Raw genomic sequence first — 118,894 nt, forward strand, 5'->3', positions numbered from 1 at the left:
CTCAGAGGAGCAGGGACTCCCAGATCCTAGAACACATGAGACGGTACAGAGGAGACTCAGACTCTGCCCCCTCACAAGGGGTAGGGCTTCATAGAATATCAGGGTTGGAAGGGACCTCAGGAGGTCAGCTAGTCTGACCCCCTGCACAAAGCAGGACCAATCCCCAACTAAATCATCCCAGCCAGGGCTTTGTCAAGCCAGACCTTAAAAATATCTAAGGAAGGAGATTCCACCACCTCCCGAGGTAATGCATTCCTGTGTTTCACCACCCTCCTAGTGAAAAAGTTTTTCCTAATATCCAACCTAAACATCCCCCACTGCAGCTTGAGACCATTATTCCTCGTTCTGTCATCCGCTACCACTGAGAACAGTCTAGACCCATCCTCTTTGGAACCCCCTTTCAGGTAGCTGAAAGCAGCTATCAAATCCCCCCTCATTCTTCTCTTCCACAGACTAAACAATCGCAGTTCCCTCAGCCTCTCCTCATAAATCATATGCTCCAATCCCCTAATCATTTTTGTTGCCCTCCACTGGAGGTTTTCCAATTTTTCCACATCCTTCTTGTAGTGTGGGGCCTAAAACTGGTCACAGTACTCCAGATGAGGCCTCACCAATGTCAAATAGAGGGGAACGATCACGTCCCTTGATCTGCTGGCAATGCTCCTATGTATACATCCCAAAATGCCATTGGCCTTCAGGCAACAAGGGCACACTTGGGTCATTCAGTCCTTCATTCAAAGCTTCAGTGTAGCAAAGCTCCTCCAGAGGTAAGAAGCAGGACTGAAGACAAGATGGAGGAGCTGCAGCAGCTTTTTATATTCTCTTGACATGTGGTCTTTCTTTCTTTGTTCCAATGACAAGCTTTCCATCACATGGCCTGGAAACACCTCAGAGTTCTGTCCATAGGCATATCCCATATCTCATCTGGAGTACTGTGTCCAGTTTTGGGCCCCACACTTCAAGAAGGATGTGGATAAATTGGAGAGAGTCCAGCGAAGGGCAACAAAAATGATTAGGGGACTGGAACACATGAGTTATGAGGAGAGGCTGAGGGAGCTGGGATTGTTTAGCCTGCAGAAGAGAAGAATGAGGGGGGATTTGATAGCTGCTTTCAACTACCTGAAAGGGGGTTCCAAAGAGGATGGCTCTAGACTGTTCTCAATGGTAGCAGATGACAGAACGAGGAGTAATGGTCTCAAGTTGCAGTGGGGGAGGTTTAGATTGGATATTAGGAAAAACTTTTTCACTAAGAGGGTGGTGAAACACTGGAATGCGTTACCTAGGGAGGTGGTAGAATCTCCTTCCTTAGAGGTTTTTAAGGTCAGGCTTGACAAAGCCCTGGCTGGGATGATTTAACTGGGAATTGGTCCTGCTTTGAGCAGGGGGTTGGACTAGATGACCTTCTGGGGTCCCTTCCAACCCTGATATTCTATCATTCTATGATCCCTGCATACCTTGCTGAGTCACAAGGAGTGTCTGTCTTCTCTCAGTGGGTCAGTTGTATAGTTGATGGTCCTTAATGGGCCATCAAGCAGGCTAGGCAGAGCTGACACCAACTTGTCTAGGGTGTCACCCAGAAGCATAGCATAAGTTTGAAATACAGACAGTATTGAACCAATATTCATAACTTCAACTACAAAAATGATATATACATATACACAGCATAATCATAACCAGCAAACCATAACCTTATCTTAGACACGTTATTTGACCCCCTTTATACAAGATTTGGTACCACTACAGGACCTTGGTTGTAACAATGTTCTATATGGTCCCAGTTCAAGTCAATAACTTCACACCATACTATGCACATTTATGCTGCAAATTTCAAAGCAATTCAAGTAACTGTGAAGATTTTAGATTACTTAGAAACTGGTTTTATCTTATCTATAAAAGACCCAGCAGTCTGCCATAATATATATATATTTTTTAATTAAGAGGAAGGCTAGGTAGGGCAGCTAACAAAATTTCAGAAAAAGACATTTTAATGCTTAGGCCATAAAGCAGTTTCCTGGTAGATAGCATAGATATAAGGTCCTAAACCGGACATATACATCAGTCACTAGCTGTGTCTCCCTTACTTTGCCCCATCTCAGGCCAGCACAATACAATCAGGGTAGTACCCCTTACTTACTTTCACAGGAAATTCAGTTCATTTTTCACTACCCTACAAATGTGTAATGTGCTTCAGATTTTACTACTGAAAATGCACGGCTGCATTGTAGAAATTGTTGGGGAAAATGGGAGGTCTTTCTGCTAGGGAGGAGACTGCTCTGGCTTTTAGTACCCAGGGAAAAAAAAACAGGAGTTTTGTTTTGGGCAACAACACTTAAGCAACAGAGATTTTCCTCCCACTTTTTGGGCAAGGATCAGAGATTAGTTTAAATTTGAAGGACAGGGATTTGAACATCTCATTTCCCACTGAACCAAAACTCAAAGGCAACTACCTGTCCCACTGAACTTCTTAATTATTATATCCATCCAAAAAGGAGAAGCTCTTAGCAGGAACATCCATCTAAAAAGATAACAGGACCCCAGTATTTCCCCTGTATTGTAACAAATGCCCTTGTTTGACTCTTACCATCCTCCTGCATTACAATGAGATAATGTCATCTTTGTAAATAGGTACATAAAAATATAACATTTTAATGTTATCCACCACACTGCATTTAATATCCATGTTGGACCCTTATATCTCCATGTCTTTCAGTCACTTATATAAGCACTTAGCAATGTTGAGATTTAAAATATTATCATTAGGCTTCAATGTTAACACCCCTTGAGATTAATGGTTTATATAGACAGATGTCATTGCACACAAGTCAGGTTTTGAGGGTTTAATTTGCAATCATGAGAATTATACTGGGGGTGTAAGAATGGGAGGAAGAGTTAAGATTCTCAGATATCTAGAGCATTATTATTCAGCATATTCCAACACAAAGACAATTGTGGTAATTTATGCACCTCTGTAGGTGCACTATGCACTGGGCCCTTCCCATTCATCATCATGGACACAGAGCTTGCCCTGTGATGTCATAATATTCTGTCACCTTGGATACACATGACTTTCAAGAGAGTCCAATCACACCACTGTGTTCAACTGCTTACTGCGTGGCAAAGGCCGCACAGCTGCTAACAGCCCCTAGGGGCCAGCTGTTGGAGGTTACTATCCTACTCGTTCCTGGGAGTTCAGTGACAAACTACCCAAAGGTTTATTAAGAGCTCAGGAGTGGGAGAGAAGGTAGAACAATTGAGGTCAGAGATTTTCAGACATATGCTTCAGACCTTTGGGGGCTCCCTTGGTGCTCTGAAGCCTGGGGCCTTACTTCCTTCACATGCCTGGAAGCATTCTAGTTCTCAGTGACTCCCTTCCTTTCCACACACAGGGAATTTGACCCTTAGAGTATTTCATGTATCCTCCCATACTCACACAGTTCTGCCAAAGTCCCTCAGTCCTGGCCCACAGGCCCTCTGCTATTCCAGCCCTGGGCTCCCTATCATGCTGCTCAGCCTATGCCCCTCTGTTATTCCAATCATACTCTCCCCAAGTCATCTCTTTTCTGATATCTCTCAGTACTGCTATTCTAGTCCTGGCTACACACTCTGTCCTCCCTCCCCCTCCCCCCAGCTCCTTCATCCTGAATAAGAGACCAAGCATGAAAAATTTCAGGCCAACCAGTTAAAGTCTGCCAACATTTCAATCAGTTAAAAACAGGAGATTTATGACTAGAAGGGTTAGCCAACCTTAAAATATGTGTTCGTAGTTCTTCACCTACAATATATAACCTCCCATGCTATTGTATTTTGCTAGTACCCCTGGCACCCCAGCACTGAACATGGCATCCAAGAAAGAGAAGCCAGAACAAAAAGCTGAAGATTTTGGAAAAAGCAAGCAAGGAGAAAACAGAAAGGAAGATGATATATCCAAGGCAAGGAGCAGCACAGAACCGTTTGTCAAAGAGAGGGAGCAATATCTGGAGAAGGAATATAAGATCCTGACTGAGCATGTGCACATGTACATGAAGCGAGTAGAGCACTTCCTGTGGGAGAATGAGTTCCTGGATAAGGAGGCCCAGAAGATTCGGGAGGACAGCAAAGCCTACATGACCTATATAAGCAAACATACTCAGAAACACCAAAATGCTATCATTACACTAAACAACCAGAACCACTTCGATCTGGCAGAGGTCCGAAAGCAGAAGGAAGAATTGATCTCACAGTACACAGCTAAAGAGAAGGAAGTGAGGAACCAATTGATGGAGATGGAGACAAAGTATTCTCTTATGAAGAAGGAGGTTGAAGACTTGCAGCCCTTCAAGGACCTTCAGTTGGAACAGCTGAGCAGAATCAAGGAGCTGGAGAAAGAACTGCTGGTCACAAAAATCCAGCACTCAGAGCAAATGCACAAGGTCAAGAGCAGATTCCTGCAAGTAAAAGCTAAATATGAGCTGGACTCTCATCAGAAGGTTCAGTCTCTGGCCAAGAGAGCTGAAGAGGAAGCTGTACGCAGTCTAATCCAGCACACCAAGCAGGTGAAAGCAGAGAATTGGCGACTGCGCCATGAACTGCTCAGCCTCATCCGACGCTCACACATCCTCAAAACCTTCAAGCTTCAACTAAGAGATCAGCAACAGCAACTCCTCCGGGAGTACCATTATAGCCAAGACCTCACACGCATGCGCCATTGGTTAAATAAAGCAGCATAGGGCACAGGACTCAAACAATGAGGTCAACAGCTTTGGCAGCTCCCTCAAAAGCATCACATCAGCCAAGATCAGACACATCCCTACTTCCCTCACTAGTGCCAAATCATAAAGTGAAGGTTAAATTCAACTTTCATACTTAAGTGACATTTGAAAGTGCAATTCCTTTTCTCCACAATATAAGTAACTAAAATTTCCCTCTCTGGAGGCAGACTATGATGATCAATAAATTGATGCTTTCCTACCAGCAGATAATATTCTTGATTAAAAAAAGACAGGGGAGGGAATGGAGAGAAGAACAATAAAAAAGTAAAAAAAGTAAGAAGTTCTTGAGTGCAGATACTAGTTTCTGAGGGTATGATTGATCTCATGATCAGCAAATATTATGGTCAGGTCTTCAGCCCCACTCTAATTCCTCTGCATTACTTTGGCGGTATAAAGAAGTTGTAAAGATGGACTCTCTGGCCAGATGAGGAATCCTTACATAGCACAGAACAGACATATCTGAAAGAATATTTTGTGGCTACTGCTGGAACATGTAGTCATTCCATGCTGTGTTTGTACACACTGCAGACTTGAACTGTTGAAAGTCTGCTATCCCCATCTACACCAGTTTTCCAAACCCAAGTCACTGAGGTAGAAATCCAGACAGAAACCTTAAATTATGTAATCCCAAAACCAGTGTTCAAAAGAGGGAACACAAAGAAATAAACACATGAGCAGCATGTAGGTGCACTTACGGCAGACAAATCCCTTTCACGTCACACAATGTAAGCAAAAATCAGGCTATTCAGCCTTTGGCCATAAGCTACAAATAACAATAAAAGACAATATTCATTGATTTCCCCATTTGACTGTTCCTGTTAATTGTTATCATCCCTGATCATCTCATCTCCAAAATTGCTGGCAATCAGTCTATTTCTGATAGCTTAAAGTCACCTCCTCGTCCAGGTACATCAATACTTACTGATCCTGAGCTTCCTCAGCAGCCCCATTAGCAGGGCTATGACTGCCATTACTTCTGCATTCTCACAACAAGGGTAGCCTATATCTTACGGCCATTTTGTGGTGCATACAACACATCAGGAGTATCCTGCTAATGTTTTCCATGACGGATAGTAACGTGTCACTAGAGCGAATCATAGAATATCAGGGTTGGAAGGGACCTTAGGAGGTCATCTAGTCCAACCCCCTGCTCAAAGCAGGACCAATCCCCAACTAAATCATCCATGCTGTGGATATAAAAAGAAAAAGCAAGAATTGGCTGGGCTCGGCTGATCCACAACGTCTGATCTATTCGCTAGCCCAGGGGTCTCCAAACTTTGAGACGAGGGCCATATTAGATTTCTGAAGGAGCTTCACGGGCCGAAGCAACTGTGAAAGAAATTAAGTATATGCAAATATATGCAAAATCATTAAAAAACAACACTATTCTACTCTGTGTCAGCATTGCATTAAATTCTAAATCAGGTATAAAAGTTAATCAATGCAGGTTCTGTGAAATCACACAAAATATTTGTCAATACGTTAAAAATTATTTCACTTTTTTTTTAAATTTTATTTCTAAAGACCTCACACATCTGTATCATACAAATACAAATACTGCCTGTTTCCTTCTCCCTGTGCCTGCTCAGCTGTAGCAACGACTCTCCCACAAGTTGGCTCCCCTTTTGGGGGGACCCCAGCTCCCAAGGGCACTCACCCCATCGCACAGCTCAGCTGTACTGCCGCCCCTCATAAGCTGCTGCTGGCGGCCCCTCCCCAGCCTGCTTGGCATGCCTACTCAGCTGTTTGCCACTTCTCCCCTGTTGGTTGGGGGGCCGGGAAAATGGAAGCCCCGGGCTGGATCTGGCCCATGGGCCGTAGTTTGGAGACCCCTGCTCTAGCCTGTAAGCAGTCCCTTGGGAGTGACCCCTTTATTGTGCTTGGCCCCAAAGACCCATATAGGTCTGTAGCAAAGTGACGACTCACCAGCGCAGTGCTGGTCATCCAGGAATTAGCTCTTTTCCAGCATATGGAGTATCATAGAATATCAGGGTTGGAAGGGACCCCTGAAGGTCATCTAGTCCAACCCCCTGCTCGAAGCAGGACCAATTCCCAGTTAAATCATCCCAGCCAGGGCTTTGTCAAGCCTGACCTTAAAAACCTCAAAGGAAGGAGATTCTACCACCTCCCTAGGTAATGCATTCCAGTGTTTCACCACCCTCTTAGTGAAAAAGTTTTTCCTAATATCCAATCTAAACCTCCCCCACTGCAACTTGAGACCATTACTCCTCGTTCTGTCATCTGCTACCATTGAGAACAGTCTAGAGCCATCCTCTTTGGAACCCCCTTTCAGGTAGTTGAAAGCAGCTATCAAATCCCCCCTCATTCTTCTCTTCTGCAGGCTAAACAATCCCAGCTCCCTCAGCCTCTCCTCATAACTCATGTGTTCTAGACCCCTAATCATTTTTGTTGCCCTTCGCTGGACTCTCTCCAATTTATCCACATCCTTCTTGTAGTGTGGGGCCCAAAACTGGACACAGTACTCCAGATGAGGCCTCACCAATGTCGAATAGAGGGGAACGATCACATCCCTCGATCTGCTCGCTATGCCCCTACTTATACATCCCAAAATGCCATTGGCCTTCTTGGCAACAAGGGCACACTGCTGACTCATATCCAGCTTCTCGTCCACTGTCACCCCTAGGTCCTTTTCCGCAGAACTGCTGCCTAGCCATTCGGTCCCTAGTCTGTAGCGGTGCCACTGGCCCCGTGTCCCTCCCAGACCCCAGTGCCTTTTACCTCAGGGTTCTGCCCTAGCCATGGGTCCATGCTCTGGGTCTCCCCTCCCAGGGGAACCCCCAACCCTCTAAACCCACCTTGCCTCAGTGGCTACTGCCAGTCATCATCTAGCCCCCACTCACTGGGGTGAACTGCAGTCTGTCATGTCCACTCATCACTGGCAAGGAGGTTAGGACTGCTGCCTTTGCCTATTCCCAGGCTGTATCTCTGCAGCCCCAGTATCTCTGTAAGCCTTCATCAAGGCCTGCAGTTTTACCAGACTGGAGCTCCCCAGCCCTATTCCCCAGCACCGCTCCAGTTTGGGTACCTTCCTCTCAGGCAGCTAGCCCTTCTCCCTCCAGGGCTGGAGAGAGACTCCTTTGTTGCCTAGCCCCACAGCCCTTTTATCAGGGCCAGCTGGGCCCTGATTGGCATGGCCCCAGCTGTGGTTGCATCCCCAATCAGCCTAGCTTGACTGCTTTTAATCCCTGCCTACTGAAGTGATGTTGAAATGCCAATAGTGATCCTGGGAGACCCAGCCTATCCCTTACTCCCATGGTTCATGAAGCTGTTGTGACACTCTATACTTTGGGGGAGTGCCCTGTAAATCCCATATTCATAATTTATATATAATTGTGATTGTCATAAATATAAAGGGAAGGGTAAGCCCCTTTGAAATCCCTCCTGGCCAGAGGAAAACTCCTCTCACCTGTAAAGGGTTAAGAAGCTAAAGGTAACCTCGCTGGCACCTGACCAAAATGACCAATGAGGAGACAAGATACTTTCAAAAGCTGGGAGGAGGGAGAGAAACAAAGGGTCTCTGTCTGTCTGTATGCTGCCTTTGCTGGGGATAAACCAGGAATGGAATCTTAGAACTTTTAGTAAGTAATCTAGCTAGGTACGTGTTAGATTATGATTTCTTTAAATGGCTGAGAAAAGAATTGTGCTGAATAGAATAACTATTTCTGTCTGTGTATCTTTTTTGTAACTTAAGCTTTTGCCTAGAGGGATTCTCTATGTTTTGAATCTAATTACCCTGTAAGGTATCTACTATCCTGATTTTACAGAGGGGATTTCTTTACTTCTGTTTACTCCTATTTCTATTAAAAGTCTTCTTGTAAGAAAACTGAATGCTTTTTCATTGTTCTCAGATCCAAGGGTTTGGGTTTGTGGTTACCTATGCAAATTGGTGAGGCTTTTTATCCAACATTTCCCAGGAAAGGGGAGGGGTGCAAGTGTTGGGAGGATTGTTCATTGTCCTTAAGATCCAAGGGTCTGGGTCTGTAGTCACCTAGGCAAATTGGTGAGGCTTTTTACCAAACCTTGTCCAGGAAGTGGGGTGCAAGGTTTTGGGAAGTATTTGGGGGGAAAGACGTTTCCAAACATCTCTTCCCCAGTAACCAGTATTTGTTTGGTGGTGGTAGCGGCCAATCCAAGGACAAAGGGTGGAATATTTTGTACCTTGGGGAACTTTTTGACCTAAACTGGTAAAGATAAACTTAGGAGGTTTTCATGCAGGTCCCTACATCTGTACCCTAGCGTTCAGAGTGGGGGAGGAACCTTGACAGTGATATTTAATATAAAGCATGCCATGTGAGGTATCATGGGAAAGGATCTGCTGAAAGTCATTGTTCTAGCTATGTGTATATATATGTAAATATGTGTATCATTGGTGCATATGAAGTTATGAGACTGTGTTGTATGGTTGTCACTAAAATATGCTGTGAGTTGGGGAATTGCCCAGATATTAGATCCCCAGAGACAAGTAGAAGAGAGCTAACCAACACCTGGGTGGGTGTTGAACAACCATCAACAGCCATTATCCAGCAAGAGAATTACAATTCAATGACTCACTTGCACAAGGTCACACCAGGGGAATTGCTCAACCTTGCATGGTGACTCAGCAATGCCCACCAGACATGCCTGGACTTATGTTTTCCAAGCACATGGAATTAAGGTATAACACAGAACACAGTGGTTCCACTCTTCGTCCTTCCTCTTCTCCTCCACCTCTGCTGAAGGCAATGAGAATGCTGGAGCTGAAGATACTGGTCCTGAGGCTAAAAGGGAAAGCCCTGGAAAGACTGTGACCAACCTTCAATATCTAATGGGGTGAGAAAAATTGCTTAATCTAGATGTTGCCCAGTCTATAGGTTGAGAGTTTAGACTGCATGCTTATATTTTATTTTATTTTGGTAACCACTCTGATTTTTGGCCTATTCTTTAAATCTATCTTTTTGTAATCAATAAACTTATTTTAATGTGTATCCATACCAATGAGTTTGAAGTGCTTGGTAAATCTGCTCAGGTTACAAAGGGTGGTGTATGTCCACTTTCCATTGATGAAGTGGCAAACCAATTAATGAACTTGCATTGCTCAAGAAAGCATCTTGATCATTGCAAAATGGTATATTCCTACCATACAAGGCTGGGAGCTGGGGACAGATTATTCTGGTGCCTTTCTCTGTGTGATTCATGAGTGGCTGTGGGAGCATTCATGCAATCTAGCTGGGTGTGGGGCTCCACATGCAGTTGTACTGAGTGGTAACAGAACCTGGAGGGGTTTGCTGCTTGCCACCAGTAAGCCATTGTGAGAGACAACCCAGAATAGTGAGTAAAGGGGTCACAGCGGTCCCACAGTTCCAAGTTGCACTCCAGGGATCCTGTCACAGCTGGACACCTGGACAGCAACAAGGACCGGTTCAACAATAGGCTCAGCAAGTGCAGAATGGTGGTTGAATGTGCCTTTGGCCATTTGGATGATCGCTGGTGCAGTTTTCTCACTAGGTAAGACCTCTGTGAAAAAAAATCCCTATCATTATAGCTGCCTATTGTGTGCTTCATAATATCTGTGAAGCAAAGGGAAAGAAGTTTCCACAGGGGTGGGACATGAAGGTGGATATGCTTTCTGCTAATTTTGAGCAGCCTGATACCAGGGCTATAAGAAGAGCTCAATGTGGAGCAGCGTGTCACAGGGAAGCTTTGAAAATCCATTTTATTAATGACACACAGTAAAGTGTGCTGCTTTTCTGCATTGTGCCTACACGTAGTCTGAACCTTGCTGCGCTTGCTGTCTGTGTAGTAATGTTATTTTGGAAACACACCTCTTGCTTTGCTCTGAATATAACTCTCAGCCCCCACCATCGACCTCCACTAGAGCCGCCTCCCAGCCTAGTGCCGGAGAGACGACCCAATATGCCATTCAACCCTTTGCCTCTCCTAAGGCACAGCCATTGAGGGGACGTGTATTTGGTGCCTGGGGAATGGGCAGCAACCCAGCAACTCATCCCTCTTGGGGGCCAAAACAGTGGCTGCCATGAGTGAAGGGAGTGTGGGCTACTGGTTAGAGCAGTGGTTCCCAACCAGAGCTATGTGTACCCCAGGAGGTCTTCCAGGGATACATCAACTCAGCTAGATATCTAGCCTGTTGTAAAACTAGGCAAATAAAAAGCACTAGCGAAGTCAATACAAACTAAAATTTCACAGACAATGATTTGTTTATACTGCTCTGTATACTATATACTGAAATTTAAGGACAAGATTTATATTCCAAATGATTTATTTTATAATTATAAAAATGAGAAAGTAAGCAATTTTTCGGTAATAGTGTGCTGTGACACTTTTGTATTTTTATGTCTGATTTTTTTAGTTTTTAAGTGAGGTGAAACTTGCAGGTACACAAGACAAATGACACTATTGAAAGGGGTACAGTAGTCTGGAAAGGTTGAGAGCCACTGGGTTAGAGTATGGAGGGGATGGGAACCAGGACTTCTGAGGTCTATCCACAGCCCCGGCTCTGTGTGAAGTTGTGCACATCCCTCAACCCCAGAGCCTCAGTTTCCCGGTCCCACCCCTCCCACCCATGCTATGAATTAATAAAGACAATTTCATTTTCAAGACATGGACTTTTATTACACACAGAAATAGACACTGAAAGATTTGACAAAGAATTAAACCATGGAAATACAGGGGAATAAAACTGGGAGGGGGGAAACATCTCTTTAAAAACAAAGCGATCTCGCCTGTCATACATCAGTGTACGTGCGGCTGTTATTCTTGGCACCTTACCTTGGGGTTGAGTGGAAGGGACATTGCTTTGGCCCCCATCGACTAGTGGAATGTGTACGAGGGGGGCAGGGAGAATACGGTGATGTAGAATGCCATACTGTGGGGGCTGCAGAGGGAGTCAAGCCTCAAGGTGTTTCTCCTGAAGGTCAACAAAATGTCTCAACGTGTCTGTTTGTCCCTTCTGAATCCCACACATGACCTGCTGCATGCCACGCTCATTCTACTGGGCTGCTTTCCTGCTCATAATGTCCATGTCCAGTTTTTCAGAGAGAGCAATCCTGCACACCCTCTGCTCAGTGTCCACTGTCCCAGAGGTGTTCATTATCTCATTAAACAGGTCTTCACATGTTCTCTTTAGCCTTTGTCTTACCTGGGAGAGCGTCTCCGCTGGTGTGGAGGAAGAGCTGAAGGACACACTTTCATGTGTAAAACCTGCAAAACGCAAAGGAACCATTGTCAGTGCAGACCCAAGGTCTAGTGCAGAATTGCTATATAAAAATCACCCCCCTGAATCCACACAAGTGTAAAACAGAACATTTTCATTTCTACAAGGTATTCATTAAACCAATTTGATGTCCCAGCTCTGGTGAGTATGGCTTGGGAACAGGGGTGCCGGACCATCTGCAGTGGCGGGGAGCAACCCATGGCCGAACTGGAGGTGGCCAGGGGGCAATGCCACCTCCCTTTTGTAACATAGATATTGTCTGGAGGTTGGGGACCAGTGTTCTCCTTCCCAAACTGCAAGCCTTGGCAGAGGCAGCACTGGGGGGAGAGGGGGGTGCTTGCGGTGGCTTATGGCTACCACAACATTTTCCTTACCCTCCTGTCCTGTTGCCACTGCTGCTCTCCAGCATCCAAGGCACGCCCCTCCCTCCCCCACCGCCCCCAGCCCAGTTCAGAAGCCGGGCCCAGGCAGTGTTAAGAGCCTCCGAGAGAGACCTGGATAGTGTGCGGAGGCCCAGACGCTCCACCTGCCCTAGGTGGGGGCAGGGGATGGGGTGCTAGAGAGCAGCCCCGGGCCCATGTCCCCACATCCCACCTGCCCAAGGCTTGCACTTTCTGTGGTCAGCACTGACACCTGCCACCCAAACTATGGCCATGTATTGTAAAGCATGGGGAAAGGAGCGGAAAATCACAAGTGGGGGGCACAGACACTGTTTGTGGTTTGAGCAATTTAAATGGAAACTACCTCCGTCTCCCATAAGTGACTCTAGTTGATATCATGCTCCTGAGAGTAACAGAGGCGGCAAGAGAACAGCTGCTGTAAGAGTCTGGTTCAGACCAGGTCCTTATGCTGCTATGCTGTGTACTGTGATGATACTAGCTGAATTAATACTGGAGTGGCATGGCAAAGTGTCCTACCATGGTGGAAGAAATAAGGCAATCCTTCCCAGAAACCTTCTACAATAGATTGCAGACTACCTCCAGGAAAGCTATGGAAGATTCCTGGGACATCCCTGTGTATATACACAATCTTTTTCATAGGGCACCCTCTGCCTAGCTGGTGCAGCCACTGGGAAGCAGATAGCCACTCTATCTCAACTGGTTTTTTTAAATAAAAAATAGCATATAAGAACATATGACCCCAAAATGTTAATTGGAGTTGCATACTCACCAGAGGTTCCTTCTCCAACATCATGCTTGGCCATGCTGCTGTACTGTCACTGGCTGGACTCCTCATAAGAACATAAAAATGGCCATAGAGGGTCAGACCAAAGGTCCATCTAGCCCAGTATCTTGTCTTCCAACAGTGGCCAATGCCATGTGCCTCAGAGGGAATGAACAGAACAGGTAATCATCAGGTGATTCATTCCCTGTCACCCATTCCCAGCTTTGGGGTTACAAACAGCTCCTGGCTCTCCGGCACAATGGATCTCTCACTTGCCTGTCTCCCATTCTCCTTCGCCTCTGCCTCATCCCAGACCTCCTGCTCAGGATTGCCTGCAGTGGCCCAGGACCTGACTCCTCGGAGGTATCCACGCTGCTCTTGGGGGTTGAGATGGGGTCGTCGCTGAGAATCGCATGCAGCTCCTTGTTGTTGGGATGGTGCCAAATTGGTGTGGCCATACTGAATTAATGGTGAAAGCATAACTTGACATGACGTAGGGTATGTGTACACTACGAAATTAGGTCAAATTTGTAGAAGTCAGTTTTTTAGAAATCGGTTTTATATATTCGAGTGTGTGTGTCCCCACAGAAAATGCTCTAAGTGCATTAAGTGCATTAACTCGGTGGAGCGCTTCCACAGTACCGAGGCAAGCATCGACTTCCGGAGTGTTGCACTGTGGGTAGCTATCCCACAGTTCCCGCAGTCTCCACTGCCCATTGGAATTCTGGGTTGAAATCCCAATGCCTGATGGGGCTAAAACATTGTCGTGGGTGGTTCTGGGTACATATCGTCAGGCCCCCGTTCCCTCCCTCCCTCCGTGAAAGCAGCAGCAGACAATTGTTTCGCGCCTTTTTTCTTGAGTTACCTGTGCAGACACCATACCACAGCAAGCACGGAGCCCACTCAGGTAACCGTCACCGTATGTCTCCTGGGTGCTGGCAGAGGTGGTACTGCATTGCTACACAGCAGCAGCAACCCATTGCCTTGTGGCAGCAGACGGTGCAATAGGACTGGTAGCCGTCATCATCATGTCCAAGGTGCTCCTGGCCATATTGACCAGGAGCACCTGGGCAGACATGGGTGCAGGGACTACATTAGAAGTGACTTGACCAGGTCATTCTCTTTAGCCCTGCAGTCAGTCCTATTGAACCATCTTATGGTGAGCAGGCAGGCGATACAGATTGCTAGCAGTCCTACTGTACCATCTTCTGTCAGGCAGGCAAGAGATGAGAATGGCTAGCACCATCTTCTGCCGAGCAGCCATGAGATGTGGGTGGCTTGCAGTCCTTCTGCACCGGCTGCTGCCAGCCAAAGATGTAAAAGATAGATGGAGTGGATCAAAACAAGAAATAGACCAGATTTGTTTTGTACTCATTTGCTTCCTCCCCTCCCCCATCTAGGGGACTCATTCCTCTAGGTCACACTGCAGTCACTCACAGAGAAGGTGCAGCGAGGTAAATCTAGCCATGTATCAATCAGAGGCCAGACCAACCTGCTTGTTCCAATAAGAACAATTACTTAGGTGCACCATTTCTTATTAGAACCCTCCGTGAAGTCCTGCCTGAAATACTTATTGATGTAAAGCCACCCCCTTTGTTGATTTTAATTCCCTGTAAGCCAACCCTGTAAGCCATGTCATCAGTCGCCCCTCCCTCCGTCAGAGCAATGGCAGACAATCGTTCCGCGCCTTTTTTCTGTGCGGATGCCATACCAAGGCAAGCATGGAGGCCGCTCAGTTCACTTTGGCAATTAGGAGCACATTAAACACCACACGCATTATCCAGTAGTATATGCAACACCAGAACCTGGCAGAGCGATACCGGGCGAGGAGGCGACGTCAGCACGGTCATGTGAATGATCAGGACACGGACACAGATTTCTCTCAAAGCATGGGCCCTGCCAATGCATGCATCATGGTGCTAATGGGGCAGGTTCATGCTGTGGAACGCCGATTCTGGGCTCGGAAAACAAGCACAGACTGGTGGGACCGCATAGTGTTGCAGGTCTGGGACGATTCCCAGTGGCTGCAAAATTTTCGCATGCGTAAGGGCACTTTCGTGGAACTTTGTGACTTGCTTTCCCCTGCCCTGAAGTGCATGAATACCAAGATGAGAGTAGCCCTCACAGCTGAGAAGCGAGTGGCGATAGCCTTGTGGAAGCTTGCAACACTAGACAGCTACCAGTCAGTTGGGAATCAATTTGGAGTGGGCAAATCTACTGTGGGGGCTGCTGTGATGCAAGTAGCCCACGCAATCAAAGATCTGCTGATATCAAGGGTAGTGACCCTGGGAAATGTGCAAGTCATAGTGGATGGCTTTGCTGCAATGGGATTCCCTAACTGTGGTGGGGCCATAGACGGAACCCATATCCCTATCTTGGCACCGGAGCACCAAGCCGGCGAGTACATAAACCGCAAGGGGTACTTTTCAATAGTGCTGCAAGCTCTGGTGGATCACAACATCAACGTAGGATGGCCGGGAAAGGTCCATGACGCTCGCATCTTCAGGAACTCTGGTCTGTTTCAAAAGCTGCAGGAAGGGACTTTATTCCCAGACCAGAAAATAACTGTTGGGGATGTTGAAATGCCTATAGTTATCCTTGGGGACCCAGCCTACCCCTTAATGCCATGGCTCATGAAGCCGTACACAGGCAGCCTGGACAGTAGTCAGGAGCTGTTCAACTACAGGCTGAGCAAGTGCAGAATGGTGGTAGAATGTGCATTTGGACGTTTAAAGGCGCGCTGGCGCAGTTTACTGACTCGCTTAGACCTCAGCAAAACCAATATTCCCACTGTTATTACTGCTTGCTGTGCGCTCCACAATATCTGTGAGAGTAAGGGGGAGACGTTTATGGCAGGGTTGGAGGTTGAGGCAAATCGCCTGGCCGCTGGTTACACGCAGCCTGACACCAGGGCAGTTAGAAGAGCACAGGAGGGCGCGGTACGCATCAGAGAAGCTTTGAAAACCAGTTTCATGACTGGACAGGCTACGGTGTGAAAGTTCTGTTTGTTTCTCCTTGATGAAACCCCCCCGCCCCTTGGTTCACTCTACTTCCCTGTAAGCTAACCACCCTCCCCTCCTCCCTTCGATCACTGCTTGCAGAGGCAATAAAGTCATTGTTGCTTCACATTCATGCATTCTTTATTCATTCATCACACAAATAGGGGGATGACTACCAAGGTAGCCCAGGAGGGGTGGTGGAGGAGGGAAGGAAAATGCCACACAGCACTTTAAAAGTTTACAACTTTAAAATTTATTGAATGCGAGCCTTCTGTTTTTTTGGGCAATCCTCTGTGGTGGAGTGGCTGGTTGGCCGGAGGCCCCCCCACCGCATTCTTGGGCGTCTGGGTGTGGAGGCTATGGAACTTGGGGAGGAGGGCGGTTGGTTACACAGGGGCTGTAGTGGCAGTCTGTGCTCCAGCTGCCTTTGCTGCAGCTCAACCATACACTGGAGCATACTGGTTTGATCCTCCAGCAGCCTCAGCATTGAATCCTGCCTCCTCTCATCACGCTGCCGCCACATTTGAGCTTCAGCCCTGTCTTCAGCCTGCCACTTACTCTCTTCAGCCCGCCACCTCTCCTCCCGGTCATTTTGTGCTTTCCTGCACTCTGACATTATTTGCCTCCACACATTCATCTGTGCTCTGTCAGTGTGGGAGGACAGCATGAGCTCAGGGAACATTTCATCACAAGTGCGGTTTTTTTTTCTCTTTCTAATCTTCACTAGCCTCTGGGAAGGAGAAGATCCTGTGATCATTGAAACACATGCAGCTGGTGGAGAGAGAAAAAAAAGGGACAGCGGTATTTAAAAAGACACATTTTATAAAACCGTGGCTACACTCTTTCAGGTTTCAGACTAACAGCCATGTTAGTCTGTATTTGCAAAAAGAAAAGGAGTACTTGTGGCACCTTAGAGACTAACCAATTTATTTGAGCGTAAGCTTTCATCAGCTACAGCTCACTTCATCGGATGCATACTGTGGAAAATACAGAAGACGTTTTTATACACACAAACCATGAAAAAATGAGTGATTATCACTACAAAAGGTTTTCTCTCCACCCACCCCACTCTCCTGCTGGTAATAGCTTATGTAAAGTGATCACTCTCCTTACAATGTGTATGATAATCAAGGTGGGCCATTTCCAGCACAAATCCAGGTTTTCTCACCCCCCCCCAAAAAAAAAACCCCACTCTCCTGTTGGTAAGCAGGGTAAACCTTGCTGTTAACATTACATACATAGCACATGTGCTTTTGTTACAAGGTCGCATTTTGCCTCCCCCCACCGCGTGGCTACCCCCTCAACCCTCCCCCCTCCCCGTGGCTAACAGCAGGGAACATTTCTGTTCAGCCACAGGCAAACAGCCCAGCAGGAATGGGCACCTCTGAGTGTCCCCTGAAGAAAAGGACCCTATTTCAACCAGGTGACCATGAACGATATCTCACTCTCCTGAGGATAACACAGAGAGATAAAGAACGGATGTTGTTTGAACGCCAGCAAACATACACTGCAATGCTTTGTTGTACAATGATTCCCGAGTACATGTTACTGGCTTGGAGAGGTAAAGTGTCCTACCATGGAGGACGCAATAAGGCTGCCCTCCCCAGAAACCTTTTGCAAAGGCTTTGGGAGTACATCTAGGAGAGCCGCGAATGCCAGGGCAAATTAATCCTGTCACATGCTTGCTTTTAAACCATGTATAGTATTTTAAAAGGTACACTCACTGGAGGTCCCTTCTCCGCCTGCTGGGTCCAGGAGGCAGCCTTGGGTGGATTCGGGGGGTACTGGCTCCAGGTCCAGGGTGAGAAACAGTTCCTGGCTGTCGGGAAAACCCGTTTCTCTGCTTGCTTGCTGTGAGCTATCTACAACTTCTCCTCCTCCTCCCCAAAACCTGCTTCCGTGTTGCCTCCATCTCCATTGAAGGAGTCAAACAACACGGCTGGGGTAGTGGTGGCTGAACCCCCTAAAATGGCATGCAGCTCATCATAGAAGCGGCATGTTTGGGGCTCTGACCCGGAGCGGCCATTCGCCTCTCTGGTTTTCTGGTAGGCTTGCCTCAGCTCCTTCAGTTTCACGTGGCACTGCTTCAGGTCCCTGTTATGGCCTCTGTCCTTCATGCCCTGGGAGATTTTGACAAAGGTTTTGGCATTTTGAAAACTAGAACGGAGTTCTGATAGCACAGATTCCTCTCCCCATCAGATCCCGCACCTCCCGTTCAGTCCATGCTGGAGCTCTTTTGCGATTCTGGGACTCCATCATGGTCACCTCTGCTGATGAGCTCTGCATGGTCACCTGCAGCTTGCCACACTGGCCAAACAGGAAATGAGATTCAAAAGTTCGCGATTCTTTTCCTGTCTACCTGGCCAGTGCATCTGAGTTGAGAGTGCTGTCCAGAGCGGTCACAATGGAGCACTCTGGGATAGCTCCCGGAGGCCAATACCGTCGAATTGTGTCCACAGTACCCCAAATTCAACCCAGCAAGGCTGATTTAAGCACTAATCCACTTGTCAGGGGTGGAGTAAGGAAATCGATTTTAAGAGCCCTTTAAGTCGAAAAAAGGGCTTCATCGTGTGGACGGGTGCAGGTTTACATTGATTTAATGCTGCTAAATTCGACCTAAAGTCCTAGTGTAGACCAGAGCTTAAATATGGCTGAATGGCTGCAGAGGATCCTGGGAGAATCTTTAAGCAGAAGCAAATTTGATAAAGAACTGGAAAAGTCTGTGTGTACGATTGATATTGAACCTATTTGTTGGCAAATATGGGCCCATGCAAAAGTAAATATCCACGTATAAAGTTCCAGCATGGAACACAGGTCGACCTGGTTATAGTGACCTTACAGCAGGAACATCATGCGGAGAGCCAGAGTGAATGATTGATAAGTATGTAAACATAGGGTGATCTTCATTCAGTACCACCCCTCCAGCCCCTTCTAAAAATACCAATTAGGTAAAAATTAGTAACCACATGCCCACTGGGCATGCTTTTAAGACATGTGACTTCTTTGAGGAAAAAGAGTATAAAAATCAAGCAAATTAAATTACTGTTGGGCTTACTTAATTGACACTTAAAGAAGCTTGCAACGCTGCTCGACAGAGTAACCAATCACTCTGCTATGTGGGACTGTGAACCAGAGGGGTCTCAAGGCAACCGAGGTCTTGCTTCGCGGAATCCAAAGCAGACCAGAAGGCTGAGAAGAACAGACAAGGAAAGAAGAAGCCGTCTATAAAATTGGTAACCACTTTCTCTGTTTGCCAAGCAGGAACTGTATGAGGCCACCGCAGGGCCTGTTTGTGTATGTTAGTAAAAAAGAGACTCATTAAGGGGAATGTATAGCTCTTAATGTCTAACATAGGAGTTATGTGCTTGATATAACCCCTTACCACTTGTGTAATTCCTTCTCAATAAACTGCTGTGTATTGAAATTAATTACTGTGGACCTTTTTCACTAGTATGACAGTAAGTGCTCCACCAGGAGCCAGTAAAGATCCATTTCAGGGGTAGTAGCACCCCCTGGTGTCAACATTTGGTAGCAGAGGAGGGTTTACTCTTGTATCTAAAGATTTAACTCTTCTCTAGATAGGGGATTGAACCCAGTTACACTCCCCTCCCATAAAATAACCTTCCTCCAATCATCCTAGTCATAGGCGCCGACTCCATCGGTGCTCTGGGGCTGAAGCACCCACGGGGAAAAAATGGTGGGTGCTGAGCACCCACTAGAAGCCCCCCCCCATCAGAACCTCCCCCTCCCCCCTCCTGCCTGCTGCAATCAGCGGTTTCAGGGCGCAGGAGGCTCGGGGAGGAGGTGGAATGGGGTGGGAAGAGATGGGGTGGGGGTAAGAAGAGGTGGAGGGGGATGGGTGGAGTTGGGGGGAGGGCATGGAGCAGAGCTGGGGGCCGAGCACCCCCTGGCACATTGTAAAGTTGGCACCAATGATCCTAATAGCCCTTCTCTACACCTGTTCCCATTTGAATTAATCTTTCTTGAACATGGGTGAAGAGATCTGTACACAGTATGCCAGATGAGGTCTTACCAGTGCCTTGTGTAATTTCCATTTCTACACACACATCATAGAATCATAGAATATCAGGGTTGGAAGGGACCCCTGAAGGTCATCTAGTCCAACCCCCTGCTCGAAGCAGGACCAATTCCCAGTTAAATCATCCCAGCCAGGGCTTTGTCAAGCCTGACCTTAAAAACCTCAAAGGAAGGAGATTCTACCACCTCCCTAGGTAATGCATTCCAGTGTTTCACCACCCTCTTAGTGAAAAAGTTTTTCCTAATATCCAATCTAAACCTCCCCCACTGCAACTTGAGACCATTACTCCTCGTTCTGTCATCTGCTACCATTGAGAACAGTCTAGAGCCATCCTCTTTGGAACCCCCTTTCAGGTAGTTGAAAGCAGCTATCAAATCCCCCCTCATTCTTCTCTTCTGCAGGCTAAACAATCCCATCCTCGTTAGTCATCCTGCCTTTGTCCTCAGGTTCTACCCTAAATTTATCATCCTTATTGAAAACTGAGGCAAGTATGCATTTAGTTTTTGGGCCATATCTAGATTATACTCAATCTCTACCCTACCCTCACTGCAGAGCATTCCCACTTCTTTTCTTATTCTCTTTTTATTTATATGGCTAAAGAACCCTTTATTATTTGTTTTAATTAGATTTGCATGGTCTAATCCCTCTTATTTTTGGCAGTTCTCACTTTATCTCTGCACTTTTTAACCTCCAAGATGTAGGGTTTTTTTGCCATCAAACGTTTTTTTCCATTCATTGTAGACTCCTTGTTTACTCCTAATATCCTTTTTGGGGTGATTATTCATCCGAATAGATCTGGAGTCCTTCCCTAAAGTTTTTTCTCCTTGCTTGGGATGCATAGTCCAGACAGTTTTCTTCCCAGAAATTCTTCCAGTCACGCACACAAGGTAAGGCAGAAAATAATGGAGGTGAACGATAGCTAATGCAGCTGGTGTGAAGCTGAAGGCTTTGGTTTTGTGGAACATTAGGCCATATACCAATGGAAAAGGGGTCTGTAAGAAAGAGCTAATTTTCCAAAGTCGAGGAAAGTTATGAACAAAATTGACTGGGAGGCAAAACTTGGACAGACAAATGTGAGTGAAAATTAGGAGTTGTTTAAGAATTATTTACTAGATGGCCAAAAGACAAAAATTCCACAAGGAAGAAAGAGGACAACTTCAGTTAAAATCATAGAATATCAGGGTTGGAAGGGACCCCAGAAGGTCATCTAGTCCAACCCCCTGCTCAAAGCAGGACCAATTCCCAGTTAAATCATCCCAGCCAGGGCTTTGTCAAGCCTGACCTTAAAAACCTCAAAGGAAGGAGATTCTACCACCTCCCTAGGTAACGCATTCCAGTGTTTCACCACCCTCATAGTGAAAAAGTTTTTCCTAATATCCAATCTAAACCTCCCCCACTGCAACGTGAGACCATTACTCCTCGTTCTGTCATCTGATACCATTGAGAACAGTCTAGAGCCATCCTCTTTGGAACCCCCTTTCAGGTAGTTGAAAGCAGCTATCAAATCCCCCCTCATTCTTCTCTTCTGCAGGCTAAACAATCCCAGCTCCCTCAGCCTCTCCTCATAAGTCATGTGTTCTAGACCCCTAATCATTTTTGTCGCCCTTCGCTGGACTCTCTCCAATTTATCCACATCCTTCTTGTAGTGTGGGGCCCAAAACTGGACACAGTACTCCAGATGAGGCCTCACCAATGTCGAATAGAGGGGGACGATCACGTCCCTCGATCTGCTCGCTATGCCCCTACTTATACATCCCAAAATGCCATTGGCCTTCTTGGCAACAAGGGCACACTGCTGACTCATATCCAGCTTCTCATCCACTGTCACCCCTAGGTCCTTTTCCGCAGAACTGCCGCCTAGCCATTCGGCCCCTAGTCTGTAGCGGTGCATTGGATTCTTCCATCCTAAGTGCAGGACCCTGCACTTATCCTTATTGAACCTCATCAGATTTCTTTTGGCCCAATCCTCCAATTTGTCTAGGTCCTTCTGTATCCTATCCCTCCCCTCCAGCGTATCTACCACTCCTCCCAGTTTAGTATCATCCGCAAATTTGCTGAGAGTGCAATCTACACCATCCTCCAGATCATTTATGAAGATATTGAACAAAACCAGCCCCAGGACCGACCCCTGGGGCACTCCACTTGACACCGGCTGCCAACTAGACATGGAGCCATTGATCACTACCCGTTGAGCCCGACAATCTAGCCAGCTTTCTACCCACCTTATAGTGCATTCATCCAGCCCATACTTCCTTAACTTGCTGACAAGAATACTGTGGGAGACCGTGTCAAAAGCTTTGCTAAAGTCAAGAAACAATACATCCACTGCTTTCCCTTCATCCACAGAACCAGTAATCTCATCATAAAAGGCGATTAGATTAGTCAGGCATGACCTTCCCTTGGTGAATCCATGCTGGCTGTTCCTGATCACTTTCCTCTCATGCAAGTGCTTCAGGATTGATTCTTTGAGGACCTGCTCCATGATTTTTCCAGGGACTGAGGTGAGGCTGACTGGCCTGTAGTTCCCTGGATCCTCCTTCTTCCCTTTTTTAAAGATTGGCACTACATTAGCCTTTTTCCAGTCATCCGGGACTTCCCCCGTTTGCCACGAGTTTTCAAAGATAATGGCCAATGGCTCTGCAATCACAGCCGCCAATTCCTTCAGCACTCTCGGATGCAACTCGTCCGGCCCCATGGACTTGTGCACGTCCAGCTTTTCTAAATAGTCCCTAACCACCTCTGTCTCCACAGAGGGCTGGCCATCTCTTCCCCATTTTGTGATGCCCAGCGCAGCAGTCTGGGAGCTGACCTTGTTAGTGAAGACAGAGGCAAAAAAAGCATTGAGTGCATCCTCTGTCACTAGGTTGCCTCCCTCATTCAGTAAGGGGCCCACACTTTCCTTGGCTTTCTTCTTGTTGCCAACATACCTGAAGAAACCCTTCTTGTTACTCTTGACATCTCTTGCTAGCTGCAGTTCCAGGTGCGATTTGGCCCTCCTGATATCATTCCTACATGCCCGAGCAATATTTTTATACTCTTCCCTGGTCATATGTCCAACCTTCCACTTCTTGTAAGCTTCTTTTTTATGTTTAAGATCCGCTAGGATTTCACCATTAAGCCACGCTGGTCGCCTGCCATATTTACTATTCTTTCGACTCATTGGGATGGTTTGTCCCTGTAACCTCAACAGGGATTCCTTGAAATACAGCCAGCTCTCCTGGACTCCTTTCCCCTTCATGTTAGTCCCCCAGGGGATCCTGGCCATCCGTTCCCTGAGGGAGTCGAAATCTGCTTTCCTGAAGTCCAGGGTCCGTATCCTGCTGCTTACCTTTCTTCCCTGCGTCAGGATCCTGAACTCAACCAACTCATGGTCACTGCCTCCCAGATTCCCATCCACTTTTGCTTCCCCCACTAATTCTACCCGGTTTGTGAGCAGCAGGTCAAGAAAAGCGCCCCATATTGGTTAAGAGGAGAAGTGACAGCAGCAATTAGAAATATAAAAAAATACATCAAATGGAAAAATGGAGAAGTAGTTAGCAATTGATATAAACTGGAACTTATTAAGTGTAGAAAATTGATAAGGGAAGCTAAAGACATCACATGAACATCCATGGCTGGCAGGGCTAAGGACAATAAGGAGGAGTTTTTAAAGTATATTGGGAGCAAAAGAAATCCTAGCAATGGGATAATCCCATTATTAGATGAAGACTGTAAAATTGTTAATAATGTTTCAGGAAAGGCAGAAGTGTTCAATAAATAGTTCTGTTCTGTATTCGGAAAGAAGCAGAATGATGTAATCATATTATATGAGAATGATGAAGTACTTTCCAGTCCATTAGTAATTAAGGAGGATGTTAAACAGCATCTACTGGGGATAAACATTTTCAAATATGGACATTGGGATAATTCGCACACAAGAGTCCTAAAAGAGTTACCTAAACATAAACATTGGTCAGACCAATGTTCCATCTAGCCAAGTGTCCTGTCTTCCTACATGGGCCAATGCCAGGTGCTTCAGAGGGAATGAACAGAACTTGCAATCATTGAGTGTCATTGAGCAATCCACTGTCATCCAAGCCCAGCTTCTAGCAATCAGAGGCTAGGGACAATCAGAGCATGCGGTGGCATCCCTGCTATCTTGGCTAATAGCCATTGATGGACCTCTCTTCCATGAACTTATCTAATTCTTTTTTGAACCCAGTTATACTTTTGGCCTTCACAGCATCTCCTGTCAATGAGTTCTACAGGTTGACTGTGGATTGTGTGAAGTACTTCTTTTTGTGTGTTTTAAACCTGCTGCCTATTAATTTCATTTGGTGACCCCTGGGTTCTTGTACTTGTGCCACAAGTACTCCTTTTCTTTTTGCGAATACAGACTAACACGGTTGCTACTCTGAAACCTGGGTTCTTGTGTTATGGGAAGGAGCAAATAACACTTCATTATTCACTTTCTCCAAACCATTCACGATTTTATAGACCTCTACCATGTCCCCTCTTAGTTGTCTCTTTTCCAAGCTGAAAAGCCCCAGTCTTTTTCATCTTTCCTAATATGGAAACTGTTCCACACCCTTAATCATTTTTGTTGCCCTTCTCTGTACCTTTTCCAATTCTAATATATCTTCTTTCAGATAGTGTGACCAAAACCGCATGCAACATTCAAGGTGTGGGCATAACATAGATTTATATAGTGGCATTATGATATTTTCTGTCTTATTATCTATTCCTTTCCTAATGGTTCCTAACATTCTTTTCACTCTTTTGACTGCTGCTGTACATTGAGTGGATGCTTTCAGAAAACTATCCACAATGACTCCAAGAGCTCTTTCTTGAGTGGTAGCAGCTAATTTAGATCCCATCAATTTGTATACATAGTTGGGATTGTAAAAAGAAAAGGAGTACTTGTGGCACCTTATAGACTAACCAATTTATTTGAGCATAAGCTTTCGTGAGCTACAGCTCACTTCATCGGATGCATACTGTGGAAAGTGTAGAAGATCTTTTTATACACACAAAGCATGAAAAAATACCTCCCCCCACCCCACTCTCCTGCTGGTAATAGCTTATCTAAAGTGACCGCTCTCCTTACAATGTGTATGATAATCAAGTTGGGCCATTTCCAGCACAAATCCAGGGTTTAACAAGAACGTTTTGGGGTGGGGTGGGGGGGTAGGAAAAAACAAGGGGAAATAGGCTTGAATAGAGACTGGGAGGGGCTAAGTCATTATGCAAGGTAACCTAAGTTAATTGTATCCAATTTGCAAATGAATTCCAATTCAACAGTTTCTCGCTGGAGTCTGGATTTGAAGTTTTTTTGTTGTAATATCACAACTTTCATGTCTGTAATCGCGTGACCAGAGAGATTAAAGTGTTCTCCGACTGGTTTATGAATGTTATTATTCTTGACATCTGATTTGTGTCCATTTATTCTTTTACGTAGAGACTGTCCAGTTTGACCAATGTACATGGCAGAGGGGCATTGCTGGCACATGATGGCATATAACACATTGGTGGATGTGCAGGTGAACAAGCCTCTGATAGTGTGGCTGATGTTATTAGGCCCTGTGATGGTGTCCCCTGAATAGATATGTGGGCACAGTTGGCAACGGGCTTTGTTGCAAGGATAGGTTCCTGGGTTAGTGGTTCTGTTGTGTGCTATGTGGTTGCTGGTGAGTATTTGCTTCAGGTTGGGGGGCTGTCTGTAGGCAAGGACTGGCCTGTCTCCCAAGATTTGTGAGAGTGTTGGGTCATCCTTCAGGATAGGTTGTAGATCCTTAATAATGCGTTGGAGGGGTTTTAGTTGGGGGCTGAAGGTGACGGCTTGTGGCGTTCTGTTATTTTCTTTGTTATGCCTGTCCTGTAGTAGGTGACTTCTGGGAACTCTTCTGGCTCTATCAATCTGTTTCTTCACTTCCGCAGGTGGGTATTGTAGTTCAACAAAGCCCGTTGCCAACTGTGCCACTGTTGGAGAGTGAGTTTGTGTGTGTGTGTGTCCCTGGGAAAAAAAAGGGGGGGGGTGAGAAAGCCTGGATTTGTGCTGGACATGGCCCACCTTGATTACCATGCACATTGTAGGGAGAGTGGTCACTTTGGATGAGCTATTACCAGCAGGAGAGTGAGTTTGTGTGTGGGGGGGTGGAGGGTGAGAAAACCTGGATTTGTGCTGGAAATGGCCCAACTTGATGATCACTTTAGATAAGCTATTACCAGCAGGACAGTGGGGTGGGAGGAGGTATTGTTTCATATTCTCTGTGTGTATATAAAGTCTGCTGCAGTTTCCACGGTATGCATCCGATGAGGTGAGCTGTAGCTCACGAAAGCTCATGCTCAAATAAATTGGTTAGTCTCTAAGGTGCCACAAGTACTCCTTTTCTTTTTGCGAATACAGACTAACACGGCTGTTACTCTGAAACCTGGTTTCCAACAGGAAGCAGTGGAGCTCATCCCACAGCGCAACAGGGGATGGGGTCACGGACCCGCTGCTGTCCTCCGGCTGGGCCCCTGCAACAGTCCCGCAGCTCATGGAGATGGGCAAACAGAAGGCGGACCCCTGTGGCGCCGCACAACCCATCTCCATCTCTGGTGGGGGATGGGGCAGTGGAGGGAAGAGAGCAGCCCCTAGAGCAGTGGTCTCCAAACCTTTTTCAATCACGCACCCCTATCAGTAAAAGATTTTTGAGCACGCACCCCCAATATGTATATTTATTTATGATAAATTACATACATATACTACTGTACTAATATATCATGTACATTATAAAACATACACAAAAATAGAAATTAAAAAAGGATGAGATAAAGATGAAACAAACAATATTTTTAAAATATTTTTTATTTATTCATTTATTTATTAACGGTACAAAAAACCTTTTTGCTCTCACTAAAATATTATTATTTTTTAGTGCTTTTTTTAGTGGCTCCAACTTCTTTGCTGCAATAGCTTGCCTATGAACGATGCAGTGAATGAATTTCACATGTGGTGCTACCTCTGTAACCTTACCCCAGAATCCTTTCTTTATTCCAGTCAAAGCAGCCACTCCATCAGTGGTTACACTTACACAGTTTTTCCATAAAACATTGTTTTTATTAAATAAGTCATTTACTGTTGAGAATATATATTCTCTGGTACATCTTTCCTTTAGTGGCTCACAAAAAACGTAGTTCTTTGTGTATTTCATTATTGAAACAGAATCTAGCAAACACCATAAGCTGAGACATGTTAAAAACATCTGTATTTTCATCCAACTGTATTGCAAACCTCCCACACTGCGTAATTTGTTCTAATACTTGTTTCTTTAAATCTTCAGCAATGTTTTCTATGCGTCTTCCAACAGTATTTGCTGACAAAGGAATGCATTTTAGTTTGTCGCCATACTGTTTTCCGTGTATTATTTCATTCATTTTTACTGCGGCAGGAAGAACAAGTGTTTCCTCAATGGTATGTGGCTTTTTGTCTTTCGCTATAAAGTAAGAAACCTCAAAAGAGGCTTCTAAACATTTATCATTGAGTTTAGTGAAATTTTGTAAAGCACTGGATTGAGTATTGCATGACTTTAAACATCGCTGAAAAAATAGTAGAGGTTTGTCTTCATGTTCTGGATGCTTAGTTTTTAAATGTCTTGCTAATCGTGATGGCTTCATACTATCATATGAATATCATATGAATTGAGCTAATATCTCAAGGCACAATATACACTTAGGGCGAGGTTCATTGTTAACGATAGTGAATGTAAATCCATATTTCAAATAGCCTTCTTCTTGATAATTCAGAATTTTTTTGGCCAACTTCTTGTCAGATCTGATAATATGGCTGACGAAGAGCTCGTACTAGCAGTAGGAGAACTGTCAGCTCTGACATTTTCTTGTTCGCTTGTGCTTGCATCATTAGTATTATCTTCAATCCGCGGTTTCTTTGCAAGAATCTTTTTAAGCCACTTGTCCATTTTGTGAGGGTTAGTTTAGTTAAAACTAGATAATATAATCTGTAAATCCACTTAACCGGGCACACGTAAACTGCAGTACGTCGCAATACACTGAAAGTGAATGAATGAGTGAGGATGCCATTGTCAACCCCTCCGTGTTGTGGAACTCCCACTCTTCCTTCAGGATACCTCGCAGGGCCGGCTCCAGGCACCAGCATAGGAAGCATGTGCCTGGGGCGTCACACTGTAAGGGGTGGCATTCTGGCCAATCTTAGGGCAGTGCTCCTCTGGCTGCCCCCCTTTTTTTTTTTCATCCGGTGGCGCTCCTCCTGCCACGCCGCCCTTTTGTTCCGGCGGTGCTCCTCCTGCCGTGCCCCCCAATGGATCGTCTTGGGCACCCCACTTTGGAGACCACTGCCCTAGAGGGTTAGGAATGGGAGACATGAAAACCACCCCCTGAGGGTTGTTCAAGGACTAGGGAAACTAAAAAACCTCGGAGGTGGCAGTGATATGGGGGACGGAGGGGAAGGAGGCGGGCAATGCGTTGCCAGGGGCAGGAGCGGGGCTGGTGTCAGGACCAGGAACAGAGGCAGGGGTAGGGGAAAAGGTGGGAGCGGAATCCCCGGCGGCTATGTCACTGGGGTGCAGCACCTCTTGACCAGATTCAGGGGCCGAGGGGGCGGGGATGGGAAGGGGGCCCTCACCAACGCCGGGCCTGGGCGCTTCAATGAGCTCAGTGCCCTCAACCACAGCGTCGGGCATGGTGGCATCAGCGACAGGGCCCCCAACCGGGTGGGGAAGCAGCTGCCTCGCCTCAAAAAGGGGCGCACCCAAGAGCTCGGGACCTGGCTGCTTGGCACCGGCCATCGCCACCAGGGTCTCAGCAGCCAAGAGCAAGGTCCAGTCTGTGGCCAGACAGATGGACAAACCCAGGGGTACCCCAAGGTCGAGAGCAGGGGCAGCTGCCTGGGGCAAGGGGGAAAGAGGAGGAGGGGGTGGCGTGACTAAGCCGCCACCTGGATTGAGGCCCATTGGCAAAGGGTCATCCACCGCCTCAGTGATTGGGATCAGACCCAGGGCCGCGATCTCCTCAAAGATGGAGGTGAAGTCTCCCCACACCACCCCAGAGTCCTCCCTGCCATCAACCAAGACAGCAATTGCCTCATCGCAGACGGGGGGCTCGGGTGACAAAAGGGTTGGGGGGCTCCATCTGAGGTTCCCTTGGGGAGAGATTCTGAGAGGGGGGTAATTCTGCCCCCCCTCCGCTACCATGGCATTCCCGACTGACTCCACCTGCTGGACTCTATCAGGGGGTGCGGCGGAAGACTCAGCAGCGGCAACCCCCCTCATGGTCTTGTGGGGGGCCTCCCCCCCTCCACATTGAGGGGGTGGTTCTGAGCCCAAGACTTCCTTTTGCTGCGCTTTCCCTGCACGAATACCCAGCCCTTCGAGGTGGAGGGCCAGCCAGCAGGCGTTGGGCCAGGGGGCAAGGGCGATAAACTTGGGGGTTCAGGAAGCAAGGAGGGGACAACGAGGGGAAGGGAAACCTCCCCCTGGGGAGCGCCCTCTCCTGTGCCCAGCAATGGCCCTGCTGCCCTCTCCTCCATGGGCCCCGCTGGACCATACACGCTGGAGGCGGGGCCCACCCCCTCATCTGGGCACACTGGGAGGGGCTACCCCTGGGGCCCGAGCCAGAGCGATGGAAGAAGGAGGAGGGGCGACTATGGGAGCTGGGCCATCAAGGTCACTGGCAATGGCAGGGCGGGTGCCCTCCTGGATCTCGGGGATCCGGGAGCCCCTCCATCCTGGGCCAGGGGGCAGTCCCTCCTAAAGCCTGGCCTCCCCTGTGGAGTAGTGCACCTGGTAGTGGGCCCCCTCATAGGGCACCAGAAAGGATCCCTCGAGCGCCACCCCGCCACGCACCGCTGGCGGCAGTTGGTTGGACCTGCTGGCGGAAGGACAGGACATGATGGAGGGCGGGGTCCTTGCAACCAAGTGGGAGAGGGCTGATAATGGAAATGGGCTTCCCCAGCTTGGAGAGGAAAGGTAAAAGGGCAGCGTTGGACAGGGCAGCGCATGGAGCCCCTGTGGCCACCTCTGCACCTAGGAGCCAGAGGGAGATGCCGGCTGCTTTCCAGGAGCCGTGCAGAGTCAGGCAGGCAGCCTTCCTGCCCCACTGCGGGTGGCCAAAAGGACTTTTAATGGCCTAATCAGTGGTGCTGGCGGGAGCCCCCAGGGTCCCTTTTCGACTGGATGTTCTGATTGAAAACCGGATGCCTGGCAACCCTAGTGAAGACTTTCTAAACAATTACTCTAGCTCAAACATGTGTTTGGTGCTTAATACTAGGCAATATTCTATAGCCTGTGTTATGCACCAGATCAGACTAGCTTATCCTAATACTCCTTTCTGGCCCTCCAATATTAGGGTTGCCAACCCTCCTGGATTGGCCAGGAGTCTCGCGGAATTGGCCTTGATCTCCTAGTGGCTATTGAAAGCCATTTGGGAGATTTTAATAGGCCAAAAGTCCAGCGGGTGGCACAGCAGGGCTAAGGCAGACTCCCTACCTGCCTTAGCTCCGCGTTGCTCCCAGAAGTTACCGGCATGTCCCTCTGGCTCCTAGGCACTGGGGCGGCCAGGGGGCTCTCTGTGTGTGGGAACTGCAGCCAATGGATTGCACCGCAGAGCCGCCTGGCCACCCGAGTCTAGGAGCCAGACATGCCGGTTGCTTCTGGGAGCCACCTGAGGTAAGCGCCACTGTTACGAATTATACCTGATAGGACACGCACACAAGGGGACCCCGAATACAGATTATACAAAGGTTATATACTTTTTAGCAAAGCATGTTGCCCTCGTGCATCAGAAACCTTAGCCAATAAACAAACCCTTTTCTTATCTACCACCTATCCCTGCTTGGTGCATTCCTCGTGCTAAACCAGTATGTTAATGTCACAGCATGGTCCTAAAGCCATGCATCAGTAACTTTTATTATCAGGATGGGAGGCCTCACATCAAAGGCCAGGAGATAGGGAGTTAGAGACTGACAAAAAACAGATACTGGGAGTCAAGGCAGGCTGGAGACAAGGAGGAGGATTTTCACAGGGATGCAGTGTCTAAGGAACACTCCTCCTGGTGCATGATGTGCTTGCTTTTAGACAATGGTGGGCCCCAAACCAAAATGGAGTCACATGTGCTAACTTTTCCTTAACACCACCCAGCTGGAGCCTGCATCCCAAACCCCCTCCCACACTCCAACCCACTACCCCAGTTCTGAGCCCCCTCCTGCACCCAAATTCCCTCCCAAAGCCTGCACCCCACACCCCCTCCTGCACCTCAACCCCCTGTCCCAGCCCTGAGCCCCCTCCCATATTCCAGAACCCTCGGCCCCAGTCTGGAGCCCCTTCCTACACCCAAACTCCCTCCCAGAGCCCACACCTAGGGCTGCCAACTTTCCATTGGCACAAACCTAACACCCTAGCCCTGACCCTTCCCCGAGGCCCCGCCCCTTCCCTGAGGGCCCACCCACTACACTCCCCGTCCCTCACTGGCTTGCTCTCCCCCACCCTCGCTCACTTTCACTGTGCTGGGGCAGGGGGTTGGGATGTGGGAGAAGGTGAGGGCTCTAAATGGGGGTGTGGCCAGAAATGAGGGGTTCAGGGTGCAGGAGAGGGCTGTGGGTTGAGGCAGGGGGTTGGGGTGGGGGAAGGGTGAGGGCTCTGGGCTGGGGGTGCTGGTTCTGGGGTGGGGCCATGGATGAGGGGTTTGGGGTGCACGAGGGGGTTCCAGGCTGGGGGGCGGGGCTGAGGGATTTGGAATGTGGGAGGGGGCTGCAGGTTGAGGCAGGGGGTTGGGATGTGGGAGGGGTGAGGGCTCTGGGCAGGGGGCGCAGGCTCTGGGGTGGGGCCAGGGATGAGAGGTTTGAGGTGAAGGAGGGGGCTCTGAGTTGGGGTTGAGGGTTGGGGCATGGGCTTACCTTGGGCAGCTCCTCGTCAGTGTTGCAGCAGGAGTGCTAAGGCAGGCTTCCTGCCTGTCCTGGGGCACTGCGCTTGCACCCCAGAAGTGGCCAGCAGGTCTGGCTCCTAGGCGGGGGGTGGGGTAGGAGGCTCCATGGCGTGTACTGCTCACTCCCGGAGGTACTGCCCCCCCCAGCTTGGCCAATGGGAGGGAGAAGCTGGTGCTCGGGGCAGGGGCAGCATGCACCATGAGCCTCCTGCTTTCCCCCCACCCCCCGACTAGGGGCCGGACCTGCTGGCTGCTTCCGATGCCCCAGGACAGGTAGGGACTAGCTTGACTTGGCATCGCAGCACCGGCGACCGGACTTTTAACAGCCTGGTCGGTGGTGCTGACCGGGGCCACCAGGGTCCCTTTTTGAGTGGGTGTTCCCGTCGAAACCCAGACAGCTGGTCACCCTACCACACCCCCTCCCGCACCCCAACCCTCAGCCCCACCCCGATGAGAGGGAGGGGGACAGCTGGAAATGGCGCGATGGAGTCCCAGGCGAGAGACGCCTGCAGGCAAGGGGGCGCCCGCACGGTGATGTGTGTGGACGCTGTGGAGGTGTGTGGACGCTGCCCCGCGGCAGGGGCGGGGGAGCCGAAGAGCGGCTCGCGGAGCCGCGCGAGGGCGCCCCTGGAGTCGGTCCGCTGACCCAAGAGCCCGCAGTACTGCCCACACTGGGGGCGAGTGAGACGCTCTGCGCCTGCGCGCACGGCACCCCGCCCACTGTTTCTATGGCAACAGAAATCAACAGGCCCGCTTGCGGTTTGGGCCCCGGCCTGCACCTCGGCGGCGGGTCTCGCGCCCATTCCCCACGTTCAGCGTGTCCTCCGCGGGCACCGTGAGGGCAGCTGGGCGGCGCGCGCCGCCGGGAGACTGAGGGCGCCTCGGGCGTCAGCGCTCCGGACCCTCGGCTGTGGGCGACCCCGGGGCCTGGGAGGGCCCCCGCTGGCCAGGGCCGAGGCACCATGAGCGTGGCGGAGGTGGAGGAGCTCGTCTCCCAGAAATACGAGATCAAGAAGCGCCTGGGCAAGGGGGTGAGCGCGGCCGCTGCCCCGCGGGGTAGGACCCCCGGCGCCTTCCGAGCGCCAGCGGCTGGCCCCCGCCCGGAGCCGGAGGGAGGGATGGCACCCAGGCCGCCCGCTGCGGTGCGGCGCTGGCCGGCCGCCCCTCGCCGCGGTAACCGGGGGCCGTGTGGGCAGAAGCGCCCCTTCCCCCGCCGGTGCCTGGGCTCCCGCTGCCCGGGAGACGGGCTGCGGCGTTGCTCACGGGCTGCGCGCCGCGGCCAAAGCCCCACCGCGCTGGAAATGCCGGACAAGCTAACCCTGAGGCGGGCAGAAAGGGAAACACAAGCCAGTGGAGTGGGAAGCTTGGAATGGCTCTGCCTTCAAATTTGTCAGTGATGTTTCATGTTAGAGCAGCCCAGTCACTCGGAAACAATGACCATGTCAGTCCCTTCGCTGTTAGCCCTGCTCAGACCATTCATTAACTCACTTATGTTCGCTGTGCTTTCTAAATGCTAACTCTTAACATTAGGCAAGCAAACTGCAGGAAAAAGCAGGTTTCAGAGTAACAGCCGTGTTAGTCTGTATTCGCAAAAAGAAAAGGAGGACTTGTGGCACCTTAGAGACTAACCAATTTATTTGAGCATAAGCTTTCCTGAGCTACAGCTCACTTCATCGGATGCATACCCTGGAAACTGCAGCAGACATTATATACACACAGAGATCATGAAACAATCCAACCCCACTGTTCTGCTGGTAATAGCTTATCTAAAGTGATCATCAAGTTGGGCCATTTCCAGCACAAATCCAGGTTTTCTCACCCTCCACCCCCCCACACACAAACTCACTCTCCTGCTGGTAATAGCCCATCCAAAGTGACAACTCTCTTCACAATGTGCATGATAATCAAGGTGGGCCATTTCTTGCACAAATCCAGGTTCTCTCACCCCCCCCTCCAAAAACCACACACACAAACTCACTCTCCTGCTGGTAATAACTCATCCAAAGTGACCGCTCTCCCTACAATGTGCATGGTAATCAAGGTGGGCCATGTCCAGCACAATCCAGGCTTTCTCACCCACCCCCCCTTTTTCCCGGGGACACACACACATACACAAACTCACTCTCCTGCTGGCAATAGCTCATCCAAACTGACCACTCTCCAAGTTTAAATCCAAGTTTAACCAGAACGTCTGGGGGGGGGGGGGGGTAGGAAAAAACAAGGGGAAATAGGCTTCCTTGCATAATGACTTAGCCACTCCCAGTCTCTATTTAAGCCTAAATTAATAGTATCCAATTTGCAAATGAATTCCAATTCAGCAGTTTCTCGCTGGAGTCTGGATTTGAAGTTTTTTTGTTTTAAGATAGCGACCTTCATGTCTGTGATTGCGTGACCAGAGAGATTGAAGTGTTCTCCGACTGGTTTATGAATGTTATAATTCTTGACATCTGATTTGTGTCCATTTATTCTTTTACGTAGAGACTGTCCAGTTTGACCAATGTACATGGCAGAGGGGCATTGCTGGCACATGATGGCATATATCACATTGGTGGATGTGCAGGTGAACGAGCCTCTGATAGTGTGGCTGATGTTATTAGGCCCTGTGATGGTGTCCCCTGAATAGATATGTGGGCACAGTTGGCAACGGGCTTTGTTGCAAGGATAAGTTCCTGGGTTAGTGGTTCTGTTGTGTGGTATGTGGTTGTTGGTGAGTATTTGCTTCAGGTTGGGGGGCTGTCTGTAGGCAAGGACTGGCCTGTCTCCCAAGATTTGTGACAGTGTAGGGTCATCCTTTAGGATAGGTTGTAGATCCTTAATAATGCGTTGGAGGGTTTTAGTTGGGGGCTGAAGGTGACGGCACAAATCCAGGTTTTCTCACCCTCTGCCCGGATTTGTGCTGGAAGTGGCCCAACTTGATTATCATACACATTGTAAAGAGAGTGGTCACTTTGGATAGGCTATTACCAGCAGGAGAGTGAGTTCCTGTGTTCCTGTGTGGGGGGGAAATGTGCTGGAAATGGCCCAACTTGATTATCATACACATTGTAAGAAGAGTGATCACTTTAGATAAGCTATTACCAGCAGGAGAGTGGGGTGGGAGGAGGTATTGTTTCATGGTCTCTGTGTATATAATGTCTTCTGCAGTTTCCACAGTATGCATCCGATGAAGTGAGCTGTAGCTCACGAAAGCTTATGCTCAAATAAATTGGTTAGTCTCTAAGGTGCCACAAGTACTCATTTTCTTTTTAGGAAAAAGCAGGTTTTTCCTGCTGATCTAGCCTGAGGGATGCAGGACTTGCTGGGGTGCTTTACACTTTAATGCTTTTTAAAGGGTAAACCCAACCAGTTCAGGCCTCCCAATTAATTTTCTTAATTAAAACAAAGCTTTAAATGACCCAAGTTGCTGCTAAAGTGGAGGAATAGAGGGTTTAAGGAAAAGAGGTCATTTTAATCCCTCCTCCTTCTACAATGCACAATTTACTTTTAAGTAGCACTTTATGACTCTTCAGTCATATTTTCTATTACAATTAGACTGGGAGCTATTTTTTTCAGGGTTTTGTTTTTCTTTTTCAGTAAAAAGACAGTTGAAAACATTCCTGAAAGGGCAACTAGACTTATTTGGAGGAATGTGGTCTGACAAGGCCAAGAACCTATAGAAGAGAAAAGTGAAATACTTCTTAAAACTAATGCAAAACCCTGTAGGAACCTAAACTCACTTGGTTCCTAAGTTTTTTTTTTTTCTTTTCTTCAGGGTAAAAATTCCCTACATTTCTGCCTCTGGGCATGATCACTGCTATCTCACTCTAGGCATCTGGATGTCTGTCTCCCACTTAAGCCCCAGAGCATTTCGCAAACCAGGGGAAGCCTAACTTCATGCAGGGCTCAAATTGGTAGGCATGCTTATAGGCAGTGGTGAGCTGGAGCCGGTTCGCTAGAACTGGTTGTTAAATTTAGAAGGGCAAAAGTGGTGCTTTAGGCGCCGACTCTGTGGGTGATCTGGGGCTGGAACACCCACAGGGAAAATTTGGGGGGTGCAGAGCACCCACCGGCAGCTCCGCACCTGGCCCCAGCTCACCTCCGCTCCGCCTCCTCCCCTGAACACGCCGCCCCGCTCTGCTTCTACACCCCCCCACCCTCATAGAATCATAGAATATAAGGGTTGGAAGGGACCCCAGAAGGTCATCTAGTCCAACCCCCTGCTCAAAGCAGGACCAATTCCCAGTTAAATCATCCCAGCCAGGGCTTTGTCAAGCCTGACCTTAAAAACCTCTAAGGAAGGAGATTCTACCACCTCCCTAGGTAACGCATTCCAGTGTTTCACCACCCTCATAGTGAAAAAGTTTTTCCTAATATCCAATCTAAACCTCCCCCACTGCAGCTTGAGACCATTACTCCTCGTTCTGTCATCTGATACCATTGAGAACAGTCTAGAGCCATCCTCTTTGGAACCCCCTTTCAGGTAGTTGAAAGCAGCTATCAAATCCCCCCTCATTCTTCTCTTCTGCAGGCTAAACAATCCCAGCTCCCTCAGCCTCTCCTCATAACTCATGTGTTCCAGCCCCCTAATCATTTTTGTTGCCCTTCGCTGGACTCTCTCCAATTTATCCACATCCTTCTTGAAGTGTGGGGCCCAAAACTGGACACAGTACTCCAGATGAGGCCTCACCAATGTCGAATAGAGGGGAACGATCACGTCCCTCGATCTGCTCGCTATGCCCCTACTTATACATCCCAAAATGCCATTGGCCTTCTTGGCAACAAGGGCACACTGCTGACTCATATCCAGCTTCTCGTCCACTGTCACCCCTAGGTCCTTTTCCGCAGAACTGCTGCCTAGCCATTCGGTCCCTAGTCTGTAGCTGTGCATTGGGTTCTTCCGTCCTAAGTGCAGGACCCTGCACTTATCCTTATTGAACCTCATCAGATTTCTTTTGGCCCAATCCTCCAATTTGTCTAGGTCCTTCTGTATCCTATCCCTCCCCTCCAGCGTATCTACCACTCCTCCCAGTTTAGTATCATCCGCAAATTTGCTGAGAGTGCAATCCACACCATCCTCCAGATCATTTATGAAGATATTGAACAAAACTGGCCCCAGGACCGACCCTTGGGGCACTCCACTTGATACCGGCTGCCAACTAGACATGGAGCCATTGATAACTACCCGTTGAGCCCGACAATCTAGCCAACTTTCTATCCACCTTATAGTCCATTCATCCAGCCCATACTTCCTTAACTTGCTGACAAGAATACTGTGGGAGACCGTGTCAAAAGCTTTGCTAAAGTCAAGAAACAATACATCCACTGCTTTCCCTTCATCCACAGAACCAGTAATCTCATCATAGAAGGCGATTAGATTAGTCAGGCATGACCTTCCCTTGGTGAATCCATGCTGGCTGTTCCTGATCACTTTCCTCTCATGCAAGTGCTTCAGGATTGATTCTTTGAGGACCTGCTCCATGATTTTTCCAGGGACTGAAGTGAGGCTGACTGGCCTGTAGTTCCCAGGATCCTCCTTCTTCCCTTTTTTAAAGATTGGCACTACATTAGCCTTTTTCCAGTCATCCGGGACTTCCCCGGTTCGCCACGAGTTTTCAAAGATAATGGCCAATGGCTCTGCAATCACAGCCGCCAGTTCCTTCAGCACTCTCGGATGCAACTCGTCCGGCCCCATGGACTTGTGCACGTCCAGCTTTTCTAAATAGTCCCTAACCACCTCTATCTCCACAGAGGGCTGTCCATCTCTTCCCCATTTTGTGATGCCCAGCGTAGCAGTCTGGGAGCTGACCTTGTTAGTGAAAACAGAGGCAAAAAAAGCATTGAGTACATTAGCTTTTTCCACATCCTCTGTCACTAGTTTGCCTCCCTCATTCAGTAAGGGGCCCACACATTCCTTGGCTTTCTTCTTGTTGCCAGCATACCTTCCCACAAATCAGCTTCCCACAAATCAGCTGTTCGCGCGGGAAGCATTGGAGGGCTGAGAAGCAAGCGGCAGCTTCGTGCTCAGGCCCAGGGAGGCGGAGGCAGAGCAGAGGTGAGCTGGGGCAGGGGGCAGGCCTCCGCCTCCCTGGGCCTGAGGGCGAAGCCGCCGCTTGCTTTTCAGCCCTCCCAGGCTTTCTGCGGGAACAGTTGATTCGCGGGGAGCCAGAGGGTTGCGGAGAAGCAGAGCGGGGAGGAGGCGGAGGTGGAGTGGAGGTGAGCTGGGGCCAGAGGAGGGGCAGGTGGGCCCCCTGGTAGGGCACCAGAAAGGATCTTGGAGCTGCTGGTGGGGGCTCTGCACCCACCAAATTTTCCCCGTGGGTGCTCCAGCCCCAGAGCACCCACGGAGTCGGTGCCTAAGGCTCCACTTTTGATGTGATCAGTGGGGGGAGCGGCCTCTCCCCCTGCTTCCCCCCCCCCGCTATGCTACCCCTCCCCTGGGAGCCAGAGGGACCTGCTAGGTGCTTCCTGGGAGCCGCCCCAGGTAAGCAACGCCAGGACTCCCTACCTTGCTCCCTGGCAGGTCCCTCTGGCTCTTAGGGGCAGGGTGGGCACGCACTACGGTGGCCCATGAGATCCTGCTGCCCGGTTCTGGGGGCAGTCAGGGGACGGGGGAGGGGGATGGATGGGGCAGGAGTCCCGGGGGGTGGGGGTGGGCCACGACCCCCTCGTGGGGTGAGGAGGGAACTGGTTGTTAAGATTTTGGCAGCTCATCACTGCTTATAGATGCCTGTTGGATTTGGTCCCATTCAGAATCAAAGAGGAGAAGCTGCTTCCAACCTTGTAACTTGTAGCCCAGTGCTTAGGTCACTCACTTTGTATATGGGAGATCCAGATACAATTCCCTCGTTTGCCAGCGATGGGATTAAGATTTGGCCAGGGGTCTTCCACCTCTCAGATGGGTGCTCTAACTACTGTGCTATGGGATATTCTTATTTGGAGCTCCCTCAATCTGTCCTGTTGAAGCTATTCCACTGTGGATAGATACTAAAATAGCCATTGGGTGAGAGAGAATGAGTGTGTGGGAATGACTCTGTAATGCAATTATTAGGATTTTGGTGAGGTGGGAAAGCCCAGGTCCAGTCCTCCTGCTTAAACCATTCTTTCATTATTGATCCCCAATGAGACAGCTTCAACAGGAGAGACTTAGGGAGATCCGCATCAGAATATCTTGTAGCTCAGTGGTTTGTGAATGCTCTTGAGATGTGGGAGACCCCTGTTCAACTGCCCCCGGACAGCCATGGGGAGTTGAACCTGAGTCTTCCACATCCCAGGTAAGTGCTCTAACTAGTGGGCTACAAGTTATAACATGGGTACCACTGCCACCTCCTCTGGTCATTTTGTTTGGCATGAATTCATTCAAAGAATTTCTTAGGCACCTAAGCCAGGTGGAAGATGCTTGTTCATGGATTTTTTGAAGCAGAGCTAGGCACCTCTCTACAGCCCAGACTTTTAAGTTGCCTGTCTTCAAAAGGGGGACCGGGCTTAGCACACCCACCTCTTGTTGGCATTTCCCATTAGCTAGCTTAGACAGCTCCCTGCCTAGTGGCTTGGCTTTTGAGGATCTCAATCTAAGAGTATGTCTACATTGCAATAAAACACCCACCACTGGCCCATGTCAGCTGACTTGGGTTCCTGGGGCTCAGGCAGTGGGGCTGTAAATTTTCAGTGTAGATGTTTGGGCTTGGGCTGGAGCCTGGGCTCTGGGACCTCGTGAGGGTGGAGGATCCCAGAGCCCAGGCTCCAAGCCTGGATGTCCGCACTGCAATTTTATAGCCCCCAGATCCCAAGTCAGCTAACGCAGGCCAGCCATGGGTGTCTTATTGCAGTGTAGACATACCCATTCATTGTATACAGAAAATGTGGAAATCGCAGAGGTGCTTAATAGCTTCTTTGTTTTGGTTTTCACCAAGAACCTTGATAGTGATTGGATGTCTAACATAGTGAATGCCAGTGAAAATGAGGTAGGATCAGAAGAGGCTAAAATAGGGAAAAAGAACAAGTTAAATATTACTTGGACAAGTTAGATCTCTTCAAGTCACCAGGGCTTGATGAAATACATCCTAGAATACTCAAGGAGCTGACTGAGGAGACATCTGAGCCATTAGCAATTATCTTTGAAAAAGCGGCAGAGTGTCCTGTGGCACCTTATAGACTAACAGACATATTGGAGCATAAGCTTTGGTGGGTGAATACCCACTTCATCACATGCATGTAGTGGAAATTTCCAGAGGCAGGTATAAATATGCTTCAATTCATTTGCAAATTTGACACCATCAGCTCAGGATTAAACAAAGACTGTGAATGGCTAGTCAACTACAAAAGCAGTTTCTCCTCCCTTGGTGTTCACATCTCAGCTGCTGGAAGAGGGCCTCATCCTCCCTGATTGAACTAACCTCATTATCCCTAGCCTGATTCTTGCTTGCATATTTATACCTGCCTCTGGAAATTTCCACTACATGCATCCGATGAAGTGGGTATTCACCCACGAAAGCTTATGCTCCAATATGTCTGTTAGTCTATAAGGTGCCACAGGGCTCTTTGCCGCTTTTACAGATCCTGACTAACACAGCTACCCCTCTGATACTATCTTTGAAAAGTCATGGAAGACGGGAGAGATTCCAGAAGACTGGAAAAGGGCAAATATAGTGCCCATCTATAACAAGGGAAATAAGAACAGACCAGTCATCTTAACTTCTGTGCCTGGAAAGATAATGGAGCAAATAATTAAGCAATCAATTTGCAAACATCTAGAGGATATTTTGCTAAGTAACTGTCATCATGGATTTGTCAAGAACAAATCATGTCAAACCAACCTGACAGCTTTCTTTGAGGGGGTAACAAACTTCATGGATGGGTGAGGGGAGTGGTAGATGTGGTATATCTTGACTTTAGTAAGGCTTTTGATACTGTCTCGCATGACCGTCTCTTAAACAAACTAGGGAAATCCACTACTATAGTAGGGAGCTATTATAAGGTGGGTGCATAGCTAGTCGGAAAACCATTCCCAGAGAATAGTTATCAGTGGTTCACAGTCACGCTGGAAGGGCATAAAGAGTGGAATCCAGCAGGGATCAGTTCTGGGTCCAATTCTGTTCCATATCTTCATCAGTGATTTAGATAATGGCATAGACTGTATGCTTATAAAGTTTGTGGATGATAGCAAGCTGGGAGGAGTTGCCAGTGCTTTGGAGGTTAGCATTATAATTCAAAATGATCTGGACAAACTGGAGAAATGGTCTGAAGTAAATAGGATGAAATTCAGTAAGGACAAATGCAAAGTACTCCACATAGGAAGGAACAATCTGTTGCACACATACAAAATGGGAAATGACTGCCTAGGAAGGAGTACTGTGGAAGGGATATTGGGGTCATAGTGGACCACACCTAAATATGAGTCAACAATGTAACACTGTTGCAAAAAAAGCAAATATCATTCTGGGATGTATTAGCAGGAGTGTTGTAAGCAAGATGCAAGAAGTAATTCTTCTGCTCTACGCCGTACTGATTAGGCCTCAACTGAAGTATCGTATCCGGTTCTGGGCGCCACATTTCAGGAAAGTTGTGGACAAATTTGGAAAAAAATCCAGAGAAGAGCAACAAAAACGATTAAAGGGCTAGAAAACATGACCTATGGGGGAAGATTGAAAAAACTGAGTTTGTTTAGTCTCGAAAAAAGAAGACTGAGAGGGGACATAATAACAGTTTTCAAGTATATAAAAGGTTACAAGGAGGTGGGAGAAAAATTGTTGTTCTTAACCTCTGATGATAGGACAAGAAGCAATGGGCTTAAATTGCAGCAAGGGAGATTTAGGTTGGATGTTAGAAAAAACTTCCTAACCGTCAGGGTGTTTAGCCAATTTATTCCAGTGCTTAGGGAGGTTGATGGAAATTCCACATTGGAGATTTTTAAGAGCAGATTAGACAAATACCTGTCAAGGATGGCCTAGATAACGGGTGAGCAAACTTTTTGGCCTGAGGGCCACATCAGGGAACAGAAATTGTATGGCAGGCCATGAATGCTCAAAAAATTGGTGAAGGGGTGCTGGGGTGGGGCTGGGGATGAGTTAGGGGTGCAGGGCGGTGCTCCAGGCTGGGATCGAGGGGTTTGGAGAGCAGGAGGGGGATCAGAGCTGGGGCAGGGGGTTGGGGATTGGGGAGAGGCTCAGGGGGTGCAGTCTCTGAGCAGCGCTTACCTCAAGTGGCTCACAGAAGCAGTGGCTTGTTTCTTCTCTGGCTGTTACACAGAGGCACAGCTAGGTGGCTTTGCATGCTGCCCCTTCCACAGGCACTGCCTCTGAAGCTTCCATTGGAGTGTGTAGGAGTTGGAGCGGGGCCATGCCGCGGCTTCCAGGAGCCGTGTGGTGCGTCCCCCAACCCTGCGCCCCAGCCAAAGTGGGGACGAGACGTGGTATGGCTCGTGGGCTGGCTTAAAACGGCTTGTGGGCCAGATCCAGCCTGCAGGCCGGCCATAGTTTGCCCACCCCGGTCTAGATAATACTTAATCCTGCCAAGAGTGCAGGGGACTGGACTAGATGACCTCTTGAAGTCCCTTCCACTCCTATGATTCTATGACTGTATAGAGAGCCTAGGCACCTAACTCAGCATTATGGATCTCAGTTTTGTTTTTGGATTTTCTAGGCACCTAAAAGTTAAGCACCTTCACGCTCAGCATTGCAATGCTTGAGTCCCTTTGTGCATTCCACTTCTCATGCCTACTGCAGTTCAGTATTTTGCCCGTATCAGTACCCTTTATTTAATCTCTTAGCCAGTTTTCAATCCACAGGACAGTGACCTATTTAAGATCATTTGAATTCCTTTTTTTGTTAAGATTTTGTGAGAAACTGTATCACATGCTTTACTAAAATCCAAGATATATAACATCTTCTGTAGGCCCATCATCAGCTGCTAATGTAATTCTATCAAACATATTGATAGGACAAATTCACAATGCATAACTTTATTCACTCCAATATCTCTAGATACTCATAGTCCTAAGAGTCCCTCAAAAACATTAATATATAATAGTCATAAAATATAATTGAGATCAAGTGCTTAATGGGAGTTTAAAAATGACTGAATATTTAGGGGAAGGATTGTCTTTTGGTTAAGGTACTGAAATGAGGTTTAGGCGATATGAGAGCAATTCCCAGCTGTGTCACAACTTTCTCTGTTACCTTGCTGGGCAAATCATTTAATATTTCTGTGCTTCAGTTCATAATATGTAAAATGGGGATAATACTTCCTTTCTCCTACTGTTTGTCTTGTGTATGTATATATTGTAAGCTCTTTGAGACAGAGACTGTCTGATAGTATGTAAACACGTAGGCCCAGTTCCACAGATATTTAGGCTTCTTAGGAGCATATATAGCATATAGTACACATAGCATATAGTATAATTGCATCCCATTCTCAGTTGGGGTCACTAGGTGCTAATGTAATAAAATAATAACTATATGGGTAATGAGACTGTCCAGAATTACATTGGATAGGATAACTTTTTTTTATAAGAGGTATAAAGTATAACGCTTCAGTGTCTAAGCTGATCTCTGACAGGGGTTAGGAAAAAACTTCTCTTATGGACACGATTTTCGGTAACTGTCTACTGTGGGGTTTCTTGCACCTTCTTCTTAAGCATCTGATGCTGGCAACTGTCAAAGACAGGATACTGTACTAGAAGGACCCCACTATTTGATCCAGTGTGAGTGTTCTCATGTGACAAAAGTATTGCTATTTTATTTATTTATTTATGTTTTAAATCTAGCAAGATTTATTTTTTACAGCCCTCAATCCTAACAGTGCTTCTTATTGATCCTGGTTTCTTTACCCTTTAGATGTTTAGTGATTGATTTTTTTTTTCTGTTAATACCTTCTACTAAGAACATTTCCCCCCTAATCTGGTCCTAACTGAATCTAGGGACTGAAAGGAAATTTGGTGTGGGTGATATAACTGGTGAATCCATCTATCCTTTTTCCCTAGGCCTATGGAATTGTGTGGAAAGCAATTGATCGCAGGACAGGAGAAATAGTTGCTGTCAAGAAGATCTTTGATGCTTTTAGGAACAGAACAGATGCTCAGGTAAGGAACTGTTTTACCAATGTGTGATCAATGGCTCCATGTCTAGTTGGCAGCTGGTGTCAAGTAGAGTGCCCCAGGGGTCGGTCCTGGGGCCGGTTTTGTTCAATATCTTCATAAATGATCTGGAGGATGGTGTGGATTGCACTCTCAGCAAATTTGCGGATGATACTAAACTGGGAGGAGTGGTTGATACGCTGGAGGGCAGGGATAGGATACAGAGGGACCTAGACAAATTGGAGGATTGGGCCAAAAGAAATCTGATGAGGTTCAATAAGGATAAGTGCAGGGTCCTGCACTTAGGACGGAAGAACCCAATGCACAGCTACAGACTAGGGACCGAATGGCTAGGCAGCAGTTCTGCGGAAAAGGACCTAGGGGTGACAGTGGACGAGAAGCTGGATATGAGTCAGCAGTGTGCCCTTGTTGCCAAGGAGGCCAATGGCATTTTGGGATGTATAAGTAGGGGCATAGCGAGCAGATCGAGGGACGTGATCGTCCCCCTCTATTCGACATTGGTGAGGCCTCATCTGGAGTACTGTGTCCAGTTTTGGGCCCCACACTACAAGAAGGATGTGGATAAATTGGAAAGAGTCCAGCGAAGGGCAACAAAAATGATTAGGGGTCTGGAACACATGACTTATGAGGAAAGGCTGAGGGAACTGGGATTGTTTAGTCTGCAGAAGAGAAGAATGAGGGGGGATTTGATAGCTGCTTTCAACTACCTGAGAGGTGGTTCCAGAGAGGATGGTTCTAGACTATTCTCAGTGGTAGAAGAGGACAGGACAAGGAGTAATGGTCTCAAGTTGCCGTGGGGGAGGTTTAGGTTGGATATTAGGAAAAACTTTTTCACTAGGAGGGTGGTGAAACACTGGAATGCGTTGCCTAGGGAGGTGGTGGAATCTCCTTCCTTAGAAGTTTTTAAGGTCAGGTGTGACAAAGCCCTGGCTGGGATGATTTAACTGGGAATTGGTCCTGCTTTTGAGCAGGGGGTTGGACTAGATGATCTCCTGAGGTCCCTTCCAACCCTGATATTCTATGATTCTGAAAGACCTGCATGGTGAGTTCAGGGGTACTTCAAAGAGTCACACATTGACCTAGATGGGTAGATCTCTGGAACTTGTTGCCACAAGATATTAAGGACAAGAGTGTAGTAAGTGATTTGACATTTATATGGGCAATAAGAATATCACCCTCTACAGCTTACACTAGTTTGGCTACCTCTTACACATTTTTATCCTAACTTCATGTGTCATGATGTAACTAACCACTGACTGGCTGATGTTGAGAAGAAACTTCCTCCATAGACATGTAAATATTTTCATGTTACCAAGCAATTAGATTTTCCCTAGTCTGACCCCCACACATGGTACTCTGCTCCTTAATAAATGGGGTTTAACCATCGTACTGGGCAGTCACTTCCTCTTCCATCTATTATCTTATTGCTATGACAGTAAATATTTTTGTTTCTTTCTAGAGAACATTCCGGGAAATTATGCTCCTGCAGGTAAGTAACACCTGTCTTCTGCCCTCTGATGTATCCTTTAGCTCTCCTTTGTATCTCTTCCAGCCAGCATTCGCTTCTTTCCTTCTCATCCTTTAGTTACAGTGCAGTGACTACTGCCACTACCTCTTGTCATATCTCAATCATTCTTTTCCGTGTTGTCAGTCTCAGCAGTAGCAAGCAGTCTTTCCATGCCTTTTATTTATTTATTTTTAAACTAATCTGGTGGTGTTCCTCCCAGAGTGTGTCCGTCTGACTTGTTTGTGGCTTCACTACTCTTTTATCTTCTTAACTATGCACCTGTCATTGTTTCTGATCTATAATCGGTCTCACTCCCCCTGCCTTCTTTCTTCCCTTTTCTAAATGATATATCCTGCACACAGCCAATCCTTGGTTTTAGCTCTTGTGTATTTTATTAGATGCTCTGGTAGGGAGGTCATGCTGTCAGGTTTGGAAGTCCTTGTGTGGGGAAGGAGGGCATGTGGTGCTCAAAACCAGAGGCCCTGGTTGGGTAGGGAAGAAGGTGAAAGATGTTCCTTACTTCACCTGTGAGGGAGAGAGCCTGATCATCTGAAATAACCAAAACTTGACAGACTCCTGTAAAATGTATTGTAAGGAGCAATTCTATACATAGATTCGAAGGTCAGAAGGGATCATTGTGATCATCTAGTCTCACCTCCTGTATTATACGGGCCACAGAACCTCTCCAAAATAATTCCTAGAACATATTTTTTACTAAAACATTTCAACTTGATTTAAAAATTGTCAGTGATGGACCATCCACCACAACCTGTGGTAAATAGTTCCAATGGTTAATTACTGTGACTGTCAAAAATGTATGCCTTATTTCCAGTCTGAATTTGTCTACTTTCAACTTCCAGCCACTGGATCATGTTATATCTTTCTCTGCCAGATTGAAGAGCCCACTATTAAATATTTTGTTCCCCCGGGAGGTGCTTACACACTGTAATCAAGTCACCCCTTAGCCTTCTCTGTATTAGACTCAAAGAGCTCAGTTGATTTAGCTTACCCCACTATAGGGCAAGTTTTCTAATCCTTTCATCATTCTCGTGGCACCCTAGCATAATAAATCGTACAATAAATTTAAGTCTCAGCAGCATTAAAATCAATTCCACAGGAACTCAGCCAGCCAGCCACCTTGCTACTGCCTTCATCATTTATGAAGCATACCTTCTCCAGAGACACTATCGAACAGAACTGATATTATTAGGCAGATGATTTTATCTTTGTATGTAGCATTGCTGCGACTGATACTGCAATACTATATCCAGTTCTGGTGTCCACATTTGAAAAAGGTTATGTAATAATTTGAGAGGGAGCAGAGAAGAGCCAAAAAATGACTTAGTGAGAGAGTTAGGAGGCTCAATCTGTTTAGTTTATAAAAAGGCAACTTGATTACAGTGTACAAGTACCTTCACTGGGAGAAAATACTAGGAGGGATAGCTCAGTGTTTGGGGGGAAGGTTAGCTCAGTGGTTTGAGCATTGGCCTGCTAAACCCAGGGTTGTGAGTTCAATCCTTGAAGGGGCCATTTAGGGATCTGGGGCAAAAATTGGGGATTGGTCCTGCTTTGAGCAGGGGGTTGGACTAGATGACCTCCTGAGGTCCCTTCCAACCCTGAGAGTCTATGATTCTATGAATTAAGAGGTTCCTTAATCTAGCAGAGAAAGACATAACTTCCAGCCATTTGCTCTTGTTAAGACAGACAAATCCAAATTAGAAATAAGGCACACACATTTAATAGTGAGGATGATTAACCATTGGAAGAAATTCCCAAGGGAAGTGGTGTATTCTCCGTCTTGTGAAGTCCAAATCAATTCTAGATGCCTTTCCTGAAGATATACTTTAGTCAAACAGAAGGTTTGGGACTCAATACAGGAGTAACTTGGTGAGATTCTATGGCCTATGTTATACAGGCGGTCAGACTAGATAGTGTGATGATTCCTTCTGGCCTTAAAAATCTATGAATCTGAAAAACTAATTATAGATGATGCAAGTAGTGACCACTATATTAAGCTTGCTTAATTCTTCCTTTGATAACCCCTTATTTGCAGTTGTTTATATCTTTGCTAAATTTAAACTATTTGGGTTGCAGTTTTCCATGCTTGGGCTCTGCCTCAGGTTGGATTTTTAAAAAAGCTTTCAGTACAAATGATGTAGCCATTTTTAAGACTAAGCTGGTAGTCGGGGGTGGGGAGGATAGGAAGATTTTCCAGTATAAGCCACTTTCTCTGACCAGTTTTTGGAGAGCTCAGGCATTTCAAAACTTTAAAACAGGAACTTGAAATTTGGTCAGGGGGTAGTTGTTGGGTCAGAGGTGTGCTTTTTGCTATTCCTGAAAAAATGTGTTTAGATCTTGCCATATAATAAGAGCAATTGCTTTTCACACATGTACAGTAGAACTTCTTGAATGTTTTGTGCTTAATTTTCTGAACATTTTATCTGAACTGTGCATGCTCCACTGCATCATTGAGCTTCTGACATCATTCTGAAGTGAGCATACAGAGCTGACTCTCTGGATGAGAAAAAGACACAAAGGTGGTGCTAATATTACAGAATTTGGAATATGTATAATGAATGAGTCAGAGGACTGTTGGAAGAGAAAGGATGGTCTTGTAGTTAAGGCAGTTAGTTGATTGTGCACCATGAAAACTGAATTCTGCCCTGATTCTGCCTCAGACGTCCTATGTAATGGTGGGCAAGTCACTTAAACCAAAACTTTCACTACCACTGCTATTCTGGGTGGTCAGTTTGAAACACCTACAGCCTAATTTTCACAAGTGCAGCACACTCACAAATGCAGTTAAAAGCAATGGGTACTGCAATGACTTAGCACCTCTGAAAAATCAGGTCCTGGGGTCTCTTCAGTAAGGCATCCAGTCATCGAGGAACCCAAAATTAGTGGTCACTTCTGAAAATTTTGGCCTTAACCTTGGTATGCCTCAGTTCAACATCAGTAAAACAGGAATAATCATATCACTCACTTCATAGGGATGTTGTGCAGATAAATTCACTGTTTCTGAGGCACTCAAACTGTAATGATGAGCACTATAGAAAAGGTTTCAGAGTAGCAGCCGTGTTAGTCTGTATTCGCAAAAAGAAAAGGAGTACTTGTGGCACCTTAGAGACTAACAAATTTATAGACTATACTATGCTATAGAAAAGGAAATTACTAATTCTGTCTTTATTTCAGAGTTTGGGTTGTGAACAGTAAATAAGGAATGGGGCCATTTATTGAATAATCAGAATAAAGGAGACTAATGCAAACCTTTAACAGTGACATCCATAGTGTTATAGCAAATTAACTTCACAAATTCATGGAAAGTATGACAATGAGCCATGCTGATGTGTTTATGTAGTTGATACAAAAGCATAAGAAGTTACTGTTAAGGCTTTCCATTAGAGTGTGAGTTTAATGAAGTTGGAGTGTGAATTACTTTTGGGTGTCTGTTGACATGGAAGTGAAAGCCTTGTGGAGCATTGTACTGTATTATCAACAGTGTTGTAGACAGTATGAAGGTGGAAAGGAATGCACAAGTTCCACTTAACCTTAAATGCATGGAAATAAGTTTTTGGTGGATGTGGTGTATCCTGCTTCAACTTTAACTGTCACTAAACATAGGGTTTTTGTGATAACAATAATGATGGTAATGCTTAACATTTATATATGTTTCACCATTATTATCACACTTCTATAATCAAATAGTTCTTCGCTTTAAATACTAAGTGTGTGGATTGATGTGGATATTCGGGTTTTGCAGTTATTTTGTGTATAATGCTTTTTGGTACTAAAGTGTGAAGAGGAGTAACCTGAGAGCCAAGTGGGAGGGTTGTGTAGCTTAAGTGGCAGCTCATACTACAGAGCAAGGTAGGCTTTTTATTTATTCCCTAAAAAAAGTCTGTATTTTAGTAGAGACACAATGAAGGGAATAACCTCCTGGTCTTTATTTTGGAGTGTAATCTTTCGTATAATAGGTTCAGTCACTTGACTCTGACAAGTGGGTCTTATTTCCCTGCAGGAATTTGGAGAACATCCAAATATCATCAAGCTGCTTAATGTCATCCGAGCTCAGAATGACAGGGATATTTACCTGGTTTTCGAATCTATGGGTAAGACCCACCACTGCTTCAGCTGTTTACATTCTTTCTCTCTAAAGAATTAATTTCATTCACTGCCTTGAAAGTAGCAAAATAGAAAGATTCATGTAATGAGATAAATGTGAATGTTGGTGGAGCTAGATGGAAAAGTGAACCAATGAATGTGGTGAAGTTAGTGGGGAAGCAATTGCATAGGAATTGATTTGGAAGTGGGACAATGGCAGGCAGATTGGGAGGGATAAAGTGAATGGGTGTCTAGGTGCAATTTTGGGGTAATGAGGAGAGTGGGACAGTAAAACAATTTAAGAGGATAAATGAATGAGTGACTATAGATGGGTGGATGTAATGTAGGATGTGAGTGGAACAATAAGTCCCATTGTAATTTTTCAGTTACTGTCTAGTCTTTGCTTTCAGTGAAGTATTTTTCCCTGCCCTAAGTGAAGTTCAGGAAATAGAGCTGCAGTAGTTCAAGAAATAGGGCTATAGCAGATACAACTTTTTCAATGGCTGTCTTGCTGAGCTTCTGTTTAAAAATGAGCTAGAGAGCTTAGAGTTTGGAGAACAGACTTGATGCCCTAGCTTTGGGTTCCTTTCACTCCCAAACAATAATTCTCTAATGTTCTATGTTAGAGACAGATTTACATGCTGTGATCAAGAAGGGGAATTTGCTGAAAGACATCCACAAGTGTTACATCCTCTACCAACTCCTGAAGGCAACCAAATTCATCCACTCAGGGAATGTCATTCACAGAGACCAGAAGGTACATTTGCACTCACTAGGCCTTACCTAAATGGAAAGATTTGTCCTCCATTCAAGACTGGAGTTAAATGATATATGTAGGGGGGTGAAGGGAGTGAAGAGAAAAGAAAATGACCATAGTATCACATGACCTTTAGTAGGTCATGTATACCTTTTGTTTCGGTTTCCTCCTAACGCCCCTAAAAGCACTCTGTCCCTGGCAGGGGGAAGTGCAGCCTGACATGGGTTTTTATTTCCTCCCTTTCTGCCCTATACAGAGAATAAAGAAATTCTTATGAATGTTTGTGTTCAACTACAGCCCTCAAATATCCTGCTGGATGCGGACTGCTTTGTTAAGCTTTGTGATTTTGGACTGGCTCGCTCCCTTTGTCAGATCCATGAGGACCAAGGCAGCCCTGCACTGACAGAGTATGTGGCAACACGCTGGTACCGAGCCCCTGAGATCCTGCTTTCCTCTCATAGGTAATTGAAAGACTGGGAAACAATCTGCCTGATGTCTCTGAGATGGGCTATTTTGAGATGGTTTGGGAACCCAATTTTGGTTTTATTATACACCCTTGAAACACTGTCAAGAAAACTTAACAGTTGAGGTAAAAATCTTATAGTCCACCCTTACCACAAACACCAACACATGCAATCCCTTGTCCCCAATTCTCTTTACACATACAACCATGCACACCTGAACTCCTCTCTCTACATTGGTCTCTTGCACACCAGACAGCCCTGCATTCATCTGCTACTCAGCCCCCACCATTCGCTTGACTTTCACCCAGTTCTTCGTCACATATACCAAATTAATCTTTTCAAAATCTGGAAAATGCCTCAGCCTTTCTTTTCAAGTCTGGCCTTAAGTGTTCCCCAATGACAATCTTTTCTCCTTATCTCCTGGCTGCTCCACTTGAAAAACTGCTTCCCTAGTCCCTGTGGAGGGGCTCTGGGGGGGCTTTGCTCTGTCAATTCTCTTGGTCAAGGAGAAGCCACTGGAGCTGATAAGACTTTTTTTTTTTTTTTTTTAAATCCCACCTAGGATGTCATCTGTTCCCTTCACTAGGCCTAGGAATAGGATTGCTAGAGCTGGATGAAAGCTTCTTTTCACCCCTAGACACTGGCTGTTGGCAGGAGACTTTTGAGCCTAGCCTCAGCCAATTTTAAGTGAGGAGGAAACAAACCTAGCCCAAGGAGGAGGAGCCTAGAGGAGCTGCTGATCTTTACTCCCATTCATGGGCCATAACAATTTAACTAGGGCTGTTACAGTTACTCTTCCACTTGCTATGCTGCTGACGGAAGGCAGAGTAATTAGAGTTCCTGTTCCATGATGTGATGCTTTTGCACAGTCGAACATTTATAGCAGCCTTTCTTTGCAAACTCATATCTAATACGCTGCTCAATTTAAGTATCACACCGCATGGTGATGGACTCAGTACAAAAACCTAGATAGATAAGTTTCAGAGTAACAGCCGTGTTAGTCTGTATTCGCAAAAAGAAAAGGAGTACTTGTAGCACCTTAGAGACTAACCAATTTATTTGAGCATGAGCTTTCGTGAGCTACAGCTCACTTCATCAGATGTATACTGTGGAAACTGCAGCAGACTTTATATACACACAGAGATCATGAAACAATACCTCCTCCCACCCCACTGTCCTGCTGGTAATAGCTTATCTAAAGTGATCATCAGGTGGGCCATTTCCAGCACAAATCCAGGTTTTCTCACCCTCCACCCCCCCACACAAATTCACTCTCCTGCTGGTGCTAGCCCATCCAAAGTGACAACTCTTTACATAATCAAGTCGGGCTATTTCCTGCATAAATCCAGGTTTTCTCACATCCCCCCCACCCCCATACACACACAAACTCACTCTCCTGCTGGTAATAGCTCATCTAAACTGACCACTCTCCAAGTTTAAATCCAAGTTAAACCAGAACATCTGGGGGGGGGGTAGGAAAAAACAAGAGGAAACAGGCTACCTTGCATAATGACTTAGCCACTCCCAGTCTCTATTTAAGCCTAAATTAATAGTATCCAATTTGCAAATGAATTCCAATTCAGCAGTTTCTCGCTGGAGTCTGGATTTGAAGTTTTTTTGTTTTAAGATAGTGACCTTCATGTCTGTGATTGCGTGACCAGAGAGATTGAAGTGTTCTCCGACTGGTTTATGAATGTTATAATTCTTGACATCTGATTTGTGTCCATTTATTCTTTTACGTAGAGACTGTCCAGTTTGACCAATGTACATGGCAGAGGGGCATTGCTGGCACATGATGGCATATATCACATTGGTGGATGTGCAGGTGAACGAGCCTCTGATAGTGTGGCTGATGTTATTAGGCCCTGTGATGGTGTCCCCTGAATAGATATGTGGGCACAATTGGCAACGGGCTTTGTTGCAAGGATAAGTTCCTGGGTTAGATAGATAAGATAAGATAGATAGATATCTATCTAGGATATCTTATCTTATCTTATCTAAGATAAGATAAGATAGATAGATAAGATTTCACCCTTCAGTATCTCAATTAGCTATTTTTGCTTCCAGGGTTTCTCATTTCCACTAAGGTTCAGTGTGTTTTAGCTGCCTTTGGTCCATATTAAATCTCATTTTGCTATTTTCTGCACATAGTTCTTTCCGCTGGTGTTTGGTGCTTCTCCTAGTTTAGTATGCTGTGTACATTTTTTAATAACCTGTTGTAAACACCCTCTTCCATGGGATTAATTCATAGTCATAGATTCCAATGCCAGAAAGGATGATGTGGATCATCTAGTCTGACTTCCTGTATAACACAGACAGTTAGTTAGTTGGTTAGTCTCTAAGGTGCCACAAGTACTCCTTTTCTTTTTACAGACAAAAGAACTTCCTAAAATAACTCCTGTTTGAGCTACAGCATATCTTTAAAAAAAAAATCCAATCTTGATGTAAAAAGCACTAGTGATGGAGAATTCACCGCAACCTTTGGTAAATTTTCCAATTGTTGATTACCCTCACTGTTAAAAATTGACACCTCATTTCCAGTCTGAATTCGTTTAGCTTCAACTTCCTACCATTGGATCTCAAAGAATCAATCCTGAAGCACTTACATGAGAGGAAAGTGATCAGGAACAGCCAGCATGGATTCACCAAGGGAAGGTCATGCCTGACTAATCTAATCGCCTTCTATGATGAGATTACTGGTTCTGTGGATGAAGGGAAAGCAGTGGATGTATTGTTTCTTGACTTTAGCAAAGCTTTTGACACGGTCTCCCACAGTATTCTTGTCAGCAAGTTAAGGAAGTATGGGCTGGATGAATGCACTACAAGGTGGGTAGAAAGCTGGCTAGATTGTCGGGCTCAACGGGTAGTGATCAATGGCTCCATGTCTAGTTGGCAGCCGGTATCAAGTGGTGTGCCCCAAGGGTCGGTCCTGGGGCCGGTTTTGTTCAATATCTTCATAAATGATCTGGAGGATGGTGTGGATTGCACTCTCAGCAAATTTGCGGATGATACTAAACTGGGAGGAGTGGTAGATACGCTGGAGGGGAGGGATAGGATACAGAAGGACCTAGACAAATTGGAGGATTGGGCCAAAAGAAATCTGATGAGGTTCAATAAGGATAAGTGCAGGGTCCTGCACTTAGGACGGAAGAACCCAATGCACAGCTACAGACTAGGGACCGAATGTCTAGGCAGCAGTTCTGCGGAAAAGGACCTAGGGGTGACAGTGGACGAGAAGCTGGATATGAGTCAGCAGTGTGCCCTTGTTGCCAAGAAGGCCAATGGCATTTTGGGATGTATAAGTAGGGGCATAGCGAGCAGATCGAGGGACGTGATCGTTCCCCTCTATTCGACATTGGTGAGGCCTCATCTGGAGTACTGTGTCCAGTTTTGGGCCCCACACTTCAAGAAGTATGTGGATAAATTGGAGAGAGTCCAGCGAAGGGCAACAAAAATGATTAGGGGTCTGGAACATATGAGTTATGAGGAGAGGCTGAGGGAGCTGGGATTGTTTAGCCTGCAGAAGAGAAGAATGAGGGGGGATTTGATAGCTGTTTTCAACTACCTGAAAGGGGGTTCCAAAGAGGATGGCTCTAGACTGTTCTCAATGGTATCAGATGACAGAACGAGGAGTAATGGTCTCAAGTTACAGTGGGGGAGGTTTAGATTGGATATTAGGAAAAACTTTTTCACTAAGAGGGTAGTGAAACACTGGAATGCGTTACCTAGGGAGGTGGTAGAATCTCCTTCCTTAGAGGTTTTTAAGGTCAGGCTTGACAAAGCCCTGGCTGGGATGATTTAACTGGGAATTGGTCCTGCTTTGAGCAGGGGGTTGGACTAGATGACCTTCTGGGGTCCCTTCCAACCCTTATATTCTATGATTCTATGATCTTGTTACATCTTTGTTTGCTAGATTCAGTAGTCCATCATCAAATATTTGTTCCCCATGTAGGTATTTACAGACTGTGATCAACTCACACCTTAACCTTCTCTTAGTTAAACTAAATAGATTGAACTCCTTGATTCTATTGCTATAAGCCATGTTTTCCAACCCTTTAATCATTATTGTGGCTCTCCTCTGAACCTCTCCAAATCATCATCATCCTTCTTGAATTTTGGACACCAGAACTGGACCCAGTATTCCAGCAGTGGTTGTACCAGTGCCAAATACATAGGAGAAATAACCTTTCTATTCCTACTCAAGAGTCCCCTGTGTCCAAGGATTGTATAAGCCCTTTAAATCATACAGTCACATAGAATCATAAAATATCAGGGTTGGAAGGGACCTCAGGAGGTCATCTAGTCCAACCCCCTGCTCAAAGCAGGACTGATCCCCAATTAAATCATCCCAGCCAGGGCTTTGTCGAGTCTGACCTTAAAAACTTCTAAGGAAGGAGATTCCACCCCTTCCCTAGGTAACGCATTCCAGTGTTTCACCATGCTCCTAATGAAAATGTTTTTCCTAATATCCAACCTAAATCTCCCCCACTGCAACTTGAGACCATTACTCCTTGTTTTGTCACATTGGGGGCTTATGTTCAGTTGATTATCCACCATGACCCCCAAGTCCTTTTCAGAGTCTGCTTCCCATGATAGAGTCCCTCGTCTTGTTCTCAGATGTATACATTTACACTTGGCCATATTAAAATGCAAATGGTTTGCTTGCGTTCCGCTTACAAAGCGATCTGGATCACTTGATGTCAGTGATCTATGTATGTAATTTAAATTTGCACTAGACTTACCACCAACCCATGTGAGTCCCCAAAACTTGATATGTTGTCATACATAATAACACTTCTGCAAGCCAACTTTTAATCTGTGTGGAGGCATGATATCCCTGCCAATTTGAATTAATTATTGCAGTTAGATTTCATGAGACATAGTTTTAGATTTTAATACAGCATTTGATACTATCACATCCACTGCATTCCCTTTATCCACTATTTTTTTAATTATAGCAACAACCTAAAAAGGCTATTATATTTGACTGGAAAGATTTGTTTAGCCACTCTTCAAGTGGTTCGTTCTTTTAATATTTGGTTTACTTTTTATTAGTAGTTTAATTATTTAAACATATATATTGGGTTAAAGAGTTTGAATGTTGACAAACTTTTATATCATTCTCTGCATTATTTCCCATTGACTCTGCTTAAGTAATTTTAACTGATTTCTGGATATCTAAGATCCCAAGGGGTTTCGTCATTGACCACACCATGTCAGTTCCCAGAAATCAGCTTGTGTCTTGATTTTTAGTCATATGAGTACCCCAGATTTTTATTATCTAATTACCATCTTCATCTTTAATTGTGTAATGAACTTCCTCTGACTGCTTATTTCAAATAGGCCTTGACAAGAAATCCCTCAGGTGATTGCCACCTCCATATTTTCTTTGGCTTCCCTGATAGCAACAACCCATCAACACATCTCCTGTGGGGCTATTAGACATGTTTGTTTTTTCCTTGCAGGATGGTCAGAAATAGAAGGGGGTCTCACGGTTACAGAAGCATATTGTTAGCGTTACAAAAGCATATTGGCGTGTCCTGATAAGTCTGTTCTTTCTTGTAGCTACACAAAGGGCGTGGACATGTGGAGTATTGGCTGTATTCTGGGGGAGATGCTGCTTGGAAAACCTCTTTTTCCTGGAACATCCACAGTGAATCAGATAGAGCAGATCTTGAGTGTCATTCCTGCCCCATCCCAGGAAGGTGAGACTTTTCCATGAAGGGAAGTATTAGCAGCCCAATTGCTAAGAGAATGACTCATAATTGGCATTCTTGCTCTCTCCCAGGAACTCAGAAGACTGAGTGGTGGAATGTTGGGAACAGCATGGAAAATAAAACCTTAAGTGATGTGATACAGCAGGGCCAGGGAGCAGTGGGAGAGGGGACATATATAAGCCTTGGGGTAATTAAAGCATGGTTCCCTGTAGACTAGGGAAGGCTACTACAGGTTAATTGGAGCACCTGTAGTCAATTAAGGCCCTGTCAGGAACCTAATAAAAAAACCCCTGCTTCAGGCAGAGAGGGTGGTGTGAAGAAGGAGAGAGGACTGGAGTTTGGAGTTGTGTTGCTGAGAATTGAAAGACCAGAGGAAGGGAGACCCTGCCCCAGCACGGCAGGGAGACTCCCTCCCCCAGTGTCTCGGATAGAGGGTAAACCTACCCAAGGGGGAAGAAGGTAAGAAGCCTGCAGGGGTTGAGAGGGGCTGGGGCTCAGAGTGAGGAACAAACCCAGACACTTCCCTCCTCTACCACCTTCCTGGGCCACTAACGGGGCCCTCAGCGCTTCAAGAGCAGGGGCAAAGAGTGGTGTCCTAGGTACCCGCCAAGAAAAGCACAGGACCCACAATACCAACATTGGCCATTTTGTCACCGTGATCAGATGACATAGATAACATACTGCTTCTAGCATGCATGGAGGTGGTTGATGACAGTAACATATATTAAGGTGATTGATGTAATAAGTGGGATGAGGTAGATGAGGCTTTCTTCCAGCAGCTCACGGAAGCTACTGGATCGCATGCCCTGATTCTCATGGGTGACTTTAATTTTCCTGATATCTGCTGGGAGAGCAATACAGCGGTGCATAGACAATCCAGGAAGTTTTTGGAAAGCGTAGGGGACAATTTCCTGGCGCAAGTGCTAGAGGAGCCAACTAGGGGGGGGCGCTTTTCTTGACCTGCTGCTCACAAACCGGGTAGAATTAGTGGGGGAAGCAAAAGTGGATGGGAATCTGGGAGGCAGTGACCATGAGTTGGTTGAGTTCAGGATCCTGACACAGGGAAGAAAGGTAAGCAGCACGATACGGACCCTGGACTTCAGGAAAGCAGACTTCGACTCCCTCAGGGAACGGATGGCCAGGATCCCCTGGGGGACTAACTTGAAGGGGAAAGGAGTCCAGGAGAGCTGGCTGTATTTCAAGGAATCCCTGTTGAGGTTACAGGGACAAACCATCCCAATGAGTCGAAAGAATAGTAAATATGGCAGGCGACCAGCTTGGCTTAATGGTGAAATCTTAGCGGATCTTAAACATAAAAAAGAAGCTTACAAGAAGTGGAAGGTTGGACATATGACCAGGGAAGAGTATAAAAATATTGCTCGGGCATGTAGAAATGTTATCAGGAGGGCCAAATCGCACCTGGAGCTGCAGCTAGCCAGAGATGTCAAGAGTAACAAGAAGGGTTTCTTCAGGTATGTTGGCAACAAGAAGAAAGCCAAGGAATGTGTGGGCCCCTTACTGAATGAGGGAGGCAAACTAGTGACAGAGGATGTGGAAAAAGCTAATGTACTCAATGCTTTTTTTGCCTCTGTTTTCACTAACAAGGTCAGCTCCCAGACTGCTACGCTGGGCATCACAAAATGGGGAAGAGATGGACAGCCCTCTGTGGAGATAGAGGTGGTTAGGGACTATTTAGAAAAGCTGGACGTGCACAAGTCCATGGGGCCGGACGAGTTGCATCCGAGAGTGCTGAAGGAACTGGCGGCTGTGATTGCAGAGCCATTGGCCATTATCTTTGAAAACTCGTGGCGAACCGGGGAAGTCCCGGATGACTGGAAAAAGGCTAATGTAGTGCCAATCTTTAAAAAAGGGAAGAAGGAGGATCCTGGGAACTACAGGCCAGTCAGCCTCACTTCAGTCCCTGGAAAAATCATGGAGCAGGTCCTCAAAGAATCAATCCTGAAGCACTTGCATGAGAGGAAAGTGATCAGGAACAGCCAGCATGGATTCACCAAGGGAAGGTCATGCCTGACTAATCTAATCGCCTTCTATGATGAGATTACTGGTTCTGTGGATGAAGGGAAAGCAGTGGATGTATTGTTTCTTGACTTTAGCAAAGCTTTTGACACGGTCTCCCACAGTATTCTTGTCAGCAAGTTAAGGAAGTATGGGCTGGATGAATGGACTATAAGGTGGATAGAAAGTTGGCTAGATTGTCGGGCTCAACGGGTAGTTATCAATGGCTCCATGTCTAGTTGGCAGCCGGTATCAAGTGGAGTGCCCCAAGGGTCGGTCCTGGGGCCAGTTTTGTTCAATATCTTCATAAATGATCTGGAGGATGGTGTGGATTGCACTCTCAGCAAATTTGCGGATGATACTAAACTGGGAGGAGTGGTAGATACGCTGGAGGGGAGGGATAGGATACAGAAGGACCTAGACAAATTGGAGGATTGGGCCAAAAGAAATCTGATGAGGTTCAATAAGGATAAGTGCAGGGTCCTGCACTTAGGACGGAAGAACCCAATGCACAGCTACAGACTAGGGACCGAATGGCTCGGCAGCAGTTCTGCGGAAAAGGACCTAGGGGTGACAGTGGACGAGAAGCTGGATATGAGTCAGCAGTGTGCCCTTGTTGCCAAGAAGGCCAATGGCATTTTGGGATGTATAAGTAGGGGCATAGCGAGCAGATCGAGGGACGTGATCGTTCCCCTCTATTCGACATTGGTGAGGCCTCATCTGGAGTACTGTGTCCAGTTTTGGGCCCCACACTTCAAGAAGGATGTGGATAAATTGGAGAGAGTCCAGCGAAGGGCAACAAAAATGATTAGGGGTCTGGAACACATGAGTTATGAGGAGAGGCTGAGGGAGCTGGGATTGTTTAGCCTGCAGAAGAGAAGAATGAGGGGGGATTTGATAGCTGCTTTCAACTACCTGAAAGGGGGTTCCAAAGAGGATGGCTCTAGACTGTTCTCAATGGTAGCAGATGACAGAACGAGGAGTAATGGTCTCAAGCTGCAGTGGGGGAGATTTAGATTGGATATTAGGAAAAACTTTTTCACTAAGAGGGTGGTGAAACACTGGAATGCGTTACCTAGGGAGGTGGTAGAATCTCCTTCCTTAGAGGTTTTTAAGGTCAGGCTTGACAAAGCCCTGGCTGGGATGATTTAACTGGGAATTGGTCCTGCTTCGAGCAGGGGGTTGGACTAGATGACCTTCTGGGGTCCCTTCCAACCCTTATATTCTATGATTCTATAAGTCAGTCAGGCTTCCTGACCTGGTCACCTGAACACAAACTTGGAGCCTGAAATTCATAGATGGCTTTTTTTTTTTTTTTTAAGGCCAGAATGAATTATTATGATCATCTAAGCCAGTGGTTCTCAACTTATTACCATTGTGGGCTGCATCCATGCGCGCGCGCACTCGCGCGCTCTCTCTCTCCACACACACAGACACACGCACACAACCTGTATGGCCCTGAGGATGTCACATGAGCCACAGCTGTGTGCTGATTGGGCCGCTGGTTGAGAACCACTCATCTAAGCTGACTGTTTGCATAACACAGGCTATAGAATTTCACCCAAGAATTCTTGCATCAAGCCCATATGTTATGGTTGAGCTAGAGCATGGTTTTCTAGAGAGAGATCCAGTCTTGATTTAAAGATTTCCAAGTGATGGTGACTTGACCTCATCTTTTGGCAAATTGTTCCAGTGGTTAATTACACTCACTGGGGATTGTCTATGTGAACATTAGTAAATTTATAGCACAATAGTGTGCCATGTATTAACTGGCTGTGTGGATCCTGCTACAACACATTAAAAGTTCCATGGTGCATTTTGAACTACTCCCGTTTCAAAGTGAAATAAATCAAAGTGGACTATGGCACTTCTAGTGCAAAGCAGTTGGTTCCATACAGCGAGTTAGCACAGTAGCCTGCCGGGCACTATAGACTTACACCCCAGCTAGCCATGCACTAACTGTTCATATAGACAAGCCGCTGTTAAAAATCAGTCTGAATTAGTCTTATTTCTAATCTGAATTAATCTAGCTTCAATTTGCAATCTTATTATGTCTTTAATCTATCAGACAAACAGTCCTCTACTATCAGAAATATTCTCCCGCATGCAGAAATTCCAGGATTATAAACCCTGCTCTTCCACTTACTATCTCTAGAGTACCTGCTATGGTGTACAGGAATCTCTGTCTCTCAATTGCCATCTGTTAAATGGGACTCTTGCTTATAATACCTCATAAGGTGCTGTGTTCATTTAATGTATGTAAAGCAATTGAGATTCTCTCTTGGAAAACCTTAGAGATGGGTAAAATATTATTGAATCTTCTCTACCAAAATTAACTCCTTAGGTTCAAATTCAAAGTTTCGAGTCACAAACTGCATGGCTCTTGAAATCCTGCCCATGGCGTTCATGAAATCTGTTTTCTGTTGCAGATATTTTAGCTATCCATTCGGACTACAGAGCCTCTGTTATTAACCGCATAAGTTCCAGGTAAGCCTTTTACGTTGTGTCACTAGCAGAAACCAACAGATATTGATATAATGTGGGAATAAGCTCAGCAACCAGCTGGCAGGGATCTCTGTCTACAGACTCACTTATTCATCCTCAAGGCAGTGACATTAGATAGAAACAACTGAAACAAAAACCAGTGACCGCTCATCATTCAGGACCAATATTAAAGTTGACCTGACAGCTTTTTACTTTCCATGCCCCAAATTCCAGGCTTTTATGTTGTGATGTTGTCAAAAGTAGAACGTTCCCTTTTATTCTTTGTGCTGGTTATACTCTTGAGATTATGAAGTCGAGGATAGCTGGTTCTCTCTACTATGTTGTTGTTTTTTTATTTCAAATTTATGAAAAGTTTCTTTATGTATTTTTATTAGAAACCTGATTTTTCTTAGAGCCCACGTTAAAAATTCTGTATAGCTTAAGACAGAGGATTCAGGACTCCACCCCTGTAGTAAGCAAAATTCCACTTTTATTACTACTTATTAAAAACAATCAATAAAAATGCAGGTCACATTACAACACCACAGTGCACTTCTGTTAGCTCATACATTGCACTGTAAAACCAACCAAAGTGCACATTATGGGGAGTTTTACCTTGCATTCATTTTAGTTACAGGAACAGGTTTACCTTAGGCAAACATTTATTATTATTGTATTTGTTTTAAGAAAGGTGCTAAAACTTTAAAGTTACTTATTAGAAATTGTTTTTTCTTCAAACTGCAGGGGTTTTCAGATAACTTAGTCTACCTTAAATCTGGCTAAAAATCATGTAACATATACAATCTTAGATGTTGTTCCATTTAGGCTTTTAATACTAGTGTGGAGTAATGCTTAATTTCTGTCTGGGTGTAGTTACATCTCCAGATGGGTAAGATGGGATCTTACAATTCTTTAGTTTGCCTTGACACAGTTCTTCTCCCATGGACTAGTTTTGGGTACTAGGTGCCTGGCTAGTCTACTTTGGATTCAATTCTCTGCAGGAGCTGGTGAACAGCTTTTTATATCCTAAACAATTCTCTTTTAGGTAGAGATGTTCTTTGACCTGGGGGTAATTCTGCCTCGCACTAAAATATTGAATTGTCAGTCCTCAGCTTCTGCTGACCAATGTCTCAGAAGAACTTTTTAACTTCCATCTTGGTGCTTTCCCTGAATATTTTTTGTAACTACACACTGGCTAGTCCCGTATCTGGATTTAAACCTGTTAATCTTAACCTCACACTTACATTCCATTTTCCTTCTCTTTCTCCTTTTTTGAGAGAGGTGCAAATGGCTTCCTCTTATTTAAGAATATTTTGGTGGCTACACTTTTTATAGGATGAGTTGATACACTTTTGTTTTTGTTATAATGTGACACTGTTTAGTTTTATCTGACAAAAGTGTAATTTTAGCTTTAACTTTTTGTTTCAACACTTTTTCCTCAACACTATGTATTTGTACCAACAGCCCATCATATGTTACTTAGTCTAAAACAAGTGACTACAAGTATCCCTTCCTTGGTCTTTAGGCTTTTCCCCTTCTGTTCACAGCCCTTTGCGATACCTTAATGGGAGAAAAAAAAACTAGGAGTACTTGTGGCACCTTAGAGACTAACAAATTTATTCGGGCATAAGCTTTCATGGGCTAAAACCCACTTCATCGGTTGCATGCAGTGGAAAATACAGTAGGAAGATATATATGGAAAAAATGGGTGTTGCCATACCAACTGTAACAAGACTAATCAATTAAGGTGGGCTATTATCAGCAGGAGGAAAAAAAATGTTAGTAGTGATAATCAGGATGGCCCATTTCAAACAGTTGACAAGAAGGTGTGAGTAACAGTAGGGGAAAAATTAGCATGGGGAAATAGTTTTTACTTTGTGTAATGACCCATCCACTCCCAGTCTTTATTCAAGCCTAATTTAGTGGTGTCCAGTTTGCAAATTAATTCCAATTCTGCAGTTTCTCGTTGGAGTCAGTTTTCTGAATTTTTGTTGTTGGAGAATTGCAACTTTTTAGGTCTGTCCTTGCCCTTCCTGACTGATTCTTTGGGTGGGGGTTGAAGCTTCAGAACCTCCTTAACACAACAAGTGCTGATGGATAATAATGGGGTGTGATTGGTTGTCACCCCGGGGTGCAGTCTCGGAGTTGTGGGCACTGTGGGGCCCCTCTAATCACTCAGTTGGGTTGGCCCTACTCACCCTGGTTGGGGACACAGCCAGCCTAACCCAGGCCGTGTTATCACCCAACACGACAGCAGGTGGCACCACACACCCAAACTGAGCTACCTGAGAGAGCAGCTTCACGGAAGCTACTCAAATACATGCAGCAGACAGCAGCCAATTTCCCAGCTTTCCAGACTCATCTCCTTCTTCTCTACCCCCCTTCTCCCCCCCACACTGGAGTATAAACCCAAAATTATACCATCTTGTGCTGCACAGGGAACTGTACAGCATAAGCTCATAAAATTCACCCCTTCCCCCAACGTGGAGAAGAATATGCAACAGCCTTTGCCCCTTGAACTAAGATTCCCATACACGTCACTCCAACTCACTGGTTTAGATCGGGGTGGGAAAACTTTTTGGGCTGAGGGCCGCATCTGGGTCGGGAAATTATATGTGGGGCAGGGGGTTGGGGTGTGGGAGGGAGTGCGGTGTGCAGGAATGGATTCAGGGCCAGAGATTGGGGGAGAGGAGAGGTGCAAGGTGTATAAGGGGGCTCAGGGAAGGGGGTTGGGGTGCAGGAAGGGTGTGGGGTATGGCAGGGAGTTGGGGTGCAGCTGGGGGCTCAGGGCAGAGGGTTGGGGTGCGGCAGGGGGGTTGGGGTGCAGGAGGGGTGCTGGGGGCTTAGGGCAGGGAGTTTGGGGGGTGGGGTGTAGGAGGGGTTCGGGGTCCGGCCCAGCACCACTTACCTAAAGCAGCTCCGGGGTGGCAGTGTTGCACACCGGGGACAGGGCAGGCTCCATGCCTGCCCTGGCCCCGCACCGCTCCGGGAACCGGACGGAACCACGTCCCTGTGCAGCCCCTGAGGGAGCGGAGACACAGGGCTCCATGCGCTGCCCTTGCCACGCCTCCAGATACCTCCCCCAAAGCTCCCATTGGCCGCAGTTCCCCCTTCACAGCCAATGGGAGCTGCAGGGGGCGGTGCCTGGAGGCAAGGGCAATGCACGGAGGCCTCTGGCACACCCCCCGCCCCTCCATCCCCCAGGGATGTGGTGCCAGCCACTTCTGAAAGCGGTGCAGGGCCTGCAGCTTCACGAGGTGCAATCCCATGGGCTGGATCTGGCCTGCAGGCCGTAGTTTTGCCCACCCCTGGTTTAGATAAACAAAAACAAGTGTATTAGATAAACACAAGGTAGATTATAAGTGATAGTAAACAGATCAAAGCAGATTTCAGAGGAACAGCCGTGTTAGTTTGTATTTGCAAAAAGAAAAGGAGTACTTGTGGCACCTTAGAGACTAACCAATTTATTTGAGCATGAGCTTTGAAGTGAGCTGTAGCTCACGAAAGCTCATGCTCAAATAAATTGGTTAGTCTCTAAGGTGCCACAAGTACTCCTTTTCTTAGATCAAAGCAGATTACTCAGGAATCACAGAATATCAGGGTTGGAAGGGACCTCAGGAGGTCATCTAGTCCAACCCCCTGCTCAAAGCAGGACCAATCCCCAATTTTTGCGCCAGATCCCTAAATGGCCCCCTCAAGGATTGAACTCACAACCCTGGGTTTAGCAGGCCAATGCTCAAACCACTGTGCTATCCCTCCCCCCCACAAACTAAGCTTAATATACTAAATAGACTGGCTATGAATAGCAGATTCTCACCCTAAGAGATGATACAAGCAGGCTGTAGATTTTTAAGGGGCAAGCTGCACTTACTTTACAGCTTGGAATCCCCAGGTGTCTCATTCACAGGCTAGAAATCCCTTTAGCCTGGATCCAGCACTTCCCCCAGTTCAGTCTTTGTTCCTCAGGTGTTTAAGAACATAAGAAACATAAGAACAGCCATACTGGGTCAGACCAAAGGTCCATCCAGCCAAGTATCCTGTCTACCGACAGTGGCCAATGCCAGGTGCCCCAGAGGGAATGAACCTAACAGGTAATGATCAAGTGATCTCTCTCCTGCCATCCATCTCCACCCTCTGACAAACAGAGGCTAGGGACACCATTCCTTACCCATCCTGGCTAATAGCCATTAATGGACTTAACTGGATAAATTCATGGAGGCTCTCTTTTAAACCCTATTATAGTCCTCGCCATCACAACCTCCTCAGGCAAGGAGTTCCATAGGTTGACTGTGCGCTGAATGAAGAAGAACTTCCTTTTATTTGTTTTAAACCTGCTACCCATTAATTTCACTTGGTGGCCCCTAGTTCTTATATTATGGGAACAAGTAAATAATTTTCCCTTATTCACTTTCTCCACACCACTCATGATTTTATAGACCTCTATTATATCCCCCCCCTTAGTCTTCTCTTTTCCAAGCTGAAAAGTTCTAGCCTCTTTAATCTCTCCTCATATGGGACCTGTTCCAAACCCCTAATCATTTTAGTTGCCCTTTTCTGAAACTTTTCTAATGCCAGTATATCTCTTTTGAGATGAGGGGACCACATCTGTACGCAGTATTCAAGATGTAGGCGTACCATGGATTTATATAAGGGCAATAATATATTCTCCGTCTTATTCTCTATCCCTTTTTTAATGATTCCTAACATCCCATTTGCTTTTTTGACTGCCACTGCACACTGCGTGGATGTCTTCAGAGAACTATCCACGATGACTCCCAAGATCTTTCTCCTGATTAGTTGTAGCTAAATTAGCCCCCATCATATTGTATGTATAATTGGGGTGGTTTTTTCCAATGTACATTACTCTACATTTATCCACATTAAATTTCATTTGCCATTTTGTTTGCCCAATCACTTAGTTTTGTGAGATCTTTTTGAAGTTCTTCACAGTCTGCTTTGGTCGTAACTATCTTGAGCAGTTTAGTATCATCTGCAAACTTTTCCACCTCACTGTTTACCCCTTCTCCAGATCATTTATGAATAAGTTGAATAGGATTGGTCCTAGGACTGACCCTTGGGGAACCACCACTAGTTACCCCTCTCCATTCTGAAAATTTACCATTTATTCCTACCCTTTGTTCCCTGTCTTTTAACCAGTTCTCAATCCATGAAAGGATCTTCCCTCTTATCCCAAGAGCCTTTGGTGAGGGACCTTGTCAAAGGCTTTCTGGAAATCTAAGTACACTATGTCCACAGGATCCCCTTGTCCACATGTTTGTTGACTCCCTCAAAGAACTGTAATAGATTAGTAAGACATGATCTCCCTTTACAGAAACCATGTTGACTTTTGCGCAACAATTTATGTTCTTCTATGTGTCTGACCATTTTATTCTTTACTATTGTTTCAACTGATTTGCTCGGTACTGACATTAGACTTACTGGTCTGTAATTGCCAGGATCACCTCTAGAGCCATTCTTAAAATATTGGCATTACATTAGCTATCTTCCAGTCATTGGGTACAGTAGCTGATTTAAAGGACAGGATACAAACCATAGTTAATAGTTCTGAAATTTCACATTTGAGTTCTTTCAGAACTCTTGGGTGAATGCCATCTGGTCCTGGTGACTTGTTACTGTTAAGTTTCTCAATTAATTCCAAAACCTCCTCTAATGGCACTTCGATCTGTGAGAATTCCTCAGATCTGTCACCGACAAAGGATGACTCAGGTTTGGGAATCTCCCTAACATCCTCAGCCGTGAAGACTGAAGCTGTCAAGGTTCCTCCCCCACTCTGAACTCTAGGGTACAGATGTGGGGACCTGCATGAAAAACCTCCTAAGCTTATCTTTACCAGCTTAGGTCAAAACTTCCCCAAGGTACAAAATATTCCACCCGTTGTCCTTGGACTGGCTGCTACCACCACCAAACTAATACTGGTTACTGGGGAAGAGCTGTTTGGATGCGTCCTTCCCCCCAAAATACTTCCCAAAACCTTGCACCCCACTTCCTGGACAAGGTTTGGTAAAAAGCCTCACCAATTTGCCTAGGTGACTACAGACCCAGACCCTTGGATCTTAAGAACAATGAACAATCCTCCCAACACTTGCACCCCCCCTTTCCTGGGAAATGTTGGATAAAAAGCCTCACCAATTTGCATAGGTGACCACAGACCCGAACCCTTGGATCTGAGAACAATGAAAAAGCATTCAGTTTTTTACAAGAAGACTTTTAATAAAAAATAGAAGTAAATAGAAATAAAGAAATCCCCCCTGTAAAATCAGGATGGTAGATATCTTACAGGGTAATTAGATTCAAAAACATAGAGAACCCCTCTAGGCAAAACCTTAAGTTACAAAAAAGATACACAGACAGAAATAGTTATTCTATTCAGCACAATTCTTTTCTCAGCCATTTAAAGAAATCATAATCTAACATAATCTAATGATTTAACTGGGAATTGGTCCTGCTTTGAGCAGGGGGTTGGACTAGATGACCTTCTGGGGTCCCTTCCAACCCTTATATTCTATGATTCTATGAACACATACCTAGCTAGATTACTTACTAAAAGTTCTAAGATTCCATTCCTGGTCTATCCCCGGCAAAGACCCAGCATACAGACAGACACAGACCCTTTGTTTCTCTCCCTCCTCCCAGCTTTTGAAAGTATCTTGTCTCCTCATTGGTCATTTTGGTCAGGTGCCAGCGAGGTTACCTTTAGCTTCTTAACCCTTTACAGGTGAGAGGAGCTTTCCCCTGGCCAGGAGGGATTTCAAAGGGGTTTACCCTTCCCTTTATATTTATGACAGAAGCAAAGAATTAATTTAGTTTCTCCTCAATGACTTTATTGTCTTTAAGTGCTCCTTTTGTATCTCGATCGTCTAGGGGCCCCACTGGTTGGTTAGCAGGCTTCCTGCTTCTGGTGTACTTAAAAAACATTTTGTTATTACCTTCTGAATTTTTGGCTAGCTGTTCTTCAAACTCCTTTTTGGCTTTTCTTATTACATTTTTACATTTAATTTGGCAGTGTTTATGCTCCTTTCTATTTACTTCACTAGGACTTGACTTCCACTTTTAAAAGATGCCTTTTAATCTCTCACTGCTTCTTTTACATGGTTGTTAAGCCACGGTGGCTCTTTTTTAATTCATTTACTGTGTTTTTTAATTTGGGGTATACATTTAAGTTAGGCCTCTATTATGGTGTCTTTGAAAAGTGTCCATGCAGCTTGCAGGGATTTCACTCTAGTCACTGTACCTTTTAATTTCTGTTTAACTAACCTCCTCACTTCTGCATAGTTCCTCTTTCTGAAATTAAATGCCACAGTGTTGGGCTGTTGAAGTGTTCTTCCCACCACAGGAATGTTAAATGTTGTTATATTATGGTCACTATTTCCAAGCGGTCCTGTTATAGTTACCTCTTTGACCAGATTCTGCGCCCCACTCAGGACTAGATCGAGAGTTGCCTCTCCCCTTGTGGGTTCCTGTACCAGCTGCTCCAAGAAGCAGTCATTTAAAGTATCGAGAAATTTTGTCTCTGCATTTTGTCCTGAGGTGACGTGTACCCAGTCGGTATGGGGATAATTGAAATCCCCCACTATTATTGAGTTCTTTATTTTGATAACCTCTCTAATCTCCCTTAGCATTTCATCGTCACTTTCACTGTCCTGGTCAGGTGGTCCTTAAGAATAGAACAGTAGGGATCTATTAGAGCATGGAATTACTATCCATAGAGATTCTATAGAACATGTGGATTCATTTAAGATTTTTATTTCACTTGAGTCTACATTTTCTTTCACATATAGTGCCACTTTTCTGCCCCAAGCATGACCTGTTCTGTCCTTCTGATATATCTTGTACCCTGGAATGATTGTGTCCCATTGATTGATTGTCCTCACTCCACCAGGTTTCTGTGATGCCTATTATATCAATATCCTCCTTGAACTAGAGTGCCTCGTGTTAACCCATCTTATTATTTAGACTTCTAGCATTTGTGTACAAGCACTTTAAAAAACTTATCACTGTTTGTCTGCCCTTTTCTGATGTGTCAGATTCTTTATGTGAATGTTTGTCTGATCTGGCCCATACTTTGTCCTCTTTCATCCCCCTCCTTCTTCCTAAAACCTAGAGAATCTCTATCAATATACTCTCCTCTAAGAGAAGTCTCTGTCCGATCCACATGCTCCTCTGCAGCAATCAGCTTTCCCCCATCTCTTAGTTTAAAAACTGCTCTGCAACTTTTTTAATGTGAAGTGCCAGCAGTCTGGATCCACTTTGGTTTAGGTGGAGCCCATCCTTCCTGTATAAGCTCCCCCATTCCAAAAGTTTCCCCAGTTCCTAATAAATCTAAACTTTTCCTGTCTACACCATCGTCTCATCCACGCATAGAGACTCCGAAGCTCTGCCTGCCTACCTGGCCCTGTACGTGGAACTGGTAGCATTTCTAAGAATGCCACTATAGAGCTCCTGGATTTCAGTCTCTTTCCTAGCAGCCTAAATTTGGCCTCCAGGATGTCTCTCCTACCCTTCCCTATGCTGGAGGGTAGGGATAGAATACAGAGGGCCCTAGACAAATTAGAGGACTGGGCCAAAAGAAATCTGATGAGGTTCAACAAGGACAAGTAAAGAGTCCTGCACTTAGGACAGAAGAATCGCAAGCACCGCTACAGACTAGGGACCAAATGGCTCGGCAGCAGTTCTGCAGAAAAGGACCTAGGGGTTACAGTGGACGAGAAGCTGGATATCAGTCAACCGTGTGCCCTTGTTCCCAAAATGCCATTGGCCTTCTTGGCATGTATAGGTAGGGGCATTGCCAGCAGATCGAGGGACGTGATCATTCCCCTCTATTCGACATTGGTGAGGCCTCATCTGGAGTACTGTGTCCAGTTTTGGGCCCCACACTACATGAAGGATGTGGAAGAATTGGAAAACATCCAGTGGAGTGCAACAAAAATGATTAGGGGACTGGAACACATGAGTTATGAGGAGAGGCTGAGGGAACTGGGATTGTTTAGTCTGCGGAAGAGAAGAATGAGGGGGGATTTGATAGCTGCTTTCAACTATCTGAAAGGGGGTTCCAAAGAGGATGGCTCTAGACTGTTCTCAGTGGTAGCTGATGACAGAATGAGGCGTAATGGTCTCAAGTTGCCGTGGGGGAGGTTTAGGTTGGATATTAGGAAAAACTTTTTCACTAGGAGGGTGGTGAAACACTGAAATGCGTTACCTTGGGAGGTGGTGGAATCTCCTTCCTTAGATATTTTTAAGGTCAGGCTTGACAAAGCCTTGGCTGGGATGATTTAGATGGGGATTGGTCCTGCTTTGAGCAGGGGGTTGGACTAGATGACCTCCTACGGTCCCTTCCAACCCTGATATTCTATGATTCTATGTCATGTACCACGACCACCAGCTCCTCCCCAGCACTAGACATAAGTCTATCTATATGCCTTGAGAGATCCGTAACCTTCACACCAGGCTGGCAAGTCACCATAAGGTTCTCCTGGTCATCACAAACCCAGCTATCTGTTTCTAATGATCGAATCTCCCATTATTAACACCTGCCTTTTCCTAATGAATGGAGTTCCTTCCCCCCGAGAGGTAACCTCAGTGCGAGAGGTACCCCAACATCATCTGGAAGGAGGGTCCCAACTATGGCAAGGTTTCCTTCTGTTCCTGTTGCCTGCTCTCCTCTGGGCCTTTCATCCTCCTTAACAGCATAGGGGCTGTCTGATCGGAGGTGGGACAAATCTACAGTGTCCTGGAAAGCCTCATCAACATACCTCTCTGCCTCCCTTAGCTCCTCCAGCTCCGCCATCCTAGCCTCCAAAGCCTGTAAACGGTCTCTGAGGGGCAGGAGCTCCTTGCACCGAATGCAAACGTATGCTACTCACCCACAGGGCAGGTAATCATACATGCTATACTGAGTGCAATAAACAGGATAGCCCTTACTCTGCTGCTGGGCTTCTGCCTGCATTTTCTCCTACACTTACCAAGCTTAATGATAGGGTTTGTTTAAATCAAGAAGTTTTGATTATAGCTTAGTGTAAAGGTTTTAAGAATGGCAAATGTACCTTGCCCCCTTCCTACTCCCCTCTCGAAACTCCCTGTTAGCGGCCCTTGTTCACAAAGCTCCCTGGTTTCAGGAGTAGTCTTTTGTGTGGGGAGTGAAGAACATGAGATGATGTCACTGATGGGTTCAGCCACAGAGACACCCCCTCCCACCTCCCCGGGACTGTCACCTGATGTGATGAAATTACCTCTGAGCCCGTTTTCCACTGCCAGCTTGGGCCTCCAGACCCCTGCCTTGTTGAGCCAGACATACTAGTTTGCTACAACACAGACCTAGGTCTGATCCATGTCCCTAAAGCTGCACATTTTAACCAAAAACTGTTCAGCAAGTCACCTATCTCCAGCACCCAGCTCCCAATGGGATCCAAACCCAAATAAATCCTTTTTACTCTGTATAAAGCTTATACAGGGTAAACTCATTAATTGTCCACCCTCTATAACACTGATAGAAAGAGAGATGTACAGCTGTTTGCTCCCCCAGGTATTTATCACTTTGGGTTAATTAATAAACAAGTGATTTTATTAAGTATAAAAAGTAGGATTTAAGTTGTTTCAAGTAATAACAGACCAAACAAAGTAAGTTACCAAGCAAAATAAAACAAAACACGCAAGTCTAAGCCTAATACATTTAAGAAACTGCTTACAGGTAAATCTCACCTTCAGAGATGTTCCAATAAGCTTTTTTCACAGACTTGACTTCTTCCTAGTCTGGGTCCAATCCTTTCCCCAGTACAGTTCTTGTTAATTCCAACTCAGGTGGTAACTTGGGGATTTCTCATGACCAGCAAACCCCTTTGTTTTGTTCTCCCCCCCCCCTCAATTATATGTTTGGCACAAGGCGGGAATCCTCTCTCTCTGGGTTCCCAGCCTTCCTTCTAAATGGAAAAGCACCAGGTTTAAGATGGATTCCAGGATCATGTGTCATGCTCACATGTACTGTGAGACTTCATTACTCACTGGCTGGCACCCACGTATACAGGAAGGCTTACAAGTAAAGAGAGCCATTTACAACCAATTGTCCTAGTTAATGGGAGCCATCAAGATTCCAAGGCATCATTAATGGCCCACTCTTTGCATAATTAAAATAGAACTTCAGAGTAATACTTTATATTTCTAGCTTCAGATACAAGAATGATACATTCATACAAATAGGATGAACACACTCAGTAGATTTCAGAGTAACAGCCGTGTTAGTCTGTATTCGCAAAAAGAAAAGGAGTACTTGTGGCACCTTAGAGACTAACCAATTTATTTGAGCATGAGCTTTCGTGAGCTACAGCTCACTTCATCGGATGCATACCGCGGAAACTGCAGCAGACTTTATATACACACAGAGAATATGAAACAATACCTCCTCCCACCCCACTATCCTGCTGGTAATAGCTTATCTAAAGTGATCATCAAGTTGGGCCATTTCCAGCACAAATCCAGGTTATCTCACCCTCCACCCCCCCCCCACACACAATTTCACTCTCCTGCTGGTAATAGCCCATCCAAAGTGACAACTCTCTACACAATGTGCATGATAATCAAGTTGGGCCATTTCCTGCACAAATCCAGGTTCTCTCACCCCCTCACCCCCCTCCAAAAAACACACACACAAACTCACTATCCTGCTGGTAATAGCTCATCCAAAGTGACCACTCTCCCTACAATGTGCATGATAATCAAGGTGGGCCATTTCCAGCACAAATTCAGGTTCTCACCCCCCCCCCACCCCCATACACACACAAACTCACTCTCCTGCTGGTAATAGCTCATCCAAAGTGACCACTCTCCCTACAATGTGCATGGTAATCAAGGTGGGCCATGTCCAGCACAAATCCAGGCTTTCTCACCCCCCCCCCTTTTTTTTCCCAGGGACACACACACACACACACAGCAGGAGAGTGAGTTTGTGTGTGTGTGTGTGTGTGTGTGTCCCTGGGAAAAAAAAGGGGGGGGGTGAGAAAGCCTGGATTTGTGCTGGACATGGCCCACTTTGATTACCATGCACATTGTAGGGAGAGTGGTCACTTTGGATGAGCTATTACCAGCAGGAGAGTGAGTTTGTGTGTGTGTTTTTTGGAGGGGGGTGAGAGAACCTGGATTTGTGCAGGAAATGGCCCAACTTGATTATCATGCACATTGTGTAGAGAGTTGTCACTTTGAATGGGCTATTACCAGCAGGAGAGTGAATTTGTGTGTGTGTGTGGGGGGGGGGGGGGTGGAGGGTGAGAAAACCTGGATTTGTGCTGGAAATGGCCCAACTTGATGATCACTTTAGATAAGCTATTACCAGCAGGACAGTGGGGTGGGAGAAGGTATTGTTTCATATTCTCTGTGTGTATATAAAGTCTGCTGCAGTTTCCACGGTATGCATCCGATGAAGTGAGCTGTAGCTCACGAAAGCTCATGCTCAAATAAATTGGTTAGTCTCTAAGGTGCCACAAGTACTCCTTTTCTTTTTACTCAGTAGATTATAAGCTTTGTAATGATACCTTTTGCATAAAGTATATTCAAGTTACATTATATTTACACTCATAAGTATATTTCCATAAACATATGGAGTGCAACGTCACAGTCACTCCCTGCTTTATAGGGCTTTTGCATATGGTGAGAACCCTTTGTTTCAAAGCTTGGTTCCCAGACCAGTCTGTGGAAAAATACTGACATCTCAAGATAGAGTCCAGCATCATGTGGTCTGACCATGTGTCCTTGTAGAGTCATGGTAGCTATTACTCACAGGCTGTTTGGAGTGTTCCCAGGAAGGCTCCTCACCAGGTGGGCGATAAACTTCTCCTAAGACCTATTGCTTTTTCTTAATGGCCAATTGCCCTGAATAGGCCCTTCCCCACCCACGATCTTGACTAAAAGCATCTTGTCTAGTGGGCATTACCCAGGTGTAACTACATTTGAAATACAGATACATAGTAAATATTCATAACTTCAGATAAAAAATGATATATGCATACAAATAGGATAACCATGTTCTGCAAATCATTACTTTTCCAATGACACCTCACATGACTTATCTTGCATAAAATACATCATAATTATGTCATCTTTATAGTGATATTATGATAAAAATGGGGTGCACTGCCACAGGGGGTACTTGGGGCCCAACAAGGGATAAGCTGTTAATAAAATCCTTGCTTAGTGATGAAACATTAAGCATGTTTTGTGGTTTGTGTCAAGTTATTGCTGGTTTACTCCAGTTGTAACAGCCACCATTGAAAACATTTTAACATCTTGTTGAACACATGGGAAAAGAGGTGGGGGTGGGGGGGGAGTTAAAGACTTAAGTAAGACTTTTATTTAAAGAATTTTCCTTATTTCCTTTCCCTTTTGCTGTATATGTGATGGGTTCGATCACAGAAACCCCCTTGGGACTGTTACCTGATGTGTTGAGACTACCTCTGAGCCCGTTTTCTCTGCCAGTTTGGGCCTCAAGAACCCTGCCTTGTCGAGCCAGACACGCCAGTCTGCTCAAACACAGACACAGGGTCTGAACCATGCGCCCCAAAGCTGCAGACTTAACTGAAAACACCGAAGACTTAACTCCTGTCTCTAGCAACCAGACACCCAGCTCCCAATGGAATCCAAACCCCAAATAAATCTGTTTTACTCTGTATAAAGCTTATACAGGGTAAACTCATAAATTGTCCACCCCTCTCTAACACTGTTAGAGATATGCACAGCTGTTTGCTCCCCCAGGTATTAATTACTTACTCTGGGTCAATTAATAAGCAAAAGTGATTTTATTAAATATAGAAGGTAGGATTTAAGTGGTTCCAAGTAATAACAGACAGAACAAAATAAGTTACCAAGAAAAATAAAACAAAACACGCAAGTCTAAATCTAGTGCATTAAGAAACTGATTACAGACGAAATCTCACCCCCAGAGATGTTCCATAAGCTTCTTTCACAGACCGGACTCCTTCCTAGTCCGGGTCCAGCAATCACTCACACCCCTGTAGTTACTGTCCTTTGTTCCAGTTTCTTTCAGGCATCTCTTGGGGGTGGAGAGGCCATCTCTTTAGCCAGCTGAAGACAAAATGGAGAGGCTTCCAGGGCCTTTTATAGTCTCTCTCTTGTGGGCGGAAACCCCTTTGTTCTTCTGTGCGAAGTCACAGCAACGGGATGGAGTTTGTAGCCACCTGGGCAAGTCACATGTCCATGAATGATTCAGCTTTTTGCAGTCCAATGCCATTGTTTACATGTTAGTTTGAACGTTCCCAGGAAAGCCCAGATGTGGATTGGTGTCTCCCAAAGTCCAGTGTCAGTTAAGTGTTTGGTTACTGTAACGATGCTGCCTTTGGTGGGACTCTTCTGAGAGTATCAATTCAGGACAAATTGCTTGGAGCAGGGCAGTTACAGCCTAAGGCTGGGGTTTTTCCACTTCTAAGGCACGCCAAATCAGCCAGACAGGGAGGACTTTGGTTTTACCCCACTGGGTAACCATAAGTCATACAAGCAATGCCCTTAGACAGTCCAGTTTCCTAGTATCACACCAGTGCCACTTGTTATGGGGATGAATGGTTATGAAAAGTAATACCCCAGTGAAAGGAAAAAAAGGTTCTCCTGATCCCAAAGGACCAAGCCCCAGACCCAGGTCAATATACAAGTCGGAGCTTACCCACAAATCATGCTGTTGCCAATCTTTTAGAATCTAAAGGTTTATTCATAAAAGAAAGAAATATAGATGAGAGCTAAAAATTGGTTAAATGGAATCAGTTCCATACTGTAATGGCAAAGTTCTTGGTTCAGGTTTGTAGCAGTGATGGAATAAACTGCAGGCTCAAATCAAATCTCTGGAGTACATCCACAGCTGGGATGGGTCATTCAGTCCTTTGTTTAAAGCTTCCATTTGTAGTAAGGTTCCTACAGAGGTAAGAAGCAGCATTGAAGACAAGATGAAGGAGATAGAGCAGCCTTTTATAATCTCTTGGCATGTGGCCTCTGCTTTCTTTGTTTCAAAGACAAGCTCTCCAGCACATGGCATGGAAAAAACTTAGCATGTCCCTGCCTGCCTTGCTGAGTCACAAGGTGTATATACCTTCTCTCAGTGGGTCAGTTGAATAGCTGATGGTGCTTAATGGGCTATCAAGCAGGCTACGCAGTGCTGATACCAAATTGTCTGGGGTGTCACCCAGAAGCATAGCACAAGTTTGAAATACAGACAGTATAGAGCCAATACTTGTAACTTTAAATGCATAAATGAAACATGCATACAGATAGCATAATCATAACCAGAAAACTACAACCTTTCCATAGACACCCCACTTGACCTCCTCTAAAGCTAAAAGACCTGGTGCAACCATATGACCCAGGTTGAAACAATGATCTATACGGTCACAGTTCATGTCAATAATGTCACAGTATAGTCTTTTATAGCAGAAGATCTCTGCTTGAAAGTCTTAGATCATATTAAAGATGGTATTAACTATCCCTTTTGGGGGAAAGAGAGAGAGAGAGTTAAGATGGTCTTTGGTAGTTGTTGTTGAAGTCCAATCATCTTTTCTTTAAGACAAAGCCAGACAACTTGCTGAAAAAGGGAGAGAAAAGATCAGCAAAGATGGAAAATGCAGCTTCTGTCTCTAACACTTTATTTCCCTTGCAGTCCAGGTGCTGGGAAATGATAGGCCCAGCACATGGTCTTATCAGCCACTCTTAAGAATTGGCAAACTTTTACCAGCATTGGGCTATTTAGGACATTACTTTTAGCTACTTCCCTGGTCACATCAATATTACAAAAGGTGGAGTTTTCTTGGAGGCTAAATCAGACTCTTATCAGACAAAAAAAAGATAGGAAAGAGGAGGAAAAAGGGTGGGGAAGGAAAATGACACTCCAGGGACGGGGTGACAGCTGGAACCCGGGGGGCCAATTCTAGGTGGTGTTCAAGATTTAGTTGAAGCTGGTGGATGGGGTAATGTCCTGACCAGATCAAGCCGGAGACACCTTTCAAGATCAGGATGATAAAGTCTCAGTGGTGTCTTAGAGGATCCCAGGACACTGGGAGACTGGTAGCAGCCATGATGGTGAAACTTCCTCCTAATTCACTGTCCTGTTGTCTGTCACAGTGGCCCCTATATAAATGATGTCCAAGGAGAGATGACAACCATATTCTGCTGAAATTAACCAATTTAAACAAAAGTTATTTGAACTATAAATATTTCCTCCCATTTTTAAAATCTTTTATCTAATTGTCATGGCAACCCATGACACTTCCAGGAACTTGAGAACCTCTTGTTCCACTTCTTTAACTTAAGCAATCCAGTGTGTCTCCAAATTTTGCTTGCTTTCATAAACAATTTTGTATAATTCACTGAATTGGCTTCAGTTCCTCCTACTACTAATTGGATATTGCTAACTAGTCACCTTGAGTGGGATCCAGGCATACAAGGACTCAAAGAGGAAGGAACAGTTACTTACCTTATAGTAATTTGGTTCGTAGAGATATTTTGTTCATGAGATCCCATGATCCACAACCCATCCCTATTTCTGAGTCTTATCCTAATAGGGTTTCTGAATTAGGGAATTGAAGGGTAGTGGAGACGCAGAAAGATATGCAGGGTGCAGGCACGCCCCGATAGACACTGCTGGTCAAAAATTCTGATCTCTCATTCGTGAGGTGCATGTGTACCTTGGAAGGGATCCACACAGATAAATCATCTCAAACCACAGTTATTGTAAGGTAAGTAGCTGTTCTTTTCCTTTGCAACTTTAACTCTGACTACTATATGTGTGTGTCAACATCAAAGTATCACATTCATTATATAATATGAATCATTATGTTCAAAGAACACCATAACCACTAACTATCCCTTTCACACAACAAAAACAGATAAATACAAATAAGCAGAAGGACTTGTGACAAATGGAGAGATGATACTGTTCAGTATCCAGTCTAGAGGTGATGGATTCTTCCTAGAAGAGGGGGGCACGAGGCCCCACCCCTGCCATGGCTCTGCCCTTGCCCCTCCTCTTTCCCACAAGGCCCTGCTCCACCTGCCTGGGGTGGGGGCAGCTGAGAGCATCCCCCTGCCCATGTCCCCACCCCCTGTACCCCCCACCCAGGGCAGGTGGAGGGTCTGCAGCTCCCCACAAGTGCCTGCACAGCTCTTACCCCGGCCTAGCTCCGGCTTCCAGGCTGGCTTAGAGGAGGGGGCCCGGGGACTAAAGAGCAGCAGCTAGGCCATGGTAAGAGTTGCTCGGAGAGCTGTGGACACTCCATCTGCCTGGGCAGGGGTCCCAGGCCACAGGGACATGGATCGGGGGCCGCTCGTGGGAACCCCTTACCCTGGCTCGTGGAGGGTCCATGGCTCCCCACAGCTGCCCGGGCTCCAGCTTCTGGCCTGGCCAGGGGGTGGGCCCATGGGAGGAAGAAGAAGGGCAGGGGGCTGAGCCAGGCCTGTGGCAAAAAGCAGACTGGCCAGACCTGTCCACTTTCAAAAGCAAGAGGGCCAACATGGCCTCTTCACCTCCCCTACTCTGGCACCCCCAATCCAGTCATAGAATCATAGAATCATAGAATATAAGGGTTGGAAGGGACCCCAGAAGGTCATCTAGTCCAACCCCCTGCTCGAAGCAGGACCAATTCCCAGTTAAATCATCCCAGCCAGGGCTTTGTCAAGCCTGACCTTAAAAACCTCTAAGGAAGGAGATTCTACCACCTCCCTAGGTAACGCATTCCAGTGTTTCACCACCCTCTTAGTGAAAAAGTTTTTCCTAATATCCAATCTAAACCTCCCCCACTGCAGCTTGAGACCATTACTCCTCGTTCTGTCATCTGATACCATTGAGAACAGTCTAGAGCCATCCTCTTTGGAACCCCCTTTCAGGTAGTTGAAAGCAGCTATCAAATCCCCCCTCATTCTTCTCTTCTGCAGGCTAAACAATCCCAGCTCCCTCAGCCTCTCCTCATAACTCATGTGTTCCAGCCCCCTAATCATTTTTGTTGCCCTTCGCTGGACTCTCTCCAATTTATCCACATCCTTCTTGAAGTGTGGGGCCCAAAACTGGACACAGTACTCCAGATGAGGCCTCACCAATGTCGAATAGAGGGGGACGATCACGTCCCTCGATCTGCTCGCTATGCCCCTACTTATACATCCCAAAATACCATTGGCCTTCTTGGCAACAAGGGCACACTGCTGACTCATATCCAGCTTCTCGTCCACTGTCACCCCTAGGTCCTTTTCCGCAGAACTGCTGCCTAGCCATTCGGTCCCTAGTCTGTAGCTGTGCATTGGGTTCTTCCGTCCTAAGTGCAGGACCCTGCACTTATCCTTATTGAACCTCATCAGATTTCTTTTCTTTGGGCCCAATCCTCCAATTTGTCTAGGTCCTTCTGTATCCTATCCCTCCCCTCCAGCGTATCTACCACTCCTCCCAGTTTAGTATCATCCGCAAATTTGCTGAGAGTGCAATCCACACCATCCTCCAGATCATTTATGAAGATATTGAACAAAACTGGCCCCAGGACCGACCCTTGGGGCACTCCACTTGATACCGGCTGCCAACTAGACATGGAGCCATTGATAACTACCCGTTGAGCCCGACAATCTAGCCAGCTTTCTACCCACCTTGTAGTGCATTCATCCAGCCCATACTTCCTTAACTTGCTGACAAGAATACTGTGGGAGACCGTGTCAAAAGCTTTGCTAAAGTCAAGAAACAATACATCCACTGCTTTCCCTTCATCCACAGAACCAGTAATCTCATCATAGAAGGCGATTAGATTAGTCAGGCATGACCTTCCCTTGGTGAATCCATGCTGGCTGTTCCTGATCACTTTCCTCTCATGCAAGTGCTTCAGGATTGATTCTTTGAGGACCTGCTCCATGATTTTTCCAGGGACTGAAGTGAGGCTGACTGGCCTGTAGTTCCCAGGATCCTCCTTCTTCCCTTTTTTAAAGATTGGCACTACATTAGCCTTTTTCCAGTCATCCGGGACTTCCCCGGTTCGCCACGAGTTTTCAAAGATAATGGCCAATGGCTCTGCAATCACAGCCGCCAGTTCCTTCAGCACTCTCGGATGCAACTCGTCCGGCCCCATGGACTTGTGCACGTCCAGCTTTTCTAAATAGTCCCTAACCACCTCTATCTCCACAGAGGGCTGTCCATCTCTTCCCCATTTTGTGATGCCCAGCGTAGCAGTCTGGGAGCTAACCTTGTTAGTGAAAACAGAGGCAAAAAAAGCATTGAGTACATTAGCTTTTTCCACATCCTCTGTCACTAGTTTGCCTCCCTCATTCAGTAAGGGGCCCACACAGAAGGTCACTAGCATGATATTGCAACATAGTTAAAAATAGTGATTTTGTTTTTGTAATGAAGGGTTTTTAATTTGAACTGACTTTTAAAAAAATTTATATCAGTTTTTATGTATGTGTTCCTAGCAGTTTACTTCTATCATAAATTCCTAACAAAGATATTTTGCTCGTGTTTCATTGCTTAGTTTTCTAACTCTTAGTAACACAGAAAAATGTTTCCATGTCATTACCTAGCTAGGTTTGAGACCTCACAATAATCTAGTTATTTGAGCACGACAGTGTATGGCTGGGTCATGACAAAAGCTAAGATTAGGTTGCAGAAGTCACAGACTCTGACTTCCAGCAACCTCTGTGGCATTGAGGACCCCGCAGCCACCCGGCCTCCATGGGCAGCGGGACCCCCCTTAGCTCCCAGCCAGCAGTGGCCCCCTGGAGATCCTCAGACTCCACTGCTGGCAGGGGCCTCCCTGCAGGTACCCTGCCTCCGCAGGCAGTGCGGGACCCCCCTCCTGCAGCTCCCAGTCCCACAAGGCAGCGGCGGGGACTCCTCCCAGCCACTGGGCAATTGGGTCTCTGCAGCTCCCAGCCACTGTGGTGGGGAGGGGCAGGGTGCTGGACCCTCCTCCTTCCCTTTGTCAGGGATGTTTTTAGTAAACGTCAGGGACAGGTCACGGCTTCTGTGATTTTTTTGTTTATTGCCCGTGACCTGTCCCTGACTTTTACTAAAAATATCCATGACAAAACCGTAGTATTAGTCATGAACCACTCCTTGGGAGTGAAATCTGGGGTTAGGAGTTACCTCCATGAGATTCCCAGGATTGAGATACAGGGTTTTGCAGTGAAATTGGGCACTGGGAGCTACAACTTTGATTCTTGCCTTTCAGACGGCGAGTGACAATTGAGGAAATTTTACCCTCCTCTATCCCCCCTCATGCCTTGGACCTTCTAAAGAGGCTCTTAGTATTTAACCCTGACAAACGGCTGACTGCAGAAGAGGCCCTGCAACATCCCTATGTGAAAAGGTGAGGGCATTGCCAGTGTGACATTTCCCAGCCCCCCTCCAAGCCTGTTGTGTGACTGCTACCAGCACAAGTTTCCCTTCTGCCATGTGAAATGGTGAAGGTAAAGGTAGTTTTCAATCCGCTTTCTCCTCCTCTTCATGTGAAAAGGTGAGGGTGCCTTTAGTATGTGATATTTCAGATCTCTCACGCTCTGTCTTTGTTTTAGCTTTCATTGTAGCCTTAAAATCTATTAATATCTAGTGCCTCTCCTGTTGTGTTTTTGTGTGTGTGTTCACTCTCAGATTTAGTCACATATTTGATATCTTCTTGGTAGGTTCCACTGCCCCACCAAGGAGCCCTCTCTGGACTACGATGTGATTCTTCCTTTAGATGACGATATCCAGTTGTCTGTCGCAGAATATCGCAATAAACTGTATGAGGTAGCTCCTCTTATTCTGCTTCCCATAACACTACTTCTCCAGATTACCTGCCACCCTTTCCACAGACATTCAATCCTACCTATCTCCTCCTTCAATTCACCTTCCACTCACCCCTAGTCCTGCACTTACACCTGACCTTGCTCATCATACTGTCCCATGCTGCTCTATCTTGGGGGGTGGGAGGGAGAATAACTTGAAAGCCACATTCTCAGTTAGAGGGAGATATATGTGGAGAAGGAATGTCTGAGAGAGACTGAGGTTTGATGGTGGAAAGTAAATTAGACTTGAATTTGCAGTTCAAGAGGATAGTAAAAATGCCAATGAAATTCTTGGCTGCATACAAAGAAGTATGTCACAAAGCAATGAGATAAGCGGAAGGACAGTCAGTGGAGGGATTCAAAGAGTGGCTGATAAGATCAGAACAGTGTCCAAAGATGATCTTAGCAGAATTATTTTGTATGGCCTAGAATGGGTTGATGTGGATGTTGGGAAGAGCAGAGAGAAGGATGACATCATAATCAAGACAAGAACATAAGAACGGCCATACTGGGTCAGACCAATGGTCCATCTAGCCCAGTATACCGTTTTGTGACAATGGCCAATACCAGGTGCTTCAGAGGGAATGAAAGAACAGGGCAATCATCAAGTGATTCATCCCATCACCCAATCCCAACTTCTGGCAAACAGAGGCTAGGGACACTTCAGAGCATGGTTTTGCATCCCTGCCCATCCTGGCTAATAGCCATTGATGGACCTATCCTCCATGAACTTATCTAGTTCTTTTCTGAACCCTGCTATAGTCTTGGCCTTCACAACTTCCTCTGACAAGGAGTTCTGCTGGTTGACTGTGCATTGTGTGAAGAAGTACTTCCTTTTATTTGTTTTAAACCTCCTGCGTATTAATTTCATTGGTGACCCCTAGTTCTTGTGTTATGAGAAGGGCTAAATCAGTGGTTCTCAACCTGGGGAACATGTATCCCTGGGGGTATGCAGAGGTCTTCCAGGGGGTACATCAACTTATCTAGATATTTGCCTAGTTTTACAACAGGTTATATTAAAAGCACTAGTGAAGTCAGTCCAAACTAAAATTGCATACAGATAATGACTTGTTTATACTGCTCTATATACTATACACTGAAATGTAAGTACAGTAATTATATTCCAATTGATTTATTTTATAGTGATATGGTAAAAATGAGAAAGTAAGCAATTTTTCAGTAATAGTGTGCTGTGACACTTTTGTAAGCAAGTAGTTTAAGTGAGGTGAAATTGCCGGTACGCAAGACAAATCAGACTCTGGAAGGGAGTACAGTAGCCTGGAAAGGGAAAGGTTGAGAACCACTAGGCTAAATAACACTTCCTTGTTTACTTTCTCCACACTGGTCATGATTTTATAGATATCTATCATATCCCTCCTTAGTAGTCTCTTTTCCAAGCAGAAAAGGCCCAGTCTTATTAATCTGTCCTCATATGGAAGCTGTTCCATACCCCTAATTATTTTTGTTGCCCTTTCTGTACTAAATTCCAATATATCTTTTTTTGAGATGTGGCAACCAGCTCTACACACAGTATTCAAGATTAAATAGCTATCTGAGTAGTTTTGTATCCTCGGCAAAGTTTGCCATCTCACTGTTTGCCCCTTTTTCCAGATCATTTATGGATGAAGAAATTATGAGAGGCTGAATGAGACCTTTAGTTGCACAGATAAAAGAAAAAAGATCGACTTTAGACACAGTTTGGATGATCAGGGTAAGGGAAGCATCTAAGAAAAACCTGCGTTACAACCTGGAGTGATAGGGAAGATAGTGGTTTTATCAATGGTGATGGAGAATGGGGAAAATAAGGAATTTGACTTTGGCCGTGTTAAGTTTAAGTTCATAGTGAAACAGCCATGAAGAGACATTCAAAACAGGCTGAGGCCCAGGCTAGGGTGGAAGAAGACTAGTCAGGAGTGGAGAAAAAGATTTGAGTAATCAATGCAGAGATGATACTTGAAATAGTGTGAGTGAATTAAATTATCCAAAGGCAGGGTCTATTGTATTAAAGAGGAGAGGGTCCTGAGAAACTCTCATGCGTAGTAGGAGAAGCAGCAAACAAGAGAGACATTGAAGTAGTGGTTAGAGAAGTAGGAGGAGAACCAGGGTAGGAAGGTCAGTACGGGTACAGGGTAAAAAAGGAGAGTGTGTGACGGGTTGGATCACAGAAACCCACTGGGGGTTGCCAACTGATGTGCCAAGACTACTTCTGCCCCTTCTTTCCCTGCAAGCTTGAGACTCCAGCACCCTGTCGTGCTGAGCCAGACACGCCAGTCTGCTCCAACACAGACTTAAGGTCTGAACCATGGGCCCTAAAGCTGCAGACTTAACTGAAAGCAATTTAAGAAGTGTTCCTGTCCTTGACACTCAGGTGCCCAACTCCCAATGGGGTCCAAACCCTAAATATATCCATTTTATCCTGTATAAACCTTATACAGGGTAAACTCAAATTGCTCACCCTCTATAACACTGATAGGGGGGAAGCTGTGCATCTCTCTGAGGTATTAATACATTTTATTAAATATAGAAAGTAGGATTTAAATAAAAAGGAAAGGAGTACTTGTGGCACCTTAGAGACTAACAAATTTATTTGAGCATAAGCTTTCGTGAGCTACAGCTCACTTCATCGGATGCTGATCATTCATACCGATGAAGTGAGCTGTAGCTCATGAAAACTTATGCTCAAATAAATTGGTTAGTCTCTAAGGTGCCACAAGTACTCCTTTCCTTTTTGCGGATACAGACTAACACGGCTGCTACTCTGAAACCTAGGATTTAAGTGGTTCCAAGTAGTAACAGACAGAACAAAATGAATTGCCAAGCAAAATAAAACACGCAACTCTAAGCCTAATACAGTAATAAAACTGAATACAGATTAAAATCTCACCCTCAGAGATGGTTTCAACAAGTTTCTTTCACAGACTGGATGCCTTCCTAGTCTGGGCACAGTCCTTTCCCCTGGTACAGCCCTTGTTCCAGCTCAGGTGGTAGGTAGGGGATTTCTCATGATGGCTGCCTCTTTGTTCTGTTCCACCCACTTATATATCTTTTGCATAAGGCGGGAATCCTTTGTCCCTCTCTGGGTTCCCATTCCCTCCTTCACAATGGAAAAGGACCAGGTTAAAGATGGATTCCAGTTCAGGTGACATGATCACATGTCACTGTAAGACTTCATTACCCACTTGCCAGCACACATGTATACAGGAAGACTTACAAGTGAAACAGAGCCATCTACAGACCATTGTCCTGGTTAATAGGAGCCATCAAGATTCCAAGCCACCATTAATGGCCCACTTTGCATAATTACAATAGGCCCTCAGAGTTATATTCTAGTTTCAGATACTAGAGTGATACATTTATACAACTAGGATGACCACACTCAGTATATTATAAGCTTTGTAATGATACCTTACAAGAGACCTTTTGCATGAAGCATAGTCCAGTTACATTATATTCACACTCATAATCATACTGTGACACACTCTATACGATTTTATAAAAGTATGCTAATCAGCATCGAATATAGCAGAGAGGTCTAGGAGGATGAGTATGTGCCTTGAGTCTCAGCTGGGAAGAGGTCATTAGAGATGTTAATGAGAGGAGTTTCAGTGGAGCAGAGAAGTCAGTAGCTGGATTGGAGGGGATCTGGGATGAGCAGGAGAAGACAAATGTGTGAGGTCGCACTTGTAGGTGGGACATTCATTGAGTTTAGAAGTGAGAGGGAGATGAGGGCAGTAACTAGAGAGGCAAGGAGGGGGTGGTTTTTTTTTTGTTTTTTTTTTAAGAATGAAGACGATAAATCTTAAATAAAGCAAAGGATTAGGCAGATGGTGAGAAGTAGTGGAGGAAAGTAGGCAGGGAATGTAAGCGTGATGGAGGTTTAGGGGATGGGTTCACAGGAATGGCTGGAGGGGTTAAAGGTGAACAAGCAAGTGACCTAAAAAGGTAGTTACATGGGAGAATGGGATCATGACAAAGTTTGTTGATTTCCCTCTTCATCTCTCCCCTGCCCATCGGAAAGATTCTGCATGATCAAGAGGAGGAATGGAAGGAGGGTTGGGAATTAATGAGAGAGTCAGACGTTGGAAGGAGTGGATTGTTACCCACACAGTTTAGGGCTCTCACCCCCCCTCACCCCACTCTCTCTTGGGCACTCAGAAAGTAAGGGACCCAAACTTTACATCCCTTCCTGGTGGACTCAGGGCTCTGTGTGTCTGCGGGACCTTTACCTAAGGAAAGGTCCCGACACAGTAATATCCTTTGTTTGTTAATTTACTACTTTTCTCAAAATTGCTTTTTAGGCAGTTGCAAAGTATCAGTAGCAAAGTACAAAATCAGTCAAGCTGTTCCCCAACATAATTTTTAACTGTTCTTACTTTCCTTTGGACATAATTCCCCACTCAAAACAGGCTGACAGGTTGAGCTCTAAGTCCCAGTAACAGAATTTATCCATAAATTAACTCGAACTACGACACAGGCACTTGTGGAGAGGTACCCCACCACACCATCTTTTACCTCCTATTGCAATAGATAAACTGTTTGTACCATTCGTCTCCTTCCTCTCCACCAATCCTCGCTGGGGCCTCCAATTCTGTTACTGTGGTTCTAAAAACCCCAAAGCTTTTGGTAACTATTACTCTTGGTGAGGCAGTGGCAGGAAATAAATCAAGGGAAACATGGCCCTCTGACCAATAGATGTCTGGCACACACAGTACAATACTAGACTGCTTTCACTTAAAGCTGCACTTTATTTTAGTCTTAAGCACTTAAACATGCCTGCAACAGGTTAATAAAACACCCCAAAAATCAGTAATTACCAAAGTCTGGAGTGGTCTTTGAGTGGTACAAGGACAGCCGTCCAATTGGCCCATCTTTCAGCTGCCATTGGGGATCCTAAGCTGTGTCCATGAAGTTTCCTTATTTATTCAGGTTAGTGTAACAATATCAAAAAACTTGTTAAGCAAACAATTTCAAAGGTTAAGCAACGAGTTTTCCTTAAACCATCTATTAGACAGATGTGGTTTTTTTCCAGAGTCCGCATGTTTTGGGGACCCTGACAAACACATCCCAAAGGGCAGATCTAGGTAAGCATCCTGTTTTTTCTAAAACACATACCTCTGCAGTTTCAACAGAGATCTTATCAGGAAGGACACAGGGTCAGATTCCCCCTCAACCCCTGCCCCCCCGGCCGCTTGCTTAATTATAGTAAGGTCATTACAGAGGCCTGTTAAGGCCTACTGATTTAGCTGCTTTTGGCAATGAGCATGATAATCAATATTCTAATTATCAGTAGTAGTCCAGGCATTTTGCTGGTGTGCCAAGATCTCTCCATACAGAATGATTTGGTAAAGTGGGGTGAAGATTGAGACAAGAGTGGTGTGGCTGAGAAATCGTGGATGGTGATCAATTAGCGGTCACAGATGGCCCGATCAGGGGACAAATGGGTGACGTTGAATAAAATGACAGTTGATAGAGAGGAAACTCTGGTATTGAAGGAGCAATGGTTGGTGAAGATATGGTCAAATGAGGGATCAATTTTGTGAGTGGGAGAGCTGGTCTCTTGTTGGAAATAAAATGAGAGGAGTTAGGCCTCTAAGGGATTGGATGGAACATCAGCATGGAAATTAGTCACCGTGTATGAGGGTAGGGAAGATTTTGATGAAATAAAAGTGAAAGCCAGGTATCAAAACCAGATAAGGGAGGTGATTAGCAAGGAGTTGAGGTTGCAGATGACAATTACATGGACTGGGAGAGGAGAGGAGTTTCTGGAGTGCTGCTTAAAAGAATGCAGAGGGACTGGAAGATACATCACTTTGGCCAATTAAAATTAGACTGGAAAAAATCCCAGGAGAATGACTAAGAAATAACTTTGTGGTAGCCCTTCAGAGAATGGAGAAGATAACTAACAGTTGAGCCCTGTGGATTTGCAAATGCAAAACAGAGGAAAACAATAGTTAAAACAAACATACTCGGGAGTGACAGCTCCTGTGGATCCTGTCCTGCAGGATTGGGGCTGGCTCCCAAATCATGTCCAGATGAATGGGTTCACAGTTCCCCTCAGGTCTGGCCCAGCTTCCACTCAGTACTCCAGATGAGACCTCACCAATGTCGAATAGAGGGGAATGATTACGTCCCTCGATCTGCTGGCAATGCCCCTACCTATACATCCCAAAATGCCATTGGCCTTCTTGGGAAGAAGGGCACACTGACTCATATCCAGCTTCTCGTCCACTGTAATCCCTAGGTCCTTTTCTGCAGAACTGCTGCCGAGCCATTCGGTCCCTAGTCTGTAGCGGTGCATGAGATTCTTCCGTCCTAAGTGCAGGACTCTACACTTGTCCTTGTTGAACCTCAGATTTCTTTTGGCCCAATCCTCCAATTTGTCTAGGTCCCCCTGTATCCTATCCCTACCCTCCAGCGTATCTACCTCTCCTCCCAGTTTAGGGTCATCTGCAAACTTGCTGAGGGTGCAATCCACACCATCCTCCAGATCATTTATGAAGATATTGAACAAAACCGGCCCCAAGACCGACCCTTGGGACACTCCACTTGATACCGGCTGCCAACTAGACATGGAGCCATTGATCACTACCCGTTGAGCCCGACAATCTAGCCAACTTTCTACCCACCTTATAGTCCATTCATCCAGCCCATACTTCTTTAACTTGCTGGCAAGAATACTGTGGGAGACGGTGTCAAAAGCTTTGCTAAAGTCAAGGAACAACACGTCCACCGCTTTCCCCTCATCCACAGAGGGAGTTCTCATCATAGAAGGCAATTAGATTAGTCAGGCATGACTTGCCCTTAGTGAATCCATGCTGACTGTTCCTGATCACTTTCCTCTCCTTTAAGTGCTTCAGAATTGATTCCTTGAGGACCTGCTCCATGATTTTTCCAGGGACTGAGGTGAGGCTGACTGGCCTGTAGTTCCCAGGATCCTCCTCCTTCCCTTTTTTAAAAGATGAGCACTACATTAGGCTTTTTCCAGTCGTCCGGGACTTCCCCTGATCGCCATGAGTTTTCAAAGATAATAGCCAATGGCTCTGCAATCACATCCGCCAACTCCTTTAGCACTCTCGGATGCAGCGCATCCGGCCCCATGGACTTGTGCTTGTCCAGCTTTTCTAAATATTCCCGAACCACTTCTTTCTCCACAGAGGGCTGGTCACCTCCTCCCCATGCTATGCTGCCCAGTGCAGCAGTCTGGGAGCTGACCTTGTTCGTGAAGACAGAGGCAAAAAAAAGCATTGAGTACATTAGCTTTTTCCACATCCTCTGTCACTAGGTTGCCTCCCTCATTCAAGGGAGCCCACACTTTCCTTGACTTTCTTGTTGCTAACATACCTGAAGAAACCCTTATTACTCTTAACAGCTCTTACTAGCTGCAACTCCAGGTGTGATTTGGCCTTCCCGATTTCACTCCTCCATCCCCAAGCAATTTTTATACTCATCCCTGGTCATTTGTCCAATCTTCCACTTCTTGTGAGCTTCTTTTTTGCGTTCAAGATCAGCAAGGATTTCACTGTTAAGCCAAGCTGGTCGCCTGCCATAGTTACTATTCTTTCTACACATCAGGATGGTTTGTCCCTGTAACCTCAATAAGGATTCTTTAAAATACAGCCAGCTCTCCTGGACTCCTTTCCCCCTCATGTTATTCTCCCAGGGGATCCTGCCCATCAGTTCCCTGAGGTAGTCAAAGTCTGCTTTTCTGAAGTCCAGGGTCTGTATTCTGCTGCTCTCCTTTCTTCCCTGTGTCAGGATCGTGAACTCGACCATCTCATGGTCACTGCCTCCCAGGTTCTCATCCACTTTAGCTTCCCCTACTAATTCTTCCCGGTTTGTGAGCAGCAGGTCAACAAGAGCTCTGCCCCTTGTTGGTTCCTCCAACATTTGCACCAGGAAATTGTCCCCTATGCTTTCCAAAAACTTCCTGGATTGTCTGTGCACCGCTGTATTGCTCTTCCAGCAGATATCGGGGTGTTTGAAGTCTCCCATGAGAACCAGGGCCTGCGATCTAGTAACTTCCGTGAGTTGCCGGAAGAAAGCCTCGCCCACCTCATCCCCCTGGTCCGGTGGTCTATAGCAGACTTCCACCACGACATCACCCTTGTTGCTCACATTTCTAAACTTAATCCAGAGACACTCAGGTTTTTCTGCAGTTTCATACTTGAGCTCTGAGCAGTCATACTGCTCCCTTACATACAGTGCAATTCCCCCCACCTTTTGTGCCCTGCCTGTCCTTCCTGAACAGCTTATATCTATCCATGACCGTACTCCAGTCATGTGAGTTATCCCACCAAGTCTGTTATTCCATCACATCAAAATTCCTTGACTGTGCCAGGACTTCCAGTTCTCCCCGCTTGTTTCCCAGGCTTCTTGCATTTGTGTATAGGCACTTGAGATAACCCGCTGATCTGCCCTCTTTCTCAGTATGAGGCAGGAGCCCTGCCCTCTTGTGCGCTCCTGCTTATGCTTTCTCCTGGTATCCCACTTACCTCAGGGCTTTGGTCTCCTTCCCCCGGTGAACCTAGTTTAAAGCCCTCCTCACTAGGTTAGCCAGCCTGCTTGCGAACATGCTCTTCCCTCTCCTCGTTAGGTGGAGCCCATCTCTACCTAGCACTCCTTCTTGGAACACCATCCCATGGTCAAATAATCCAAAGCCTTCTCTCCAACACCACCTGCATAGCCATTCGACTTCCAGAACCAGGAACTGAATGATGGGATGGATCAATCGATAAAGTGCCCTGTTCTGTTCAGTCCCTCTGAAGTATGTGGCACCAGCCACTTGGGAAGATGGGGTAGTTGGACCATTGGGTCAGACCAATGTGGCCATCTTTATGTTCTTAATCACGTTTATATGTTTTAAAAACATAACCAGCTTCTTGTTCCTGCAGATGATTCTGGAAAGGAAGGCAAATAACCGTCAACAGAAACAAATCCAAAGAGAGAACCTTCAACCAAGTCCATCTCAGTTCAAACCATCTCTTCCAAACACCAGCTTTGTGCCTTTATCTACCATCGGGGATCAGAGAGAGCCAAGACCCACTCTTATGAAAAGTTCACATGTGCCTGCAGGGCCTCCAGTGCTTTGTGAAGTTTCCAGCCAGAGAGAGGGTTTAGCAGGAACTCTCTGCCAGAGACCTAAAATCAACATGCTTTACAACCCCATAACGCACACCACTGTTCAGAGTATGTACCAACCTCCTGAATTAGAATGTGTTGCACATAATAGCTAAGGACAGGGAGAGCGAAGCAGGAAGGAGATAGAAACCAATGAAATTTACAAGGGCAATATGAGATGGTGAGTGTAAAAGGGGAAGGGAAGTTGCACCAGGAAGACAGTGCAGAGAGAATATCAAGACAAATGAATTTCCAGTTGGGGGGCGGGGAATTTTCCTTTCTCAGAATGATTTGTACTGACACTTTTGTGGAGAGGTGCTGGGTGTTGAAATTCCCTACTCAAATATTTGGAACACCAAATACTCATTCAAGAATCACAAACTTACCAGTAAAGACTCAGATGATAAGTCTTTTGCCTGTTAAACAATATCTTTCCTTCCCAAAGTCCTTTCTTTCTACTATTTCCATTCTCAAATCACATACCAGTAGAATGTGCCACCAAACTGGCCTGGGACCTATGTGAGAGACTTCCTCTCTCCCTGTGACATACTGCCACAATTACAGTCAAAGCCCCAATCAGTATAAGAGAAGGAACAGCTGGGAGGGCATTCTTTTTAGGGTTCCTGGGTCTTTGGAACTCCTTCCTTTGGGCTGTAAGAGCTCATATTTGTTCGCTTTCAGGGGATGATGCAAGGCCTGCCTTTTTGCCATTGCTCATGAGGAGTTGGGTAGACCTGGTAGTGGTAATAGAGGACTCTAGTGAGGATTGTGAACAGACCAAATAATTTTTATTACTTATGTTGTCTCTGGGTTATTTGATCTGGGATAACTAATAGGTCTGTTAATATTTTTTTTAAAGATTATCAAATGCACCTGGAATATTGAATGATCCTGCTTTGAGCAGGGGGGTTGGACTAGATGACCTCCTGAGGTCCCTTCCAACCCTGATATTCTATGATTTAGTGGGCACTATGATTTAATGGGCACTCTTTTATTATAGTTTAGTAAAAGGCTAGTTACTGTTTTTTTTATTAAGGATATACAGAATTTTTCAGTACAAATTATCTTTTTACAGAAGAATTAAAAGAGAGGGTGACAAATACAAAATAAAAGGGAATACAGCAGAGTTAATTGAAGGCATTTCAAGCTAATGTTACATACATATATAATAGATCTAAGCCAGGGGTAGGCAAACTACATCCTGAGGGCCAGATCCAGCCCTTCAGACGTTTTAATCTGGCCCTCAAGCTCCTGCCAGGGAGAGGGATCCAGGGCTTGCCCCACTCTGCCTATGCTGTGGCTCTGCGCAGCTCCCGGAATCAGCGGCATGTTCCCCCTCTGGCTCCTATGCCTAGGGTCAGCCAAGGGGCTCCACAACTCCCATTGGCTGGGAGCCATGGCCAATGGGAGCTGCAGGGGTGGCACCTGTGGATGGGGCAGCATGCTGAGCTGCCTGGCTGCACCTCTGCGTAGGAGCCGGAGGGGGACATGCTGCTGCTTCCAGGAGCTGCTTGAGGTAAGCGCCGCCGGGAGCAGCACCCTTGGCCCCCTCCCACACCCCAACCCTCTGCCTCAGCCCTGATCCCCTTCCCGCCCTCCAAACCCCTTGGTCCCATCCTGGAGCACCCTCCTGCACCCCCAAACCCCTCATCCCAGAGCCTGCACCCCCAGCTGGAGCCCTCACCCCCCTCTGCACCCCTGCCCCAGCCTGGAGCCCTCTCCCACACCCTGAACTCCTCATTTCTGGTCCCATCCTAGACCCTGCACCCCCAGCCAGAGACTTCAGTCCCTCCCACAGCCCAACCCCCAATTTCATGAGCATTCATGGCCTGCCATACAATTTTCATACCCAGATGTGGCCCTCAGGTCAAAGAGCGTGCCCACCCCAATCTAAGCTATCACTAAGCCGAAGCACAATAATGATAGCCAGTGATTCTTGTGCGGCCAATTTGTCTATTAAGGCTGGTCTACACTAACTCTGTAAGTGTATACCAGCCCTATCTAAGTTATGCTAGTTCAGTTATTTAAGTTACGTAACTGAAGTCGACGCAACTTAGGTTGCCTTACAGCAGTGTCTATATCGCACTGTGTTGACGGGAGACGCTCTGTCAACATAGCTTTTGCTTGTTGGGGAGGTGGAGTACAGACAGACATCGCCGGGAGAGTGCTCTGCCATTGACTTAGTGTATCTTCACCAGATCTGCTAAATCTGCACTGATGCATTGATCGCAGCAGTGCTGGTTTAGCCAGTAGTGTAGACATGGCCTCAGACCCAACCTGCCAAAGCCTGTTACAGAAGAACAAACTATCTTCAGCCCAGCATGGAGACCATATCTTATTAAAAACTTTAAAACAAAGAGACTCCCACCCTCTCTCTTTGAGGAGTGTCCCTGTGGGTGCTCCACTTTAGGTGAGTCTGCGCCCCAGCGCTTGTAGTTGGACATTTTTAGTAGCAGTGCCTGGTTGGGTTGCACATGCGCTCTCCCCATCTTGCGCTGCATCTGGCGGTGAATAGCCCTGTGCAGCCAACACCCCCTCAGTTCTTTCTCTACCGCCCTCTGCTTGAGATGAAGCCCTTAGCAATGCCTCTGTTTTTATCTCTCTAGTTTTAACTAGAGAATACTAGTTAGTTTTGTTTACTTCCTCTTGAACAGATGCTCTTGGTACCACAGCAATTTCTCCACCACAAGGATCTTCTGATCTCCTCAGCACTGGAATCTCCACTCCTTAGTACTGACCTCACTCCAGCACGCTTGGTACGGAATTAACTTACCACACCAGCCAGATCAGCTGCTTCTTTATCCAGTGGCAAGGATGAAGATGATGAAATCCACTCCTCCCATCACTCCTTGCCTGTCCACACAGCTACCAGACCAGGTCCACCAGAGCACTATAGGTACCACACAAGACTCAAGGCTGGTATAGACATCTATGCTTTTTCCACTACAGTGGCCTTACTGGGGCCTATGGACAGCATAGCGCCAACACTATGCTAAGGTTCCCAGTCTGCCTAGGGCAAGGCATTCTGCTTCCCCCTCTGAACCTGGGCCCTCTGAACCTCCAGAAGAGGCAGTGAAGGAATTAGAGGTCACTTTGGATCAGGAAGTTGCACCAACTGCCAATTTTTCATCCTCTTCCTCAGATGAAGCTATCATGCCCCCACCACCCTCATAGATGACTTTAAACAGTTCCACAAAATGTTTAAGAGGATTGCAGATTCCCAGGAGATACCAATAGAAGAAGTGGTGGAACATAAGTTGCTGGACATCCTCCAGCCTCCTCCAAGATTGTCGTCCCTGTAAATTAGGCTGTCATGGACCCAGTCAAGACTGTCTGGCAAACCCCAGCAACAATTCAGCACACCTGCAAAAGAGCAGATAAAAATTATGTCCTTTCCAACAGGATGGAATTCCTATTTTCACACCCCACACCAAACTCTGTAGTGGTGGAGGCCGGGAACAAGCAGGGTAGACAACACCATTTCAGATCCACCCCATATAAACAGACTGGAGGAGGTTGGATCTTTTTGGGTGCAAAGCGTACTCTTCATCGATTCTACAGTTTAGGATCGCAAACTATGAAGCAGTAATGGCCAAATGCAACCACTCAAATTACTCAAAGCTGTCTTGTGGCACCTTAGAGACTAACATTTATTTGAGCATAAGCTTTCGTGAGCTACAGCTCACTTCATCAGACGCATTCAGTGGAAAATACAGTGGGGAGGTTTTATATACACAGAGAACATGAAACAATGGGTGTTACCATAGACACTGTAACAAGAGTGATCAGGAAAGGTGAGCTATTACCAGCAGGAGAGTGGGGGGGGGCGGCGCGCGGGGAGAAAACCTTCTGTAGTGATAATCAAGGTGGGCCATTTCCAGCAGTTGACAAGAATGTCTGAGGAACAGTGGGGGGGGGGGTGTGGAACATGGGAAAATAGTTTCACTTTGTGTAATGACCTATCCACTCTCAGTCTTTATTCAAGCCAAAGTTAATTGTATCCAGCTTGCAAATTAATTCCAATTCAGCAGTCTCTCATTGGAGTCTGTTTTTGAAGTTTTTTTGTTGAAAAATTACCACTTTTAGGTCTGTAATCGAGTGACCAAAGAGAGATTGATGTGTTTGCTGACTGGTTTTTGAATGTTAGAATTCTTGACATCTGATTTGTGTCCATTTATTCTTTTACGTAGAGACTGTCCAGTTTGGCCAATGTACATGGCAGAGGGGCATTGCTGGCACATGATAGCATATATCACATTGCTAGATGTGCACGTGAACAAGCCTCTGATAGGGCCTAATCACATCAGCCACACTATCAGAGGCTTGTTCACGTGCACATCTAGCAATGTGATATATGCCATCATGAACATCATACCAAACAGACTCCAATGAGAGACTGCTGAATTGGAATTAATTTGCAAGCTGGATACAATTAACTTTGGCTTGAATAAAGACTGAGAGTGGATAGGTCATTACACAAAATGAAACTATTTTCCCATGTTCCACACCCGCCCCCCCCCACTGTTCCTCAGACATTCTTGTCAACTGCTGGAAATGGCCCACCTTGATTATCACTACAGAAGGTTTTCTCCCCGCGCGCCCCCCCCCCCCCCACTCTCCTGCTGGTAATAGCTCACCTTTCCTGATCACTCCTGTTACGGTGTCTATGGTAACACCCATTGTTTCATGTTCTCTGTGTATATAAAACCTCCCCACTGTATTTTCCACTGAATGCGTCTGATGAAGTGAGCTGTAGCTCACGAAAGCTTATGCTCAAATAAATTTGTTAGTCTAAGGTGCCACAAGTACTCCTTTTCTTTTTGCGGATACAGACTAACACCGCTGCTACTCTGAAACCTGACCACTAAACACTTTCTCAAGGGTTTTTGTAACCTCTGCCCCAAAATACAAGGCCCTACTCCACCATGGGACCTCAATCTGGTGCTGCAAGTCCTTACTGTGCCCCCTTTTGAACCATTAATGATGTGTTCACTTCTCTCTCTCACAGGTGGCCTCTCTCATCACTATCACATCCACCTGACGAGTCGGAGAACTGGGGGCCCTCATGGCACACACCCCCATACACAACATTTTTCAAAAATAAAGTTACCCTAAAACCACATCCCAAATTCTTACCTAAAGTAGCTTCCTCATTCCACTTGAATCAGCCCATGCATTTCCCATCGTTCTTCCCAAAACTTCACAAAGCAATGCTCCACACTCTGGATGTTTGGAGAGCACTAGCATTTTACATTGAGAGGACAAAGACTTTCAGAAGATCAGTTATTTCTTTCCATTATGGATTGATCTAAGGGAGATGCCATATCTAAACAGATGCTATCAAAATGGATCTCCAGCTGCATTGACTTGTTATCGTCATCAACAGCTACAATCCGCACACACTTCAGAGCGGTCTCTACATCGATAGCCTTCCTCAGCAAATGTGCCCATTATGGACATCTGCAATTCAGTAACCTGGCTGTCCACCCATAGGGTCACACAGCATTATACCATAGAGCAGCAATCAGACATTCTATTCGGACTTGCAGTTTTATCATCCGCCATGACTGCAACTCTGAAGCCCCTCCCTTCCACCGAGGGGCACTGCTCTACAGTTACCTCAAGTAGAGCACCCACAGAGACATGCCTTGAAGAAGAAAAGGTTTACTAACCCTGTGCAGTAACTGAGTTTCTTTGAGATGGTTGTCATTGTGGGTGCTCCACTACCCTCCCTCTACTTCAGAATTGTCACGTTAGAGACTCTGCAGTAGAGAAGGAACTGAGGGAAAGTTGGTTGCAAAGTGGTATGTAACCACCAGAAGTGGTGTGAGATGGGGACAGCACATGTGCAACCCAACTAGGCACTGATACTAAAAAATCTCCGATTACAGGCGCAGGCTCACCTAAAGGGGAGCACCCACAGGAACAAAAATCTCAAAGAACTTCAGTTACTGAAGGTGAGTAACAGTCTTTCCCGTGCAACCCCTTTCTTGATTCCTTGGTTTCTCTCTGTATTCACTCACTTTGTCTCTGTTTGCTTTTCACTATTCTTGTTCTGGCTCTGCGTGTTCCTTTCTCTTCCCATCCCTTTGTTTCTTCAACCTTTGCTCTTTCCCTCCCTGTAAGAGAGAAGGTATGAGATGCACCTCTTCCACCTCCCTCCCCCACTTACTATCTTCTCTTCTGTTTCTCTATGAGGTTCTTTTTCTTTGTCCATTTCATCCTTTCTAACCTTGCTCTAACTTTACCATCTGTGTTTCATCCTTCATTCTTCTCACTCTAATTCTCCCTCCTTTCTATGTATCACATTGTGACTGGAGTCCTAGTGCGGAGCTAAGTATGGTCACTCAGTTAGGGTGCACTGCAAAAAAAATGGAGCAGACAAACCCCAAAAATTATACATGACAAAAAGCTGGTGGATATTCCAATACTCAGATTTACCAAGCCAGCATAAAACAGCTTCTTTATTACTTTACTGGTTACTCAATTAGTTTACAATTCATTTAAATGATAGGATGTTCTTTTGACCTCTGAATTACCAGAATGCAGCATAGACAGGGACTGTTGATTACATTGTCAACCCTACTCATACATATGTAAATACACAAAAACACAAACATTATCTCCCCACATGTCTTTTGAGGGTTATTTATTTTGCAGGATGTTTAACCCTTTTTAGCCATGCATCACACACGTGTTCTTTCTTCCTGCAGATAGCCTGGGTTCTGTTGTAATGGCCAGGAACCATTCAGCACCACTCCCTCAGCATCAGAGAGCATCCTCCATCAATAGGAAACTTGGGAGACAGATCACATGGGTGAATATGAGTGCTCAGCCACCTGCAACAGGCATACAGAATCCCTATAACGTGAGTAGCATCACACAAAACCAGTCTTACTGTTTGCAGGGATCTAAGTTGCTGTGGGGGGAAATGAGTTTTTACTTGCCTTCCACTGTGGTGCCATTTCCAAGGGGAAGTCAAGTTGGTCTGTGATTTGCTCAGTTAGAAAGGCTGAAAGGCTTCTTGTGACTGAGGTAAGTACTGCAAGACATATGGAGAGTCTTTCATCTGAGAAAGAGTTCCCACAGTCTGCACAGTGTGAGTAATAATCCCACTGTGTCCACACAGAAGATTGATGTTTCCTTTACCAGGGACATTGAAGAGAAGGCTGGCTATAGAGATTTTGCTAGCATGAGTAAGAACTGGATGCCCACAAAGGATTTTTCATCCTTAAGATCCAATGTTTTTACATCAGATTTTGAAGCAGTGACTAATAGTGACATCACAAGAATTAGATGTGAAGTAACAGCAGTTCTTCTAGTGTCCATGAACGTATTCCTCTTGAGGAGGAGGAGAATAGTTGTTGTGTCACACCTTTAGAAGGCAGCTTTGTGATTTTCCGTCCTTTTGTGCATGTAGAGTCCTGTTGGTGACTAAAATGATCTGCCACAAGGTAGGCAGAGGTGATGTTTCTGCTGGTGAATTAGATACCAAGTGCTAGTTAACACGATGTGTGTTTGGAACATGTATATATCCAACACCTGTGCATGTGCTCATTGTCAAAGCTAGGAGAGAGTTTGAACAGAAGCAACCGTTTCTGAAGGGTTAACCCCTGCATATTCCCTTGCACTGGTACAGAAAGGGTTATCCATCCTGAGAAAGAAATGTAAATGGAGGTGATCACCCCAGATGTAAAAACCACAGATGTACTCTCTTAATAAATCCTACCTGGCAAGAAATTCCACTTGTTCCATGATGGTAGCAAGAGAAGAGCTTCTTTTTCAGAATACTGATCCTCCTCTCCAAGCCCCAGGGGCTGCCAGACACTGCTGCTCAGCCCTGTCACTGATATCTTTCTCCTTCAGAATCAGGAAGTGCCAAAAGGTCCTGACTCTCAAGGTCAGTCCGTATCCAACCTGAGATCATTTTCACTATCCAGTCAGGCACAGGAAGCTGCTATCCACAGTCACCTGACCAGGAAGGACTCTCCCATGATGGTTGTGGTGACAGCAACCAGTACCAGACTAGTAAGTATGGGCATTTTCCTTTCCCCATTTCAAGTGACTGATTGGAGCTGCACAGAGTATCTACAGCTGTATGCCTTTCCCGTCAAACTCTTTTCTGGTGGGATCATAGTCTGTGTCTTTTCATATCTTGACTGATCCCCACTGTCTTCTCCCTCTCGGGGTGCAGGCTGAGCCCACGTCTCCTTTACAGCCTTCTCTCCTTCACCTTCTGGACAGTCCTGCCCTATGCCCCTTCTCATTCTGGGATTTGCTCTACTCCTTCTCTGCATAGCCAGGATCTGTGCCACGCCCCTTGTTTCTGTATGAGGAGTTGATTTAGGGTGCCTGAGCTGTTTTGACTTTTCTTTCTCACACAGAATCCAAGGAACCCACAGTTTCCCAGCAGGGATGCTCACCCTCTTCTGAAGTCCAGTAAAAAGATGTTCCAGGTCACAGCAAATATGGGAGCTGCTGGAGATCCCAAGGCATCGATGGGCAGTTACTCCCAGTCCTACGGGACCATCTGTAAATCTGCACTCCAGAATCTTCCAATATCAAATTCCTGCCAACAGGCACCAGCATTGAATATGCACCAACACTGACCAAGTGGAGTACAGCCCAATCCACCCAGTGACAGGCCCTGTAGGGAACAAACAGCTGGGGTACAACTCCACTCCCAGGCATTTGGCAGGACCCCAAATGCTAGAGAAGTACTGCCTGCACTCACCATATCGGGCACAGTGCCACTTTCTCTGAGCAAGATAGCAAGAATGGTCTGGCATTCTGATCCATTTAACTTCAAGCCTGTGCAAAGACACAAGGTAGGCAGGGGATGCAGCACCATTTGTTTCCATACAATGCTGTAGGCACAGTTTATCTTTACATACTATTTCTCATATTCAGTATCACTGATAGCTACAGAAAGCTGCTTTATTCTGCTGCTGGCTTGTGTTGTTAGATATATCCAGGCTGATTTGTCCATTTCTATTGGCCTCAATCGGTTTGTGTTCACTGAATCCAAACTTTGGAGAGGAGCAGATAACTAAGACTAGATCATTCTCTGAAGCCCAGGAAGACGAAATTTACCATGGATATCTTGAACTCCCTTCTCTTTATGTTCCCAGTAGTTCCCATATCCTTTTGGGGTACAAAATCAGTTATTAACATTCTCTCATTCCAATAAAGTAGTTCCCTTTCTTTTATGTATTTTTCTCTGGTGTATTTAATACTATAACTACTGTGTGTTGATATACTCTTTATGTATTGTAATAAACTGCTTATATTTCACTGAGGGAAGTACCTTCTTTTCACAGCACGTTATCCGCTATGTAAGCTATTGAATGAGAGAGAATCACCAGGGAAGTGCTTCTTTGTCTAATGGCCTGACACTGATTATACATTCACCTGTCTCTCCCAGAATTCAGCACTCCATGACATGCCTTTGCTGAATCATAAAGTTGTTATGGAACAACAGTTGCCCTACCATAGTTAAGGCTAAAGCTAGCTTCCCACTTTAACAGCAGTCTTTCCAATGCTTTCCCCTCTCAACTTTCCCCAAAAGAAGCCACTGTCCCTGAAGTTTCACAAACCACATCTAATTGCAGGGTAGTGTTTTTCCAATCAGAAAACCAATATTCAAATTATTGTGTTTTAAATATATTCCCGTTACCAACTCTGAAAATTTTCCAAGCTCTTGTTAGCCCATCGTATCTCCAGCTTTGTCTATAAATTCAAAATATGGTTTATTTATCTGGCTTTTCTCAGAAGTGACTTATTGTTTGTGGGGGAATTACAGTGATACGTAGTTTAAGGAGCTGGTGATGGGGTGTACATATCCCACACTAAGGTAGGAAAGGAATGGGTTAACTGAGGACTTAGGTTAGGGTTATAAAGAGAAGATAAAGGATGGCTGGGGAGGGCCTCAAGAGGGAAAGGAAATGCTGACTGATGCTCTGCCTGCAGCTCAAGGCAGTCTTTGCACAGTTACATGGGGGCTGCCTCTTACCAAAGCCCATGGCCTCCTGCAGCCCTCTAGCCACTCCTGGCTCACCAGGGGTGCCATTTCAGATTTTGGGGGCTGGGGAAACTTTAACCATGTTCCAGAGACTACTTAGGCACCTGAAAACTAGGGATTTTTTTTGTTTGGTTGGTTTTTTTTGGGGGGGTGGGGGTGGGGGGTGGGGGAGGAGGTGTTTGCAGGTAACTTGAGAATTAGCTGACAGGAACACAGTATCCAATTCCTATATAAAGAAAGAAAAAATACATACAATTAAAACCATATTTTAAATTTATATATAAATTTAGAACAATCAGGAGATAATACAGCAAGATATTCCCAATCCCAAGCCTTGAGGTATCAGTTCTAGAACTTTAACAGAGATATCAGAAACACAAGTTTGATACTTTGTACACTATCTTCAGTAAAGATAAATAAAATCTGCTTACTTTCTCTAACAGATGCATTCTATGTTACTGCCATTATCTACTCTATTTTAGTCAATTGTTTTTCACTCCACTAAAAATGTTTTTGCTTAATTTTAATATACGTGATGGGGGAGTGTGAGAGACAGCACGCTGTCACTTTAAGCACAGCACTCACTAGTCTGAAGGCTTGTTCAGACAGCAGCAGCTGCTAGCAGCTCCCACTCCTGACCTAGAAGCAGCAGCAGCAGCAGACTCCTGTTCCCCCACCCCAGTTCAGCAGAGACTGGGTACACAGGCAGGGGGGAGGGGGATACCCTGACAGCCCTCCTCTCCCGCACTGCACAGTAGACAGGAGGTTCCCAGGACCAGCTTGACCAGAGGCAGCTCCGAAGCAGAGGGCAATAGCTGCAGACAGCAGCAGAGCGGAAAGGAGGAATACCCTGCTTCAGAGGCACCCCACCCTTTGAACAGCACCTCTGGGAAGTCGCCCAGCCTGCCCACCCCTCAGCCTGGTCCTGTTTTCTTTCCCTTTAGATATTGGAATATTTTACTGGGAATAAATTCCCTGCTTTTGATAGTGCTTCCAGTAATGTTAAAATATGTTCAAATCTTTTTTTGGTGGAAAAGAAAAATAGGTGTAGTTCAAAGGCCCTTTGAAAGAAAGAGAGCTTCTACAGTCATTTGTACTTCTTTGGGCGTCCCTGAGGACTGTAACCAGGATGCCCTTTGCATGGTAACAGCCATGGCCCTGGAATGGGCTGCTGTGTCAGAGTCACGGGCTGGTTGGAGTAAAGTTCTGGCTACCAATTGTTCCTCTGAAATGACAGATTTTAAGTCAACTCTTATTTCCTGGGGGGGCTTTTCATTGAAGGGTAATACTCTGCCACAGATCAGGTAGTCATATTTAGCGAGAAGATAAGAATGGCCATACTGGGTCAGACCAAAGGTCCATCTATCCCAGTATTCTGTCTTCTGACAGTGACCAATGCCAGGTGCCCCAGAGGGAATGAACAGAACAGGTAATCAAGTCATCCATCCCGTGTTGCCCATTCCCAGCTTCTGGCAAACAGAGGCTAGGGACACCATCCCGGCTAATAGCCATTGATGGACCTATCCTCCATGAACTTATTAGTTCTTTTTTGAACCCTGTTATAGTCCTGGCCTTCACAACATCCTCTGGCAAGGAGTTCCACAGGTTGACTGTGTGTTGTGTGAAAAAATACTTCCTTTTGTTTGTTTTAAACCTGCTGCCTATTCATTTCATTGGGTGACCCCTAGTTCTTGTGTTATGAGAAGGAGTAAATAACACTTTCTTATTTACTTTCTCCACACCAGTCATTATTTTAATAGACCTCTATCATATCCCCCCTTAGTCTTCTCTTTTCCAAGCTGAAAAGGCCCAGTCTTACTAATATTTCCCCAAATGGCGGCCGTTCCATACCCCTAATCATTTTTGTTGCCCCTTTTCTGAACCTTTTCCAATATATCTTTTTTGAGATGGGGCAACCACATCTGCACACAGTATTTGAGATGTGGGTGTACCATGGATTTATATAGAGGCAATATGATATTTTCTGTCTTATTATCTATCCCTTTCCTAATGATTCCTAACATTCTGTTCACTTTTTTGGCTGCCCCCTGCAAATTGAATGGATGTTTTCAGAGAACTATCCACAATGACTCCAAGATCTCTTTCTTCGGTAGTAAGAGTTGATTTAGATCCCATCATTTTATATGTATAGATGGGTGCAATAGAGCCTGACTCACCCAGCAGCGCCTCCTGTTGGTTGTCCTTGGGAATTAGCTCATCAGCCTCTGGAGTGCCCTCTGCCATCTGGTGATCCGCCTTACCGCCAGCCCCAGTCCCTCCCAGGACCCAGTGCCTCCTCCCACGGGGGTGCTGCCCCCTGGCAGTAAACCCCAACAATCCCTGAGGGTCTCCCCTCCCTGGGGAACCCCCACCCACTACCCCCACCTCACCTCAGTCTTGGCTACTGCCAGTCATCACTTAGCCCTGCTTCCCGGGGCAGACTGCAGTGTATCAGCCACTCATCACAGGTGAGGGGGTTTGGACCCACTGCCTCTGTCTACCTGTGGGCTGCCCCCTTGCAACCCCATTACCTAATAGGCCCTAATCTACACCTCGCAGCCTTGGGGGTTCCAGGCCGGAGTTCCCCTGCTCCCAAGGCCTTTCCCCCTCTGCCCTGCCCCAAGCTAGGTATTCCCTCAGGTCCCCACAGCCAGGCCCTTCTCTCTCTGAACACAAAGAGAGACTAGCTAAGCTTCAGCCTAGCAGCCCCTTTATAGGCCCAGCTGTGGCCTGATTGGGGCAGGGCCCAGCTGCGGCCATTTCCCCAATCAGCCTAGCTTCTCTTGCCCTCAGCCCTGGCTCTCTCCCAGGGCTAGCTTTTAAGCCCCACAGGGCAAGAGTGGGTAACCACCCCGCTACATTGGGATTACGCTTTCCAATGTGCATTACTTTGCATTTATCAACATTGAATTTCATCTGCCATTTTGTTGCCCAGTCATCCAGTTTTGAGAGATACTTTTGTAGCTCTTTGCAGTCTGCCTGGGACTTAACTATCTTGAGTAGTTTTGTATGATCTGCAAATGTTGCCACCTCACTGTTTACCCCTTTTTCCAGATCATTTATGAATATGTTGAATAGGCCTGGTCCCAGTACAGATCCCTGGGGGACACCACTATTTACCACTCTCCATTCTGAAAACTGACCATTTATTCCTACCCTTTGTTTCCTATCTTTTGACCAGTTACCAATCCATGAGAGGACCTTCCCTCTTATCCCATGACAGCTTACTTTGCTTAAGAGCCTTTGGTGAGGGACCTTGTCAAAGGCCTTCTGCAAATCTAAGTATACTATATCCACTGGATCCCCCTTGTCCACATACTTGTTGACCTCCCTCAAAGAATTCTAGTAGATTGGTGAGGCATGATTTCCCTTAACAAAAACCATGTTGACTTTTCCCTAACAAATTGTGTTCATCTATGTGTCCGGCAATTTTGTTCTTTACTATAGTTTCAACCAGTTTGCCTGGTACTGAAGTCAGGCTTACTGACATGTAATTGCCGGGATCACCTCTGGAGCCTTTTTTAAAAATTGGCGTCACATTAGCTATCCTCCACTCATCTGGTACAGAAGCTGATTTAAATGATAGGTTACAGACTACAGTTAGTAGTTCTGCAATTTCATATTTAAGTTCCTTCAGAACTCTTGGGTGAATACCATCTGGTCCTGGTGACCTATTACTGTTTAGTTTGTCAATTTGTTCCAAAACCTCCTCTAATGACTACCTCATTCTGGGACAGTGCCTCAGATTTGCCACCTAAAAAGAATGGTTCAGGTTTGGGAATCTCGCTCACATCCTCAGCCATGAAGACCGATGCAAAGAATTCATTTAGTTTCTCCACAACGGCCTTATCATCCTTGAGTGCGCCTTTAGCATCTCGATCAGCCAGTGGCCCCACTGGTTGTTTAGCAAACTTCTCGCTTCTGATGTACGTAAAAGGAATTTTGCTATTACTTTTTGAGTCTTTAGCTAGCTGTTCTTCAGATTCTTTTTTGGCCTTCCTAATTATATTTTTACACTTTATTTGCCAGTGTTTAGGCTCCTTTCTGTTTTCCTCACTGGGATTTAGCTTCCACTTTCTAAAGGATGCCTTTTTGCCTCTCACTGCTTCTTTTACTTTGTTGTTGAGCCACGGTGGCACATTTTTGGTTCTCTTACTATGTTTTTTAATTTGGGGTATATATGTAAGTTGAGCCTCTATTATGGTATCTTTAAACATTTTCCATGCAGCTTGCAGGGATTTCACTTTTTGCGCTGTACCTTTTAATTTCTGTTTCACTAACTTCCTCATTTTTATGTAGTCCCCCTTTCTGAACTTAAATGCTATGGTGTTGGGCTGCTGTGGTGTTTCCACCGCCACAAGGATGTTAAATTTAATTTTATTATGGTCACTATTACCAAGTGGTCCAGCTATATTCACCTCTTATCATAGAATCATAGAATCATAGAATATCAGGGTTGGAAGGGACCCCAGAAGGTCATCTAGTCCAACCCCCTGCTCGAAGCAGGACCAATTCCCAGTTAAATCATCCCAGCCAGGGCTTTGTCAAGCCTGACCTTAAAAACCTCTAAGGAAGGAGATTCTACCACCTCCCTAGGTAACGCATTCCAGTGTTTCACCACCCTCTTAGTGAAAAAGTTTTTCTTAATATCCAATCTAAACCTCCCCCACTGCAACTTGAGACCATTACTCCTCGTTCTGTCATCTGCTACCATTGAGAACAGTCTAGAGCCATCCTCTTTGGAACCCCCCTTTCAGGTAGTTGAAAGCAGCTATCAAATCCCCCCTCATTCTTCTCTTCTGCAGGCTAAACAATCCCAGCTCCCTCAGCCTCTCCTCATAACTCATGTGTTCCAGCCCCCTAATCATTTTTGTTGCCCTTCGCTGGACTCTCTCCAATTTATCCACATCCTTCTTGAAGTGTGGGGCCCAAAACTGGACACAGTACTCCAGATGAGGCCTCACCAATGTCGAATAGAGGGGAACGATCACGTCCCTCGATCTGCTCGCTATGCCCCTACTTATACATCCCAAAATGCCATTGGCCTTCTTGGCAACAAGGGCACACTGCTGACTCATATCCAGCTTCTCGTCCACTGTCACCCCTAGGTCCTTTTCCGCAGAACTGCTGCCTAGCCATTCGGTCCCTAGTCTGTAGCTGTGCATTGGGTTCTTCCGTCCTAAGTGCAGGACCCTGCACTTATCCTTATTGAACCTCATCAGATTTCTTTTGGCCCAATCCTCCAATTTGTCTAGGTCCTTCTGTATCCTATCTGTATCCTGGTCCCTTGGACCAGATCCTGCTCCACTTGGGACTAAATCAAGAATTGCCTCTCCTCTTATGGGTTCCAGGGCTAGCTACTCCAAGAAGCAGTCATTTAAGGTGTCAAGAAACTTTATCTCTGCATCCTGTCCTGTAGTGACATGTACCCAGTAAATATGGGGATAGTTGAAATCCCCCATTATTATTGAGTTTTTTATTTTAATAACCTCTCTAATCTCCCTGAGCATTTCACAGGTGGTCAGTAATATATCCCTACTGCTACATTCTTATTATTAGAGCATGGAATTACCATCCATAGAGATTCTATGGTACAGTTTAGTTCGTTTAAGATTTTTACTTCATTTGATCAGGGAGCTGGAGCACATGACTTGTGAGGAGAGGCTGAGGGAACTGGCATTATTTCATAGAATCATAGAATCATAGAATATCAGGGTTGGAAGGGACCCCAGAAGGTCATCTAGTCCAACCCCCTGCTCGAAGCAGGACCAATTCCCAGTTAAATCATCCCAGCCAGGGCTCTGTCAAGCCTGACCTTAAAAACCTCTAAGGAAGGAGATTCTACCACCTCCCTAGTCTGCAGAAGAGAAGAATGAGGGGGGATTTGATAGCTGCTTTCAACTACCTGAAAGGGGGTTCCAAAGGGGATGGATCTAGACTGTTTTCAGTGGTACCAGATGACAGAACAAGGAGTAATGGTCTCAAGTTGCCGTGGGGGAGGTTTAGGTTGGATATTAGGAAAAACGTTTTCACTGAGAGGGTGGTGAAGCACTGGACTGGGTTACCTAAGGAGGTGGTGGAATCTCCTTCCTTAGAGGTTTTTAAGGTCAGGCTTGACAAAGCCCTGGCTGGGATGATTTAGTTGGGGATTGGTCCTGCTCTGAGGAGGGGGTTGGACTAGTTGACCTCCTGAGGTCCCTTCCAACCCTGATACTCTATGATTCTATGCTTTCTTTCACATACAGTGTCACTCCCCCACCAGCACGACCTGTTCTGTCCTTCCAATACATTTTGTACCCTGGTATTATTGTGTCCCATTGATTATCCTCATTCCACCAAGTTTCTGTGATGCCTATTATATCAATATCCTCATTTAATACCAGGCACTCTAGTTCACCCATCTTATTATTTAGCCTTCTAGCATTGGCATATAAGCACTTTAAAAACTTGTCACTTTTTAGCTGTCTGCCATTATATGATATAATTGAATGGGACTTTTTTCATTTGACTGTTTTTCATCAGATCCTACCTGTTGCTGGCACAGAGTGCCTGAGGCAAGCAACAGCAGGGGTTCGTTGCCCGGTATGCGTCACCCAATAATCACAACAGGGTGGAAAAGTAGAAAAGTTTATTTGGAATTCCAAAGAAAGGTATAGGGAGAGAAATCTCAAATCCTGCACACCAGAGCAGGTCATTACACACACTTTTATATTCTTTAATGCTACTGCACTACACATCAGCCAATCAAAGCTTTGCACATATACTTTGCCTTCCTTATATGGGTTACAACAATGTTTATTTCCTGCAACCTCTAACAAGCATTCCTAGCAACTTAAACAACCAGCACATCCCGCCTGGCCTTGCAGCTGTCTCCTCCTGTTATCATAACTTGGCATCAGCCAACCCTACACTATGGAACATTATCTGCGGCTGCAACATTATTTTAAAAGAAAAAGAGCTTATTCAGGCCAGCCAGGCCTGAGTTCCATTAAGGGGAGTTTGAAAAGAAGCCCCTGAGCCTAGAGCAGGGAGACTTCCTCGACCCTCATGGTATTCCATCCCATTGACTTAAGTAGTGGCCATGCCCTGGGGCCCCAACATACCTGTATTTTATCTTCCATCCTCTCCTCCTTACTAGGACATAGAGAATCTCCATTCATAGATCCTCCCCTAAGGGATGTCTCTGTCCAAACCACGTGCTCCTCCGCACCTGTCTGCTTTCCCCCAGCCCTTAGTTTAAAAACTGCTCAACGTCCTTTTTAATTTTAAATGCCCGCAGTCTGGTTCCGTTTTGGTTTAGGTGGAGCCCATCCTTCCTGTATAGGCGCCTCCTTTCCCAAAAGTTTCCCCAGTTCCTAATAAATCTAAACCCCTCCTCCCTATACCATTATTTTATCCAGGCATTGAGACCCTGCAGCTCTGCCTAACTGTCCCCGCGCGTGGAACTGGAAGCATCTCAGAGAATGCTACCATGAAGGTCCTGGACTTCAATCTCTTATCTAGCAGCCTAAATTTGGCCTCCAGGACCTCTCTCCTATCTTTCCCTATGTCACTGGTACCTACATGTACCACGGGCTCCTCCCCAGCACTACACATAAGTCTATCTAGATGTCTAGATGTCTCCCAGTCATCGCAAACCCAGTTATCTATGTTTCTAATGATCAAATCGCCCATTACTAATACCTGTCTCTTCCTAATAACTGGAGTTCCCTCCACTGGAGAGGTATTCTCAGGGTGAGAGGATACCACATCATCTGGAAGGAGGGTCCCAACTATGGGATCATTTCCCGGATGACTGGAAAAAGGCTAATGTAGTGCCAATCTTTAAAAAAGGGAAGAAGGAGGATCCTGGGAACTACAGGCCAGTCAGCCTCACCTCAGTCCCTGGAAAAATCATGGAGCAGGTCCTCAAAGAATCAATCCTGAAGCACTTGCATGAGAGGAAAGTGATCAGGATCAGCCAGCATGGATTCACCAAGGGAAGGTCATGCCTGACTAATCTAATCGCCTTTTATGATGAGATTATTGGTTCTGTGGATGAAGGGAAAGCAGTGGATGTATTGTTTCTTGACTTTAGCAAAGCTTTTGACACGGTCTCCCACAGTATTCTTGTCAGCAAGTTAAGGAAGTATGGGCTGGATGAATGCACTATAAGGTGGGTAGAAAGCTGGCTAGATTGTCGGGCTCAATGGGTAGTGATCAATGGCTCCATGTCTAGTTGGCAGCCGGTATCAAGTGGAGTGCCCCAAGGGTCGGTCCTGGGGCCGGTTTTGTTCAATATCTTCATAAATGATCTGGAGGATGGTGTGGATTGCACTCTCAGCAAATTTGCGGATGATACTAAACTGGGAGGAGTGGTAGATACGCTGGAGGGGAGGGATAGGATACAGAAGGACCTAGACAAATTGGAGGATTGGGCCAAAAGAAATCTGATGAGGTTCAATAAGGATAAGTGCAGGGTCCTGCACTTAGGATGGAAGAATCCAATGCACCGCTACAGACTAGGGACCGAATGGCTAGGCAGCAGTTCTGCGGAAAAGGACCTAGGGGTGACAGTGGACGAGAAGCTGGATATGAGTCAGCAGTGTGCCCTTGTTGCCAAGAAGGCCAATGGCATTTTGGGATATATAAGTAGGGGCATAGCGAGCAGATCGAGGGACGTGATCGTTCCCCTCTATTCGACATTGGTGAGGCCTCACCTGGAGTACTGTGTCCAGTTTTGGGCCCCACACTGCAAGAAGGATGTGGATAAATTGGAGAGAGTCCAGCGAAGGGCAACAAAAATGATTAGGGGTCTAGAACACATGACTTATGAGGAGAGGCTGAGGGAGCTGGGATTGTTTAGCCTGCAGAAGAGAAGAATGAGGGGGGATTTGATAGCTGCTTTCAACTACCTGAAAGGGGGGTTCCAAAGAGGATGGCTCTAGACTGTTCTCAATGGTAGCAGATGACAGAACGAGGAGTAATGGTCTCAAGTTGCAGTGGGGGAGGTTTAGATTGGATATTAGGAAAAACTTTTTCACTAAGAGGGTGGTGAAACACTGGAATGCGTTACCTAGGGAGGTGGTAGAATCTCCTTCCTTAGAGGTTTTTAAGGTCAGGCTTGACAAAGCCCTGGCTGGGATGATTTAACTGGGAATTGGTCCTGCTTCGAGCAGGGGGTTGGACTAGATGACCTTCAGGGGTCCCTTCCAACCCTGATATTCTATGATTCTATGATTTCCCCCCATCCACAAGGCTTGTTACCCTGTCAAAGGACCCCTCCTATGTACCTCTCTGCCTCCCTTAGTTCCTCCAGTTCAGCCACTCTGGTCTCCAAAGCCCGTACATGGCCTCTTGAGGGCCAGGCGCTCCTTGCACTGAATACACACATATGCCACCTGCCCGTAGGGCAGGTAATCATACATGCTGCATCGGGTGCAATAAACTGGATAGACCCTACTCTGTTGCTGGACTTCTGCTTGCATTATCTTTTTACTCCTGAAGCTTGTACCTTTGTTGTTGTTTTGTTTTCATCAGGTTTTCTTAAGTTAAAAGAAGTTTAAGGAATGTTAAGTGTATCTAGCCCCCCCCACACAGACAAACTCCCCCTGTAAACTCCCTCACAAAACTCCCGTTAGCCTCTCCTGTTCACTCCCTTCCCACCAAACCTTTTTTGTGGGTTGTTAATTGGTATTTAATAAAAACATACTCTCTGAAAGATAACCAATCTTTATTTGTCTCCTACACATGTTGATTGCTGCTGGAATTAATTCAAAGTGGCAATTTGATCATTTGCTGAGTACAAATCACAGTCAGTAACCATCAAAATTTTCATGCAAGGCAGCCAGTTAACAAAGCCTGGCAGAGTGCTGGATAGAAAGACACATTACTGGAGCTCATTGTCAAAACGGTGCTTCAAAGCCTCCCCGATTCAAATAGCCCCCCATTGTGCCCCTCCAGTAGCCCTGGTATCTGGCTGCTCCAAATCAGCTGCCAGGCAATCCTCTTCCATGCTCTACCCCAGGGGAAACTTTTCACCCTTAGCATTGCAAATGTTATGGAGTGCAGAGCAGGCTGCTATGACCAGGGGAATATTTTGCTCATTTAGGTCTAACTTGCCAGAAAGGTAGTGCCAATGTGCTTTTAATCTGCCAAAGGCACATTCTACACCTGCTCAGCCTGTTGTTGAAGTGCTCCTTGCTACTGTCCAGGTTTGTCATGTGAGGCTTCGTGAGCCATGGGAATAAAGCGTACGCTGGGTCTCCAAGGATCACTGAGCATTTCAACATCCCCCACTGGAATCTTCTGATCTGGAAAGAAAGTCCCTGCTTGCAGCTTTCTGTACAGGCTAATGTTCCTGAAGATGCGTGCATTGTGCACCTTTCCGGATCATCCTGTGTTGATGTCAGTGAAACTGCCATGGTGCTCCACAAGCGCCTGCAACACCAAAAAGAAATACCCCTTTCTATTGATGTACTCCATCGCAAGATGGTCCAGGGCCAAAATGGGGATATGTGTGCCATCTATCGCCCTGCCTCAGTTAGGGAATCTGATCGCCACAAAGCCATCCACTACTTCACGCACATTTCTAAAAGTCACAGTCCTTCATGGCAGGATATGATTAATGGCTCTGCACAGTTGCGTTAACACAGATCCAGCAGTGGACTTCCCAACACCAAACTGATTCACAACTGACCAGTAGCAGTTTGGAGTTGCTAGCTTCCACACAGTGATCGCCACACACTTCTCCACCGAGAGGGCAGCTCATTTTGGTGTCCTTTTGCTGCAGTGCTAGGGTGAGTGCCACATAGAGTTCCAGGAAGGTGGCTTTCCGCATCCAAAAGTTCTGCAGCCACCGCTCGTTATCCCAGACCTACATAACGATGCAATCCCAGCACTCAGTGCTTGTTTCCCAAGTCCAAAAGCAATGGTATATCTTGTGCAGCTGCTCTGTTAATGCCCAAAGTAATCTGGTGTTGTTTCTTTCCATGGCACACAGCAGGGCAGTCACCTCTGATTCCTTTTCAGATTGGGTGCTCATGATATACTGCATGACCAGCCGTAATGTGTTCGTAACCGTGACCACAAAAGTAGAGAGCAGTGCAGGATCCATCCTTTCAGACAGCGATGGTGAGCACACATAAACAGGGGTAGTTGAAAAATGCCGCAAAATGCAATTGGAAGCCTGAGGAATGATGAGACAGGAAAAATGCATCATGGGACATTGAGCCCACACCCATGATGCACTATGATCCATTCCGCCTTCCCACAACTTCTAGCTGCAGAAGGTGGCAAGTAGCACAGTAAGATAGCGACCCACAGTGAACTGCTCTTTCTGTCAGTGCTAGAACACCGACTGTGGACGTGTTCTGCGACAGAAGGAACCTTGTGTGAACATGCACAAGTGACGTAATTATACCAGTTTTTGATCGTCGGTGTAACTTGCATCAACAAAACTCTGTAGCGTAGACAAGGCCTTAGAGTGTCACAGCTAAATACAAAGTGGAGTGAATTGTTTAACCTAAGGAATTACCATGTAAGAGACCATTCAAGGTGAAGTGGACGGTTAACACCTCTGCAGGCATAGGACAATGGAGGGTTAGTAGGTTATAGATTGTTGTAATGAACTATAAATTCAGTGTCTTTATTGAGTCCATGATTTTTAGTGTCTAACAAAGTTATGAATTTAAGCACCCAGGTTTGTCTTTTGAAGGTGTTGCGCAGGTTTCCTTTGAGGACGCAGACTGAGAGGTCAGATATAGAGGGATCATTTTGTGAAGTCTTCTTTCCTGGGTGAAGGAATTGGCGGCTGTGATTGCAGAGCCATTGGCCATTATCTTTGAAAATTCGTGGCGAACCGGGGAAGTCCCGGATGACTGGAAAAAGGCTAATGTAGTGCCAATCTATAAAAAAGGGAAGAAGGAGGATCCTGGGAACTACAGGCCAGTCAGCCTCACCTCAGTCCCTGGAAAAATCATGGAGCAGGTCCTCAAAGAATCAATCCTGAAGCACTTGCATGAGAGGAAAGTGATCAGGATCAGCCAGCATGGATTCACCAAGGGAAGGTCATGCCTGACTAATCTAATCGCCTTTTATGATGAGATTACTGGTTCTGTGGATGAAGGGAAAGCAGTGGATGTATTGTTTCTTGACTTTAGCAAAGCTTTTGACACGGTCTCCCACAGTATTCTTGTCAGCAAGTTAAGGAAGTATGGGCTGGATGAATGCACTATAAGGTGGGTAGAAAGCTGGCTAGATTGTCGGGCTCAACGGGTAGTGATCAATGGCTCCATGTCTAGTTGGCAGCCGGTATCAAGTGGAATGCCCCAAGGGTCGGTCCTGGGGCCGGTTTTGTTCAATATCTTCATAAATGATCTGGAGGATGGTGTGGATTGCACTCTCAGCAAATTTGCGGATGATACTAAACTGGAAGGAGTGGTAGATACGCTGGAGGGGAGGGATAGGATACAGAAGGACCTAGACAAATTGGAGGATTGGGCCAAAAGAAATCTGATGAGGTTCAATAAGGATAAGTGCAGGGTCCTGCACTTAGGATGGAAGAATCCAATGCACCGCTACAGACTAGGGACCGAATGTCTAGGCAGCAGTTCTGCGGAAAAGGACCTAGGGGTGACAGTGGACGAGAAGCTGGATATGAGTCAGCAGTGTGCCCTTGTTGCCAAGAAGGCCAATGGCATTTTGGGATATATAAGTAGGGGCATAGCGAGCAGATCGAGGGACGTGATCGTTCCCCTCTATTCGACATTGGTGAGGCCTCACCTGGAGTACTGTGTCCAGTTTTGGGCCCCACACTGCAAGAAGGATGTGGATAAATTGGAGAGAGTCCAGCGAAGGGCAACAAAAATGATTAGGGGTCTAGAACACATGACTTATGAGGAGAGGCTGAGGGAGCTGGGATTGTTTAGCCTGCAGAAGAGAAGAATGAGGGGGGATTTGATAGCTGCTTTCAACTACCTGAAAGGGGGGTTCCAAAGAGGATGGCTCTAGACTGTTCTCAATGGTAGCAGATGACAGAACGAGGAGTAATGGTCTCAAGTTGCAGTGGGGGAGGTTTAGATTGGATATTAGGAAAAACTTTTTCACTAAGAGGGTGGTGAAACACTGGAATGCGTTACCTAGGGAGGTGGTAGAATCTCCTTCCTTAGAGGTTTTTAAGGTCAGGCTTGACAAAGCCCTGGCTGGGATGATTTAACTGGGAATTGGTCCTGCTTCGAGCAGGGGGTTGGACTAGATGACTTTCAGGGGTCCCTTCCAAACCTGATATTCTATGATTCTATGATATGGTGTTTTTGTCTTTTATCATTTGAGAGCATAGTAGCATATTAGCATACTGCGCACCAACTGTCCATGTGGACCCTGTTGCCACACCCTAAAATTTCCCTGGTGCACTTTGGATCTTCTCAACTTTCAAATGGGAGTAACTCAAAGTCCTCTAGGGAATTTTTGATGCATGGCAGCAGGGTCCACACAGATTGTGTGCGGTTTGCTAGTCCTCTTCAAATTTATACCCCAGGTTGCTGCACAGTAACTGTTCATTTGTTCAGTGGTTCTTAACCTTTACTGTGGCCTGCACCCCTTTGGTTCTCAAAATATGTTCTCACACCCCTTATCAAAAATCATTGAAGTAGGTCAGTTCTTTAAACCTAGATATATTTTTTGTTTGTATATTACAGTAATTGTTAAAAAATGTATAATGTTAATACATACAGAGGTCTGATGAAACAAAGTAGTTGTACTTACGTGCCTGTGCTTAATTTGTGTTTTCGATGATTTACCTTCTAAAAATATCCGGCATGTCTCACACCCCCAGAAAGGGCATCTCGCAGCCCCAGGGGGTTCATGCACCCCAGGTTAAGAACCACTGATCTAGACAAGCCCCCAGAAATAATATATAAAATCCGTAGTATACCTCCAACAACACATTTCAGTCACAGAGCGAGGAGGGCACAGTTAGGGTTGTAGCTTGATGGAGTGATGAAGAGCAGTATGAACATGGCAGTGGAGAAGGGGCTGGGTCACTTTACGATTCATTTTTAGACTTTCAAATAATTTGATTTAATTCATACAGTACTGCTGTTTGTAATAACAAATGGATTATCCAAATGCTCTTCTGTGTATATAAAAATTGTGGGTTAGATCCTTAGATGGTGCAAGTCGGTGTGGTACTGTTGAAGTCAATGGACGGACACAGATTTTAAACCACCCAAGGCTCTAGCCCTGCATATATTCGAGTGGATCTCTATCCCCTCACCTTCGTAGTGCAGCTGACTGTGTTTTGTACAGCACCCTGAACAATATGGCCATGATCTTGACTAGGGCTTCTGGGTGTTACTGATTTCATATATAAAGTTATTAGAGGTGTAGAACTTGGTGTAGAATGTGTCATGCTGTTTTTATTTTTTTCTCTTGATATTAGCCACACTTCACTGAGGCTCTTTTCGTTTTAACAATCTCTTTTTATTTGGGGAAAGAAAGTGCAGATGGAAAATATTTACAGGTCAGGTAATCTGTGACTCTCCAGCTCACTGCCTGCCTGGCTTTGACATCCTTGCCTCCCTCATCCCACCTACAGCATTTAGCTCACCATCATGTGCTACACTAAACAATTCTGTGTGTGAAATCTGACTCCAACACAGTGTTTTAGTAAAAATTAATTTGTTTATTTTATGCACCACAATATACAGAATGGCTTAGATAGCATCCTCTTAATATATAACAGTAGCAAGAAACTGAATAAGAAAAGAGATGAGGCTCTGTACAGGAACAAGACTGTTCTGTTCTACTGTATGAACTCTTGTGCCATCTTCCTCCTAGTGTTATTTGCAACATGGAGTAAATTTAAAATGCCCTTTAGGCTCCTTATTGTGTTTTTGGCCCACTCCTCTGCACTTCTCTGCTCATTTCTTTCTGCTAATGTATTTACGTCTAATTGAACTGTTCATGTTAGAAATGATATATAATCTTGATCACTGGAGATTTCAATCATCACTTGTGGGGCTTCCTGAACAGCCCATTCTTCAAATTGGGAAATCCAGCCACACAGGGCTTCATTTGACACTGCTTCCAGCAACCAATAAAATAACCACCATTTGTCACGGAAAATTTAATTAATTTATATAGTGCTGTTAGCTTGACAGCTAGGCATCTTGAAACCTTTAATTCTTTAAGACATAAATAAAGCTACTGTCAACTGTTGGCACTCAATCGGCCCTTCCCCCACCTGTCATCCACATACCTGTAGCAGGGTTGCTGAGCTTGCAGCTCCAGCCCCGGTACTTGTTCATTAGGGCTGCAGGTTTATTTCAGTATTTTTTTCATCAAAAATTTTAAAAATGTTTTCTTTTTTATTTAAAAAAATGCCCTCCTTGCCTCACCAAGGGGGCACCAACCACCTGCAGCAGGACCCTCCACTCCAGCACTGCAACCCTAATCCTGGCTGAGTGCAGAGGGGAAGCTGGTGGGAGCTGCTGCGGAGAGAACCCACCCCACAATCACCCCGCAACTGGCTTCTTTGTCCCACAGGACTGGACCTGGCACCCTGCACTTGCCCTGGAGCGGCAGCTCCTGTGTCCCCTGGTTCTGGGCCCAGTGCCCTGCACTCACCCCAAAGTGGCAGTTCCTGTGGCTCCTGTGTCCCATGATGCTGGGCTCAGCACCTTGCTCCTGGCATTGCAACCGGGCACACTGGTTCGCAGCACTGCTTAGGTTTGCCTGACTGCTCTGTCATGATAGAATGTCAGGCAGGCCAAACCTGAGTGGTTCTGTAAGAATGTCAGGCAGGCCAAACCTGAGTGGTTTTGTGGCCCAGTCCACCCGGGCACAATGCCATTCATTGAAGTTTTCTCCCTCACCCTTCTCTCACCCAGTCATGATGGAGGGTCTGGCAGGTCAAACTTGAGCAGGTTTGCAACCCAGGGCATGCAGAGCAGAGAGCCAAGCTCAAACCATGGGACAGGAATTGCATGAGTGCCACTTCAGGATGAGTTGTGGACACAGAAAAAAAGTCATGGACAAATAGGAAAAGCACAATACGTGACATTTTTTTCCTGCTATGACAAACCTGCAATCCTAGTGATCATGGAAGGGGCATCAGCTGTTTCTCAATCTCACTGGCGTTGGCAGGAAAACTCAGAAGGATAGTTCAAAGTAAGGGCACTTACTTCCTACCCACAACATATGCACCAGGTGAAACATGAGCTGGGCTGGGAAGTTGGGAGATTCTTCAGATAGGGATGGAAAATACTCTTCAGTGTAGGCCACAGGAGGGGAAGAGATGGTCTGCCCAGTCCTTTAGGATCATTTGATCACTGTCTTGTAGATAGAAAAGGAGTACTTGTGGCACCTTAGAGACTAACACATTTATTTGAGCATAAGCTTTTGTGAGCTACAGCTCACTTCATCGGATGCATTCAGTGGAAAATACAGTGGGGAGATTTTTTTATACACAGAGAACATGAAACAATGGGTGTTACCATACACACTGTAACCAGAGTGATCAGGTAAGGTGAGCTACTACCAGCAGGAGAGAAAATGGAAATGGCCCACCTTGATTATCACTACAAAAGGTTTTTTTTCTCTCCTGCTGGTAGTAGCTCACCTTACCTGATCACTCTGGTTACAGTGTGTATGGTAACCCCCATTGTTTCATGTTCTCTGTGTATAAAAAAATCTCCCCACTGTATTTTCCACTGCATGCATCCGATGAAGTGAGCTGTAGCTCACGAAAGCTTATGCTCAAATAAATGTGTTAGTCTCTAAGGTGCCACAAGTACTCCAGTTCTTTTTGTGGATACAGACTAACACGGCTGCTACTCTGAAACCTGTCTTGTAGAGGTGGCTCTAATAGAGTTCTAAAACATAGTTCTCTGCTACATTCCTCTTTTGTTTTTGCTTGACTTTCCACCTTGCTTGTTGTTGCAGGAACTAAGGAGCACCTGACATGCATGAGTTAGGCCTCAGCCCTTATATCTTTTGCCTCCCCTTGTTAGAAACACAGTCCAAAGGAGTAAGGCAGCCACTTCCAATAAGAGGTATGGGCCTCTTTCCCCAGTTACAGTTGTCACATAATGGCCTAGACTGCAGGTAAACTCCCAACCTGTGAGGCTGGGTGGGAACCACAGTTGTAATGGGGAACTGAGCTTCTGGCAGTGATGTGGAGTAAAGAAAGGTGGCCAGAACTGATTCTCAAAAGTCTTATTGCCTATTTTCAAAGGAATTATTTCTCCCTTCCCACAGCCCAGGTACTATAAGATGTTCTTCTAGGCTGCCTTGCCAGCAGAGGACTTGAGCTTGCTGTGACTTTTTATGCATTTATTTTTTAATTTACCAAATGTGTTTGTTTGTACCTGTAGGCACACAGATAAAAATATAAAATCAGATATAACTTCCAGCATTCAGACCCATTGCACTGCTGCTGTGTTGCCTAAAAGAGAAAGTCCCAGGCTGAAGAACAACAGACCCAAGGCAGAAAACTTTATGTACAATGCTCTTCTTTCTTTTTGACACCCACCCTCCGCCCACTGTCCTGCCAGACAATCCAATACCACAGTATGAACTATACAGGCTGGTCTGGGCCAGGCCTGGTACCAAACACTTGAAAGAAATCTATGTAAGAAAAAAACATTGTTGAGCTTTAAGAAAAGATAAGTTACAGTAAAGCTCAGTTATTTCCTCCTTTTGTCTGAATCCCTCCTCCCTCTCTTGTCGTCACAATGAGGGAACCTGCTAACACTTGAAATGGCTTA

The 118,894-nt window shown here is 45.8% G+C and overlaps 2 protein-coding genes and 1 long non-coding RNA gene across 6 annotated transcripts; 2 read left to right on the forward strand and 1 right to left on the reverse strand.

Annotated features, from left to right (window-relative positions):
• Positions 1-3,836: 3,836 nt before the first annotated feature.
• On the forward strand, positions 3,837-4,815 carry CCDC166 (coiled-coil domain containing 166). Its single transcript, XM_048841905.2, is given in 2 exon segments — positions 3,837-4,691; positions 4,693-4,815. Coding segments are annotated over 2 exon segments (978 nt in total).
• A 22,177-nt stretch (positions 4,816-26,992) lies between these two features.
• On the reverse strand, positions 26,993-32,562 carry LOC142070895 (uncharacterized). Its single transcript, XR_012666812.1, has 2 exons — positions 32,072-32,562; positions 26,993-28,519 (listed from the first exon to the last, which is right to left on the reverse strand). It is a non-coding gene; the product is annotated as an uncharacterized LOC142070895 (long non-coding RNA).
• A 248-nt stretch (positions 32,563-32,810) lies between these two features.
• On the forward strand, positions 32,811-100,424 carry MAPK15 (mitogen-activated protein kinase 15). 4 transcript variants are annotated; one of them, XM_048841902.2, is made up of 15 exons: positions 32,811-33,156; positions 44,057-44,155; positions 45,630-45,659; positions 49,696-49,786; positions 50,405-50,535; positions 50,833-50,996; positions 56,565-56,704; positions 61,162-61,219; positions 81,415-81,552; positions 81,866-81,971; positions 90,901-91,195; positions 97,018-97,083; positions 97,840-97,994; positions 98,993-99,154; positions 99,511-100,424. In XM_048841902.2, the coding sequence occupies exons 3-15, from the start codon at positions 45,648-45,650 to the stop codon at positions 99,733-99,735; spliced, it is 1,743 nt and encodes a 580-aa protein (XP_048697859.2). In that variant the 5' UTR covers positions 32,811-33,156; positions 44,057-44,155; positions 45,630-45,647; the 3' UTR covers positions 99,736-100,424. The 4 variants fall into 4 exon arrangements, with proteins under 4 accessions (XP_048697859.2, XP_048697857.2, XP_048697858.1 ...); XM_048841900.2 differs by having other exon boundaries at positions 32,811-33,131; XM_075124814.1 differs by lacking the exon at positions 32,811-33,156 and adding an exon at positions 43,762-43,777.
• The last annotated feature ends 18,470 nt before the right edge of the window (positions 100,425-118,894 follow it).

This window comes from Caretta caretta, chromosome 2, assembly GCF_965140235.1.
Source record: "Caretta caretta isolate rCarCar2 chromosome 2, rCarCar1.hap1, whole genome shotgun sequence".
NCBI lineage: Eukaryota > Metazoa > Chordata > Testudines > Cheloniidae > Caretta > Caretta caretta.

Coding starts and splice junctions, on each gene's coding strand:
- MAPK15 (XM_048841900.2), top strand. CDS start 33,063: ATGAGCGTGGCGGAGGTGGAGGAGCTCGTCTCCCAGAAATACGAGATC. Junction 50,997..56,564: donor ATCCTGCTTTCCTCTCATAG/GTAATTGAAAGA, acceptor TCTTTCTTGTAG/CTACACAAAGGGCGTGGACA. Junction 81,553..81,865: donor CAACATCCCTATGTGAAAAG/GTGAGGGCATTG, acceptor TCTTCTTGGTAG/GTTCCACTGCCCCACCAAGG.